The sequence below is a fragment of the Mya arenaria genome, chromosome 10, assembly GCF_026914265.1.
Source record: "Mya arenaria isolate MELC-2E11 chromosome 10, ASM2691426v1".
NCBI classification, from domain to species: domain Eukaryota; kingdom Metazoa; phylum Mollusca; class Bivalvia; order Myida; family Myidae; genus Mya; species Mya arenaria.
In genome coordinates this window covers 58,419,457-58,563,635 of record NC_069131.1, presented here as the reverse complement: position 1 = coordinate 58,563,635, position 144,179 = coordinate 58,419,457, and the positions used below count along the sequence as shown (strand labels likewise).

Below are 144,179 nucleotides of genomic sequence, written 5' to 3'. Positions count from 1 at the left end.
ATTGATTGATAGTTGATGTGTTAATCATAATTAACAAGATTTCCATAAAACAGTTAAAATACATAACTATTGAAACAGCGGGATTTGTTTTAATTTAATACATGTTTTTGTTGTTGTTTTTTAATCTTGTTTTGTGGGAAACGCCTCGATATATATATATATATATTTAATATTAAATTTGCTTTTTTTCAGACTTCGCAAAAATCGGTAGCTTCTGGAAATCATATTGTGTGCCAGTGTACAAAAAGACTGACATGCATATACAAAACATGAAAACAGACCCGAACATACAATTTAACTAAAATTCTCAAAGATATCATCGAACTGTAATAAAAGCGGAGATAAGAATGTTTAGGATTTTGAACATTGATGTAATACACGTTGTTACTAAAATTTATTTTACTTATACTTATATTTATCATTCCGAAAAAGAAAATAATTGCAAGTTCGGCATTTTTAAACGGTGCCATCGATACATGTGATATCTTTGAATACGAATGATTCTGCTCTTCCCATTTTCACCTCTCCAATGCCCAGAGGTCTTCATATAGCGTTTGGCAGTGCTCTTGAGGTAAACTCGAATCAGAACGACACCCTTCGCGAAAATGCGTGTGTTAGAGTTTATGTATAGTGGAAGGTCGTTAAGAGAAATCAGCAACAAATACAGCCCGATATCACAAAACTGAAATGTCCGTTCCTAGGAATTAAGTATTTGTCATGATATGCAATACTCAGCAAGCTTCAACTTGATTGAACGTTAAGTTATCCTGTACAAACAGTAGCTGTTTTGTGATGACCATGACTGGAAAAAATGTAGAAGTGTCATTTAAATCATAGCAATATGCACAATAGCACAGAAATAGTAAAAAGATAAAGGTGATGACCACACAAAAATTATTTCATGAAAGAAGACCTCTGACCATAATTATTAATTGCCCGCTGGTTGTCACTGGTGTTGTATGTAAATAGCTTTCTCTTTTGAGGTTCGAATGCATATTTCTACAACTTAGTCTTTATCAGAATTAATTTTCTTGAAATACGAGGTACATACAGTACTGTTAAGACCAAACTTGACAGTTAGTGAACTTCTTGTTCACTATCAGTTCACCATCAGTGCACTTCGTAGTGCACTAGGGTAAGACAAGGGGAAGACTAGGGAAAGACTAAATGCAGACAAGGGGCTGACCAGATAAGGTTTATTCAGTCTATAATAAAGGCTATCTTTACAGTGAAACTTAGAATGATGGGTGTAGTTTAAACAGATGTTTTAATGTTAATTAATTTATAGAGAATACTTATAATCCATTTGGATCTTTCATGTAAATGATATAGATTTATTGAATTAAAAATCTGATGTTTTGTAAAAAAGAAATTGTCAAACAAAGATATTTAAATGTTTTTTGTTTTCTTTATTAATATGCATTGCATTATTTTGATATTAATTGATACGTATAATGATATAACTTTGGTTCTGGGTTAAAGGATTTCATCTTCAAACACTTATTGAACATAATGATGAAATGAATTCATAAGCCTTTATTTTAACAATAACAATACATTTTACAAGGATATAATGAAGTTGTTCGTTATTTAAAATAGGTAATCCTCAAGGTTCATACCTTATTGTTCCAAGCTCAAACTGTGAAATTGTTGTGCCATTGTTGATTCATTCAAAGGTTATAAAAAACAAGATTTTCTTCCATCTATTCTTAAACTTATAATTTTATGTTTATTTTTGTTTAACAAATGTATTGTGATTTAAGGTGACAGCCTAACAGCAATCATTATCAAATAAGTACAACATTAATTATTATAGTACATTTTCTAAATTGTACCCAGATTTATTGATTGCACTTCTAATTTGAAACACATAATAGATAAACATATATTTTAGAAGTTTTGTATAATTGGTTCTGCTGCTTCATTATTAAATGAAATACTATCCATTGAAGGCTACACTAAGCCTTCTTTAAGCACCCCCCCCCCCTCCATAGTACACAATTCTGTGTATTGATCTTTATCTTTATTGCCTCCTGCTGTCTTTTAAATCTCAGATCTGTCAGTGTTTGACTTACGGTTTCATTTTGATAACTTTTTAAATCATATTAAAAGCATTATAACAATGCTTTAGAGTAAGAATAAGACTAATGTTAGTTATTATTAATAATATCCCATTTATATGATTTATATCCTACAACATAAATGTAATGTTACTTTATTTGTTTATTATTTACTTCTCATCAGTCAAATTAATACATTGGCTATGCACATATTGTTTCTGCAAGAATTGGTTGTGTATTAATAGGACAATGCTATTTTCTACTCTAAATGGTGTCACCTCCAAATGGCCCCGAGCCAATAAACAAATACACAGGAAATTGGCCCCTGCAATGACACTAGTGCAATAAACAAGGGATACACAGCAGAGAATTAACATGACAATCTTTTTAAAACTAGGCAACTCAATATTTTCTTACGAATTTGGTTTTAGAGAAGAGATGTTAACAACATATGTTTTTTTATAAAAGATGGAAAATAGTTTATATTTATTAATTATATTTTGCAATTGCATTATAAATTAAAAAAAAAAACTATTTCTTTAGGACACTTTTCATCATTTGTTAATCAAATTGTTAAGAGTTGATATATTTAATTTTAACCATGCATAACATGTATTTTAACATCAAATAGTAAGTTTAATAGAACTCATATTCATTGTAATGCCTGGTTAATGGTTGGATGCATAGGATAATTCCCTTTTTTGTCATTTTTAAGTTATCACAGCAGGGTCCCTGATACTTCCTGTGTATTGTTTATTGTCCCGACCTATTGGGGCTAACATTGTTACAATGGGTAATCTCATTACAAAAGTATGAATAAGCATTTTATCATTTTCTAAACATTCAAAATTAAAGCCTGGTTAGTGGGCCATTTGGTAGGATAATTCCCGTTAGTGCTCTTTTTATAGATAAAGATAAATAGATACATTCAGTATCAAATGCTCAAACAAGGCTTTTAAGATGTTTATTTATGAAAAGTAATGAAATTAATCGTGAATATAGTTACGTAACATCTATACAGGAAAGTTACAGACAATTGCAATATCATTTAGATCAGTATTTATAAACTTTTTGATGAAGTTATAATGTAATGCATATATGAAAAATCTGTTTCTGAAGAAATAGCCTGAGCTTCTATTTTTAAATCTAATTAAGGCAAGGTATTTTTTTTCAACACTGCATGCATTTTTTTTCTACTTTTAAATTACAATTACCTTTTTTATCATAAGCATTGGTTTTGCATTCACTGTTTGAATATACAATAGTGCTGTTCACTTATTTACTAAGGATTCAGAATTATTACTTTGTAATCACTAATTGACTTTAATTAAATGTCTGAATTACCAAAACAAATGTTTGGATGTTACAATAGTAGCACAATTATATTGATAACACCCCTATTTTCAAATATTGGCTTACAAAGAATATTTATTGGATTTATTTAAGAAATGTTTTATTCTTATTTCACCTACATTAGAATTAAAAAGTTGACAAATATGACCAGTAAATGCTGGGTAGAAACCCATTGTCTTTAGTTACTGGCCCATTAAATGATGATCATCATAAAGTCATCAATAAATGCAGTATACTAAAATGTTTTATCACAAGTTAATCTGATAGAGAAAATGATCTTATCAGTTAAATTAAATCAATATAGTAAGGCCAATCTGAGTGGACCAGGAAAATCTATACTGGCTTATCTAATAAACTACAGACTACATTAGTTTATCCTTAGTGCACAAATTGTTCACTACTAGTGCACTCCTAGTGAACAAGAGTGTAAAGTTTGGTCTTAACAGTACTGTATAATAGCCAACATAAATTTAAAAAAAAATGAAATGTTGTCACTTGGTATTGATTTATCTTTAAATTGGTCACCCTTCTTGAACACTGCGGAGTCGTTCGCGGTTCACTGAACACCAGGAACGTTAACCGTGTCAACATTACAGGAATATGTTGCACAGTTATGCCCAAGCATGTTCAAAGTACAAGCAACTTCTGTTAGTTCGTTTAATATTCTAGTAGATATCGTGTCTGGTCCAGAGGTACGTATATGAATCCGTACTTATTCCCTTGTGAATGATGACTTGTTTATGATATTCGCTTTATATACTGGGTCGCTATGGAGCTGGTCTCTGTGATTTTATCTGCTTCGAAACTGCCAACATCAATTAGATTTTCAATATGTCGACAGTAAGACGCTGGGTGTCGGACTTCGTGATCATGTAATGTCCTCTGTATTTAGTTTATATGTAGACCTCTGTTTATGGTAAAACTTAAATTTCCCCATGATATTTTAAATAAAATAATGTCAATCATAAGTTACTGCTGTTCATAATCAAACATCTTTGAACAACGCAGCATTTACTGTGCTTGTAGCTGTATACTTATCGAAAGTATTATAAAAGGAAGAAATATTATGTGATGTTTAATAACTGGAGGGACTGATTCGAGTAAGAATGTTGCGATTATAAACATTCATATTCCAAATTTCGATTGGCAAGGTTGAAATCGCCTCCAAACCATAGTTATGAACCTCTGGGAATCCTTGTTAAATATAAGCAAATTGCACTTGATATTGAACATAATCTGGAACAGTCAGTCATGGAATGGAGATTGAAGAATATACCAATGTGGAGGCTTGGTGCTCCTTTTAGTTTTGTCTTGCAAATGGTAAGATATTGAAGATCATCTGGGACAGTCATGGAATGGAGATTGAAGAATGTACCAATGTGGCTCCGCTTTAGACTCCTTTTATTTGTGTCTTGTACGTACCATGCTATCTCAATATCACTATCTAGATTAAATACTGATGTTTGGTCACTACTAAATTGAGATGGAACCAGGATCAATATTCTTCTTCCGCTTCGGCCTTCCTGTCGATCTACCCTGTAAGCCATGTAGCGAAACCTCGCATTCATGGGTTAATCCTGCTATCCAGCCAAGACTTGGAACCAGTAATTATATCTTCTAGCTGGGCTTTCTTACCAGGGCTGAGTTGTTTTAGGTGTTTCTTATCGAGCGCTATATATATCTAAGACGGTACGATAGCAGAGGTATGTCTTTAAATTTAGATAGAGGTCGTAGTCCAAGTCTGGAGCACTCTCACATAGCGCTTTGTAATAACTATGTGGCATTCGGAACTCCTTGGCGATTTTCCGTCGAAAACAATCTCGGATGTACATATGCGCGGTTTACAATGTCAGAATTTTTAATATTTAACCTGGGACCAATTATAATTCTTAACTAAGGAACGGGAAACGAGCCGTTATGGCTGAACATCTGATCGGCGATATTCGGTCAAAATGGCGGCTTTTTTGAGGTGGATTTTATTTGTATGCTAATAAATATGGGCAGCTTATTTGAGTTATTGTATATATATATATGACATAGATTTATGGTATTGTTACGTTTGTAGAGCTAAATAAAAAATAAGTTTCCTATTAAATTTGTGACTTAAAGTTTACCATTTTTTTCATTGTCAAAATAGGCATTGGCTTGTTGCCGCCGGGATGGTGTTATGCCATTTACATGTGTTATAATACATATTTGTGGCAATAATTAAATCCGTCATGAAAGTTATGATGAAAAAACACCTGAACAATCGTATATTTTGGCTTTCCAGCTACTACAGTTTTTTGTTTTCTGTTTTAAACATACCAATTAATTATTTTTCATTGCTAGAAACAACTATAGGCTTTAACTGTCTGGCAACATGAGTCACTAGGGCCCATTTGTCTAGGAAGAAATGTGTTCTAAAAGTGGGTGGGGTAAATTGGTTACAAAACCCCGAAAACTTTATATTATAATGCTCAATTGTCTGTGTGAACATCACTAAAAGGTTTCATTCAACAACAAGAATAAAATACAAAAAAACTTGCAGATGAAGATTCAGTTAAGCAAAATAGAAATAAAAAAAATAGTTATATATAACCTTGTATCAACATAGTTGTTGTCCCTGGATATACTTTTGCCATTATTTTGTTGTCCTATATTATAAAAAATAGTTATATATAACCCTGTATCCTGTATCAACAAAGTTGCTGTCCCTGGATATACTTTTGCCTTTATTTTTTTGTCCTATGTATATATATACTGCAATGTCATATTATAATATCATCATAAATATGAGTGAAAGTTTGTCTCGGAAATACTGCTAATACTGGGGAAGTGAACTAAATGTAAGTGATTCAAGTTTACTTGTTTAATATATAAATTAAATACAATTCCTCTCATGTAGATTATATAGAAAATTCATGTACAATTTTGGATACAATTGTGTTGTTTAATAGCTCTGGCATTAAATATTTTTATACGGTAACGCTTTTATATACTTTATTACTATTTATTCTAATGATTAGTACTTCTTTGATCTATCAGACTATGTATTGGAAAAAGTTTCACTGAGACACTTCATTTATTTTTATTTTTTTAATTCAAAGCTTGGGTAGTACTCGGATATACTAAAGTTACCTGGTAGGGAAATGTTTGTAAGGCATTTGAAACCTATAGTTTGTGAAATACGTATAATCAGATTCATTGATCATATAGCTGTGTTATTTTTTTGTCTTTTTCCAAGATCATTTTAGACTATTAATAGTGTTACCCAATGCTTAAAATCAAAACTTACACCAGCAGTTTTATGAGTAAAGTCTACCAGATATACTTTTATCAGAAGTGTTGTTATGTATTGGAATTAATTAGCAAGCAAATTTAATCTGGTTCATACAAATTAAATTATAGAATCAGTCTTATTTTTTTTAAATTACTATTGCAAAGTTGCATCACACTGTTGTTGTTTTTCTACAGGGAGTCCTTCTCCCAGATTTAACTAAGCTGCAAGTAGATCGCGTAGTATTTTCAATTTAAATAGCAGTTAAATTTAATGACTTTATTCATGGGAATCTTAATTATCTATGCACTAATACACTTCACTGACAATCAATTTCAACTTAGATATATACAAAATGCATGTTAAAACAATACAATTCATTAATACTATTATTTAAAAAAACTTTACGAACTTCATCAACTGATTCTCGGCAGACATCTGAGTTTTTATTTTCGATGGTAAATGGCCGAGGATCTCCGAATGAACTATGTGGCATACACTGCATCAGGGCTCTTTATAGATTGGCAGCTAACAACATAAACCCGTAATAGCAGGTAAATTCCATTTACACATGTATTCTTGGAAGCTGCACTATGCAGCCGACGATAAGAGGAGAAATTGGTGTTCGGACAGCTTAAATTGAGGCCAATTTCGGCTCTTGTTATGTCATCTTTGGTTGAATAACAGCACGCCATTTCAAAGTTTGGTGTCAAAGATATGCTTACCAATATGGTGGTTGTGGAACCAATATTTATATGAAAAACTACAGAAACAAGCACAGTATCACACGAGTCGCAAAAACAAACAAACTGTCAAGTCCATTCACACGCCTTTATACAAACACCACAAGGAAATGTGCATCTACTTGGGTTAAACTCAGCTGCATACGACCATGTGACTTTATTAGTGGTTTATTTTTGGCCAGTAGATCTGCCTATTGGTCAATGGTCAGTACAGTCTAGGTCAGTACAAACAGTATTTAGGTATATTACCACCACACAGGGTTCATCTGTAACGATTTGACCTAAGACGATGAATCTTCAGTTGTAGGTTGTACCTGACCCATTTTATTGTGGGTCAGAAGATCTAAGATCACAGGCAAGTGTTTAGGAAACTTGGTACACACAATAACACAAGACATATTTGACCTTCCACAATGCATGCAATTCAGTGATTTGGGAAGTTCACAATCCTTTACCTTCAGACGACCTCAATTGTTTTAGGTGGTTGAGGTCAAGGTAATAGTTTATGTTGTTCACAAAACTTTGTCAGTAGAAAACAGTAGAAGAACAGCTTTGACTTCTAGGGATCATAAAAATTAATTTGTAGGTTATATTTGACAAGTAGATTAGTAGGTCTAATGTCATGAATGCATTTCTTCTTGTTGACATTATTTATTTTATATCAAATAGTTTTAAGATTTGATCGAAAGCTTAACAATCTAAAGATAATTTCTTCTTAAAACTCCTTAGTGGAATTACAAATGTACATATGTGTAAGCTTATATAATTTCATTCAAAGTACTCTCCAGGGGCACAATAGTTTGCTTTATGATATTATGAATTAACATGGACAAGAAGCAATACAAGATAGTATTTTTTTTATTTTAATTGTATTTTAGTTTTGTATACATAAACAAGCAATGCAGACTTTAACAAACATGGTTAAAATTATTAAACAGTGAACATAATAATTCATATTAATTTTATACAGCATTACAATTCACAGTAAGGTCTGTAAAATATATTCAAAGCCAATAGATCAAATGAAAGTTTGTAGAAAACTGAAAAGGTGGTTGAAAGAGGTTTTGTGGAAGTAAAGACATGCATGAGCTTTTTGAGTAATGTAACAAGTAAAAATAAAACAAGAAGTTGTTTGAAAGAAACAATCTTGTGATTCTAATGAAAACCTAGGATTTTATACTAAAGAAATCCATGCACTGGGTAACAAATGTAGAAAAATCAGCTCTCTATACGTTTATCAAATATTGCTCTCCCTGAGCCAATTTCTGACCACTGTGCACAAGAGTGAAAGTAGTGTTTTGAATCAAATATTTCTGTAGATCTGCGAATTTGACATAATATGTAGTGTTACAAATAATTCTTGACATGAAACAAGTTATTTTATGCAAATAGGTTAAGATTTAAAAGAAGTGCTATGAATATAATTATAATTATAGTGTTCAGAAAGCAGTGTTTGAAAAACATAAATATAAAACACACCTTAAAATAAGTATGAGTAGTTCTAACAAATGAAGCAGTGTTTAAAAGGCCTCTTGGTGACTATCATTTTTAATCTTTGGGTAAATTAGGTTATTTCATATGAGCATCCAGCAGTTAGTGACCAAATTAATAAAATAATCATAAATTCATTGTCAACAGCGTTACAAACATTTTTCCCCCAAAAAATAAAAATAAAACTCTCATATAAGTATAAACAAAAGATATGTTGTTTGGACATGTTTTAGCATTACACCATTGTTAAAACTACTTGTTTACATAAAATGTTCTGTTTTCGTTTTGTTTTTTAATATCTGACCCTAAGAGTGTTGGTGAGTTCCTTTAAAATATGTATGATAAGACTTAAAACAAAAGTAGTGTTGTAAAAGGTAGTCTTATAAAAGAAATGATCTGACAGTCCCATAAAAAACATTCAAAACTGCTTCAATAAAATTTGGTTAGACTTGAAGACCGTTTTCTAGGGCGCATAAGTTATGTCTATCGATATTATCCAAGCAAAGTGCTGTTAGTCATGCACAACTAGGCTTGGTACTTATTATTGCTAGAAAGTTCAATAAAATCCCTCCAACAGTTTTGGAGATTTCTCAGAGGCAAACTTTGTGACAGACAGGCATAACTTTAACATGTCTCCTACACCAAAATGGGGCGACACAATTATTTTAGACTACAGGGGCGTTTTTTTAACATATATTTTTATTTCTTTATGTTAAAATGTCAAAATCAATTTCAATTACTTTATATACAGGGCTTGACGCTTATTTTTATACTTGGTTGCCCGAAGGCAACCACCAAGCCATTTTCACTTGCCCGAATAAAATAATTACTTGCCCGATTTCTTAAGACATATTTTTTTCTACAATATTTTCACATTTAACCAGCGGTTGTTTGTGAGTCAACTCATACAGGGGTCAAGCATAAAAAATTCAGGCATTGTAAACACAAAATTCTAGTCTACTGGTGACCACTTTGAACATCTACTGTCTTATAAAAATAAAGAAAACAATCAGCCCCAACTTTCAGCATCATATTTATACAGTAGTTTTAGTTTCCAAGTTCTCAATAATATACCCGGTATGTACAGAATCAATACTCGTCCTTTAACATATTAAATTGATTTTCAATACTTTTTTGTGATAATTATTGCAAGAAAAAAGGACTTGCACTGCATTTAATTTTCGTCTGGGAGTAAGATATTCGTCCCAGTTTTTGAGAATAAAATGTTTCTACTTTCACTTTTGTTTTAATATCTATAAATAAATTTTAAGTGTAAAGTTGAAAAAAATAGATTTCAATTGTTTATCTGGACTAAACTTTTTTAAATTGAACTGACAATTGGCAAAAGAAGAGTGTTTCATCTTTTTTAAATCCTGTTCATCTTTTACCCATTAATATATTTGCCTCGTATTTGGGCAATATCGCCCCAGAGGGGGATGAAGCTAATGACATCACTTTTTCCGCCAATACGCAAAATCATGGGAAATTCCGACAATCAATTCATTTCTCTCCAGAGGGGGATAAGACTAATGATGTCATAAAGCGAGGTAATGCTGTTTTGTTATACAGATTGCTGGGAAACCAACTTTTAACGAACGTAAACAAACAAACTTACACTCAATTGATAATGCAATCGACTTGTTTACAGGAAAAATACTTTAACCATTAAAAGTTATTACTGCCCGATCGGGCAGGTTGATAGCAAAAGTTACTGACCGACTGCAAAAATTACTTGCCCCGGGCAATCGGGCAGTGGTTAATGTCGAGCCCTGATATATATATATATAGGTCTTTCATCTGCATATCTAATGGTTGTCAAATACTATTCTTTATTTTATGTCAAAATGTCAAAAAGACCAAAACTCAGAGGATGTAGCTGAAACAGTTTGGTAAAGGTGGAGGTGTCATGATTAAGTTTGTTAGTAATAATTTAAGGTCAAGAAGATAAGAAATACAGGACAATATTGGCAATAATGCAAGTTCTTTCATGTAAAATAATAGATCAAATTCACATACAGTCTAGACACATTGGCTCGATATCACTTGGCTCGATTTCTTTGTTGGCTTAAAATGGATGTAAAGACGATTTTGTTTTCCCCTTTGTCAGAGTCGAAATTCAAAGTATTTTGAGCCGGTCTCTGGGATATTGTGCCAAGGAGTTTTGACTGTATAAAAACAATTGGTTTTAGCTGCATCTAAAACATCTTGTAAAAATAATTAAAAAAGAACACTGTTTTGACAGTTTGATCAAACATTTGATCAAACAAGTGCAAACATTGCAGTCACTGTACAAAATGCAAACATGCAATATGACATTCAAAGATCTGGATAAATAAATATGCTGGACAACAAAAAATACAGCTATTGATAATACATTTGTAAGCTAAGGTACATAATTCACTGCATAATGAAGGTAACAGTGCTGATTGTGGAATGTTTATGGATGCTGAATACTGAATACAGATGTGGGGTTAAAATGCCTGATGGTTCCATGACATAAAAATACAGAAGGTGATGGTAATGTCTGGCTTCATAAATGCACTACTTTTGCACAATAATATTTAAAGACCTTCTCTAAAATGTATAGCTAGTAATATGTACACATTCACTTGGGTAATATCAGCCACTAAGGTAAAAGGTTTTTTCACATAAACTAGCGAAATAATTTAGTGCATTAAGGGGGATAAGAGCTCTGGGCTATGTAGATTGTGGTCGGCCAAGCTATGACCCATATATAGATATATCATCACCAATCTTAGGCTGAATTTTGGCCCCATACCTTGTGCTAAAACATTCTTTTTCCCCCAAATATATTAATTTTTTTTTTTCTTGATTTTTTTATAAAACAATCAGACCTCAAATCATTTGTGTATGGAAGAGTTGTTGTATTCTTATAGAAACAACTTCATGACATTTATTTCTAGGCAAACATTCTTGAGTTTGCAATTTTGGTCAAAAGACGATTTTTTTTTTCAAGTAAAAAGGCCCGAACACCACCATTCCAAATATGGTTGGAAAAAAACACACTCACATATCTGATTGTTTGATGCTTCAAGTCTCTTCGGGCTTCAACTTCTAAATCCTACCTTATACTGTACTTCTAATCAATCAGCAGCAGTTGTACACTAGTAAATATTTAACTAACTTTTTTGCAAAATGAATGGTTGAAGTTAACCTTCAAATGACACACTAAATGACTTAACTATCAATGGGGAAATTATAGTCATAAGCAAGCTTTGCAAAGCACCTGGATAACAACATATATTTATAAACACCTGCAATAAACTTCATTGGCAATGCCACCATTCTAAAGTCAAATATAATATTATACTTCATACAATTAGCATGGCAACTTATTTTTTCTGCATTGTAGTAAGATTATCCGAAAGAAACTTGCAAATAATGAGTGTGAATATAAATAAATTTTGAATATTTTAGAATATTTCTTTTCATTCAAAGAATGAACTTTTTGGTTCAGTTGTGAAGAAAAACATATGGTCAGTATGCGGATAATAGTAAAGTCTGAATCATATTTTTTTCATACACAGATGAACCATAAACTAAAACATTCAATCTCTAATCAAATATCCTTAACAAAAACTAAATAATGTACATGTATGTAACCCTTTAAAGCTGCACTCTCACAGATTGAACGTTGTAAAATGAGCCAATTTTTGCATAAATATCTCCGAACCATTGATACATATGATTGCTCACAAAAAATATTTCAGCTTTTTTCTTAAACCATTCGTAATATTTTAAGCCATAAAACATTAATTTTTGAATGGATGTTAAATGAAAATCTGCGATCTGATCTTTTGTCAGCAGTCTTTTATCACTGGTTAGCAGATATTTCAGATATTTACATACAAATTTGCTCATTCCTAAACAAAAAATAAAAAAGTTGTAAAAACAGTAAATCTGTGAGAGTGCAGCTTTAAATGAAGAAAATAATCATACAGAATATAAACTAAAAATAATTATATCAGTTCAAAGCTGAAAATAACAGCAAAATTATTATCAAACGAACATAATGACATACATTCAAAGGTACATTCAATAATATGGCTTACAAAATATTGGTACGAATAATGTACGGTACATATAGATAAATGTTACGTAGAAGGCATAAATACGACTCACATGATATAAGTACAGCTGTTTTTAAATAAGATCAGATCCACATTGCACAACACTTTAAAGACAATAATAAATAAAAACAAAAACACTACGATATCATTGTATATCACACCACCAACCTGAATGACACAATGCCATCGGTCAAGGACTGGTTACACCTGACTGTGACCCCATATTTTTTACATTTTGGGTTACTGATCTTGATATCGTACCAAAATGGTGTCTATCTTCCCGATGAAGAAACAAAACATTGCACATAAATTCATAAATGGAAACAGGTGGACATGATATATATATATATATATATATATACATTACAGGGTTAGTAGGTGAACCTATATATGGGATAAATGGGGCACAGGATACAATATTCCTATATATTCGATACCAAAACAATAAACAGGTAACACCAGGCATCCACCATTCACATATTTGTCTATTGGATATATCTTCAAATGTTACAAATTTATATATTGATTATTTTACAATACAACCTTTAAAATGTACTCTTGGTGTTTTGGAATGTAATCATACAAGATGTCTATTAAAAGACAACAAGGGCTATTTGAACATAGTAAAAAGACATTAACAATTTGAGTTGCCTTTCTTTCACTTACTACATATAAGCAAACATGATAAAATGATTATTGGTTGTTTCGCTATGCTGCATTTTTCTTATGCACCAGTCAATTGTAACTACAGCCACCCCCAAATTGAGTTGTCTTTCTTTTACTTTCTATATATTATGGTAAACATGATTATTGGTCGTTTCGCTATGCTGCATTTTTCTTGCGCACCAGTCAATTGTAACTATGGCCATATGCTATGGGATTGGCTGGACCAATGGGGGCGGTGGCTAAAACTGACTGGTGCATTATTTGATTATCAAACTATTATTTAATTTTGCACACAAATATTTAGTCCTTCTACAAAACAGCTTGAAATGGAACCAACTTTATCAACTTTATAAATTCATTATAATATTAGCAGAATGGATTTCCACACGCATGATATTGACATTCTACTATGATATTAATGTAACCATTTATACTAGCAAATGTGAAAGAAGAGGGCTAAAAGTGTCCTAAATTAAAACTAACTGAGTTTAGAAAATGACATTGCATTTCAATTGTTTAAAACTAGTTAAATGTTTGGATTGGTCAAAGTTAGCTGAAATGTCAAGTAATTTGTCAATATTATATTTATCAAATAAGTTTTATTTACCCACAAAATAATTCAATGAAAAACAAGCCTAAAGATAGAATGTACAACTTATTAAAATTTTCTAACTCAGTAAGTGAATAGAAACTTTTATAGTTATTAAGTTGTGCTCATGTTCTAAGATTGGTCTGCCATTTTCAATTTCATGTATTTGATTGGTTAACGGCAACTTTTGGATAAATATTGACCAATCAAAAAACTTATATATACCAAACCAAAAGAATAACCATTTTATACAAATGGCTGCTGACTTTTATTGCACAGCATTGAAATCAATCCAAAACAGGGAAGCTAAAAATATCTTAAATGTACCTGTTCATGCTTTTTACCAAGGCTTAGTTTTCCCGGTAATGCATCTGAAAACATTTATTTTATCTTTATATTACTCTATGATATCGAAATTGCAGAAAAAAATACAGATACGTATAAAAAAAGGACTTTGGATTTAGTGGAGTGCAAACCCAGAGGTAACTAGAAATGTGTCCATAGGACACGGATGCCCCCACTTCGATTTTTTGTCACAGAAAATAAGCCATAATGATTATTCAGGATAATCTGAGGGCCCTAACTCCTAAATGATTAAAGCGATTTCCATGGCTATCGAACTTGATCAAGATATTATGGTCACAAACATGTGTTAAAAGTTTGGTGAGGATTGGACAAACAGTTTTCAAGAATTAGATCGGAAACAATCTTCGGGACATATTTTTCAAGTCTTTTTTTGCAAATAAAGGGCCGTAACTCCTAAATGACAAAAGCGATTTCCATGGCTATCGAACTTGATCAAGATATTATGGTCACAATCATGTATGTAAAGTTTGGTGAGGATTGGACACATACTTTTCAAGAATTAGATTGGAAACATATATTTTTGAAGTATTTTTGGCAAAAAAGGGCCGTAACTCCTAAATGACTAAAGCGATTTCCATGACTATCGAACTTGATCAAGATATTATGGTCACAAACATGTGTTTAAAGTTTGGTGAGGATTGGACAAACGGTTTTCAAGAATTAGATCGGAAACAATCTTCGGGAATTTTTGGCAAAAAAGGGCCGTAACTCCTAAATGACTAAAGCGATTTCCATGACTATCGAACTTGATCAAGATATTATGGTCACAAACATGTGTTTAAAGTTTGGTGAGGATTGGACAAACGGTTTTCAAGAATTAGATCGGAAACAATCTTCGGGACGTACGTACGTACGTACGTACGTACGTACGGACAAGGGCAACCCTATATGCCGCCACTTTGTGGGGGCATAAAAACAAGAAATAATGAGAAAACCCATGCCTAAAACCACAACACCACCTGGACTTAAACAATTGTGATTGTGTTTTTACCTCTTAACAATACATTGATAACATCAAGTGATTATTAACGCTTATGAAATTTGTTCAAAGAAGATATTTGATCAAAAATCAACATATGCTGAAGGGTTCCAGTTTTTTGTATCTTATTTTGAACACTCCGTATGATTTGCTACATTTTACAAAAATATGAGTGAGTATCTTTAATGAAATGTCCTGAAGACAATTATGTACAAGAAAATGTATTGAAGAATTGGTAACAGGAATTCGAGAATATAAATAAGTGAACCTTATTAAGCAGTTTAGGATTAAGACAGAATACATAGAATCAGTCTAAGATCTACAGCCAGGATTTGAAAAGGTTGGGTGCCAGGTGAGAAGGGGCAGTTTTCATGTGCGTATAATGAGCCTTAATGGGGCACTTGCAAGGGCCAATGTTCATTTTTCAATACTTATAGTTTATTATGAATACCTAAGCTGCTATCTTTACTTAAGTGTCAAAACTGTGTATATTTATAAATTTTATTTCTGAAAATTGACTCTGTGTACTTTTTTAAAAAGGCAGCAGGGTGCTATTTTAACCTAGCTGGAACTATTACAAGAGCCAGGATGAGATTACCCACATTTCTTTTTAAACCCAGCAGTGCATTCTTGCTGTCAATGAATGACGTCAACGTCCGCCAGTATTAGTTAGAATTTGTACATTGAACCACAAAATATAAGGGTTTTTAAAAAAAAATTACACATATTCAAGGCCATTGTAAAACAAACTCTGTCAATTGGTTAATAACCATGTAAAAAAAATGCATTTTATTTGTCTTTTAACCAAGTGTTAAAATTTTATCTAGTGGTAAGGTTCGATATTAACATGATCAAACATATGTCAAATAAAATAAAATTTCTATATAACCTCACAACAAAATCAGTTAAATCTATCAAATTCGGCTTTGCTATTTTTATATGGCGAAAAAATAATTGTGACCTTAAACACGAAACTCCTACCCATATTAAATATGTTTTTGATCTTAAAATGATGAATTAAAAGTATTGTGTATACAAATTAGAGAAGGTCAGAGTTTACATATTCCCATTATTGCGCATGTTACTAATGAAATATGGATATTTAAATGCAATGTTGCAAGATTTTTTAGCCGAGGATATAAAAATACTTCCAATAAAATAATTTTTTCAACATTCCCTTCCATTAAACTACTTCTTATGGCCATCTTTCCCATCCAACTTTTTCTTACTCTCTTTGTCTTTCTGTTTATTATCGTTATCACCAGATTTTCGTTTTGCAAATGAAAACAAGTCTCCTGAACCACTCCGTTCATGACCTTTCTTTTTCTTTTGTCCTTCTACCAAACTTTGAACTTCAGCCCCTTTACCCGCCCTTTTCTTGCCCGAATGACCTTGAGCTTTGACCTCTGGCACTTCCGGGACTTCCTCATAAGTGTGCTGACTCAGCACTTTGTGTTTAAGTCTTCCCGCTTCACTCGGTTCTCGAACTTCTTCGTAAACATGAGCTCGAGTTTTACCATCTTTTGTTACCGTTTCTCTTTCATTAACTACTTCATACTTTCTTTTGTCATCTGGTACTTCATAAATGTGTGGTCTGCTAGGCTTCTTTGGCCTTGCGCCATTGATCTCTTCATACTTTACCCTTGATCTTGCCTCCTCGACTGTTTCATAATTTGGATCAAATTCCGAGGCCACATCTGATATCTTATCATCACTAACAGACTGGTAGTTCGGGTCAAAATCTAGGTCATCACTTTCTTGGGTTGCTATAGGAACCCGACCTTCAAATGAAGAGTTCATGGAATGACCTTCAAAACTAGAGCTCATGACCCTACTCTCCACTGAAGTAGTCATATCACTGGATGGAGTCCGTGTATGACCTTGACCTTGACCAGGGGTAGGACCTTGACCTTTGTTTGGTGAGTTTTTGTCCAGGTTGTAGTAATCGGTTTTTCTGCGATGTTCATGTTTTGCCGTTTCGTGCAAGCTGTCAAGCGAAGGCGGAGCGGGGGCTGTAAGAGAAGAAAATTTAGGTCAAATTCAAGCAATTAAGGAATAGGTGTGGGATACAAAAATTAAAGGTGAATGTATATAATTAAAGCTGTTATCCAACTCGCGTGGGTAAGACATATATGAAATATGGTATCATCTGTATGTAACAGCAGCTTCTATCCTGGGGCCCATTTTAATAAAGGGTTTTACCTCAAATTTCTTAAATCTGCAGCAAAATTATAGTTGGCAACATGTTAGCTGATTTGATTTTTATATTTAAAAGACTACTTTAAGTTCAGTTTTACTAATAAATTCAAATACAACAAAAATATGACCCTAAGATAATTGCTCTTTATGACTAAAATCGTTATTGAACAGGCCCCTGCAGGATATAATTATGTATATAACTGTTACATCACATTATCATTTAAATATATTCATATACAGATGTTATTATTCAAGTTATATAAGGATGAATCATAACGCCAACTGAATTAAAAAGTTATATCATTTTAGTTTTACATTTAGCTTGATTGTGTGTGATCAGAACTGATAGCTTATAGAATAATGCTTGAGTCCGTTTCATGGGTAAAAACCTGTACTGCAGTGGTCGAAATTAGCACAAGCCCGCAAGCCCTGCACTGATAAAATGACACCCGGGCTTCCTCAAAGTCTGAATTTTATATAGCAGGGCTTGTTCAAAAATATGATTCCATGCAATAGTATAAGAATTCGGGCTTGTTCATCCAAAAGTCTAATTTTGATGACTGGTACTGGTGTCCATTTTGAGAGGCCATGAGAAATTATCTCTGGTGGGAGGTTGAACCCACAATCTCTTTGGTGAGAGACAGACACCTACACCACTAGAACATTCTCACCCTCATTGGAATCCAACCCACAACCTCTTGGGTGGAAGCAAACACCAATATCACTAGACCATTCTCACCCTGTTGGGGATCAAGCCAACAACGCCTTGGGTAAGAGGTGGATACCGATACCACTAGACCACTCTCACCTTGGTGGGGATCAAGCCATGAACCTCTTGGGTAAGAGGCCTACACCGATACCACTAGACCACTCTCACCTTGGTGGGGATCAAGCCATCAATCTCTTGAGTAAGAGGCTGACACCGATACCACTAGACCAATCTAACCCTGGTGGGGATTAAGCCATCAACCTCTTGGGTAAGAGGCCGACAACTATACCACTAGAGCACTCTCTTCCTGGTTGGGATCAACCCACAACCTCTTGCGTGAGAGGCAGAACCTAAACCACTAGACCACTTTCACCCTGGTGGGGATCAAGCCATCAACCTTTTGGGTAAGAGGCCTACACAGATACCACTAGAGCACTCTCACCATGGTGCGGATCGAGCCATCAACCTCTTGGGTAAGGGGCCAACACCTTTACCACTAGAGCACTCTCAACCTGGCTGGTATCAACCCACAACCTCTTGCATGAGCAGCAGACACCTAAACCACTAGAGCACTCTCACCCTGTTGGGGATCAAGCCATCAACCTCTTGGGTCAGCGGCTGACACTGATACCACAAGACCACTCTCACCCTGGTGGTGATTAAGCCATCAACCTCTTGGGTAATCGCCTGACACTGATAGCACAAGACCACTCGCAACCTAGAGGGGATCAAACCAAAACCACTTTGGTGAAAGGCCGACATTTATGCGCTAGACCACTCTAAATCACAACATCTTGGATAAGAGACTGAAACCTATACCACTAGACAACCCCCAACCTGTAGTGGGGATCAAACCCACAACCTCTTGGGTAAGAAAAGAACATCTATAAAATCACTAGTCTTAAACCACTCTCCTTTCGGTGGGGATCGAACTAACAACCTCATTGAAGAGAGAAGGACACCTAAACCACTAGACCACTCTCAACCTGGTCAGAACAAAACCTACAACCCCTTGGAAAAGAGAATGACACCTATAAAATTACTAGTCTTAGATCATCCCAAATCATCTATTATTTCATTTTCAAGATACTAAAGAGAAATTACATAAATTGCATAATATAAAACATAAAGATAGATCTACATAGCCATTAGGTGGGATGAAAATGCTTCTTTACCACGTGGTTCAAACATCTGTGACTGAATAAATCAGTGAGAAACTCATATATCATTATACTTGAAAGATTAATAACATATCTATAATTAAAGAACCATTGGTAAATGAATAGGCCATTTTACAAGTGTACTTTAAAACAGCAATATTGATCAGATCAATAGAATAGATCCGTATGAAGTAATTAAAAAATAGATTGATATAAGAGGAATAATGTACAGAACTTAATCCCTTATAAAATTTCATGCTAAAACACTGAATCCAAGGTTTATAAATTGGCTTTCTTTTACTTTTGAAAATGAGAAATATCTTTCACCCCCCGCTCTCCCCAGATAGATCCAAATATTTACCCATGCTGGAAATCCTTATCTCGCCCATGGGCAAAGTACCTTTTACATTTTTACTTTTTTGTTTAACTAAAGTGGGGGAAAAAGCATCAAAGATGGCCGCTTGTGTAGGTGTTCTGTGGAAACTGGGTAAAGCTTGTTTACACAAAACACCCTATGCTTGGGTCAAGCCCAAGCTGCCATGGAAGATACTTATAGTCCTTAAATTTTGATCTGACCCTTCAGCTTAATGCCTGCATGTCCTAAAGTTGGCAGGGTTTTTACCCTTAATAACCTAGGGCTCTTTATCCGCATCTTCCCCTTAAAAATGCCTTTTAAAAAGCAGTTGAGTATGCTTGGTACTTCAAACAGATGCCAGGGTAAGCTTGTGGAAGACAACATGTCAGATCTGTCAGGGTGCACAGGTACGATTGTTTAAAACTTAGTTAATTTTAACAACCTTGTTAACATCATCGTGGTTAACTTTCAATTCTGTATTGCTCTGGAAGATGATGATGATTAATTTGTATAATGGATATATGTCACTTCGCTTAAGCCTATGTTACATCGCTTAAGCCTATGTCCCATTGCTTAAGCCTATGTCACTAAGCTTGAGCCTATGTCACATTGCTTAAGCCTATGTCACATTGCTTGAGCCTATGTCACATTGCTTGAGCCTATGTCCCATTGCTTAAGCCTATGTCACTAAGCTTGAGCCTATGTCACAGAGCTTGTGCTAATATCACAGAGCTTTAGCCTATGTCACGAAGCTTGCGCCCATGTATCTGCCATGCTTAAAGTTTGTCACGAAGCTTGCGCCCATGTATCTGCCATCCTTAAAGGGTGACATGAAAAAAAAGGTAAAAGCAGTAAACAAACCATCAATCTCAGAGTAATGTTCCCCTGTCTGAGGCCCCTGGCTACTGGTTCCTGGCTTGGGCTTCACAACCCCATCTCCTGAACTTCCATCAACCTGCAGGGAAACAGTTACAGGTAAAGTGAGGCACAAGTGGGACACAAAAACCTTCAATATTGGAGTAAGAAGGTGCAATCCTTCTATTGGTTAAACTGATAATCTCTTACACGAAAGATTGTGCATTTGATCCCCACAAGAGATATGTTCTCTTGACCTCTCAAAAAGCACACCAGGGAACAACTTAGATACAACTTAAATTTAATTAAGAGTAGAATCTGAGTGTTATAATTAGGCTGTAAAATAACTGGCGAATAGACTGATAAAATAACTAGGGTTTTAGCCAGGGTCTAAAAATGACAGGGTGATGCAGAAAAGGGACAGGGTATAGAGGGATAAAAAGGTATATTGTATTGGCCAGTAAATGATTAAAGATTTATGAATTTCATAGTAAATGTTAGAAAATGTGCGCATTTGAAGTGAAATAATGTTTCAACTTAAATGTAAAGTTTGTTTGAATTCATAATTAAATTTCAAGTTTTAATCAAAACCAAATGAATATTCTATTGTCTTGAGCATTTAATTCTTTGAAGGCAGGAGAGTGCACATTTTGGTCTTCATGAGGGTAGAAGGGTGCTTCCAAAATGACAGGGTGCAGCACCCTTCTATAACGCTCTAGCTAAAACCCTAAATAACTGAGGCATATGTTAGTATAAGGATAAGAATTACATTGAAAACTGCCCCAGTTCTGGTTTTCAGCCAGGAAACAAGACTTGAGAATGAACCTTATCAGCTTGCAGTTGTCTTCTCAATCGAGATCAAATATATTTATGGTATAGTAAACTATAATGGAGTAGTTTCCCTTGATGTGCTTAAAGTGACACTCTTATTTAAAATAAAAACATACACATGTATAACAAACCTAAATTTTAAGTGATATATAGGATCTGACACGAGTTGTCATTTAATACAAGATTTTATTAAACGAGTTCATGAAATTTGTTAGTAAGCGAGCCTCTGGCGAGCTTACTAACAACTTTCATGGACGAGTTTAATAAAATTCTTGAATTAAATGACAACGAGTGTCAGATCTTTTTTATCACATGCTTAAAACGTTGTTTTTATTACCAATTAAGTTCCACTTTCTGAACCGATTATTTGACAGCCAAAGTACTCAGAGTAGAATGTCAACGATGCGCCATATAAATAGTTCCAAATTAAAATGACAAAAGTAACTAGCAGTTATCAGGTACAAAAGTGTGTAGTAAAATATCCAACAACATGAATAACGAACGAATTTAACCAAAAAACCCAATAAGTACACAATTTGATGACGTCACACTCAGAGTACATGCATTTACGCGGTTTATGTGACCTACATCGGTCTGTCAAGTTTTCTGTGTGCACGGATTTAAAAGTTATTCGCTGTTGCTTTCTACGATGATTTTGCAGCGTTTTCTTGGTGTACATGGCGTTTCACAACATGCAGATGATAACGGCGAAGCCTTACTCTGTACTTCATGGATGTTGCTGTTGAAAAAGTTTATTTCCAGGAATGTTTCCAGAGAACATGATGTTCTAGCCGCCATGGGATGTGTAATGAGATGTCTGTGCTGCGGAATTCGTATTTGTGTTTTCGGTAACCGACAGCTGCTTAAATTGGCAAGCAAATGGCATTGATTGCATATTGCTTGTGTTGGTCTAGATGGAGATGTTTGAAATGTTCTTGTAGTGTTGTCACTATTGTGGCTGTATTTGTTGACTGACTGGATATTTCTGTGACTAGTAATCTGCATTATCTGGTTGGCGGAACATTGTTATCAGAAAGTTTGTGTACAAGATGCTTTCTGGCACTATGATTCGTTAGCCATTTCTCTCCCGAAAGTCTTACAGCTTCATTATTACGGTAAGTATTTGCTGGCATTTAAACCATTTTGTTTACAAACAATGCGGAGGGATATCTAGGTTGCGTGTGATTAGTCTGGCCAATCGAAATGTCTGATAGGTTATCTTACACATGTGTAAGATAAAAATATTCGTAATGGGTATATTACACGGAAAACAAGGGTAAGCATGTGATAAAAACCTTTAACTACTTACAAATTAATGTATGTATGAAAAATATTAATTTCTGATAACAAGATTGTAACTACCGGTACCCTGTATGTATTTCATAGATGAAAACGCAAAAATATTAAATATTAAATGATTTGTGAATGCTAAAAGATTTACAATGATTTACTTATGTCACATAGGGTAGAAATACTGTGTTTTCTGCACCTATCTTTCAAATTAAACTCGGTATCCTTCATAAGAACCATTGTTTTTGACATTAATTTTATCATTTTTGAAATATTTAAACAATTAAATTAATTGTGGTAAATCTGATTTGGGAGTAAGAGTGCATCTTTAACATTATTTCCATATATGAAGCCTGAGCATAACTAATTAAAAGAATTAGTATGTTTTCAGTGGATACCAATACACATACATAGGTATACATCGAGGACATTGTACTTGTCCTAGTACATGTATATCAGATATTTCTAACCCTGATAACTGTTATTTGAATTAACAATCCCAAGAAGTCATATTTCCTGGCTTATATAAGATTTTGGCATCTCTGTTTGTTTTTTTCAATCAGAAGGCAGAATATCTACCAGCCTGATTACGCTAATCATAATATTAGTTGGCACGGTCTAATTGATTAAAGACTTACAGTGGCATACAGGTTGTCAACCTCGGAGACATACTCGTACGTGTTCCTGGCAGCCCTCTCATTCATACTGGCCAGCGACTCGCGTACACTCAGCTTGTTGTATGGTGGCTCTTTCTTCTGACCTGGGAATGCGAAAGAATATAAATCATTAGGTGGCCCACATGTTTTAGTCTGTTAGTTATTACAAGGGCAATCTATGTTTTCATGCACAAAATTTGGTAGATAATTTGATGATTTATAAGGCATAAAACAAATGAGTTTGTTTCTGGTTACAGCATGAAATGAACATACCTCGGTATTAAAGGACTTTACTCGTTTTCTCTCTTTTTTTGGTATTGGCCGGAGTATAAGTGTAAAATTAATGGGCATGTGACTTTGGACTTGATTTAACTTGAACACTCCAATTCAATCCCAATTTATCTACAAGTTCGATAAACTGACATGTGTGTCTTGTGTTACTAATTTTACCAAAAGCAAATCAAAATTTAATCATACTAATCTGACTTCCACTGTCTGAAGTAGATCCCTGTCTAGTGAGAGCCAAGGTGTTGTAATGGTCAATTTCCAATGACCCATCTCCATTCTCACTGTCATCATAGTCCCTTGGGGGCTCAGGAGGTACTGCAGGCTCATTATTTTGGTCCCTGGAGGTCTGGCCTTGACCTTCACTTGTTCTTGAACTTAGACCTTGGGCTGAACTTATAAGGCTAACAGGGTGTGATGTTTGATTTTGAATGCCAAAATCATGTTCACGCCCTCTAGAAACAGGATTTTGCCCAGAAGGTGAAGCCCCTTGAGTTGTAACTATATGTCCTTGAACAACATTACCATGACCTTGACCTAAATTCGCATTCCTTGCACTATCAGTTCCAGAGGTTGCCGCACCAGAGTTTCTACCAGTATTTGAACTGCCAGCTCCTGAGCCTACCGATATGGTGCTAATATTTCTGACTTTCTTAACAGTAGAGTACTGATTACTCGGTAAATCTTCTCTAGCAGTAAAAGGAGGTAACTTTGGTGGTACAGGATTTGAAACTTGTGAGCTTGCAGTGGCACCAATGGGACCTGGTTTTGCAGGGTCTGTATTTCTTCCCTGCGCAGTTGGTTTGTTAACCTTTGCATATTCCACTTCTTCTAGTTTATTCACAGTTGCGTAGTCATCTTCACCATATTCAGGACAAACTTCACCCTCAGCAGCGCCTACGCCATCATCCAACACTTTGTTGTATGGATCGTCTATCTCAGTGTCCCCAACTCTTGCATATGGATCAGTCTGATTGGAAACATTTCTCTCTTCATCAATTGTAACAGTATTGTATGGATCAAAGACTGCTCCTTTAAAACTATTATTCTGAGATTTTTTCTGCCGTCCTGCTGACCTTGGGTTACCAGTTTCATCCAAGATATCATTGTATGGATCAAGATCATCTTCCTCTTTGACAGTATTGTACGGATCATCTCCTAGTGAGACTTTAATTTTATTGTAAGGATAATCTTTGATTTTGTTATATGGGGGATCATCCCCTTTTGCAGCTGAACCAGTGCCATTGTCTTTGATTTTGTTGTACGGTGGATCTGTTTCTTTGATTTTGTTATATGGATCATCGTAGCTATCTGTTTTCTGAGCGGGTGAATGGGATGATGAATTTGGTTGAGATTTTTTTGGACTTTTATCCTGTGAGGTAGAATGTATTGATATTGATATCACTGACACTTTGCTCGGCACTGTTTCATAGTCATCTGCTTTAACTTCAGCATAATCATTCTCATTAAATTTACCCTTTGCATGCTTGATATGTTCTTTGCCATTTTCTAGCACTACATGGTCATAATCTGACCTTGGTCGGACTTTTTTCTTCCCTGATTCCTCTAAATGATCATAGTCATCATTACCCCCAGACTTCTCATTTTCTTTCAATTGTTTCTGCCTTATGGGAACAACACTGTCAACAGAAAGAATAGCTCTCGGGTTTCTAGGTGAAGTCCGTAAACTAGACATGTCAGGAGACTTGTTTGATGAACCATTTGCAGGAATTTCTGGTAACTGGGTATGGGAGTGAGTTCCAGGCCTTGGAAAACTCTCCAGTGTAGATGTAGAAGATTTCCCTGAAGGAGGTATGTCTGGTAGGTGTGAGTGATGTCCCCTGTCAGCCTATAAAAATAAATGGGTAACTGGGTATGAGAGTGAGTTCAAGGCCTTGGAAAATTCTTCAGTGTGGAGGTGGAAAATCAACCTGAAGGAGGTATGTATGGTAGATGGGAGTGATTTCCCCTTTCACCCTATACATATAACTAGGTAATTGAGTATGGGAGTGAGTTTCAGGCCTTGGAAAATTCTTCAGTGTGGAGATGGAAAATCAACCTGAAGGAGGTATGTATGGTAGGTGGGAGTGATGTCCCCTCTCAACATATCAATAAAACCAGGTAACTGAGTATGAGAGTGAGTTTCTTGAAAGTTCTTCAGTGTGGGGGTGGAAGATCTACCTAACTGGTAGATGAGAGTGATGACCCCTGTCACCCTATAATTCACAGTACAGTATTGAAAACATTAGAATTCTGGGAAAAGTACAGTATTTTATCAAGTGTCATATATTTGACTAGATTAAAACATTCTGTATTCTTGTCATTTGAGTTGAACAGGTTAATATGTTTCATATACTAGTACATGTTTATAATTATTTACCAAAAGGTGAATGATGTATAGTAACCATACAGGTAAGTGTGTACTTAATCCCTTGTACATACAAACTTATTCTGTGTTGAAATGGCGGTTATGAGTACAAATCAAAAGATGAGATCAATCTTCATCAGTACCTATGTCTGGAGTTTATTCATAATCAAGGGACATAACTTGATGATTATGAAAGCAAAAGTTGTAAAATAGGCTTTGCTATACATGTGCATATTGTCATTGGTAACCAGGAATCATTTTTCATGTGAATATCTTGAACATTAATTGTCTAATGGAAAAGGTTAAAGCTTGTGCATGTGCATTGACAAAGATCCAACCAATGTCACCAAGGCTATGACATACCTAGACTTTTCTAGCTGAAAACCAGATGAGCTTAAAGCTGCACTCTCACAGATTGAACGTTTTGACGACTTTTTTATTTTTTGTCTTGGAACAAGCCAATTTTGCGAAAATGCATGGAAACCAGTGATATAAGACTGCTGACAAGAAATCAGATCTCAGATTTTCATACTTAATTTCGAAAAATTGATGTTGTATGCATTTTTCTTTAACCGTTAGTAACGGTTTAAGCCATAAAACATTTCGAATAATCTGATTTTTTGTCAGCAATCTTTAATCATCGGTTTGCAGATATTTACGCAAAAATTTGCACTTTCCAAGACAAAAAATAAAAAAGTTGTAAAAACGGTATAACTGTGAGAGTGCAGCTTTAAAATGAGGGCAAGTCTAACCATAATGAATCTATCTGTAATCAAATTTAACAAGTATTTCAAACATATGCAGTCACTGTGAACCTCAGATCAACCATCCCTACAACCCACCTGTTGTATGTGCCTCTCAGCAGGCTGGGTTAGGGACTTGTGACCGTTGGACATGGGAATATCAGGGAGTTCTCTACTTGTGGCTGGTCTAGGAGAGGACCCGGTACTGGCCCCACTACGTCTGTCTACCTTCCTGGAATAGAAACATACGTTACAATCAGCCAATGGGTGAAATCATTCACAATCAGGGGTAATATCTGTTATCTGTGACAGCAAGGAAGAATATCTGTAACAGCAAGGAATAGCTGGTACAGCAAAGGAGATCTACGGTAATGTTTTAGCAAGAGAGAATAATATAATAATTACTAAAGCCAGGGAGAATAGCTGTAATAGAAAGAGGGAATATCTGTTCATGTAATGGGGGGGGGGGGGGGAATCTATTACAGCAAGGGGAATATCTGACATAGCAAAGGGAATACTTTTCGGCAAACTGATATCAAAGAAAAAGGGTCAGCTACTGGTCAAGAGCAGTCTATCCCTGAAGTTTAATGTTAATGAGCCAAACCTTTAACTTTACGCTATTGTGCGTACAAAGTTTCATAACATGGTTGACCGTGACCTTAACCACTGACCTAATGACCTGAAGTACAACATCTACTGGTCAAGGGCATAACCTATCACTGTAGTTTAATGGTCCTAGGTCAAACTGTTCTTAAGTTCTTGTGCAGACAAAGTTTAAACTGTAATTAAGACTGTGACCTTTACCTACTGACCTTCAAAACAACAGGGTTCATCTACTGGTCAAGTGTAGTAACCACCTTAGTTTCATGATCCTATAGGTCAAACTGATCTCAAGTTATTGTACTGACAAAACCTGATCAAGACTGACAAACTTATCGACTGACAGACAGACATTTGCAAATCTGTACTCTTTTTTCAGCTTTTTTCTATAAAAAGGGCAAAATGATCACACCCTTTGTAAAAGCGATCAAATTGCTGTACACGAAAACAGTCAAAGTCTTATTGTTGTTTTGAAGTTATTAACAACAAATCATTCACAATGGCGGATGATTTTCACTGTGTTCAATTGTTAAACCTGTTCAATAATTATCATTTATCAGCTGAATGACAAAGTGGGTCATTAGTAATGGTTGGTATCGCTGTTCTCCTCTTGAAAGGTTACAATGACAGTGAATGTACGTAAGCACCCCATTTCCATTAAAGCAGAATGCCGAATGGAGCGATACCATGAAAATGTACTACATCATCATGTTTTTCAGGTATCAGCGATGTGATTGACCAAGAGCTTAATTAAGGGCTGAAACCATTTCGGTGATGGATTTTGGGGGTGCTCTCAGCCCTTTGAAGGGTTCAACGGGGGTGATTACTGGTCCAGGAGAAGGAAGGAAATGAAGCGGCAATTTATGCAAGCTGACAGCCACTTCTGGTGACCATTAGGGCTGGTTCATCTGTACTAAATTCATATCTTAATGTATCCATTATGCACTAGTCAATTGTAACCACCACCCCACCCCACCAGGTCCGGGGAAAAGCGGGGATTTTGAATTTCGGTCCAGCCAAGCCCGGGTAAAGTTCCCGCCCTGCGGAGATGAACTGCTGGTTAAATCCCCGCCAAATACCCCCGCACCCCAGGGACCCTGGTTAAGGCCCATTCCCCGCTATTTTTGGTGCAAAGACAAAACCATCGCATCCAACCCGCATCCACTGCTGGGCCACCTGGAAGGTAAAAACACGGCCCATTTCCCCGGCTAATCCCGGTATACCCCCGGACCTGGGGGGGGGGGGGGGGGGGGGCGTAGTTGCAATTAACTGGTGCCTTATTATCTTGAAATCCTTAACTTTCCCTATTTCATTGATCCATAAAATGACTTCTGAACTTTTTTCTTAAGAAGCATTGTAATGTAACCAGTATGTTTCATTAGAATCTTTTCTTTTCATTAGTTAAATTTTAGCTACCTGTCAACACGAAATATTTCTCTTAAGTAAATATGGTAGTATTTATTCTTCCTTATTCAGATTATCCTTCATAAATTTGTTCATCTTTTATCATGTCGTTGAATGTTTTAAATGGTGAAATGTTTTCAATTGTGAAGTTTTTTTATTTACACAGTAAATTGGCCATGACATTTTTGAAGTTATTGCCCATAACTAGTCAACTGGTTAATAAAAAAAAACTCAAGTATAAAATTGCATCTATTTAACATAACTTTCTTGTATGGTTAACAAAAATATCTAACCTTATTTCTTTGTGACAATGTAAATTTTGCTGGGACAGTACATAAACATCCCAATTCAAAGGCAAGCATCTGGGCTACATAATGTTTAAATATATATACATATTAGATTATAAGCAGGGCTTCTAAAAACCGGTAATTTGCCGGTCTGGACCGATTTTGACTTTGCCAGACCTGTTGCAGTTACAGAAAATGGCTAAAAAATTGGTCTGAAAATTGAGTTTTGTTTTCAATTTCGGTCCAAAATGGCTAAGTCAGTAGAAAAAACAACAGAAATTGTAATATACAAACAGTGTTTGTCATACCACATCCTCTACTACCAGAGGACATCTTATTGTAGCTAAGGAACATGTCCTTGAGGGCGATTACTGTCTGTGTTTATTGACTTCGCTGTTTTCATTACATCAAAGTCAGATTCGCCGTCCTTTCCTCGTGGAAACAATTGTCACACTTTTGCTACGAAATTCCATTATCATTATATTATTAATGAAATCGTCATTGTTAATCAGCGAAAGCATTAACCTTTTAACATTCCGAATTAAATAATCTACTCTGCTCTAATATCAACAGCGACACGCATGATTAACTACATGCTTTGAAAGCTGAGACGCGCAGCTTACATCAATTTAAGAAAATGTAATGAAAAAAATTGTTGTCGATATCAAACTTATAGAAGACCTGATTATGCATATAGATATATCTATTAATTAAAGATTTTCAGTTGAATGTTGATACACTGTAGTAGCATTACGCAAATAAATTATAAGACTGTTTCACTTTTTGTCGTCTGACTGCTTTTCGCCGGTCACAATTAATTACGATCACAGTGTTCCTTGTTAGAAAAGCCGCAATATTTGATGAGAATCTCATTCAGGAATAATTTTGTATCAATTACTTTCTAAATTGGCTATGATGGCTCTCAAGCACTGCTTAAAAATTGCCACTTCGCGAAAATAATTAACAGAATGCACATTGCGAAAATGTGTGACATAATTTTTTGGACATTTCTAGGACTTTTATTTCGGATGGTGGGGTGGGGGTGGGTTTTTATGGGGTGGGGGGGGGGGGGGTCGATGTCCCAAACTTTTAGAAGCCCTGATCATAAACATCTTCCATGGAGGGTTGTGTAAGATATGTTCATCCCATCCCGAACCTAGGTCATTTAACCTCATTTCGGCAGAACACCCTGCGCGGGGTTTGGAATGGACCTATCTGACATGAGCAGCCCATTGGTAGATGCTTTTTCTCCCACCTCAGATAAACAAAATAAGGTAAAACAAGAGCTGTCATAAGAAAGCGCGCACGACTACGCCACTTTGACTTAGAAGTTAATACAATAATAATGTAATATGCGCCTGTCAGAAGCAATAAAAAAATCAAATTCAAAAGTAAACATGAATCGTGATGTGACAAAAACAGGTTTTTAATGATTGTCTAAAGAGAATCAGTTTCACCTGCTTTCTTACATTTTTTTGTAACAGTTACCGTGATCCTAGGGGCCCCAACATGATCCCATGGAAGTCCACCATAAACTATTCCTATATATCAAGTTTGGTCACAGTATGTCAACCCTAACTAAAGTTATTCAGTACCAAACAGTAATCTATTTTAGTAACAGTGACCTTGACCCTAGTGGGCCAAAACGCAATCCGATGAAAGCTCTTCATAAACTTGTCATATATACCAAGTTTGGTCACACTATCTATATAATGTCAACCCTTACTTAAGTATACAGTACTAACCATATATCTATTTTTAGCAAAAGTGACCTTGACCTAGACCATAACTCTCAGGGCCCAAAACACAATCTCAGGAAAGGTCTCTATAAACTCTTCAAATATACCAAGTTTGGTCGCAGTATGTTGACCCTATAATTACTTATGTTATTAAATTCCAACCATTTTTCTATTAAAAGTAACTTTGACCTTGACCTTGATAGTAGTTTAGCCCACCTTAATCTTTGAATAGTCTAGCTAAAAATGTATTCTTTCCCTGGAACTCTTTTAAGCGTAGTGAAAATAATTCACATATAGTTTAATGATCATTTGTGGTAGTCATAGTGCACGCAGTGATTCAAAATATGTAAATAGTCAAATCGTTACTTAAATTGTTCTGAGGATTTCTTGAATGCAGTTTGAAAACATTTTTTGGTGCCATTTGAAGTGAGAATGTTTATTTGGATTTCAAAAATTGCCACAAGACAAGGTTTCCATGATGCTACAGGCAACTGGGAGGTTATTGCGTGATGACGATAAAAAGGTAATTCCATATGTAGTACTTTTTATCTTTGCCCATGGTCAAGACCAAGTACTTAGATGAGCAAAGTTTTATTACTGATTTCAAGATATTTACTCAGTTCAAACAACCAATGTATATACATATATATATACAAAATGTACCAATGTACACATTACATTCACAAAAAAAAAAATATAAAAAAATGTACCAGTTTAGTCCTCATGAATTGCACATTAACACACACAAGTTACTACATTAAAAGTAAGCATTTCAATTCTTTCAACTGTCTTCAATGTTCACAGAGAGTCCATTTTTGCTTCATATTCCTGACCAGTCTCCTTGATGAAAAACTTCATGGTGAACTCAGTCTCCCCCACTATCAACTTCTTTACGCAATGTACTACATCCAGCCAGCCTCCAGGAGGAGGTTGTACATTAATCCTTCCCACTTCCTCACACTGGTCCTCCTCCAGGAGGCAGTACCTGGGATTAAGCCTAGGAGATCGCCACAGTATTTCATCCCATGCCAACTGTTTGCTCCCTGGTTTGAAAATGTAATAGAATTCCCTGCAAAACATTTGCTGGTGCTGCAGGAGCTGATCTCGCTCTATCAGCTTGCGAAACACACCTTTACAAAGGGTATCACCACCAACATTCACCTTTAATTGTTCCGGATGTTCTCCTTCTACAAACTGGTCACTACTATAAAACCCATATGTGAATCGTGCCCTCCTCTGGATGATGTTTCTGGGCTTCAGTCCCATCATTACAGCCCCTTTCATCACTGCCAGTCTCCCATCTTCTACCATCACTATGGTCAGTTGGGGAAATTCTTGCTGTATTCTTTCTCTCACATAAAGTGACTCAGAGTAACCACCAACTAGCAGAAGACTGGTGATTTTGTCCTGAAAACAAGTAGACAGAATCTCCTTCAACTTTTCAATTATAACATCCACAGAGCTGTCAAAAAACTCCTTCACAACAGATTGGTTCAGGGTAAGACGACGACCTATTTTCCTGTAGTGCACAAGGTCTTTATACCTTGAACCTTTTATCATTTCTTCAATAGTTTCACAATTATCATTTTCCACCAAGTTTACGTAGTCATAATCAAGTGCTAAAGTTATTTTAACTGTACTGTGAGAAAATGTGCACTTTTTGGTTTCAATTGACTTTATAAAATCCTGATATGAATGTGTAAATTTGGTTCTAAATTCATCAAGTGCTGGAGCCCCAAACAAGCTCACAAAGAACCTTTCAAATTCATGGTTCACCCTTGAACCCCCAGCGTAGTCCCCAGTAGCTCTGTACAGTTCACAGAGTCTTCTACCATCAAGGACTTCATGGACACAAATGTCAATGGTCCCTCCCCCAAGGTCAGCTAAAATGTACTTGTGTCCAACTGGAAACTTCTCTGTTGACTTGTCCTCTCTCAACTTAAGTGGTTTATCAATGGCAAACAAAGCACCAGCCTCCGGCTCTAGAGCCAGCCGAGCATTTTCCATTCCTCCATTTGTAGCCGCCTCTCGCATGAACTGCCTGGCAGAATCCGTCCAAATGGCCGGTATTGATAGCATCAATAGGATTTGATTTGAAGAAAATACTTGAATAGTTTGATCACATTTCACTTGCCCAACATGGTTAAGTACTCTTTTGTAAAAATACTGTAGAACAATGCTGTAAACATCCATTGCTTTCATTTCCTTCCCAGCTTGATCAAGGAGAGTTGTGTCCCTTGTAAGTTTCTTACTTTCATACAGTTTCATTTTGAAATGATGGAAGAAGTAGTATGACTGATGTTCTTCTGGTTCTAACTCTGCATAGTTTTCTAGTGCCTGCTTACCGAAGGCGTTGAATGTTTTATCTGGGTTGAGGAGCACACAGGTGGGTTCCCTCTCATCCCCAATGGTTGTGAAGATTGAAGTCGGATCACTGGTGAACATGAAGGCATAGCCACTGTATGTGGTCCCAAAGTCTATCCCCACAATGACTGCAGCCTCCTGGTTGGGTTCTGATAGAGACATGCTGCCTAAATCCTTAAGTAACTTTTCTGCCATTTTAAGTTCGGCCACAGAATGCATGTTACTAGTCTGAAATTTCCTTATAATAGTTGAAAAATAGTATTTGCTGAAGAATTTAAAAAGTCTGAATAAAAGATCATTGATTATCGATTATTGGGGTCACAGCCAAATGCATTGAAAAAGGTTTTAACTAACATTGAAAGAGTGTAAAATAATTTACTTCCTCAATATTTGGTTTCCTCAGGATAATTATGACAAGTCAACTCGTTTCAATGATCTTAAGGTTATATTGAAGATTTGCCGTTCGTGGCTCTTTTTGTTTGTCTGTTGGTAAACATGTTTGGGGTGGGACTCATTGACAGTTCAAATCAATAACTGTTTGTCATTAAAGTATTTTGAAATTTCATAGAGTAAACACTAGTGTATGTCAAAGCTCATGATACAAATTAACTTAAATGCCACTTGAAAAAAAGGAATGATAATTATAATACTAAAACTTAGATTATATATAATATTTTGTTGGGAATAGAATTTTGAAGTTCGTACACTTTTTTCGCAAATTATGTATTTATAATGAAGTGCAATTTTTCAGTTTTCACCACAATGATAGATTAAGAAGCTTAAAATGAATAAAAAAAATACTAAAATATATATATAGTTTTAAACACAATATCAAGAACCAAATTTTACAGGTAATTATGCTTTAGAAAGCCGTTGATGCAACACATTGTATTGAATTTCAACTATGAATAATGAAATCATGACAATTAGCTATCATTGATTTATACAAATGAACTTGAATAATACATAGTAATAGTAATATCATATACATAATCTTACCTTCTGATTAGGTATACAGTCATGTCATTTGCAAGACAAAAAAAAGCACTGTGTCATACACATTAATGGTATTGTTGGTCACACATCAATGGCACTGGTGGCCACACATCAACGGCACTGGTGGCCACACATCAACGGCACTGGTGGCCACACATCAACGGCACTGGTGGCCGCACATCAACGGCACTGGTGGCCACACATCAACGGCACTGGTGGCCACACATCAACGGCACTGGTGGCCACACATCAACGGCACTGTTGGCCTCACATCAACAACACTGTTGGCCACACATCAACAGCACTGGTGGCCACACATCAACGGCACTGTTGGCCACACATCAACGGCACTGGTGGCCACACATCAATGGCACTGGTGGCCACACATCAACAGCACTGGTGGCCACACATCAACAGCACTGGTGGCCACACATCAATGGCACTGGTGGCCACACATCAATGGCACTGGTGGCCACACATCAACAGCACTGTTGGCCGCACATCAACAACACTGTTGGCCACACATCAACGGCACTGGTGGCCACACATCAACGGCACTGTTGGCCACACATCAACGGCACTATTGGCCGCACATCAACGGCACTGTTAGCCGCACATCACTGACACTGGTGGCCGCACATCAACAGCACTGTTGGCCGCACATCAACGGCACTGGTGGCTGCACATCAACGGCACTGTTGGCCACACATCAATGGCACTGTGGGCCGCACATCAATGGCACTGTTGGCCACACATCAACGGCACTGTTGGCCACACATCAACGGCACTGTTGGCCGCACATTAACGGCACTGGTGGCCGCACATCAACGGCACTGGTGGCCGCACATCAACGGCACTGGTGGCCGCACATCAACTGCACCGCTGGCCACACATCAACTGCACTGCTGGCCACACATCAACATCACTGTTGGCCACACATCAACTACACTGTTGGCCACACATCAACAACACTGTTGGCCACACATCAACCACACTGGTGGCCACACATCAACGGCACTGATGGCTGCACATCAACGGCACTGTTGGCCGCACATCAACGGCACTGTTGGCCACACATCAACGGCACTGTTGGCCACACATCAACGGCACTGTTAGCCGCACATCAACGGCACTGTTGGCCGCACATCAACGGCACTGTTAGCCGCACATCAACGGCACTGTTAGCTGCACATCAACGGCACTGGTGGCCGCACATCAACGGCACTGTTGGCCGCACATCAATGGCACTGTTAGCCGCACATCAACGGCACTGTTGGCCGCACATCAATGGCACTGTTAGCCGCACATCAATGGCACTGATGGCTGCACATCAATGGCACTGTTGGCCACACATCAACGGCACTGGTGGCCACACATCAACGGCACTGATGGCTGCACATCAATGGCACTGTTGGCCACACATCAATGGCACTGTTGGCCACACATCAATGGCACTGTTGGCCACACATCAATGGCACTGTTGGCCACACATCAATGGCACTGTTGGCCACACATCAATGGCACTGTTGGCCGCACATCAATGGCACTGGTGGCTGCACATCAACGGCACTGTTGGCCACACATCAACGGCACTGGTGGCCACACATCAACGGCACTGTTGGCCACACATCAACGGCACTGGTGGCCACACATCAACGGCACTGGTGGCCACACATCAATGGCACTGTTGGCCACACATCAACGGCACTGTTGGCCACACATCAACGGCACTGTTGGCCACACATCAACGGCACTGGTGGCCACACATCAACGGCACTGTTGGCCACACATCAACGGCACTGTTGGCCACACATCAATGGCACTGTTGGCCACACATCAATGGCACTGGTGGCTGCACATCAATGGCACTGGTGGCCACACATCAACGGCACTGGTGGCCACCCAGTGTAAGTGATACCACTTGTAAGTTTCTTTCAGCGCTAAATCAAATTAAGGCTTTCTTCGATACCAAACAAATTCTACTTTGTTCAATAAAAGAGCATCTTGAATCCATGTCCTTGTGTAATTGTGTCAGGGGTTTGGTAGATCAGTGATGAATATTTATATCAGGGTGGTTTATCAGCATCTTGGTTAAGAAATAACCAGTTTAATAGCCAAATATATGGGAAGCATTTCAAATAACTAGATTACTAGATAAAATATGATTTTGTTGAATATAAATGCAGCATAATAAAATATAAGATGCATAGAACAACATATCTACAACATGTCTTTAAAAGCCAGAATTATTTTTTTCAACTCCTATTATTTGTATTTAAGACCTCAAAATACAAGTTTTTAATAAAAGTTAGAATATATTTTGTAAAATCTTATTGTTAAGGACTCACTCCAGGGCTTTTTCTGCCCATTTTGGGAAAAAGACCCTAGACATTTTGGGAAATTTTGCGTCGTGAAAAGGCCAAAATTGGGAAATTTTACAGTTAAAAGAAAAAGCTGTCTAGTCTCCTGCGAAATAGGTAATGATTTAATATTAGTTTTTTTTCCCTTTAAAAGACCCGCAATGGCTGAAATATCAATCCTTGGGGTGTAAATATCTATTGCAATAAATCATGACAGATAATATTTCATATTTCCGATCTCTGAATGTGATGAAAATCAATGATTTCTGAGTTCAATTACAAAAAAATGACATAAATTATTAGGATGTTGAAAATGAACCAGTACAGGAAAAAATAATTTCTAAAAAAAAAAAAAAAAATTTTTTTTTTTTTTTTTGGATTGGGATTTTTTTCTGAAGATTGGGAAAAATATCTTATATTTTGCTTTGGGAATGGGTCCGATAGTCGGACCTGTGGGTACTATAGAAAAAGCCCTGCACTCGTTTTAATATTTAAGAAGGGCAGAGTTACTGCAAGCTCTATCATGTTAGTCAGATTTTACAAAAAAAAATCCAATAAACTTAGATTATTATGCGTTTTCAACAGGCGGAAGCCAAGTTATTATGTCATGTCAATTCAAATGTTGTATAAATGCAATTCTAAACAATCAAGTATGGTACTTATTGACGAGGGGATATTCCAAGAAAAATATAAATCCTCACGTCAGGTCAAGAGAGTTTCCGCGACTGTGCACATTGCCGTTCTGGGAGCCAACAGAGGAAGATAGAGGCGTAATTCCCATTTCCGGGTCCAGCCCAACTGCCGTCTGTCCGTTCAGGGTCGCCTGAAATAAGAGAAAGGTTGATTTGTTCACTGATTTTCCTTCACCATTTCTTTTCTATGGCTATTCACTGTGGGTTCTTTGTCGGAAAAAAACAAACTGTATTTAAGCAGGTTCATTTTAAGTTTTGTTGGCTTGAAAACAACAATCTAGTCAAATTATTAAACATGTATGGACTTGACCCATAAACAACACTGTGATCACTTGGTCAATTCGTACTCAAAACCTAGTTTGATCCCTGAAAATTATGCTTTGCAACTGCGAAAGTTTTCAGATGCTATTGTCCCCTTATTCGCACTAAAATCTAGTTTAAATGCCATTCTAATCTTGTATGAATGTGAATAAATAATATATTGAATACAATGAAGCATATAACTATATGATATTTATAATTTCTGGTAAAAAATAATAGCTAGTGATGTTCAGGAGAATTTTCCACACATAAAAAAAAAGATTTGTTCAATAACGACAAAGATGAATCCCGGACAAAAAAAAAAACGGACGGACAGACGGACAGACGGACATACAGACAGACAGACGGACAGACGGACAACCCGATTCCAGTATACCCCCCCAAACTTTGTTTTGGGGGGTATAACAAGGCAAGAAGGCCTTGAACCATGTTCTGTGAACTTTGAACACGTCTTTGACCCCAGTCTTTTTCAATTGTGATTTTCCAAAAATCTTTAAATAGTAACAAACAACAAATCAAATTCAATCAGACACTCTGTGAAATGATAACTTTTTAAATGAAATTAAAAAATTAAGTTCAATTTTGTTTTATTAGTTTTGACACATACAAAAACGTACACTATCCTCTGTCTGAAGAAGAGATGAGATTGAAACATGCCTTGTAACTCTGCAAATCGCCGCAAAAACTTGACAAGAATCTCAGTAAAAAAAATAATTTTGTTTGAATAAAAATGTCTATTGATTATAATGGCTACAGTAAATTGGTTATTTTTTTTTCTCTGCCCTTTTAATTTACTTTTCCGATCACTTTGGTAAACTTCATAACCTTACATTTTGCATGAAGTAATAGCTAAAAATAGAATGCAGTCGTTTTTGGCTTTCAGAACGTGATCCTTGCTTTTGTTGAATACATTACACCAGAAAAAAACATTTATTACTATTTAAAGATTTTTCGAAAATGACGAAGTAATTTGGGTTAAAAACGCATTCAACACCAGGGTTGAATGATTCTTGCCTCGTTTTCTGTGGAAAATTTGCATACTCGTCACTTGCTTTTTAAATTTACAATATTATATATATATATATATATATATATATATATATATATATATATATATATATATATATATATATATATATATATATATGCTATTTTATCACAAGTTTGATGACACAGGTAAAACATGTGCTGTATCCTGAGTCATAACCTCAATGATATTGGACAATATCCCCACTGAACTGTTCATGTAATGCAGGGCTTTTTCACCCAAAATTGTAAAGAGGCCTAGCCTTTTCAATTTGGGAAATTTAAACGCGTGAAATACTGCAAATTGTGAAATTTAAATGCGTAAACATCTCAAAAATGGGAAATTCCACATATGAGGATTGATGACACCTTTTAAACACGGGTCAAGGTATCCATATGAAACTTGGAAGTCATGTTACAAAAAACAGGCTCATATCTTACATGTGAGTCTATTTCTAGCTAAAAAAGAACAATTTGCTCAAACAGGATAATTTTTATTTTAAATTTTTGAAGTAAGATCTTCCTTTTTGGGAAAAATATCTGGGAATTTTGAAAAAAAAATATCTGGAAATTGGGAAAAACTACCATTTTTCCCAATTGTGAAGTAGCCTTATTTCGGCCCCTAGCAAAGAAGGTGAATAAGCCCTGTAACGATCAACAGGATTTAACGAGCAAATAGGAGGAATCCGAGGGGGATTAAAAATCAGGGAGGGAAACAGATTTAACCTTGGAGGTAACCGGAGGTTTCACTTTATTTCTAAATGTGAGCAAGAGAAGTTGGTCTAACTCGTCGAGTGCACTGTAAATGCTAACAATACTCTGTTCAAATTAAAACAATATAATGAGGAGCTTTAATTCAGCTCCTTAATTCAATACCTGTAATAAAACTACCATAACTTGTGGCAATTTCTCTTTGTTACATAATGAAATTTCATTACTGAACGACCGCCTACATTTCTGTGCCATATGTTCAAACTAATTGCCTCATTTGCTTTCATAATCTAGATTTTGCAGGCTCAGTGCAAGATGGTTGTAACTTTGAAGTGATGACACAGCCTTCGCACATATGGCGAGCTTCGTTAACATAAATCAAATGAATTTTCAGTATCTATGATTTCGCAGATTGTGATCCAGCACGCTAAGCGTTAAAAGACAGGCTTGAAAACTGCCATGTAGCATAGTACATTCATGGCATAATTGTCTTTTTCTTCATTTTGTAGTAATCATCCCAAATTCTATATTTGCCATCATCAGATTAATCATCTCTGTTTTAAGATTGCACGATTTTTTGAAAGGTCAAAATCTGTGAAACTGTTTCACTGTAAACTCTCTATTTTTACTTGTGGTAAAATATGCATTTCTAAAAAAAAATCTCAATAATTGTTTGTTGCATAATGTAAAGATGCATAACATATTTCTTCTGAATGATTTCACATTGTGTTCAGGTTTTAGCAAAACTCTTAAATGCATGGGTGAAAGTTGCAAAGTTATCAAAATACTGAAAAATTAAGCTGGGGTCCAGGGGGCCACAGGAATAAAGCATTTCAAAACACATTTCCAAGCCTTTCCTGACTATTAATCAATCAAATCTATGATATTTCTGGCAGCTTTTGTCACCTCCATTTGTTTTTCCCAGGATGTTCAAGCTCTTTAGTATTATACCCTGGGAGTAGAAACTTCATTGTTCAATTCTGGCAGCATTTCGATTTATTTCTTTTCTATGTTTATTTTTGCCTCCAATTTGCGGTGTGTCGTAAAAGTCATAAAGGATACTGACCGTTAATATTCGGCGAAAACCGGCTTTTTCCGCCATCCAAGTTTTTGTTGGCGCTGAAACTGCCGAGGTTTTCGGAGAACATCCGAATGACAATGCTTTTTTACGAAAAGAAACGACTATTTTCGGAAACGTTCTGCTGATATCAACGCTATTTATAGAATGAAATTGGCAAACCAGTAAATTTAACTTTGTTTTGTCTACGATTTTGAGTAGATCGCGATGTTGATGATGGCGTATGGGGTAAACCCCCCCCCCTGAAAAACTCACCGGATTTACACGATTTGGAAAAATTACCCCTAAGAAAACTTGAAATACGGAAAACTTTCACCCATATAAATGTAAACCCATCTGACATTGTTTTGCTACTTGCAAGTCATTACCTCTATAGCTTATTTCTTACTAAGGGAAGTAACTCCTTTTTGTTAAACATTTCAAATTGTAAGGTGTCTGTGAAGTTTTTCTTTGAGTCGTTTGAATGGTGAGAAATTGTGATGTGAAATTAGGCATCAGCAGGGTTTTTTTCACTCAGCCTTATCATTTCTAAACCAATCTACAAGTATTTGATTCATTTTTAGGTGATTGATCGCAAAATCTTGAATCAATCACCTGTTGTTGGTGCTTTTTTTTAGATATACAGTCATAGACTTTGTACAATCCTCAAATAATGAGATAATGATATTGACATATAAATCCTGTCAGGTACAGAAGCAAGAAGCAAAAATAGTCTAACAAAGTCAATTCTAGCTATTCTGAGGGATTATAATTTTATATTAATAGAGTAAGCAAACATTAACAAGTGGGGTCATTGGAAAGTGCCGCCGACGAATGGGCATGGCTCAAGAGTTGAGCCCACAAATATATAGAAATAAAAAGCATTACAATAGTCATGCACTAAGCCCTCAATTTGATAAAAACTTCAGAGTTATATTTGAAAGTCGAAAAGGTGTACAGGAATCAGTCTTATACTGCAATGTTTTATGAATGCAGATGGCCCAGAACCAATAACAATCTGTTAAGTTTGTTCTGTGATGGAAGTGAACTTGTGAAACAAAATTCTACCTTGACTTGGTCTGGACTGGCCAGTGTAACATCCTGCTCAGGGTTTGGGCTAGCTGCAGTCTCATTTGGGATTGAAACTTCTTTTCTGAAACGCAAACATTCATAAATATATAGTTTTACTTATTCAATTAAAAAAAAACATAACATTTTTTTTAAGAATTGGCCTCAATTTCTAGTGTTTTAGCCAGGAATTAAAAAGGGCAGGGTGGGCCCAAATAGGGGCATGGTGCATTCTTAAATGGGAAAACAATGCGCACAATATTAGCTTTGTATTGTTGTAAAACGACCATGTAACTTATCAAAGTACATGCATGTTCATGCACACATTCTAGTAATATACCTACAGAATATTCTTAATTCTTCTTTCTTGTTCATTTTCACTTCAGACACTTTCTTTACCATCTCGGGTTGTTGTCAAGGACGATTTTTTGGGGAGAAGTCACTTCTCCCACCAGTCAAATTAGGGAGAAGTGGGGAGACTTAAAGGATAAGAGATACTTATCATAAAACCTGAGATAAATATTGTGCCATGCCACAAAACATTAAATTCACATTTACTTTCATTGCTTTTTACTAGATGGAATGTTAAAAAAAGTGTTCTTTTTTGGCCTATCATGCAAAAGTGTACTTGTCTCCTTTTTGCAATGTATAGTTTACCTCCAAAAAGAGTCTAAAATAAAAACAAAGACATTTAAAAAAAATACCATTTGAAACAATCAGAATGGCCTTATATATGAGCTGTTAAAAACATTTAAGTGCAGGGGACAATCTTGTTTTGGTACGATCAGGATAAGGTACGAATGTCACATTCAGCTTTGCTGTTTTTTGCTTGTCTTTGGTTAAATAAATTTCAATATGCTGACATTTTAAAACAAAATGACATTTAAAATCTCTATCCTTCATGAAAAACTCACTAATACTTAATAATAGAACTAGAAAATCGAGAAATAAACTTCGAAAAATGTTATGACAAAATGGCGGTGACTCACCGAATCTTCTACTTTAAACATCGTACAAATGAAGAAAATACTGTAAGTAAATGCTATATAAAGCAAATAAAAAAGTTTTGAGACAGGGCTTTTTCTGACCATTTTGGGAAAAAGACCCTAGACATTTTGGGAAATTTTGCGTCGTGAAAATGTGGAAATTGGGAAATTTTACAGTGAAAAAAAATAGCTGTCTAGTCTCCTGTGAATTAGGAAATGATTTAATATTAGTTTATTTTCCCTTTAAAAGACCCACAATGGCTGAAATATCAATCCTTGGGGTGTAAATATCTATTGCAATAAATCATGACAGATAATATTTCATATCTCTGAATGTAATGAAAACAATGATTTCTGAGTTCAATTACTAAAAAAACTTCACATCACATAATTTATTAGGATGTTGAAAATGAACCAGTACAGGTAAAAAGAATTTCTGAAAAAAAAAAAAAAAAAAAATTTTTTTTTTTTTTTTTTTTTGGGTTGGGATTTTTTTCTAAAGATTGGAAAAAAAATCTTATATTTTGCTTTGGGAATGGGTCCGATAGTCGGACCCGTGGGTACTATAGAAAAAGCCCTGTGATATTACAAAACAAATTTTCATTATGAACATTCAGCACAAAAACTATCAAATACTGGTCATGAAGTTTTGAGTATTTGATTTTCTTTGCGCCACCGTCTGTTTTTCAATGACCGTCTGCTTCAAACGAAACAATGTTCTAAAAAGTGTGCCTTCACAGTTTTTACACTGCAAATATCAATTGTTTACTAATGCTTGACAACATTTTTCATCAATTCCTCGATTTTTCTATCGCAATTTAACAAACTTTTAATCATTTGACCAGTGTCTTCTCTGATTGGTTAACATGGGACGTTTCGATAATTGGATGATAGACGACCCAATTATGTGATTAGGAGATTACCAATTATAAATGGTTAAATTAATTAAATTTGTAACAACATCGGCATCAAAGATCGACATTTAGAGGTACAACTTCGATGTCTCAGACAAGGAATAATGTGTCATAATGAACAGCAATTAGCACCCTGATTATAAGCGTGAATTACCGTTAATCCGACCCGCCTTAGCACGCACTGATCTGTGACAGATTAGGAAACGGCGACATTGACCAATGAAATACTTTTAGGGCGTAACTTTGTGATAAACAATGATCTGAATGGCCAAAAGGGTGCAAGGGGGGCGGGAAAAATATGACAGGGCGTGTAAAAAGGGGCAACGGGGCGGGGTAAAAAAAGGGCAGGGCTGGCCGCCCTTCCATTCCGCTTTAGCTAAAACACTACAATTTCACAACCTAAAATTCTGCAAGAGTAATTTTCTGATCAACATCAAAAATATATAAGGACTAATTGTACTGACGAAGAGAAGAGATACAAACCATTTCAAAATGCAAGCAGGTTTCAATCTCATACATTTGATCTGTTTCTTTTTGCATATAATCCCTGGTTGATTTACGGCAATTATTCAAACAAGCATTTAATGATACCAGTAACATGTTTAGAATTTGGACATGGTATATTACAAATTAACAAGCTATCCAGAGAATGATAGTTGTTTTACAGGGCTTTCATATAAGAATAACTTAAGGTAGATATATCACTCCCTAAAAACTGGATAAAACCTTGTACTTGGAAGTATAAAAACTTCTATAACTTTAGAGAAAACTAAGGCGTGGAAGGTAAAAATAAAAAATAAAATGTAAAATGTAACTTATACGGACGCATTTTCAATATTGAAGTAAATTGAATCACACATATATTTGAAAGCAGTTTTGTGAAGTTGGCAAGATTTTGTTGGTAAGATAAATCTTTAAAATACAAAATATTTAATATTATAGTAAGAAAAATATAAATTATAAAAAATTATGTCCTACAGACTAAAACATTCAGTTTATAGAGAAAGTCTTTCAAAACTGAAGGCAAAGAAGATCCTAATTTATAAGTTTCAAATTCTTACAGGCAGACAGTTATTTTCCATTGTTCTTAACAGATCAAGGGAGGTAACAAGAATACATTTTTAGCAAGAAAGATGATACATACTAAACACAAATCTTCAACTGAAATCAACAAAATATGCTGTTTCTTTTATGCTTATTTTCAAAGTTTTATTGGTTTTTTAGCTAATCATTCTAAATACCGTACCCCCTTTTTGGAAAACACATATGCTACGCTGCTGCTGTCATTTCTACGCTGGGTGGTGGAGAACTTGTTCTCCAAGAGATTTTTATAGTTGGTTATTTACTAGTTGTCATTGTAAACCTTTTATGAACATTTATCTATGAACTTTTATAAATGCATTTATGTTCCAAATAATGACAGTTAATGAACGATTGTATTTTTAAATTCATCGCTGAACAGTGAACACTGAAAACATGACCAAATTACACCTGTCAACATTTACTGAATGAACATTTGAAAGGTCAAATGTGTGAGCAAAACAAATGAGGATAAAAATAGGATTAAAACCATTTTCCAAGTTTTAGAGTTTGTTTCATGATACATGGTTATTCAGTCACCACAGAGATCATTAGGCTGATTCACTTGAAGCAGTCTTCCAGGAATGTTGGAAGTTTTAGACTTTCAGAAAAAATATTTGCCGGTCCAAACAAACATGCTATTAATTAGTATACAAATTGAGTGTTGACAAATGAACAACCAATCAAAACAGTTGTAATAAAATGCTATCATGGATGCATCGTATTTACTCGGCTATCTCCAGCAATCAACATCTTGATTGCTTATCAGAAACGGCTGTTTTTTGTTGATGTTTTTTTATGTCAACACCTGTGGGATGTTTCTCATACATTTTACTTTTAGGTACTTTTGGGCTATTTAGTCATCTCAAAATATGCTGGTCATCCGGACCACCATTTACAAAAGAGCTGCCAGACCCGTACAAAGTTTGCCAGATATGCCACATTTGGTGCTCAGGAAGACTGTTGAAGACCATTTGAAGGTCATTTGCAAGATAATGAAAGAAGACCCAGCTTGTTTGTTGACAAATTTTGAGGCGTGGTAGGGTAAAAAAAATGGGTAAAGTGTTGTGAAAATTTTCTACGAAGTTCATCTTACAAAGTCTGTAATAGCATTTTAATCAGGGCTTCCATTAGATTTTTGATGGATGATATAACTTGATTTTATATTCAAGCAAGTTGCTTTTATCCGTAATTTGTTTTGTACAAATCCAAATGTTTGAACATTCAGCTTCAAGAATACATTTAAAAAACAGGATTTATATAACCATTTTTTTAAAAATTGTTAGAAATACTTACATTTCCAAAAATATTTTTATTAAACTAATGCAACCTTTTATCAAAAGGTATCAATATCAAATTATTATTATTGCAAAAATTACTGGTTCAAATGTGAGGTTTTTAGTTTTGATGAAGGGGAAGTTACTACAACTGATTTTAAAAGTAGATGATATTTTAGTCCTTAGTACGGTATGCAGTGAAAATGTCAATATATAATGTTTTGTTTTTTTACTGATAACATTACATATTTCATCAAAATAGTATGAAAGAATTACGGTAGGCATTGGGGCCTAAATCATTAGAAATACAACCGTTTTTCTACAGAAAAAGTCCACTTACTTTTTCCCACAGACACACTGAGCCAGTATCACGACCAGCACCACAACCACCACAACCGAGGCCACTGCCACAGAGAGGGGCGTCTCAAAACCCGCCAGCATCCTATCAGTGTACCCTGATCATCTGGAATTAATGAAATGATAAGAGTGTATAATCATGAGGGTAACACAGTTACAAAGGAGTTCCTCAAATCTTTTATGAATTGAATAAGGTGAACAAAAGCTTGACCCATACAAAATTTAGTGACATTGAACCAAAAAAGTACTTATTTTTTCTTCAGCGTTATCAAAATGGACAGTGCATTCCTTTCTAACTGTACATCTATATATATAGTGATTACCCATTGACCAGATCAATGTATTGAGATCTGTTAATTTTTTCAACTTGGGGATGTACAGGTGGGTATTCTGGATGTTATTGAAAGATTGGAGTGTCATCTACATATAGGCTGCATGTTTCTGTTGCTTCTGTTCATTTAACTATTCCTTTTGTCATGTGTTTCATACCCATCATTTTTGCCAAATATTGGAGTAGTTTCACTTTTGGCTTTTGTGATTTTCACAGTATTTTATGTTTTGTAAGTATATATATATATATATATATATAGATTCAGGGGCATGCCCCCTCGGACAATTTTTAAAACCATGGTGCAATCTGGTGCATTCTGAGGTGCTTTATTTAGTAATGGAAAATGGACAGTTTTAGAATCATGTAGTCAAGTTCGCATACTGCAATTTTTGGTGATTTTTTTTTTTGTTATTATTTTTGTCAGAATCATGCTGATTCAGCTGCATACTCGCGTATAGGCAGCTACGCACCTAAAACAGATCCATCAAGGATTATTAAACTTTTAAAAATAAGCATTATTCGTATTTTGAAGAAAACGTTTCACAAGCCAAATTTAACGTCATGTTTATTTATCTAGTTCACAGAATCATCAAGTTAGGATGGTTATACAGTTTTTCAGAAACAATGCTCTGTCTTGCTTTATTGAATTGATCACTATCGAACATTGATTGAAATTTGTCACTTCTATTTTATGCACCAGTCAATTGTAACCACAGCCCCCCCAGGTCCGGGGGTATACATGGCAGATTTCACGTTTTGGTGACCAAAAAGTTCCCGGCGAATATTGATTTTTAAAATTTATTGCAGATTTGTAATTTCAACATAATCTTTTACAGCAATTTCTTATCTATCATATTTTAGAACATTTGCAATGATTTATTCATGCATTTTTATAAAAAAATGAATTTTGTATCACCATACCATTTGTGCTAGTGTTACAATATTGCCGGTAAAAACTTGTTTTTTTTTAATATTTTGATCCAAAGAAGTATTTTGTCTTGCACTAAATGGTTCATTTATCTATAAAACAGATTGTACAGACAAAAAATAAAGATTGTTTCGTTTTTCTCAAATAAATTTATTAAAACAAACCCTAATTGGACAACAAGACAGAAAAAGTTTTCTGCAAACATAGGTTTTCTTTTTATATCAGATCAGATAAGCTATAAACATAAATGTTTTGTTGTGGTAATATAAATGTCTCTAGTATGGTGCAATTATCATTACCTTTGATATTAAACATATATATTATAAATTGCTAATTGTGAGTATGTGCTAGTGTTACCACAAAACAGAATGAGTAACATTAGCAGTATGTCACATTAGCAGTTGGACAAAATGTTTCACAACAAATTAAAATACAGACCTACCACAGACTGTTTGAGCTTGATACAGTATAAAACAAACTATATAAATGATTGATAAACACGGTCAATTGATAATGACAAAAATTCTTAATTCTGTCCAATAAATAACGATATCAAACACAAAAGCGGTATGAATTCAATATAAACTACGTACCTAATGAATGAATACTTACAAACGATAGTTTACAGACGACATTGTTATGTTTGAATAATTGACTATGGGAAAGTCATCAAATTTCAACGATTTTCTTGCTTTATTAAGCGCTTGTCTTAATGCTAGCGTGACATAATGTTAACGTTACATCGAAGGACAGAATGAGCCAAACTTGGATTAAGTTTTTATCAACGGTATTCACCACTATTTTTATCATTTCAATGTCAACTGTGAACCAGTCCAATATAAAAGTAATCGCTACCCGGATGTTAACCCTCAGTCGGTGTAAATTATTCACGAATAGAAAAGGTGCTATCGTCATGCTAAAATGGGACAGAATCGATTTTGAGTAACATTAACACATTTTTAGACCTAAAAAACTTTATGATCGGGAATGACCAATTTCTTGTTACATGCAATACTGTTTTTATCCGACACGTAGTCTTTGTTTTCAGTGATTTAATAAAGGTGTGTTTAGGCTTAAAACAGTTAGCAGTGGATCATGTCTGCTAATGTTACACAAAAATTCGAGGACAGATTACCGTAACGTTATCACCATGCGCAATTACCGAAAATTTAAGTATATTACGAAGAAATGCAATCATTTTAGATATATTATTGTTTTAATTAACATTTCTTGCAAACATTATTCAACAGACAAGAATAAAATACTTACCAGATGTTACTGAAAAGCATCCTCAAAAAAGTGGTATATTGGTACCGGGAAGATTTTCTGTCTTTTTTGTCCTAAATATCGGCATATTTTTACATTTTTTTACCTTATTTAACACAATATTTTCATTATTTTAATACAAATCACTTCTATTAGGTGTTCTTATTGGGTTGGGAAAGGCAATTGCTGTATATATGACGTTGACATGCAATAACAATAAATGAAAGCAAATGGGCCAAATTATTGCCTTTTTTGTGAAATCTGCCGTATACCGGGGATAGCCGGGGAAATGGGCTGTGTTTTTACCTTCCAGGTGGCCCCGCAGTGCCGGGTGAATGCGGTGGTTTTGTGTTCGCAAAAATATAGCGGGGAACGGGCCTTACCTAGGGTCCCTGTGATGCGGGGGCATTTGGCAGGGATTTACCATCTGTTCGTCCCCGCAGGACAAGGATTTTACCCATGGTTGGCTGGACCGAAAGTCCCCGCTATTCCCTGGACCTGGGGGCATGGTTACAAATGACTGGTGCATTAGGGGGCCATATCATGAGTGGCGCAGATTAAAAACAGTCAACAAAGAGATAGAGTTATGCAGTTAATATAGACAGAGAAGGGTTTTAAGACGCAGTTAACATACACACATAAGGCCATGGAGAAACGCAATTAACATATAATAAGAAGGATTTCTTAAAACAAATTAATAACTGAAATATTTTTATTTCAACAAACAAACCAAATCAGAAATACTGGTTAAAATGTAAATTTTACAACGATCCAAAACATTAAAAATAAAATCCAGACAATGTAAAAGCGAGTATTTCATTTCAGAAACTGTAAACTGTACTTTATATAGCTATATTAAAATCATGGGAGCTAACATTGCCGGATAGTCCTTCACTTCGGACAAGATTTTTCAGTTAAAACTGCTTTCAATGGGTAAAGACAAGATGTTATTGGAAACATATATACATACCATAATAAAATATCGTCTCGTAGTGAACATGTAGGTTACTGAACGCGTGTTCTTAAATAAATTACAAATCCTCGATAGCCAAAATTACCCGGAAGTTAAATTTAACTTGTTTATAATCTCCAAAATTAGGATGAGTCATGATCAAACAAAATGTTTCGCCGACGGGATACGTATTTATTCGACATAATATTATCATTCAGTTTTTAAATTGTATTTTGTTTATTATCATTGTAATATATTATTATTTTAATCTCCAAATTACATTCGTACCCTTTACTTTTCAACCCATTTAAACATTCGCACCTCATAAGAGGTTACACCAAACTAATTTAATATCCAAATCAAATTATCCGCACACATTAGTTTCAGAGGGTGGGGGGGGGTCTACGAGGGGAGGGGGAGTACTGTTGTTATTTTTTCTTCTTTTCTTTTTTAAATATCCCTATCAACGCCTCAGTACAGCTAATTGTTTTCACCAGAAAGTAGACGTCATTGACCTTACAGTAAACGACGTCATCCCCATGGGGACGACAAAGCAACGGCATTGTCATCAAAATGGCGTTTATCGTTGATAACAGACACATGCTTTTAAGCAAATAAACGTGACTGTCATGTCAAATTATCCGAAATCTGATGAAATGGAATATGCTACTCCAGGGTGCAATAGCTGGCTAAAACCAACAAAAAAATCATTTGCAAAAAGGGTAAGTTTGATCATGGATTGTGGTTTTAAATCTGCACTTTACCGAATGCAAGTGAAGTCAAAAACTATTTGTTTTCTTTTTAAATATCGCACTTTTTCTTTGACCATCGCGCTCCATAGATAATAGATATGCGCAAAAAGTAATTCTTATAATATTAAATTATTTCCTGATATTTACCTTTGGCGTCTGAATTAAAGGCATGTCAAATTACTTGGAATGCTTTAATAATATGTAAACGAAAATTTTACTCTTCTCACTCACTTGTTGGACATTTCAGTGGGGTGCGGTTAGAACCTTTTTAAGACTGAAACGGAGATCCAAAGAAAAATCTGGATCGAAACCGAAGCAGCCGAAGCCGATTTCAAACACCACAAGTTCTCAAAAAGGTATAATCTTTATTCCAAGCATGGCTGCATTTTTCTTGAATAAATGAATGATTGTAGTGTGTGTGGTAAAGAACCGACCATCCGGTTAGCTCAGTTGGTAAGATCGCGTTACAAGTATTTTATCACATTTGACATAAATTTAGTGTTCCGATGATTGACCTTAGCAAACGTCTTTTTAAAGAGAAATGGTGGGTTTTTAAAGTACCGTTTGGTTGTTGTTGTTGTTGTTGTTGTTGTTGTTGTTGTTGTTGTTGTTGTTGTTTAGACAAAGGGAGAATAAGATTTCAATATATCCACTTCTAAACCAATGTGTCCTTGGTGCTATCCACACTTTCAAGTTTGGTGTGTGGCTCCAGTGGATTGTTTTGTTTATTTGAGTTCATCAAGGTCCGCACGCGCCTTTTGGCTGCATTATGGCTTGACCCTTTCGTGACGCTCTCACGACTTAAATTGGGATTTAAAATGCCATAAGTGACATGAGATCAAAGTGGTTGTAATTCACAGTCAAATCAAGAAAATTGAAGACCTGAAGAAGTGATCGGGGGCCGTTTCATTGCTTTAGTTTGGTCTGTGGTTCTACTCGAGTGATCCGGGGGCCGTTTCATTGCTTTAGTTTGGTCTGTGGTTCTACTCGAGTGATCCGGGGGCCGTTTCGACTTTAGTTTGGTCTAAGGTTGTAGTCGAGCGATCGGGGGCCGTTTCATTGCTTTAGTTTGGTCTGTGGTTCTACTCGAGTGATGCGGGGGGCGTTTCGACTTTAGTTTGGTCTAAGGTTGTAGTCGAGCGATCGGGGGGCGTTTCATTGCTTTAGTTTGGTCTGTGGTTCTACTCGAGTGATCCGGGGGCCGTTTCGACTTTAGTTTGGTCTAAGGTTGTAGTCGGGCGATCGGGGGGGGGGGGGGGGGCGTTTCATTGCTTTAGTTTGGTCTGTGGTTCTACTCGAGTGATCCGGGGGCCGTTTCATTGCTTTAGTTTGGTCTGTGATTCTAGTTGCGCGATCTTTGAGCTGATTTTTTGCCTTGGTTTTGCCTGTGATTTAAGACGAGCGATCTGGGGGGGGGGGGGCATTTATTGCTAAAGAATGGTGTAATGCTCTAGTCGAGCGATCCGGTGCCGTTTCATTGTTTTTGTTCAGTATGTGGTTATAGTCGAGCGCGGATAGGAACGATATTCAAGGGACAGTACATTCAATACACGTCCAAGTCATTAAATCTCTGTATCTGTTTGAAGGTAGATAAGACGTTAGTTCAAACCAGAAACTACAGCACACAATTATCTGCGATAACCACCAAAGTTATCACACAGATCTTCGTATTACAAAACGCATATGGTAACTGCAGGTTGCAAAGCTTTCAATGTTTACATGACAATGCACGCCTAATTGAATTGTTTTCTACTAAAACTATCCACTGTTGTTCCTTGGATAAGTACATTCAATGTTAGCGATATTCAAATGTGGTAACCGGTTGAGACTGTAAACATGACCCGAGACGTCTTATTAATCAGCCACCTTAGTAAGTTAAGTCCATAACCATTGAATAAACTAATTAACGACCTTCGAAATGCTTATCTTTCGGACATTGACATTCACTATCATTTGACTATCTGACCGTATTTCGTAGCTATACGTTCTGGTATTCTGCGTTTGGTTGCTATTCTTTTTGTTTTTCGGTGCTTTTAGTTTAAAAAATAATTCCAAATTTATCATACCCACCAAAGCCAACACTTAAACCGACCTCCCGACTCAAGAGTCCGTGCATTTGGTCAACGTCAATCAACAGAAGATTCCAGAACGCGAGGAAACAATTAAAAAGATCAATACGATACAGATTCCTCAGGAAACAATTAAAAAGATCAATACGATACAGATTCCTCAACACGAAGAAAAACATCCGACGTAACGAAGTCCAGAAATCTGCAATAAACAAAAGAACCCGAAGAAATAAACAATATGACAAGTAGTCTTCAACCATTAAATAAACAATAAGACAAACAGTCGCCAACCAATAAATAAACAAGAAACGCCGCAATGCAACGAAACCAGGTTTTTAATGATTGACAGAATAACTTCAGCCTGTGTCTGTTTTTCTATTTTTAGTAACAGTGACCTTGACCCTAGGGACCCCAAATGCAACTCATTGAAAGGTATCCATAAACTCTTCCTTTATACCAAGTTGTGTCAGGATATGTCAACCCTAACTTAAATTATTCAGTTTCAACCATTTTTCTATTTTTAGCAACAGTGACCTTGACCTTGAATCTAGGGACCCAAAGGCAATCCCATGAAAGGTATCCATAAACTCTTCCTTTATACCTGGTTTGGCCAAGATATGTAGACCCTGACTAAAATTATTCAGTTTCAACTGTTTTTCTATTTTTAGTGACCTTGACCTTGAATCAAGGGACCCCAAAACGCAATCCCATGAAAGTATCCATTAACTCTTCCTATAGACCAAGTTTGGTTAAGATATGTCAACCCTAACTAAAGATATTCAGTTTGAACCATTTTTCTATTTTAAGTAACAGTGACCTTGACCCTAGGGACCCCAAATGCAATCCCATGAAAAGTACCAATAAACTCTTCCTATAGATCAAGTTTGGTCAAGATATGTCAACCCTAACTAAAGTTATTCAGTTTCAACCGTTTTTCTATTTTTAGGAACAGTGACCTTGACCCTAGGGATCCCAAACGCAATCCCATGAAAACTATCTTTACACTCTTCCTGTACACCAAGTTTAGTCAAGATATGTCATCCCTAAGTAAAGTTATTTAGTTTCAACCGCTTTTCTATTTTAGTAACAGTGACTTTGACCTTGAACCTAGGGACCCCAATCGCAATTCCAGGAAAGGTACCCATAAACTCTTTCTAAAGACCAAGTTTGGTCAAGATATGTCAACCCTTACTAAAGTTATTCAGTTTCAACTGTTTTTCTATTTTTAGTAACAGTGACCTTGACCTTGACCCTAGGGACCCCAAACGCAATCCCATGAAAGGTCTCCATAAACTCTTCCTATAGACCAAGTTTAGTCAAGATATGTCATCCCTAACGAAAGTTATTCAACCGTTTTTCTATTTTAGTAACAGTGACCTTGACCTTGATACTAGGGACCTGAAATGCAATCCCATGAAAGGTACCCATAAACTCTATCTATAGACCAAGTTTGGTCAAGATATGTCAACCCTTACTAAAGTTATTCAGTTTCATAGGTGAGTTTGACGCCGCCCGGGCGCCCGCCGCCCGCCCGAACAACGACGTTCGCCATTCTAATAACCAGGTTTCACTATGTGAAAACCTGGTTAATAAATAAAATACAACAAGCAGTCGCCAACCAAGTAATAAACAATACGACAAACAGTTTCCAATCAATAAATAAACAATACGACACACCGTTTCCATAACCAATGTACCTAAGTTCCAGTCGTCAACCACGAACATTATTAAACATGTCAAATTGCAAAATTAATACTTACTATACTTCAATAATTAGAAATACGTTTGATATAACAGAAACAAATACATATATGTGTGTCACCTTGGAAATAGTTATGAAGTTTTTTAAGTATCAAAATGTTGTGATGGCTGTACTATTAACGTCTTAATTTTATACAATACTCCCTGTGAACATTTAAAGAAAGTAATTACAATTATCAGTGCGATCTCTTAATTATAAATGATACTTTATTGCTTAAAATACTTAATATAAAAGTGTCAACTATCACTCATAATTACCAGTAGGGCTATCATTTCCATACTTAATTGGTTATTTAGTATAACAAGCATTTATCTGATCAGTTAGAAATACAAGTAACATTGTTTTCAGAGCTTGACGTTCTCGTGTATTGTCCTTAACTCTCCGATGTACATTTTGCAGTTAGCTTTAAAATAGTTTATATTAAAACTGCACTCTTACAGATTGAACGTTTTGACAACTTTTTTATATTTTGTCTTGAAACGAGCCAATTTTTGCGAAACTCAATGGAAACCAGTTATATAAGACTGCTGACAAAAATCAGATCGCAGATATTTATGTTCAAAAATTGATGTTTTTTTGCATTTTTCTTAAACCGTTAGTAACGTTAGACATGGAGGCACGGAATAGTAGTAACATGAATTACTTTATAGCAAATCTGAATGACCAAAGGATAAGCGATATATAAACTCTTTCTTAGATTGTAAGAATACGGTAGATGACAAACGTATTTAGAAATGTCATGGTATCAAAACTTGACGATGTACTTATCCAGTAAGCTTGAAAAACGTTCGGGGCGTATGTACATAGTAAAATAACAATTATAAAAAAAATATGATTTTACAAAACATGTAGAACAGCTAGAATGAATTTTCATAGCACTTACCACATATATAGTGCATCTTAACCTTATGCGAATAAAACAGAAATGTTAAAATCAAGTAGAACTTACAAGAAAGCTATGCACAATGCAGTCATTGACTATAAACTATCTTTTATATGTAATCTTAGAAATATGAGAAATTAATCGTCCAAGGAATATTGGAAATACATAAATAGTCTGAATTTAAAACCAATGAATGCTAAACTTGATGAGAATACATTTCACGACTTTTAAAAAAACACAGCCTAACTCTGTGGACGACGACACAGGGGAAAACCCTCATGTTGACTTGCCAGATGTTGATTATATTTACACTATTGATGAAACCATCACTGCTGAAGCAATTAAGAAAGCAATGATATATATAAACATATATATATGTATTTGGTACTATTCCAATGCTGAGAATTTTGTTAAATACTCTTGCATATATATATATATATATATATATATATATATATATATATAGGAATAGTACCAGAACATTAAAGGCCAATCACTCTTCTCGGTTTAGATTAATTATTTACTTCGGTTATAAATCAAAGGCTTACCAGAAAATGAAATGAAATGAAATTCTAGATAAAAAAACAAGCACGTTTTAGAAAAATATAAGTGCATTTGTGCTTCATTTGTTAGCAGAATTTTGCAAGAACAAAACACTAAACTATTTAGTGCGTTCATCGATTTTTAGAAAGCCTTTGATTCTGTCTGGCGTGCAGGTCTCTGGTCAAAACTTGTGAAATATAATGCTAATTGAATAAAGAATATGTACCAATGTATTAAATCTTGTTTAAAGGTAAACTATAATATTTCTGATTACTTTGACTGTGGCAGGGTTTACGTCAAGGTGCAAATTTATCACTGGGTTTGTTTCCTATTTTCTCAATTGTAAATATCTATAATGATATCCTAGATGTGTATCTCAACCTTGTTATTATTTTGTAAAGCAGGTTATTGATATACGGTTATATATTGGCAAATACTAAGAGCGAATTTATTCAGTCAATGGATAATTTTATTAATTATAGAATTTTATGGAATTTATATATTAATATAAATAAATTAACTATATAAGTATTTGGTGAAATACCCAGAAGAAAGAGAGATATTGTTGTGTAAGGTCAAAGATTCGAAGTTGTAGAACATTTAAATAGTTATGTGTGTTTGTTTTCATAGAATAGAACATTTGTAACCGCTCAAAAGCAGGTTATTGACCAAGCTAGAAAAGCCTTATTCAGATTATATGTTAAAGTAAGGAATTTAGATCTATCGATCGTCCGTCATTTGAAACGCTTTGAAAATACTGATGCACTCACTTTGTTATATGGTTGTGAAGTTTGGGGTTTTGGTGATCGAAATTCCATAGAGTAACACACTTATTGTATGAAGCATATTTTGAATGTAAAGAAAAGTACGCCACATGTAATGCTCTAAGGCGAATGGGTCGATTCCATCTTCGTATTGTTAATAAAAATGATTATATGTGTAGTGTGGGTGTCCCAAGACAAAACCACTCAACTTCGGAGTTCGAATATTATTTATTTATACGTAGTCGAACGAAACCTAAAACATATAATAAAACATATAAAAGTATATGCTAACATAATCATATTATTAATAACACCAAATACAAAGACAATGGACAGTGATCGGTAAATATATCAAGGGAGACTTCGCGGTTAAATACATAAAACATTCTAAGAACTATGAGCAATAAACTTACCAGGCACGTCTAAATAATGATTAAATATGAATGAATATTTGAGCTCAAAGATAAGAGCGAATATTAAATAAGTAAGAATATTTCAGCTCAATGATAAGAGCGAATATTAAATAAATAGTAACAACTGTTACAATTGAAATCTTGACTTGCGTCGATGATGATTCAGAACGGAATGATATATGTGTATATATAAATAAGGGCGTGTGCAATGAAGCGGGAAAAAGGGGAAAAGGCATTATGAACCAATCAATCACTCTATAAATTTTGACAAACTCGCATAACCAGTATTCACGCTCTGACGCACTCGGACATAGACGGACATTGACGGACATAGACGGACAGTAACGCACAGAGGACAATAACCACGTAGCACAACACTAAACACGACGATACACAAACAATACAAAACGATATACGATATAGAACCATACCAAACACACAAACTAATAAAATACTGAAATATGCACCTTGCTACATAGGATTATGACTTTCTATATGTATAATGTATACTTAATCTCCGATTTTGTATAATGTAATTTGGAAAGAGTCGTTTCATAATAATAAGCCACGTGCATGGTTATACAGTGTTAAACATATTTTTGATGAATGTGGATTGAGTTTTATATGACAAAACCAGTACTATGACGGTACGAAAACAATCCTATTGAACCTTGTAGAGACATCACTGAAGGATTAATCTAAGCAAACTTTGAGAAGTCTTGTAAATGAGTCATCAAAATGCTATAATTACCGATTGTGAATAAAGGTTTGAAGAAATTCAACTTTCTATCCCTGCCATGCTTATCAAGTCTTTCATAAATCTTTGAAATAACCATCTACATGTTGAAAAGAGCCACTGGCATGGTATTGAAAGAAATGAAAGAAAATTAGTATAGTTTGGTGTAGAGGTCTTGTGAAACTGTCATATATCAATAAACTACCGGAGAGCATGAAATAAAGATTTATCATTCTTTCTTACATCTTTTATTGTGCTGGATTCCGGCCCCGATTTCTCGAACAATTTGTACAAATTGTTTAATGACATTTTTTAAAAGAGTTTTGCGACTTTTTCAGGAACGGCTACGTTACTAATCTAAGATATTTTCCATAAACTCCTTTTTCGATTTGTACGTTAAAAGAAAGTATATTGCTAAGTGAAATAAGGTTCTTGAACCAGATAAAGCTTGAAAGATTTCGAAAAATTGGGACCAGATGTATAGCCAATCTGCAAATTTGTATTCCTTACTGTTAATAAGCGATAGCTGCGCTGTGGGGCCTAGCTCTTATCCCATTTTTTGTTAAAAAGTGTAATAAGATTATACCCGCAAACATTTTTGTATGCTTTTCACATTTTCACCCATCAAGTTTATATTCTTAATCCAAATTAAATATTCATGGTTTCAATTGATAATTGTCTTTCGCATCTCTTTCCTTTGTCTACTAGAGTCAAAACTTTTTTAGATCTTTAAGCTACTAGTTTTGTTGTTAAAATTGTTAAAAGGAGTTAAAAGGCCTCTTTCACAAGCTAAAACCACCATTGTATACACTGACCTGGCAATATTTATTGTAGCTGTAAAGCAGTATGATGTTGTCTTTACGGAAGTGGCGGGGGAAGAGGTGACTGTCAACGTGTTTCATGAAGATACCCATCTTCCGGATATCGAAGCCCGTCCAGAGACTCCCGGTATGTTAATTAATATTTCCAGTTATGAGGGGATGGGTGGGTGTCGGCTCGGGACGGGGGTTACCGGTGAATGATTGGCGCTGTTATTGTTCACACGAGCCGTTATTTTTTACTTAAAAGGTTTCATGAAGTTTCATTTCCTTCCAATAAAAGGGTGAAAACACCAATGCTATGTTATAATCTGTTCTAGCTTAGGCATAGGGGTTCATCTCGATTTTTTACTCTATATACAACGTGTTTTTTTCGAGAGAAACCCCCGTGGCTTTAGGCGTGATAGTTGTTTACAGTATGCAGACAAACTTAGTGAAAAGAAACATAAAATACCGTGTTATACAAAAACTGAAAACAGATAAGTTCGGTAGACAAAAGAAGACGATGTTAATGTCAAATAACTCCCAACTCCGAATTGTACATTTGTTCACGACACGTCTGATTCGTATATTATCAGAGAACGATACTTTTCCATTTGTTTATTTGCGGGGGACACACAACACACTTGCATTGTATATTTCCTGAGGATGACACATTGATAATTGTTGTGGGGGGTTTTCCGTAGTGGATACGCTTGCATTGTATATTTCCTGAGGAGGAGACATTTGTATTTGTTTATTTGCAGTAGTGAACATGCTTGCATTGTATATTTCCTGAGGAGGACTCATTTCTATTTGTTATTTGCAGTAGTGGACACGCTTCCATTGTAAACTTCCTGAGGACACATTTGTATTCGTTTATTTGCAGAGGATGACACATTTGAGTACCTGCATAATGCCAGCACAAATCGAGTGTTCATTGTGGCGGTGATTCGAGAACTAGGCCGGCAGCTCCTCGACCCTCGTAGATCTGTACAGGGGGACAAGGATGGCTGGAGGGAACATATACACACGGTAATAGAGTCAGGGCCGGTATTCATAAATGATATAAAAGTCATTTTCAGAATTAAGTCATTTTCTTCAGTTCAGTATATAATAACTAGGTATATTCTAGGATACTTATTTGCATTGCTTTTAATGGGAGAAACATACATTTGAGTAAAAATTACTTAAATTTGTCATTTATTTTGAATGTGAAGAAGGAATCAACTTTAGTTGAAAACGTATGTATGATTATCGGACAAGATGTGTAAATCATATGGAATGTCGTATTTATTTTGCCTGGTCAAAGAACGGAGCGACTGTCACTAGCTTTAATGTTGCTGGCATAAATGTAGTGGTTAATGGTTGGCCCATTTGTGTTATTACATGAGAAATATATAAGAGTCGTTAGTATACATAATAGACACGGTTAACTCTTACGCCCCTTGTACATTATACAAACGTTGGCCAGGGTAATTGTACGTGTGTTTCGAGCTGTTTTTGATTAGTAAATAACAACAGTCGTAACTCGTTATGTCGAAGTTGTCGGGACGTATGTATATGTTCAAGACAACGAGCATTCGATACATCCGAAACACACAAACACACGACTGTCAATAACATGCAGGGGTTCAAAACGGACGAAAATAAACATTTCTGTCTAGACACAAACTATAACGGAAACGCGCCATTGTCGCCGTTTCTCATAAAACGCTGCTCGTACATAAGTAGAACATTGTATATTTGTTTCGTCATGGAACTGTTTTTCAGTGCATACATAGTTAGCAACTGTTAAGTATTAACTGAATAACTATTAGCACATGTATCCTACTAAAATAATATTGTAATAACTTTTTAATACCTTTTTTATAAATCCAAAACACGTTCTCTATTTAGACAAAGGTAGAGATTGCAAGATGGAAGGAGCGATGTCGAGCAAGCCACGCCCACTTTGCTAAGACACGTGAGGTGATTGGCGAGCTCGAACGAGAGAGAAACAGGCGTCTACCAATCAGAATCCAGAACTACTTTCGGCGTAAGGTGATTGGCCAATTCCGAAGTTTTGTTGGGGTGGCAATCAAGTGCCCATGCTTTGGCAGAGGATGAAGAGTTCATCAGCGGAAATGCGCACACGAAAAGAGAGACGATGCAACCGGAAGGTGATTGCACATCGATGCAGACCTTCTTACGGTGGTAAATGATTGCTCAAGTTTGAAGTATATTTGGAGCTTCTTTCGCAGATGATGAGGAATCCATCCACCAAGATGCCTGAAAAGAAGTGATATTCATCAGGAAAAAACCCACAAGCCTTGAAACGAGAATCATGGCTAATCTATCATCTAAGGAGTCGTGGCCCGAATATGTTATGGTCGCATTTGTCATCATTAATGGTATTTCCATTGACATAGGAGTACTTCCGGCAAAGGGTGCGTTAGTCGATTCCGAATCGCATATATGGTAGTTGCTACATTTACATTCGTGTCTGGGCGCCGACAGATGTAAACACTAGCATTGCTTTAGGCAATAGACCCGGTACGTCAAGAACCATTAACAATTTTACAACATCAACAATAAAGAATTAAAGCGAGCGTGACGTTTTTCAAGATAACTGCATGGTTATAGAGCCTTGCTTTGGCAACGAATTCATCAGCGGAAATACGACAGGAGATACATCCAGGACAATGGGATAAAGAATACTACTAGAAAAATGAACATTGCATAAGAAGTCTCAATTTGAGGATCTTGCTTTGGTAGATGAAGACTTCATCAGCGGAAATGTGCCAATGAGAAGATAGTCAGACCAAGCAACAAAGAGGTCACTTAGTTGGTTGATCCATGCCTGATACAATTACAAGAGGCGAATATTCAACTGAGGAGGCATACGCTTCAGGAAAAAACATCTAACCAGGGCATACATATCATCTTATGAGGCGTGTCCCGAATACGGTACGTTCGCCATAGACTATTAATCATGGTATATGCATGGACATCAATCAATCAATCAGAATGAAAAACTACTTTCGGCAAAGGGTGATTGAGTCGATTCCGCATTGCATGTATAGTAGCTGACGCAATTTCACTCGTTTTCGTGTGTTAGCAGATGTAAACTTAAACATAGTTTTATGCAATAGAACCGGTACGTCAAGAACACTCAACATAAAACTTTAAACGTGACGCGCGTTTCAAGGTGACTGCATGGTTTTATAGCCGTGCGTTGGCAAGAATTCATCAGCTCAACTACGGCAAGAGATACAAGAATGACAAGGGGAAAAAAGAAGACTACTAGAAAAAGGTACCTTTTATAAGGAGTCTCCAGTTAGAGGATCGTAGTTTGGTAGAAGATGAATACTTCATCAGCGGAACTACGCCCACGAGAAGAGAGTTCGGTCAAGCAACAAAGGAGTTACTAAGCAGGGATGCAAAATCTCTAACGGATGAAGATGATCGGTCAATTTCGATGTATAGTTGGTTCATCCACTAACATGACTGATACCATTACAAGAGGCGAATATTTATCTGAGAAGGCATACGCTTCAGGAAAACATCACAAGCATTGAACGAGTATCAGGGCTATCAAAGGATCATCAAAGGATGCGTGGCCCGAATAATGTATGTTTGTAATTAATGGTTATCATTGATTGCATTTGAATGGACATCGTTCAGTTACAATAAAGAAGTACTTTCGGCAAAAATAGTGACTGATTCGATTCCGAATTGCATGTACATTATGTGCCACAATTAGACCCGTGCCCCTGCGTTGGCAGATGTAAACATTACCATTGTAATAGGCCCGGTACTTCAACAACCATTAACATAGACCTTAAAACGTGACGCGTTTAAATGTGACTGCATGGTTTTATAGCCGTGCGTTGGTAATGAATTCATCATCTCAACTGCGGCAAGAGATACAGGGATAACAATGGAAGAGAGAAGATTACTATAAGATGGTACCTTATATAAGGAGTCCCAAGTCTGAGGATCTTGCTGTTGCAGATATAGATAAATCTCGGCACGGATGCAGCAAGAGATCGTCGATGACCATATTAACAAACTCCTTTGAATTGAAATGTCCACACTTAATACAATGCTCTAGGTGCATTGTGTTGGTAGGTAAATATTTTGGCCCACGCGGATGCGGCAAAAGTGACAACGTGCACCATACAAAACAAGTGTTGTTAAAAATGCGACTCATTGAAGTTGAATTCACGTGTTGAGAGCAGCGCTTCGGCGGATCAAATATTCATCCCAACGGACGGGGAATGAGATACAGTGTAGGTTGAAAGAGACTGTTACAAACTGATACGTTTCACAACCATCATACGGTTCGAAGAAGGCGCTCTAATTTGGTTGAGATTTAAGTGACGTGTTTCATAGATATTACAGTCCAAGACGACAGCGTGAACAGAAACAAGGAAATCAGTTGCGTATTAACGCATATAGACAGATCCAGACTTCATATACGCTAATGCGACCAATATCACCCTGCTACTGAACTTTGGACAGCGTTGCTGTGATACAATTGGCAGCTTCAAGGTCAAAGTCAAGGTCATACATAGGGCCATGGATTTTAGCGTATGATTTATATTAACTTGATACGGAAAAAAATAACTTTTGCAATTTCTGTAACTGGATTTACGAAAAAGTGTAAATAAATAGTAAAATTCTTTCTTACTATGATAACTTATTATGATATTTTCTAATGATGATCTTAATTACTTTCACCAGTTACTATCAAACTATGACCTTTTCTTGTGATGAACTTACCATTTAATCTGTTCACATGACTCACTTTGGCCTTTTATAGTGTTGAGCTTACCATATAATCTTTTCACGTGTTAGACTATGACCTTTTCTAGTGATGAACTTACCATATGACCTTTTCACGTGCCAGACTATGACCTTTTAGTGATAAACTTACCATATAATCTTTTCCCGTACCAGACTATGACTTTTTCTATTGGCTGGCCATGACCTTCACCGGCGACGATCACTTTCACAAATGCTAAATATATATGACCTTCATCAGTGCTGAACTTACGATAAATACTTGCTACGACCGTCACCAATGGGGAACTTACCTCTCGCCAATGGCTATCAGGGGTGGACTTTTCTGTGGTTGACCATTTCCATTGACTGTTTACAACATATTCCATTTACTACATTGACCTTCACGGTAACTAATTAACTGTGACCTTCCCCAGTGTCCAATTAACTTTGACCTTCACCAGTGACTTATTGACTACAATGTATGACCTTCGCTGGTGACTAATTGGCTATGACTTTTGACCTTCGCCGTTGATCAAATGATTTCGACCTTCATTGACCTTCGGCAGTGATTAACTGATTATAACATGTACCACTGACTAAGTGGCTTAGATGTTATGCTGTGACTAACAGGGTTTGAACTTCACGAGTGTCAAACTGACTGACAACTACCAGTGACTATATAACCCCGACCTTTGCAAGTGATGTTCTATGAACTTCACTGATGACTATTGGATGACTCATCAGTGAATTATCTATTAACTGAGCATGATCTTTCCCCTTGATTAACTTTCTATGACGCTTTACAGTAGCTGACTATGACTTTCACCTGTGACTAACTATGTGTATTTCCAGTAATTAATTGACTATAAACAATTCTAGAGACTTACTTTCATGAGTGACTGACTGACCATGACTTTCATCAGTTACTGACTAAATGACCTTATCCAGTGACTAACTGACTATGACTTCACTTGTCAAGTTGCTGACTTACTATCACCTTTATTGAGTGGTAAACTTACTAAGGTCGTGACAAGATGTCGATGCTGTGTTAGATTATTTATACTCGCATTCAGGCAAGGCCTATTCGGCGAGTGCTCCGATAGGTTTGTCATTCATTATAGGTTTTTCGAGCACAGTGCACAGACAGACATGGGAGACCCATTTAATGTCCCTCCTATAAGACGATGTTTTTGTGATGCGGCGGAGAATGGAACTTGCTATTCCTGGATTGACAGTCAAGTGGATTACCACTAGGCCACGGATCCACCAATGTAACTGCCTTACCCTTAATAGTGACCTACTGTTACTGAATTTTACATTCACACGTGCTTAAGTGACAACTTTGTTAATCAGTGACTTACGATGACCTCCACCAGTGACCTACTACATGTATGACTGTTAGCAGTGACTAAATACCCTTTAACAGTGACTGAATGGCCTATTTCAAGTGACAAAGACTTTGATTGGTGACTTTTTGTGATCTAGCTAGCAACTTAGTAGTAGCTGACTTTCTTATTTTCAACTTTTCCAGTCACTTATTGACTGTCATCTCATCAAGTTACTTTGACCTATTCCAGTGACTAGGTAACTATGAACTTTTCCAGTATTTTCCAGCGACTAGGTAACTATGAACTTTTCCAGAGACTAGGTAACTATGAACTTTTCCAGTATTTTCCAGCGACTAGGTAACTATGAACTTTTCCAGAGACTAGGTAACTATGAACTTTTCCAGCGACTAGGTAACTATGAACTTTTCCAGTGACTAGGTAACTATGAACGTTTCCAGTGACTAGGTAACTATGAACTTTTCCAGCGACTAGGTAACTATGAACTTTTCCAGCGACTAGGTAACTATGAACTTTTTCAGCGACTAGGCAACTATGAACTTTTCCAGAGACTAGGTAACTATGAACTTTTCCAGCGACTAGGCAACTATGAAATTTTCCAGCGACTAGGTAACTATGAACTTTTCCAGCGACTAGGCAACTATGAACTTTTCCAGCGACTAGGTAACTATGAACTTTTTCAGCGACTAGGCAACTATGAACTTTTCCAGAGACTAGGTAACTATGAACTTTTCCAGCGGCTAGGTAACTATGAACTTTTCCAGTGACTAGGTAACTATGAACGTTTCCAGTGACTAGGTAACTATGAACTTTTCCAGTGACTAGGTAACTATGAACTTTTTCAGCGACTAGGTAACTATGAACTTTTCCAGCGACTAGGTAACTATGAACTTTTCCAGTGACTAGGTAACTATGAACGTTTCCAGTGACTAGGCAACTATGAACTTTTCCAGAGACTAGGTAACTATGAACTTTTTCAGCGACTAGGTAACTATGAACTTTTCCAGAGACTAGGTAACTATGAACTTTTCCAGCGACTAGGTAACTATGAACTTTTCCAGTGACTAGGTAACTATGAACGTTTCCAGTGACTAGGTAACTATGAACTTTTCCAGTGACTAGGTAACTATGAACGTTTCCAGTGACTAGGTAACTATGAACTTTTTCAGCGACTAGGCAACTATGAACTTTTCAAGAGACTAGGTAACTATGAACTTTTCCAGTGACTGACTGTGACGGAATCCAGTGACTGACTGACTACGTTCTATTCCAGTGACTAACTGACTGTGACTGTATCCAGTGACTGACGTTTATCTATTCAAGTCACTTACTGCACTATTCCAGTTACTTTACTGCACCATGACCTTCAGTTCACCAGTTATTGACTGAACATGGGCAAAAGCACAAAACAAGTCTTTATCTAATATGACGTTTTATTAAACATAGAGTAATGGGATGAAGTTATGTGCAGCAAGAAATTTGTGTATACATACAGCATACAGTGTATGACTGAGGTACGTGAAAAATGTGAAACAGAAGAGCTGTACTCCATTAAACACTATTGAGGTAATATGCCTATGTACAATTGCGGAGGAGAATAAAAAATAAAACAACAAATATGACCACTGTATGAATAGATTTTTCATGTGAGGTTACTGTAAATATTGAGGAAGTTTAATGTACAAACATGGTAAAGTGACACATTTTGAGCACATTTATATGGTATTATTATCAATTTACCTGATTTGAAACAAAGAGATCCAAAAAACAAAAGGGAAAGGTGAATATATTTTTTGCAGCGATTGTGACAAATTCAGCCATTGATAATGACAAATTCAGCCATTGATAATAAATATAATTTTGAACTAGTAAAGAATTGTCTTTGAATGAAAAAATATTTAACAGCATGGCTGATCAAATTGATATTCAAAAGGTCAAATAAACAATTCAAAATAAACTAAAACTCATATAGTTTTCAAAAGTCCCAGTTTTCCTTGAGGTAAACGCCATATTCCAGAGGTAATCCTATTTTGCAAAAGAATTCATAAAATATCCCGAAAAAAAATCTGCGTAGAGTAACATTTTTCACTGAGGTATTTGATAAAATACTAAAACTTAAAATCTGAGAGAATTAATAATGCACAAATATAATAATTTCAATAGTATAATATTAAGAATCATTTTTGTGATATTATATTTTATGAAAATGTCATGGAAAAAATGCAAAATGCAAAAACAATATTAACTGAATATTCTTCTTTTCTGAGTGTGGTAAAAATAATATTTACATGAAAAAACAAAACATAAATGAAATTAAAAGATCCTGAGATGAAAAAATATGTAAAAGAAGACCAGTTTATTTGAATTTTGGGTTTTTACTGAGTGTGTGATTTTTTCAATTTCTACAGACTAAAAAGCTACTGACATACAAGATTGGTGCATTTAAATGATAAACCTGACAGAAAAACACAGCTACACACTAAATATAGTTATAGCACATACATATAGACGGACATTATCAGATACATTATCGCATATATATCATCGCCTGAGAGTACACACATATGCTGTAGAATGCTTTCACTTTGAAAGTTCATATTTTCGCATTTTGTTCTATTTTGACCATCTTTGTAAAATTTGGTATTCCTGGCCACTACTTTTTGAAATATTTTAAGTGTAACACCTGATTTAAGTATCATATTTCATTTACTACTAATAGCCAAATTGCTAGCTTAAGCTTGACTTTATAAGCTAAAACATAGTTCATTATGATTATCTTTTAATTTAGATCTTTCAAAGTCTCAAAACTCTTAAACAGAAATTTCGGGCCGACATCAGTCAATTCCATATACTTAGTAGGAGTTTAATACGTAATGAACAAAGTTCAAAATTGACTATGTGATGAAAATAAAAATATACGGGAAAAAATAAAACCCTCTCAAAATCAAACCAATCTACAGTAAAATTTAAGTTGAAAAGAGAAAATAATGTATTATGCAAACAAGTCTCCAAACACTTAAGAGTGCCTGTGGACCCAGACTTCATTTGTAGAATTTGTAAATTTTATAAAAAAAAACCTGACACAATAAAATTTCACCACAGAAATGAAGACAATTCATGACAAAAAATAACCAACAAAAAAAATAAATCTTTGCTTCAATTGCTTCATCAAGTACAAACATTAAGGAAGAATGGCTGACATATATTTTCAGTTTTTTTAAAAATTAATACCACCGCATGTGACATTTGTATGCAGGTATTTTGAAGCAAGCAGGGTTGGTGGTCTGTTTGTTTCTGTTACCTCAATCTGAATACATTCAATATTATAGAAATCTAAATTGAGCATTAAGCAATAAATACAATATCATTACTAATAAGAGTCATGATAACATCCATCAATAAATTATTCCTCAAATGATAACATCCATCAATAAATTGTTCCGCAAATAGCATCTTCCAGTAATAAATTGTTGTTGAAATGCAAAGACCCCACAATAAGTTGTAGCTCAAATGGTAACATCTGGCAATAATTTGTTACTCAAATGATAACATCAAGCAAAAATATGTTGCTAGAATGAAAACATCCAGCAATAAATTGTAGCTCAAATGATAACATCCAGCAATAATTGTAGCTCAAATGATAACATCCAGCAATAATATGTTGCTCAAGTGATAACATCCAGCAATAGTTTTTTGCTCAAAATGATAACATCCAGCAATGATTTGTTGCTCAAATGATAACATCCAGCAATAATTTGTTGCTCAAAATGATAACAGCCAGCAATAATTTGTTGCTCAAATGATAACGTCCAGCAATAGTTTGTTGCTCAAAATGATAACACTCCGCAATGATTTGTTGCTCAAATGATAACATCCAGCAATGATTTGTTGCTCAAATGATAACATCCAGCAATAATATGTTGCTCAAGTGATAACATCCAGCAATGATTTGTTGCTCAAATGATAACATTCAGCAATAATTTGTTGCTAAAATGATAACATCCAGCAATAAATTGTAGCTAAAATGATAACATCCAGCAATAAATTGTTGCTCAAATGATAACATCGAACAATAAATTGTAGCTCATAACATCCAGCAATCAAGTGTTGCTCAAATGATAACATCGAACAATAAAGAATATCAATGTTGCTGACTGATACAAAAAAGTAGATTAAGTCAGGATCCACAGACACATTTGAATATAAATAAAATAATAAGTGTAAAAGTACAGCTTAAAGCCATGTTAACAGTGTTATACGCAAACACACTCCCAATTTTAATTAAAACAAAGATTCACCAATATTAACATTTCATGTTAGTATCATTCCAATTAGGTTAACCGGTATTGAACTGTCTAAAAAAAAATAACAAAACAAGAATTTTTTTTCGCCTAGATCTCCCGGCCTTTAAAAGGCATTTGTATGTAATTAATAACATTCCAGCAAATTATTACAATCTATGATTGCCTCAATCCTTCAATTAATTGTAACCACTGCATCAGATTTAACCCCTTCAATTTATATTTTTTAACTCCTGTTAAAACGGCTAGGCAAAGTGTATGAAACTTAATTATATTACAACGTCCCCTAAAATATATAGCTTACGTTTATGAACTTTGTGGAAATATCCCACTTTATTTGTAATTTTTTTTTGAAAGTGTCTATCGAATGCTACCAGTCACCCCCCTAAAATATATGGTTTGCATTTTTAACATAAGTCTGAGTTTCATATACTTTGCCCAAAGAATTTTGATAGCAACAAAAATTCAAAGAAATCAGTTGTCTTTCTGTACCAGTAAAGAAAACAAGTCAGAACACATGAGAACAATGAAGAATAATCAGTTTCGCAAGCAGACACACTAAAATTGTTTCAATCAAGTATTAAGACGCCCCTATTTGTGTGTAGTTCAGATTATAATACAAAACATGATGTAACATAGCATGATCATGTATGTCAAAGACACAAATCGATAGTAATAACAAAATTAATCTACCTAAAAAATGAAGTACAGTACAGAAGTTTAGAAACTAAGTTTAAATCCCACCTATCCAAGAATGGTTTGAGCACTATTGGAATTGGTGTTCTTTAAACAACGAGATATGGCACTAATGTTCTGCTCCTTCTAAAAGGATGAAATACTGGGCAGATTGCACAAAAAATCACTAAAATCTAAAAACGATTTTCTTCGTTAAATATTTAGCAATTTTCTATACAATCGGCCAACTATCTTAAAAAGTTTGAAGTCACAGACAATAATATCGACACATTAACATACGAATCATAATAAAACACTGACAAATGAGCTTAAATCAAACAAGTTTGTTTTTACACAAGAAATGGTTTCATAAATAACTCCATTACCAAAATACATCTCAACAATATCATATTAATTAACTTCTTTCTCATTTTCTAAGAAAAAAGTATAAATGTTCACATTACCCATTAAATTACACAAATAATAAACAACTCACAATTAAAAAAAAACAAGAAAATTTTAGAATTGGTATCCAAATACTTAATAATTATTAAATTCCATGGAGACTTTTTAAGAATAGATAATATATGTCATTAACAAAACAATATTTTCTTTTATGATTTAAAAGGCAGCTGTTATTTTACGCTGCGTTATACTAAACTTAGTGTTCTAAACTGAATAAATCCAGAAATGTCAGTATCTAATTAATACAGGCAAAATCATACTTGTTTTCAACAAAAGGTTTGTGTCATTACATAAGCAAGATCACAAATTGTTCAACTTCATCAAAGGGAAGTAACTAATACAATATACAATCCCTGAGGACATAGCTCTAACCTCCCTTTATAAATAATTTTTTGAGGTAATGAAAAAAAACAACATAAAACAAAAATTTTTATAAGTTGCAAACAAAACAAACAATAATCTTTCATCAGAGGTCAGATTTTGCATTTAAATAAAACTAAAAGGCATTAATAATATATTTCAACTAAATAACTTTAGCATGCACATATATGGCGTACATAGTGGGAGAAAATATGGTGTTACATTTTAAAAAATCAGTTCCGTGAGGTAGATCTGTTTTTATAGCATAATCTAGCATTAAAACATTACACAACAGAGCCATGTGAATATTATTTACACAGTGAACATTCTTGAGAATAACAAACACACCAGCAAAAGCTTTTCTAAACAAGAGAGCATTGGAGTGAAACTACGCTTGTCTGATTATTTTTCATTTTTTTGTTTTGAGTTGATCAAGGGACAGTACTCACTAATGTTTTAAAAGCCGGAGTTATCAGCCTTTCATACATGTGCACATTTGTCCCTGGAAACATTAGTACCAAGTTTCAGCTGAATATCTCGAATGTTATTGAGTAACGGCTAAGGGTCCAGCTTCTGCAAGACAATAACTATACCCCAACCATTTTTCCTCCAAATACAGACGAGATAAAAAATAATAATAATAATTGAAGCCAATCAAATTTGTATTAAAGATACTTTAAACCAGAAAAGTTTGCTGAATGCCTTTAAATAAAAAATTATGTTAATTAAAATAGACATATTTTTCATGGTCACTTTTTACTTTTACCATGAATGTTCGTTGTAGAGAAAAACAAGTTGTACAAATAATACCATTCAAAAATTTGAGAACTCTAACCTTATTTTATCAAATTGAATATACTTTCAACATATCTTGGTCTATAGTGCATCTATTCTAGTATTATTTTACCTATACTAATTAAAAGCATTTGCTAATATATTGTAACTCTCAAGAATGTTGACAAAATGGCGATATAGGTTATACATCGAACAAGCAATACATTACACCGAACTTTACAATAGATAGGACGCAGTTATCACCCCCAAAATATGAAAGAAATACCGTTTTGCCTGCATACTTTAGATCATATTTAATAGACTTTGAATAAATGGTTTCAGTTTCGTTTTTACCCATTTTTTTCTCACTTATTTTTCTCTGCGTATCATCAATGCTAGCACATTATCTACAGTAAAATTTGGTATAGTAAATCACATACAGACTTCTACATCTATAGAAAATAAAACATACTTAATAATGAAGAATAAACTTTCAAGCACACAAAAAATAATCCTGATTCTAAGCGGGTTAAAATCTGCCGAATGTCAAATGAGCTAAATGTTGGTTGAATGCATTTGAAACCTGATTTTGAATATCTTTTTAGCTGCCAAGTAAACTGTAAAATAGTGGCAGGGGCGTACCTTTGCATAATCCAATACATTTAAAGCTCAAGATTAGAAATTTAAAAAATAGAAAGCTATGAGATGTATATACATGTAACATTTTTGTGGTAAAAGTTTGTTGTAATTCCACTTATGTTGGCGTTAGAAGTCTTGCAAAGGGTTCTTTCATATCAGGTTTTAAAATATCACCAATGGGAGTGAACATCCTTCGCACTCTCACCTTGAGTGATATGTTGAGAACAAACCAATGCAAGACTTATCAATAAATCGCTCATGTGAACAGGCCCACAATACAAAATGCTACAGGTACACCCCTGGGTGATGTATATATTAACAAATTTCCCTGCATTAGACTCTCCATTGTTGTAATGCCATGTTGACAAAAATATTTGCAACATGTCAGACAGCATGTTATAGCTTAAAATTGAATAAAATTTGGCCTGATTAAACATTCAAATGTTGGGTTATTCCCCCTTCCATGTAATTATTGAATATCCAATACCAAGTTATTTCCCTTTCCATGTAATTATTGAATATTTTATACTGAGTTATCCTTTCGATGTTAATATTGATGTTTTTCAATTGGGTTAACTCCCTTTCCAAGTCATTATTAAAAAATTTCATATTCGATTATTTCCCTTTTAATGTTATTATTCCACAACATAAAAAATTATGATCATATGTCTTCAAATTTTGGTATAATTAACATTTTGCCAATAAACCCATTTAATTTAAAAAAAAATAATAATGCTATCGGATTAATTCTCCATAATGAATAATGCAATTCTATTTTAATGTAATAAAAGATAAAATTTACTGTTAGTTTACCTTTACCGTAAACATTTGTTGATATTATGCAAGTCAAAATCCACATACACACTTCATACATTCTTAACAATTTGATCAGCATTAAAAGAACAAAGATCAGTTATTATTATGCACATCCAAGATCTATTAAGACTTAAACATAAAAAAAGATAATGCAGCAATAGATACTCGCTCATATTAATAGGGTGACAGAAAACAAAAATTATATTTTAGGACTCATCTTTTAAAAATGTGACAAAATTTACCAAAAATTATTGAAATTTGAATAATTTAAGAAAAATTGAATAATTAATGGCTTGGATTTACAAAATTCCTTCAAATTAGGAATCCACCAGTTACTGTTCATAGAAGTAAGAAAAAAAACTCAATTTCAACAACTGTTAAAATACTGTTTCCAGCAAGCAAAATGTGAGCGAGTCCCTTTTAATCGCATTAACAACTTTTCATCGAAAGGTAAAATTATTTCACTTAAAACACTTCCCTGAAGTCCTATATTTACTTGAAAAAATAATCGTTTGTAAACTTGTTAGATGTTTTAAAATAGATAAATCTTCATATTTCAATGACATTTTTCATATTGAAAGTTTTTATTAGTTTTTTACATTTTTAAAATCTTCACACATAGTTTAATGTGTTAATTTTTAAAACTTTGTCAAGTTTAATGTGTTAATTTTTAAAACTTTGTCATGTTAAATGTCACTCTTAAATGTGACATCAATATAAATGCAAGAATTAGGATTCTGATAAAATAAATCCTTCCAAAAAAGGAAAACAAATTAGCACTTCTAATAGTAAAGTTCTAATGAAGGTAGCACTGTAAATAATCATTTAAAATATTAGCACTATTTCTCATAAAATCTGTGAGTTCTTTTAAACATTCACTCAATCTAGAAAAAAACAAATCCATAAAGGTTTAACAGAAACCTAAAATGTATTAATTTACAACACATTTCCAAACATTAAGGTAACAATTGTCAAAATGTTCTTTATACATAATAATATATACTAAAACACTTCTGACATAAAATGATACATGTTAAAAGTTTCAATCAAAACAATAACATTCATCAATATGGCAACTTGATTGCTTTAATAATATATATGACAAAAACAGAGTCAAAAACAACTAAACAAAATGTCCTAAATATGCATCATACATTATGAATAACCCTGATTAAATATTTGACAACATACAAACAAGAATTTTGAGGTCATCTTCCACCATAACTTGTCATCCGTCAGACACTGAGCTAAAAATATGTCATTCCTGATACCACGTAAAATATCCCCACCCACTCCAGTACTCCGCTCCTTCACATAACATAATAAAGTAGTATATATCTAATGTCACACTAAACAATACACACTTATATAATCCAAAATGATTATTACATTATATATATGTCTCCCTGAATTGGTTGAACTGTGCTCTGTTAAAACATAGAATGATGTTACTTATTCTGTTAACAAATCTCCGAATTTAAATCTTATATTCTAGGTGTTGTTCAATATTGTTCCGTTTCTTCTTTATAGATGGAATTTGTTCTTATTGCATCATAATTTTTTTTATACAGATTTCAAGGTGTTGTTTTTCATTACTTATAACATTTTTCAACATGATAAACAGTCTTATTTTGGTATAAACATTTTCGAGTACATTATTAACTTAATTTTTTAATTTTAAACAGAATAATTCACGTTTCCGTGGTCCAGTTTTTTGCACAGCTCTAAGACTGTTTGTCTATCAATCTATCCACTTCCGACCATCTAACACTGTTTCGGAAGTTTTATTGTAGATGTTCCGCTAGATGCAGGGCGAAGTAAACCCTGTCGTGGCAGTCCTCCCCACACACCATACACACAAATGGCCTCGTGTCATCATTAATGTGCAATTTTGAGTGAATTCGATACATCGCATACTCTGAGAAGTAGCACTCGCAGTGGAAGCATTTGAACATCCGACCCGTACTAATCAGGGAAGAGATTGTCTCCATAGAGTAGTCTTTCCCTGATGATCCTGAGAGCGCTGGTGAGGCGGTGTCCAGCCGCTGTGAAGGTGATGACACAACATAAGGCACCACTTCCATTCCTGCACCCGGTGAACCCGGCAGGTGCTGTGTTGGTGTAAGCGTCTCTGAAGGGCTCGCTGAAGTACCCGTATTGTTGTCGTCTGACTTAGCGGACATTCCACTGAGTGATGGCACATGTTTCAGCAGCGACGGCGGACAACACATATTCACCTGGACTCCTATGCTAGAGGCGACCGGGCGATAACCCTCTCCATGCAATATTCTGCGATTGTCGGATCCGCTCAGAGAGCGAGAACGAGATCGTGAGAGTTCAGCTGATATATTTGAGAAGCTAGATTGATCACTCTGATCCATTGACCCCTTGTTCAAACTGAGGTTAAGCGCGTCATGCTGCGGCTGAAACTGACTAGAGGCTGCGTAAACAGAAGACTGAGGTAAGTGTTGTGTGAAGTACGAGGTAGATGTTAGACCGGAGTAAAGGCCGAGGTGAGGTAACTGTCCTAGGCTTCCATACAGCGGATACAGACTCCGGTGGGAGGGGTTGGAGGGGAGAGTTGTAGCGAGGTAGTTCGAGTCCCCTCCCTCCACCCCACTGGAGCCTGACCCACCACCTGATGAGTTGGCTGCGTCATTTCTTGAGGTAGATAGTGATTCCAGCTTGCTGGATCTTGTGGTGGCGCCGCCACTGCCTACATCGCCTGACTTGTTATAGTTGGGTTTGATGAACAAGTCCCAAACAGAGTCAGCGATGATGCCATGCCTGCGTGCGTGCCTACGGAGAGTTGAACCGCGTGTGAACTTTGCCCCACAGACTTTACACTGAAATGGCTTAATACCCGTATGAAGCTTGATGTGAGATTTCATGTTGTTCTTGTAGCCAAACCTCTTTGCACAAATGGGGCAGGAATAAGGTTTCTGAGCCTCATGGGACTTGAGATGATACCTGAGGTAGCCTTTTGGGAAATCTCGCCCGCATTCGTTACACATTTCCATCTCTTGCATGCTAGGAACCTTGACAGGCTGTTCCTGAGAGGTGCTTACCTCGCCCTCTATTTCCTCTCCATCCTTTTCATCGCCGCCTGAATCCTCCACGTTCATCGCTCCATAGTTCAGCGGCGCATCAGGGAGGTACATCAAAGACTCCCTCTCCTGTCTCGGCAGATTGTGTGAATACAAGTGTGTCTTAAGCTCCTTTTGTGTCTCTGATGCCTTCCCACAATGCCTGCAGAGCCAGGGGCCATCCTGATGCCAGCGACACATGTGCAGCTTGAGGCTGTATTTTCTTGTAAATGATGTGCCGCACACAGCACAGATGTGTGTTGCCTCTTCCGTCGTGCCATTATGCATCTTCTCATGCTCCACACGCTGAGCGGACTTTGCGAACTTCTGCCCACAGAACTTACACCCGTATGGTTTGAACTTGGTATGCAGCTGCTCGTGCAGATGCAACTTGCCGGCACTTTCAAATCCTTTCCCACATATACCACACTTGTGGTTGCTGTACACTTTTCCATCTCGTTTTTCAGACGTGACAGACTCAGACTCTCCTATTGCGCTCCCAAGATCTGACATCTGGTCAATTTTTTCATCCTGCCCATTCACCGATGAGAAATCCTCTGACTTAATGCCATCTTTTTTCTCCTTTCCTGATTCGTCGCATGCAAAATCAACACTGTAGCTGTTCCGGGCAAAGGCCAAATGTGGAGGTAGAGTCTGGTTGTCCATTTTCTGACGATCGTTCATTCGTTCACCATATCGTCCCTGCAAATAACTCTCGCCAAGAGACGATAAATTTTCACTCCGTGGTGAAGAATGATGTGGAGATTTGGACATTGACAAGTTTAACATAGAATCACTGTATCCTGGCGATACCTTAACACTTGTGTCAAGCTTACTATGTCTTCTATTGTCTGAATCGTCACTTTCAGACATGCTCTTTGAGGTATTAGAAGTCATATTTGCCAGTGCTTCGAGCTCATGATGCTCCTGCTTAACAATAACACTAGTCTGATACCCGCTTAACAAAGACGAGTCACCCCCTAAACGTCTTTCACTAGGGGGGGACTTCGCCAACACTGAGGTAGGTAATTCCTGAGGCTCATTTGATCTGTTCATACCTGATAAAGAAGGACCGAGGCTTTGCGCCTGGCCCTTGTAAGAATGTGTTACAATATCGCCAATTCCCCTACTGCCTGATTGGGAGGTAGTCGACCCTGAAGCTGATTGGTTGTTGTCATCGCCCATGTAGCTCGAGACTGCTGCACGCAACAATGGGCAACGCTTTTCATGGTAGCGTCTAGTTGTTGATCGTGTAAACACCTTGCCACAGTAGCTGCACGTGCGAGACTTTCGTGGATACCCGTTTGAAGTGAATTGATACACATCGCCATGGTAATTGTAATTTGGCATGGAAACGCCACTGATTCCGTATGGAAATGAATCTTTATGTCGATTGAAGACCGGAGCAGGACTTGCGTAAATTTGAGGTTTTGGTGAAGAATCTGATTGTTGAAGTTTTTCTGCATGGCGATGTAGCGAGGTTATGTTATGACCGTTGCTAAATGAGGTATGCGAGGTATGGGACGGTGAAAGCGAAGATGTTAACGTCCCTGAGTAAACTGGGCTGGGGATTGAATGGCTTGTCGCCTTGAACATGGCCGTTGTAAGCGGCGTCTGGCCAAGGCCATACGCAGCAACGATGCCGCTCGCATGCTGCAGGTAGTTGTGCGCTGGCGAGAATCCCTTCCCAGTAAGGTCCATGGTCGGTGAATGAGGTAAAACGATTATTGTACAAGCCGACAAAGATACTATGCCTGATGAACAGCCAAATAATATACACCCGTGATAAAGTTTCTGAAAAGACAAAAGAAGAGAATTAGTATTATTTATCAATAATCACAAATTAACTGTTCAAAAGCATGGTACAAGTGTACATATTTAACAGCTTTAAAAAAATAATAGTACAAGTATATATCCTGCCTACAACAGAAATGTTTCAGGTTGTCAACGTGATATATACGTTACGGGGTTAGTAGGTGACCCGATATGGGATATCACTTGATATGGTTCCCTTTGCCCTGTTTATCCCATATCGTGTCACCTAATAGCCCCGTAACTTATAATATCTACATGTAAACATAATAATATTAACTGTACTTGCGACAAAGGCATAAATGATAAACTTAAATGCATATACTTTTAATAAAAATAAATAATTTAACAGCTGTTTAGGCTACTTATTAGTCATTTTTGCTTTCAAAACATCATTTTTCAAGAGTTCAAAACAGATTTTGTGAGACATCAAATTAACAGACATTTTACAAGGCAATTATTTAATAAAAGAAATAAAATGGAATTATATTTTTTTATGACAAGCTGTGCAATGTGGACTTAAAATGATTAAATCTGCAAAAAGTTGGGATATTATGTTTCTGCTTTAACAAAGCAATAGAATGTGGGATGCTGGTATTTGATTTTAAAAAGAACGACCTTTTGAGGTTTACTGCAATCAGATTAGTTTTTAAAACCATTAAAAGCTCATTAAAATTTATTCCTTTTAAATATTGAAAAATTAGAACCTAAAAGTCATAGACTAACAAAAGAACAGCGTTGCTCTTAGAAATATTCAGTTCACAAAAACAGCCTTTCTTATTTTATTTCTGTAATTGAAATTGATTTTACGTCATTCCCTCAGCCAAATGAGCCTAGTTTTAATTTACGTTTTTTTTTCTCCATGGATTAAAATCTGACTTGGGGATGGGTAACTGCAATTCTAGGTTGGGAAGTTACTCCATTAATAAGTAAGGCTTTTTAATTGACAGAAATGTATTGTTTCTAAATATTGCGACCCATAAGCATTTCTTTAAGGAAATTCAACCAGAAATACTGAAAAACAAAAACATTAAGATACTCTTATAATTAGTCACATTTATAACAAATGCGCATACATCATAATCAATTTATTTCAATTGTTTCTTGTTTCTCAGCACAATATTAAGACCAATGCAGTAATGTGAAATTTCACTTTTATGTTATATACATTTCAATAATTATATTGTTACGATTTGAAGGTCTTTCAGATAAGTGAAAAAGCAGACACAAAGGGAGATGTAAAGTGAAGAAGCAGGCACAAAAACAGATGTAAAGTGAAGAAGCAGGCACAAAAAGAGATGTAAAATGAAGAAGCAAGCACAAAAAGAGATGTAAAGTGAAATACGCAGGCACAAAAAGAGATGTAATATGAAGAAGCAGGCACAAAAAGAGGTGTAAAGTGAAAGAATTTAGCAAGCACAAACAGAGATGTAAAGAGAAAAAGCAGGCCAAAAAGGGATATAAAGTGTCGAAGCAGGCACAAAAAGAGATGTAAAGTGAAGAAGCAGGCACAAAAAGAGAGAGTGAAGAAGCAGACACAAAGGGAGATGTAAAGTGTAGAAGCAGGCACAAAAAGAGAGGTAAAGTGAAGAAGCAGGCACAAAAAGAGATGTAAAGTGAAAGACGCAGGCACAAAGGGAGATGTAAAGTGTAGAAGCAGGCACAAAAAGAGGTGTAAAGTGAAAGAATTTAGCAAGCACAAACAGAGATGTAAAGAGAAAAAGCAGGCCAAAAAGAGATATAAAGTGTCGAAGCAGGCACAAAAAGAGATGTAAAGTGAAGAAGCAGGCACAAAAAGAGGTGTAAAGTGAAGAAGTAGGCACAAAAGAGATGTAAAGTGAAGAAGCAGGCACAAAAACAGATGTAAAGTGAAAAAGCAGGCACAAAAACAGATGTAAAGTGAAGAAGCAGGCACAAAAAGAGAGGTAAAGTGAAGAAGCAGGCACAAAAAGAGAGGTAAAGTGAAGAAGCTGGCACAAAAAGAGAGGTAAAGTGTAAAAGGAGGCACAAAAACAGATGTAAAGTGAAGAAGCAGGCACAAAAAGAGGTGTAAAGTGAAGAAGCAGGCACAAAAAAGAGATGTAAAGTGAAGAAGCAGGCACAAAAATAGATGTAAAGTGAAAAAGCAGGCACAAAACCAGATGTAAAGTGAAGAAGCAGGCACAAAAAGAGAGGTATAGTGAAGAAGCTGGCACAAAAAGAGAGGTATAGTGAAGAAGCTGGCACAAAAACAGATGTTAAGTGAAAAAGCAGGCACAAAAAGAGAGGTAAAGTGAAGAAGCAGGCACAAAAAGAGAGGTAAAGTGAAGAAGGCACAAAAAGAGAGGTAAAGTGAAGAAGCAGGCACAAAAAGAGATGTAAAGTGTAGAAGCAGGCACAAAAAGAGAGGTAAAGTGTAGAAGCAGGCACAAAAAGAGAGGTAAAGTGAAGAAGCAGGCACAAAAAGAGAGGTAAAGTGAAGAAGCAGGCACAAAAAGAGATGTAAAGTGAAGAAGCAGGCACAAAAAGAGATGTAAAGTGAAGAAGCAGGCACAAAAGAGATGTAAAGTGAAGAAGCAGGCACAAAAACAGATGTAAAGTGAAAAAGCAGGAACAAAAACAGATGTAAAGTGAAGAAGCAGGCACAAAAAGAGAGGTAAAGTGAAGAAGCAGGCACAAAAAGAGAGGTAAGTGAAGAAGCAGGCACAAAAATAGATGTAAAGTGTAGAAGAAGGGATGCAAGAGCATGTCCCACCTTAAACATGTTTAAATAATAGTTAGAATATATTATGTAAATTCTTAATTAACCAGAAGCAGAGGGAGAAAAGTAAGTGAAGTAAGCACACCTTCTTCACAAAATAGGTCATTATGACTTAATGACTTAAATGGTAACATGTTTTCACAAGGCGGAGATGGGGAAATTTTGATAAAGCATGGTACTTATTAAAGGCTGATAGTGATTCCATTGGTTAATTCTAATTGTAGGGAAACAAATTATACACATTTCATTTCATGTGAATAATCCATTATGAGCTGTGATAACTGACTGAATATATGTATGTGGTAGTATACTATGTGGTAAGTGCATATTTTCATAACAAAACAAGCCTCATCTGGCCTTGAATGTGTAGGAAATGTTTATGATGATAATATACTTAAAGCTATATTTACAACACCAGTTCATACTAATTGACATTTACAATGAAATAACAATAGTGTAGTGGATATATAAGGCACATTTATGATCAAGACTGTCATTAGCCCAGAACAGTTGCACACTGCATGGTCACTTTGTGACAGGTCAACTGGTCATTGTATATCCTCTCCTAACTGAGGTAAATCTGAACTGACCAGACACTGTAGAATGACCATAAAAATCTGAATGACCATATTAAACTCACTTGACCACAAACATCCTAGAATGACTATCAACATACTAGACTGACCATCCACATACTAGACTGACCATCAACATACTAGACAGACCATCAACATACTAGACTGACCATCAACATACTAGACTGACCATCAACATACTAGACTGATCATCCACATATTGGACTGACCATCTATATACTAGACTGACCATCCACATACTGGACTGAACATCAACATACTAGACTGACCATCCACATACTGGACTGAACATCAACATACTAGACTGACCATCAACATACTAGACTGACCATCTTTATACTGGACTGACCTTCAACATAATATACATCAACATACACAAGACTGTTTAAGTTATGAGCCTCACTATACATAGTTAAAATGTTTCAGGCAACATGTGCACTAAGTTTCATATGACTTGCATAACCTGTTGTGAGTAATGGCTTAGGTTTAAAATAATGTATCACGAGACACCAATAGCAATTAATTAACACACTTAACTTATAATAACAAAATCATGACTTTATTTTCAAACAAAACATGTAATTTATAAAAGATTTACACAAATTTTCCCATTAGTCTAAATTATCTGAGGTAAATTCAGTGGGGCCTTTGGTCAAGTAACACCCATCAGGCATATTATTATTACTATTTGTTACTGGACAAATAACAATTGTATTGCCACATACAATAATACTACATAAAGTTGTATAAATCATAATTTTTTTTTTTTAAATGTCAGCTGGGCAATTCCTTGACTTCATTCTATTTGAAACAAATCATGGAAAACATGTTTTTTTGTGGGTTTTTTCTCCCACGAAATTGCAACAGGTTTTTAACCAAGCCTGATTAAATGTATTTTCTTGGCTTTCCTTAATGTTTTATTTCAAACTAACACTCCAGGCATGTGACCCAACCAATAAACCTAAAGGTTCGAAGTTAAGTAAATACTGTACACGAATTACCAGAGGAGAGTGCAATATCGAGCATTGACCCATTCGTTCACATTATATTCCCTTGTTACTGCTCTGACGTTTTTCTATGCTGTATATCTGCTCTTCGATCATGATTCATTTACACTAAAGGCCAGTGAACTGGGCGGCTTGTATGCATATGGTTTCAATTTTTAGGCCTTTATAGCTGTCGGTGGTTGGGAAATTGAAGGCTTTTTATCGTATTTGAGAAGTGCATGAACAAATATTAGGCCAAGCATAGTTTTTCTACTGTTTATAGTAGCATAATAACTGTTTTCATATATATATATATATATATATATATATATATATATATATATATATATATATATATATATATATATTGTATCTACAGTGAGTTCTAAGAGCATGGATAACATATAGGGTCTAGCAAAGATCTTTTTTATTATATTTGATGAACTTGATGAAGTAAAATTAGAATATATGGCAGAGTGTAGGTTTTTCTCAGTTCATGATATATGGCTGAGCATACGTTTTTCTTAGTTCATGATATTGCCGAGCGTAGGTTTTTCTCAGTTCATGATATATGGCCAAGCACAGGTTTTTCTCAGTTCATGATATATGGCTGAGTGTAGGTTTTTCTCAGTTCATGATATATGGCGGAGGGTAGGTTTTTCTCAGTTCATGATATATGGCCGAGTGTAGATTTTTCTCAGTTCATGATATGTGGCCGAACGTAGGTTGTTCTCAGTTCAAGATATATGGCTGAGTGTAGGTTTTTCTCAGTTCATGATATATGGCTGAGCGTAGGTTTTTCTCAGTTCAAAATATATGGCTGAGCGTAGGTTTTTCTCAGTTCATGATATATGGCCAAGCACAGGTTTTTCTCAGTTCATGATATATGGCTGAGTGTAGGTTTTTCTCAGTTCATGATATATGGCTGAGTGTAGGTTTTTCTCAGTTCAAGATATATGGCTGAGTGTAGGTTTTTCTCAGTTCATGATATATGGCTGAGCGTAGGTGTTTCTCAGTTCAAAATATATGGCTGAGCGTAGGTTTTTCTCAGTTCATGATATATGGACAAGCGTAGATTTTTCTCAGTTCATGATATATGGACAAGTGTAGGTTTTTCACAGTTCATGATAAATGGCTGAGCGTAGGTTTTTTTTCAGTTCATGATATATGGACAAGTGTAGGTTTTTCACAGTTCATGATATATAGACAAGTGTAGGTTTTTCACAGTTCATGATATATGGACAAGTGTAGGTTTTTCACAGTTCATGATAAATGGCTGAGTGTAGGTTTTTCTCAGTTCATGATATATGGCCAAGTGTAGGTTTTTCACAGTTCATGATAAATGGCTGAGCGTAGGTTTTTTTTCAGTTCATAATTTATGGGCGACCGTAGGTTTTTCTCAGTTCATGATATATGACTGAGCTTGGGTTTTCCTCAGTTCATGATAAATGGCTAAAGGTAGGTATTCACCAGTTCATGATACATGGCCGAACATAGGTTTTTCTAAGTTCATGGCATAGCGTTACTGTATTTTTTTTATCTCTTTTATCAAATGTAAAATTATGTGAATTATGCATGCCTCAAGGTGACTCTGTATTATTTTGGTATTATTTGAAATGGATTTAAGAGCAGAAAAAGAATAATTTATTTTATTGTGCAAAAATGAACTGAAGCATGTATAGAAAACAAGCTTTTTGGGCATTGTAAGATTTCAAAATTGGCCATTCCACAGGCAATTTGGATTTAAATAAAGAACAAAAAAAATCAAACTTCAATAACATTCGTTATGTTTTATGACGATAAATTTACATACATGTTATCTGTATGTAATACCCATTCAAATGGTACCAACGTATCATAGGATCACCAGTCATTAAGCTTTTTTGTGCACCATGGAAACATTCAGTTAACACTTATAATCAATTACCGTAAATGTCCTATTAAACATGCAGGCCCTAAAAGACGCACCAGGGGTCTTTTCATGTGTCTTTTTTTCAATTCTATGACATGTACAATGAATCCCATTGGCTATATGCATATATGCATAGTAATAGCAATTTACTTAATCTTGAAGAGTCATCATCAGTAAGGAATGATTCTTTACAAATAAGAAACTTAATATTTTACACAAAAAAGCGCCCCTGATAGACTGAAAATGTAGGGCAAACATTAATACTTGTTATACTTTGAATTTAGTCCAATTTAGTGCACTCAAAAAGAAATAGTTTGCATGAATATCTCTGAAATCAGTATCTTTTCCGCTGAATTAGAACTTAATAGAACTTAATGCACATGGATTACATAAAAAATAATGGTGCTTAACTTCAAAGCGAGTGAATAAAAATATCTTGGGGGAAAAATGACATTCCCTTTTTATTGTTTCATAAATTGGATTTTAACTAAATATTAAGGAAATGGATGCTTGTTTTAGAACTGAAACTCTAAAAATGGTATTCTTCCAGTCCAAAGTTAGCCTTTAAACATTGAAATATATAGGGAAAGTAACCACTTAGTGTCAATGTAAAAAGACTTCTACAAAATGGGTTAAGAGATTCACATGACCCATATAAGAAAAAACAGATGAAATATAACAGTAAATCTGGTACATAAAAAAGACATTAAGAATCCATATAAAGAAACACTATTTTTTATACTTGTTTTCTACAGAAAAATAAGCAAATGCTGCTGTTTAAGAAATTGGAAATTTCTAGTAAATTTCAAACTAGTTCAAACTAGCGTAGTTTAAATTAAGGTTATATAAAAAAGATAACGCAAAGACATTAAATCAATTAATTCTGTTATAATTAAGCCTTTAAGCAATAATATTGGAAATTTTAACATTTATATAAGAATATAAATCTAATTCATGTATCAGTTTTTGTGATGTTTCCTCTTCACAAAACCAGTGGCAATGACTTTGATGACTCAAATAATTTGATAATTAAACAGATCGATAATAATTTGGTCAGTTAAAACTTAACAGATTTACACATATTGATAATCTTATTTATATAGCTGCTTTAAACTTTCAATTATCTCGAAGTAATCATTAGATGACATTATTCACATTTTAATGATTAAAAATGGGGGGAGTGAGCGAAGCAAATGACTGCCCTTCTTCATCATAAAAAAATATTACTTTACAGGGACGCATATAGGATTCAATGTTAGATGACCTTTTTGACTTGCGCCCCTCCCTCAGAAGTGAAATTTATTTGGTTTAATTGGCAGGAGGGTAGGGGTCCTCCCCAAGAAAAATTCAACAATTTCTTATCTGAAATTTGGACATATTTGATCACTTTTGTTCTCCCATCTATAAATAAAAAGCAAACTTGGACGATTTTAGGGAGCACACTTTAGTTGTGCTTGAGTTATTGTAAAGGTTTACATGATGAACATGTGTACCAAGTTCCATGTCAACGAATATCTAATGCGGTATTTGACACATGGCAAAGGTTAAAGACTATTGGACAACCTAATCCTTTATTCTTTGGCCTTGCAGTATTAAAATATTAGAAATATGAGTTGCTACCTGTCAGTAAGTTGTAAAATATAGCCTGTAGTTTTATCTGTAAAGCTTATCTGGGATGATGTGAATGTTCGGTAAACAGTCCACTTGCTACATGTGGTACTGAGGCGGAAATATGTGATGTATGTAAAAACTCAAATTTCCCTCTAGGTGTGTTCAAGCCTATGCAGTTTTTTTGTAGATGCGGAAAGACATGAAATTTGATTGGTTTCTGAATTAAAGGTACTTGAGCGTAAACCAAAGATTTTGATATGAAGTTCATTTTTCATTATTATGATAGGCAAATTTGTATAGATTGTGTCTGTGGTCCTTTGTACTTTTGCTCATACATATTTAATCAATAGTGCAAGCATTTTGTGTACATTTCACTCATTTTTTTTAGACTCTATTATTTAATAAACAGTCCTTCAAGTTCAAATGTACTGGAAAAGTGTTGAATTGATTATGTTCTTATTCTTTTGTTGATGCCTTACTAAATATATGACCCAAAACACAAGTTCTGATGTGGAGTTGATACATAAAAACCCACATCAAACTCCAATTTTTTTCTCTCCTTTTTTAAAATCTTTGAAGCCATCACTGATTAATCATTTTAAGCCTATGACTGGCCTCATCAGATTGAAATAATTGTCACATTTAATGAATATTCGGTCCTCTGAGAAAATGAAACTCAATTAGCATAGCATAATGGATTGTTATAAATTATGCAGTTTTTTTATTTGACTGAATTAATTTTCGTTATGCTTTATAAACTGAATTTTTGCTTAATAAACACTCAGCACAGTGTATTTAATGGGACTGTACACCAGATTGGCACCAAACAAAGTTTTTTTCGGTAACGAATGTCAGGTGACCGGTTTCGAACCCGCGTTGCCAAAATTTAAGCTATACACCTACCTCCGTAATATCACGTGATAACACCGACTAGCCAATCATGCATAAGGAATGAATTCTACCTGGTAGACATACCCAGTAATCTTTTTTAATGGAAAAATATGAAATAACTGCTGAACTTAAATAAATTGTAAACTATGTGATACTTCAGTTAGTTAAGTTTCAATGCATTGTACACATTGATGCCAAGTTTATGTCATTTTTCGACAATTTTCTTTTTTCCCCCGCTATTTTATCATCTGTGAGACAGCCCCTTTAAAGTGACTCGCTCATGGTTTGTAAAATGCATTTTTTTAAATTATGAAATATAGAGTGGCAAATCAGAAGGAGTGATAAAACAAAAATACCAAAAGCTGGAACCCTTCAGCAAATGTTGATATTTGCTCAAATATTGTCTTTGAAGACCACAATTTTTTATTAGCTTTAATAAGGCGATTAAAAATTATTTACGGCTGTGGTGTTGCGTGATTGGTTGATCGACATTATCACATGTTGTTATCAATGTTTGCAAAACAGACCAACATATCCACCACTTTTGTTAAAGTCACGGCGGCCTTGTGGACAGCCGGCTGTTTTCTATTTTTTCTTGACTTTACCGGCCTGGATTCGAACCCCACTAAAACCAAAATTCTTTTTTTATGCTATAACTGTAATTTTTTCTGCAATTTCGATATCATGGAGTAAAAAAATGATAGATGCATTACCGTGAAATATAATTTTTGGTCCAAAAACATGAGTGAGTCACTTCAAGTCCTAGTAGATCTTGTTTAATGCATATTGAACAATCAGATATCCCTTTAACTCCTTAGAAGGACTCCTTGTTCCAGTTTTATTAGGTCGCTGGCATCAGAAAAAAATAAAATTGCATGATTTGTGAACAAAATGAATGATTCAATAAAAAACAACATTTATCAAGTTTATATTGAGGTGCTTTTGAAACTTTGACAGGAAATGTTCTATTTTGCCAAAAAGCTTTAGTAATGCTATAATTGAAAATTGAAGTATATTAGACATTGTTTGGATTTAAGAAATTCTGTTAAAATAAGTACCTGCCAATAGCTATTTGGTGTTTATTTATCACAAAAGGTAAAATAATTCCATTTAAAGCAAGTTTAAGAGAAAAGAAATCATTGCCAACATTAATTAAATCTGTGAACAAATGCTGTAAAGGATCTAGACACCACATACCGGTAATACAATTGCAAGAGAAAAAGAAATTTGTCAAAAATTTACATAAAATTGACATCGTTTTGTACATCGCATTCAATCTGTCAGTCTGAATGTTTCTCAGCGCTTTATACGACACATACATTTTTCGCAGTTTTTACGCTTTTTTCCATTTCGAAATTTACTACGGACGTCTACCACTTAAATCTCAGTAAGTTTAAAAATAACAGCTGTATATTTGATCTGTACTCATTATCTCGCATTGAAAATTCTAGGTCTTTTGAGGAAAAAGTGTATCTGCCGATATTTGGACCATCTGGTGTCTAGCCCTTTTAAATGACTGGCCATGTTTTCTGTTTCTTACCAAACAAAGGCAGATATTAGTCCCACATAAATAATATTTCTAATACATTCACAAAGATTTTGTCCTTATTTCGATACTTGGTTATGCATGAAAATGTATCATGTTTATCAATAAACACACTGATACTAAAAAGTTGTTGTAATTGTTTAAAATTTGAAATTTTCAAATTTTTATCAATGAATTCAGATAAATATTTTTTTGTAGGAAAAACTTATACAAATACTCAAACTTCTTCATAAGGTGTTGATACTTGTCCAAATATATCTTAATCAAATGTGTTTCATAAGATTTGCCATGGTTTAATTTATTTAGTCCAAGCTGATATGTAATATAATAATAATGATAATAGTTATGATGCCTCACAGTGTTTTGAACTCTCAACTCTGTCATCTTGTCTAAATATATTACTACAAAAAAATAAACGATAATAATAAGGTATAATATAACAATCATACCTGATACCTGAGAATAATAATAAATGCTCTGTACACGTTGAGTTCAAAAGTTCATGTCGTTTATGGCCCCTTTGCCCCAGTAGAATCTGTTGCCGTGGCAACAGACTGGGGCGCTGCAGTGGGCTCCACACCTCACAGGAAGTCTGCAAGAGAAAGGTCAAGGTCAAATAATCTAAATGTTATTTCTACACTTGTGCCAAAATAATGGCTCCTGAAATCACAATAATCTAAGAGAATCTAGGTCAAGGTCAAATAATATATGGAGGGTCAAGGTCATGAATCAAATATTATCTATAAAAAAGGTCAAGGAGTCAACACCATCAACGCTTTCTAAAAAGTTAAGGAAAAGCAATCGTGTTGGTTCACAAAAAATGACAAGGCCAATGAAACTATTTGTGTTTGAAAGATTCATGTAGTTTGGTTCACCGCCATGTAACTTCATGTACTTAAAGAAGTAAAGTAACAAAGTATAAAGGTTAAGACCACAACTCCAAAACTGACTCTCTTCTTGCATAGCCTAAACGTTCTCTGCAACGGCAAGAAATATAGAAAGATCACGAATTAAATAACAGGAAGGTCAGGGTCATTACTGCTGAAATTTCTTCATTTAAGGTCAAGGTCAGCACTTTTAACCCTCAAGAGCTAGCAACCTAAACAGATGGCAATAGTTGTAAATTGTTCTCATTTGGCCAAGGACCTCAACAATTAGTATTCTAGTGAGATAAACGGGTCTGTTACGTTAGATATGAAAGTACATGTCACCAGTTGCACTCATTGATAGAATTGAATATCCTGATCATACTATTTAACATAACCCCCAAGACAAAATCACAAGTATTATGGCGCCTCACATTGTGAAAATAAATGCAATTACAGTATGGACATTTTACATTATAAAACGTGCTGTACTTTTTATTATGCCATATAACTAAATTATAAACTGAAACAGTCTCCAAAGTGTCTGAGAACCTTTTGCACTTGTCCTCAGATAGAGAATTGTGTCAAATTCTTTTTCTTTTCTGCCCTTAACTGCTAAAGGATGTCAGTATATCTTAACCGAAATAAAAGAAAAAAACTACAGCAGAGAAATTACAGACAGGACCATGTAAGACAATTCCTTCACATCAAAGACATTTCTCTTGTAATGTACAAATTCAAACTTATTTAACAGCCAATACTTTTGTCTGGAGTCGATCCCAGCTACAATTTATAGTCAGTGTACATTTATCAAGACAAAAGTAAAATGTCAAATAACAGAAGATTAACTTCGGTACTCATATGGAGAAAACGTTATTGCACAGAAAGCTAGCAGACATTCTACGCAAATTAAAATAACATTTTAGGCAGTAGATTCGTCAAAATGGATATAATAGCGGCTTGCATGGCGGGCATAGACATATTCTTTATCTCGAGATTAAAATAATCGATCATTCAACTCTCTGTCCAGAAGCTTAGGAACTTGCTTATATCATAGAGTTTGTGTAACACTACATGTGAGAGTACAGGTCACAGACAACTAAATAATTTCACTATATATTTTATATACAATTGAACAATTTGCAAACGAAATAACACTTGATTTATAAACATCATGACTCCCAGCACCATATATAGGGAAAAAGTTCATCATGTGTTCTAAAGTTTAAACTACGAGAAAAAAGTTATGTTTCTTACAAGAAAAATAAATTTAGTTGAATGTAACCACTGTGTATTTGATAGTGACTAAATATGGTGCAGGTGTACAAACAATGCAGTGAAAAGGTAAACAAAAAAGTAGATCCAGCATGTTGCGCATGTTTTTGAATCACAATCCATTTAGCTTCAAACCTTTAAATTAGGAAAGTAGCCAATAGTGTCAAATGATATAACCATGCTTTGATTCTCTGTCATGATTGAATTAAAAGAAAACAAGAGCTGTCACAGTATGTGACGAATGCCCCTGAATGTGACATTGACCTACGAACAAGGTCAGTACATGAAGAGTTGATCTTGCCTTTACGTGTCAAATACATATGGCAAGTTATTTTAAATTGCCTCTGAACATAAAAAAATACCACCCATACTTGACAACCTACACTGTTATGTCCTTATATTCAGAATTCCCTTGTGAATAAACACTTAGTGTATCTTTCACCTTAGAGGTAGGGACACGGGTTTTGCACACGACACGTCATCTTCGTATGTGGAACACATGTAGCAAGTGATTTTAAAATCTGTCCATACAAGGGAAAGTAACAGCCCTGACACGACAACCTATACTCTATGTCCTTATATGCAGCACTCCATTGTGAATAAACACTAAGTGTGTCCTTGACCTCTGGGGCAGGGACACGGGTTTTGCACGCGACATGTCGTCTTGGTATGTGGAACACATTTGGCAAGTTATTTTAAAATCTGTCCATACAAGGGAAAGTTACAGCCCGGACACGACAACCTATACTCTATGTCCTTATATGCAGCACTCCATTGTGAATAAACACTAAGTGTGACCTTGACCTTTGAGGTAGGGACACGGGTCTTGCAGGCGACACGTCGCCTTGGTATGTGGAACACATGTGGCAAGTTATTTTAAAATCTGTCCATACAAGAGAAAGTTACAGCCCGGACACGACAACCTATAGTCTATGTCCTTATATGCAGCACTCCATTGTGAATAAACACTAAGTGTGACCTTGACCTTTGAGGTAGGGACACGGGTCTTGCAGGCGACACGTCGCCTTGGTATGTGGAACACATGTAGCAAGTTATTTTAAAATCTGTCCATACAAGGGAAAGTTACAGAGCCGGACAGACGGACGGAAGGACGGACGGTGCGATTTTAATATGCCCACCTTCGGGGGCATAAAAAGGCATGTAACAATGAGTAGGCACTTCAGAATTGGTGTAATTTGCCCTGCATGTGCGTGTTGACTTCTTATTGTGCCAAACGTCATCCAGGTAATTCATCCTACATGTTTTGAATGGTATATTTCTGTGTGATAGCACAAGGAAAGTGATTAATGCAAGTATTAGTTAACCTACATGTATTAGTTCAAGAAACACTTTTGCAAACATGACCAAGCATAATGTACATGTTGTGTTTTGCAAATGAAAGACATGACTTAAGAACGGACAAAGGCTCTTAAATTAATGCAGCTATGGTCACTGTTCCTGGTTGCCATTGCCACCTCACATTCTAGGGACATTATGCATGGTTGCTATAGAATCATACAAAGTTTGCACAGCACATCTTGGATGTGGCAGCACAGGTCCTTCTGTCAGGTTGCCATGGGAACATATACACAGATACAATGAAAACACCAAATACCTGGAGGTTACTGCAGCTAGTGCCATTTAGCCAGGTTGCAACGGAAAACATAAATGCATGGTAATATCACATAGCTGGAGGTCACTGCAGCTTGTGCCACTTAGCCATGTTGCTAAGGAAACGTAGACACATGGTAACCATGGTAATAACACATACCTGGAGGTAACTGCAGCTAGTGCCATGTTGCTAGGGAAACATATATACATGGTAACTATGGTAATAGCAAATACCTAGAGGTAACTGCAGCTAGTGCCATGTTGCTAGGGAAACATGGATACATGGTTACCATGGTAACATCAAATAGCCAGAGGTCACTGCAACTAGTGTCTGCAACTTTGAGTCAGATTGCTAGGGAAATTGTGCTATGTTCCTATAGGAATGTTTATCCATGGTAACCACAGAAACACCAGGAGGTATCTGCATCAAGCCTTATTGAACCTGGTTACTATGGAATCAAATACAGTTATCATTAAAAACACCTTTGCTTGGAGTCTAAGTACTGCAGTTGGGTCATTGTGACTGGTTGTTAAGGAAACAACACATACCTGGAGGTGGCAGCACAGGTCAGATCCCAGAGGACCTGAGGTCACTGCAGCTAGGGTCATTGTGCCCAGTCAACATGGGGCTCCCAGCATTGCCACTAGATCAAATTTATGACTCCATCATCTGAAAAGAGAAAAGACACACTCTTAAAGTTTTTGCTTTTATAATCACAACAAAGGGAGCAATAAGTGAGTCCTTTCAGGGATATATGAGCTAAATGGATTAAAATATTTCATGTTTAAAGAAGGCGCAGTGCAAAATTAAGATGCCAGGTCTATTAAAAACAAAGGCTGGAAAGAAAAATTATAAATTCTGGACTGGTTTCTGCAAATATTTAAATGGGTTTAACTTCTAACACTTAAGCCTTAATTACGGCAACACAAAAGAACATTGTCAATCTCTACAAACACACATGCAATCCACTGCAGAATATTCTTTTCTTCAAAGTCTGTATTATACTGTCTGGCAATAAAGCACTGAGAAATTCAAATCACAAGAATAATATTTGACATGAAAATTGCATGTTTACAAAATATTTTCTGAGTCCCATACGTTTTCTTAGACAACTCCATTTCCGCTGTGCAATTAGGCAATGTTGGTTTATTCAAAAATATTCAGAGGCTTTTCCAACAACAGTCTTTTCACTGTTGCTTGATTTACTGTTGTTAATTTTCATTTACGATTGTTTTTGACTGTCTCTTGTGTAACTGTAGAAAAAATGACAATTTGACGATATAATGAAACTCAATTAATTTCACATGACAAAAAGCAATATCGTAGTATAATGAGGCATCAAAGACTTTTGAACAATAAGGCATTGCATGTGTAAAGCTGTGGAGTAATTATCATTCATTCATAAGCAAAGACAAATGGGGAGAAGTTTTTTTATGGAAAACAAATATAGAGTATTTGTTCTAAAATAGGAACTGCTTTATTGATTCCTGCAAAGCACAAAGACTGATAGTTTTGAGTGATTTATATTTGTTTTGTTATGGGGTCTGGATTGTAGGACTTTGCTGTTTATTTAAATACACTATTGTTACATTTACTTAAAGCATAAATTGAGTTAAGCTCGCTGTAGAATGTGAAACAAAAGTTACAAAAACAACTGCAACATTTTGTCTTAAATATATTTTGAAAAATAACGATTTGGAAAAATAGCCTAGCTGCACTTCAAAGTTTTGAAAGTGCTGAAAATATGTGCGGCCTTAAAAACAGTGACATGACTATAAGCTAAGATTCATAAAAATCATCAACATTCTCTCTCCTAAAAACAAGCATTCAAAATAATACATCCTCTGGCCATCACAATTCTTTTCACCAAAAAAAAACACATAATAAATAACATAGATATTTGTGGGTAAAAAATATAATGTGTAAAAACGAGACATATAAAGTAAGGCACTGTAGAAATGGGTCCTCAGGGTTACGGCAACGAATTCTATTCTTCATGAAATGTCAATGGTATTTTGAGACATTAAAGGCCATTTATTAGGAAAACTTACTCATTGGCAACTAGGATGATAACCTTCTCTTTAATAAGACACTGTAAAACATTGCAAATGACTGGCAGGCAGAATATTCTACAATCTATTTACTCCCACATGCATCAGCTTGCCTATATTTTGCTATACACATAATTATTGTGGATCATAATACAACTGACAGACGGACATCGGACATCCAACAATATTCCGCCTCACTCTGTGCTAACATGAATCAAATCTGAATAGCTCCACAATATCAACCTTTGTCTTACGCAAGTGTTTTTTCCTGTTTCAATGAAATTGACATTTTATTATTCATTTACTTACAAAAGTCTTATTTAAAATCCTTTTTTTCAAAATTAATTGTTGTTTTTTATAACTTAAATATCGCCACAAAAAAATCCATTTCTAAAACTATCTCAACCAAAAAAAAATCGAGGCACCACTTAACTCCCTTGCCAAACTGAAATAAATTAAACTTCAGTATAAAAGCAAAAATAGTGAGAAAACACTTAACCTATTTGTTATATATGCAAAGCAACTCACAAACTCCTCATAATCCACGTCAATATTCCTATACGCTAAAAACACGTACAAAAAAATTAACACCAAAAGTACAGTAGCTATTCGAGCCTGTTCAAATAAGACCTAAACAGTGCAATTATCATTTAAGGTAAACCAATAATATTGATGTGCAGTCATTCATTATTAACACATGGTTTAGTATTTCATTCTCAGGTAAAAAAAACCTGAACTATTGTGGCATTCAATCTTTCATGCACGGCATTGTTTTAAATGCTGTCAATGGACAGCCTTATGAATAATAAATACGTAGCAATAAGCTGTGTACAAAACGGTGGTTATAAATGATCTATGCGTCACAGTGCGCACATAAAAAACTACAAAGGAAACCAATCATGATAAATTAATTTTTGAGAATGAAGGAAAAATATTTCTTCACTGTTAAATATAGTTGAATTCTCCCCTATGAATGTGGAAAAAAAGGTTTTTATTTTTTATTTATGCAAACTAAACAATTCTGGAGAATGAATTAAGTATTAATAAGTTCAAAAGCAATTCAAAGCACCACTTATGTGGGTTGGTTTTGAATACAACCATCAGAATAATGACAAAGGGAAATGATTTAATTTTTGAGATAAAGAAAATAAACAGTCATGGTCAAGTGAGATTTTTTCACAGTTAAATTATTTGTGTCATTTAATGGTCAAGCACAAAACTTAAGAACAGATATGTTTCTGTGACTGAACTTTGACACTTAGAAATGTCAATCTCCATTTACACTTTGACTCTTCCTATGTAAGTTAGAACATACTATGTGTTGTGTTTCAATGAACAGGTATGTAAGAAAGACACTTCCAAGTTTTACATTTATTCTACGACTTGCATATTGCATGTTAGTTGATTAAAAGCTTGAATCATACCGCCTCTTTTTAAACTTCCAAGGGTTCTACCTTGGTGCCATAGCAGGGCGATTTCTGATTTTACCTTGGTGCCTTAGCAGGGCAGTTTCTGATTCTACCTTGGTGCCTTAGCAGGGCAGTTACTGATTCTACCTTGGTGCCTTAGCAGGGCAGTTACTGATTGTACCTTGGTGCCTTAGCAGGGCAGTTACTGATTGTACCTTGGTGCCTTAGCAGGGCAGTTTCTGATTCTACCTTGGTGCCTTAGCAGGGCAGTTACTGATTCTACCTTGGTGCCTTAGCAGGGCAGTTGCTGGTTCTACCTTGGTGCCTTAGCAGGGCAGTTACTAATTGTACCTTGGTGCCTTAGCAGGGCAGTTTCTGATTGTACCTTGGTGCCTTAGCAGGCAGTTTCTGATTCTACCTTGGTGCCTTAGCAGGGCAGTTTCTGGTTCTACCTTGGTGCCTTAGCAGGGCAGTTACTGATTCTACCTTGGTGCCTTAGCAGGCAGTTTCTGATTCTACCTTGGTGCCTTAGCAGGCAGTTTCTGATTCTACCTTGGTGCCTTAGCAGGCAGTTTCTGATTCTACCTTGGTGCCTTAGCAGGCAGTTTCTGATTCTACATTGGTGCCTTAGCAGGCAGTTTCTGATTCTACATTGGTGCCTTAGCAGGCAGTTTCTGATTCTACCTTGGTGCCTTAGCAGGGCAGTTGCTGGTTCTACCTTGGTGCCTTAGCAGGGCAGTTACTGATTGTACCTTGGTGCCTTAGCAGGGCAGTTACTGGTTCTACCTTGGTGCCTTAGCAGGGCAGTTGCTGGTTCTACCTTGGTGCCTTAGCAGGGCAGTTTCTGATTCTACCTTGGTGCCTTAGCAGGGCAGTTGCTGGTTCTACCTTGGTGCCTTAGCAGGGCAGTTACTGATTCTACCTTGGTGCCTTAGCAGGGCAGTTACTGATTGTACCTTGGTGCCTTAGCAGGGCTGTTACTGGTTCTACCTTGGTGCCTTAGCAGGGCAGTTGCTGGTTCTACCTTGGTGCCTTAGCAGGGCAGTTTCTGATTCTACCTTGGTGCCTTAGCAGGGCAGTTGCTGGTTCTACCTTGGTGCCTTAGCAGGGCAGTTACTGATTCTACCTTGGTGCCTTAGCAGGGCAGTTACTGGTTCTACCTTGGTGCCTTAGCAGGGCAGTTTCTGATTCTACCTTGGTGCCTTAGCAGGGCAGTTACTGATTGTACCTTGGTGCTATAGCAGCGAAATAAATTTCATAAGATAGTTACTTAAAAAAATCTCAACCTGGATGTTATGTAATCCATAGCAAAGGGCCTTGCTTCTGTACTTTTTAGGTGACAAATAATTCATGTGAACTGTCTGTTGACAGCCTCTGGTGGTATTTAATGCATTTATTTTCAGATAAAATTCAGTGCAGGACTAAAATCACATGTATATAGCAGTAAAAAAGTTACAGCAGTGATGTTAGTAGACTATTGCTCTGTCGTTCTGTTTTATCTTTCAGTATTATTCCAGGCAGAAAATCAGCGTGCAATTTGCGATATGCTGAGGGTACATTCAGTTCCCATTAATACCTGGTGCATTGCATTTCACCAAAACAAATTCCTACCAGGGCATTGACATTATGATAATATTGTAAAAACTGTGAAGTCCAAGGTCTGTTTTCACATGCAGCTGACTTAATAAACTAATCTTTCATTAGCAAATACAATTTCCAACCAATCAACAGGTTCCCCTGGATAAAAAGCCTTCTCACTGTAATATTGATTGCCACCAGAGCAACGAACTTGCAATCTCTTGCAGAGGAGCTATTGGAATTTTTCTGCAAGTTCAAGGCTGGTACTTAACGCAATTGTTCAGTTACTGTAGATCCACTTCTCATGTAATTTGCCTAAACAAAAAAAAATCACAGGATCAAGAAGGACCTAACAAATATAAAACATTCTACAGTACAGAGGCATTGCTACATACAAGATTTATGGCCCAGTCACATAGCCCGGCCGATGTCCGGCATCGGTAGAGCTCGGTGGATTTTTTTGGTGCCACCGAGCTCTCCTCATCGGAAGCAGAGCTCGGTGGCGTGAACGGACTCCATCCGGACATCTTCAGGCGACCGACCGAACACCGGCCGGTGACCGTACGGAGTCTGTCTCAAAATGGGAGTTTTTTTCTTCCGATGTGGCTGCAACTACCAGCCGGAGGTCGGCCGGACATCGGAAGGAATACGGCCGGTACCTGAGCCGGTAACAGGACACCGTGCGATCGCCGGCCGGGTTGTTAACGGGCTTTGAACAATGACCGGCCGATGCTCGTCCGATGTAACACGGACTTGGGTGCCGAGCTATTCCGTTCTTCCTACCTGACATTGTCAGTTCATCACTATGGCTGCACCGAGGAGACTTCGAATGGCACTGCTCGAACACGAACTGGCTCAAGCAAGGTTCCAGTACAACCTGGTCCTGGCGGCAATACTAGAAGCCGCCCAGAGGGAGCGACAGAGGGCCCGCAGAAGAGAAAGACGCTGGTGGGTGCGAGAGTGGATTCTACGCAGACCCCTTTTTGGCCAGTACGAGACTCTCATGAAGGAACTCGAGGCCGAGCAAGCTGTCGACTTCAAAGCCTTCCTCCGCATGGAGCCACAGATGTACTATGAGTTGCTTAACCGAGTTGGCCCCCGCATTACCAAGAGTACAACGTAAGTTAATCCGTATTTTGCAAACAAAATTCCCTCCAAACATTATATTCTTGCTAATCATATTTCATCCTCTTCTGTTGCAGGCATCGAACCCCCTTGAACCCTGGGCTGAAGCTGGCAATCACCTTGAGGTTTTTGGCGACCGGAAGCAGGTACCACGATCTTGCGTTTGCGTTTCGTGTCCCACACAACACCATCGCCCTTTTCATCCCCGAGGTGTGTCAGGCCATCTACGACGTATACGAGGATGAGATGTGGGTCACTCCCCAGACAGAAGATGAATAGCGCCCGGTGGCCGAGGGATTCGGAGACAGGTGGAACTTCCCCCACTGTTGTGGCGCAATCGATGGGAAGCACGTCGCAATCAAGAAGCCCCCCAAGAGTGGCTCACTCTACTACAACTATAAAGGCTTCTTTTCTATCGTCATGCGTGCGGTGGTAGACTCGAACTACAAGTTCATCTGGGTGGATGTGGGGTCACCAAGGTCGTGTTCCGATGCCGGCATCTTTAACCGGTCGCGGCTAGAGCCAGGTCTTCGTGAGGGAACGATCGGACTCCCCCAACCGGATTCCCTGCCTAATGACGACCGGGACACACCCTACTACATGGTCGGAGACGACGCCTTCCCCCTTCGGCAATACATGTTAATGCCCTACCCTCATCGTCACCTGGCATGGGACGAGCGGATCTTCAATTACCGGTGTTCCAGGGCCGGTGTTCCTTACATCGGTCAGCCACCGGTACTATACTTTCCAAGGCTCTGTCCCACATCGGCCGGAACTCGGTCGGAGCTCGGCCGGTGTCCGTTAAAAAAACCTCGTCCTCTGGTTGTCTCAGATACACGGGACACCGGCCGATTTTCGGCCGTGCACCGGCCGACGTGTTTTCCGATGTGGTTACGATGGGGCTGCGATGAGGGAGCTCGGTGAGAGCCCGGTGAAATTTAGCTCCGAAGTTAAAATTTCACCGAGCTGCCACCGATGCGGTTTTAAGCAACAAACGCCACGGGTGTCCGGCCGGTGTCCGGCCGGTGTTCGGTGAAAATCGCATCGCTGGCTCATCGGAACCTCATCGGCCGGGCTACGTGACTGAGTCATTATAGTGTCTCAAAGGTGGGGAAGAAAATTCCTTTTTTTATCATTGTTGTTCTTACATCTGTACCTGTTAAATTTTATTTTAATAATGTTTCAATTTTTTTTATTTGATAGCTTAACTGTTGCTAATTTTCCACTCCATAACAAATTGTTGTCACTATCAAACCAAAGAAGGTGAGAATGGTCTAGTTGAATAGGAGACTGCCTCTCATGACCAAGAGGTTGTAGGATCAACCCCCACCCTGTTTTTTTATGTCCTCTAAAAAAGGACTCATCAAAAAACAGCCTTGAAAGTGATATCTTCGTTATCAGCTAGCAGCTGACTTCACAACTGAAGTCATGTAAATCTAAATTGAACATATTCTGTCCTTACACTCCAATGGTTAACAAGCTGTTTCCATACAGGAAATTACTTTACAACCATTTAAGCAAATCGGCATGCTATAATGAGAGAGAAACACTAATGATTGTCTCTATTATTTTTCATTAAAAAGGGGGCATAACTCCACAACTGTTTTAGTCAAGTTTATGGGCTTTGCCATAGATGTGCATACTGTCTCTTGCAACATGTGTACCAAATTACATTTCAATATCTTGACAGAGCTTTATAGTTATAATAGTCATAGTTTTAGCACAACGATGATGCCAATGCTGACAACATTGATGGCTACGACACCAGAGCTACGACAATATCTCAACATTTTTTTCCTTTGAAAAACCTAGGTGCACCAAATGAGTGTAAAAAGGTTACTTTATGTAAATGAGTTCAGTTGATAACAAATCTGCACAATATTATCGACCTAGGGAAGATATCAACGCTTCAATAGCTTTAACAGGCATAGCAATTCAAGTGAACAGAATTTTAATCAATTCATTAATGGAGCTACCGTTGTTTATTGAATTCCCAATGCACTTAATGCGTGTCAGGTGTATGAGCAGAAAACTGAGATGTAAGGGAAGGGCTCAGGACAAATTCTTTGATTTTCCGTCCCCTCTATCCATGACACATTCTTAACCTCTACCCAAAACAATAATTAAAACAATATTTGAAATAAATTTGGCCTTAAAAAGAAGTAATCCAAGATTTTGAGGGCTAATCTGACATCCTTGAAGAACGCCAACAATTTGGAAAACAGTGCCAAAATGTATGGTCCAAAAGCATTTTTTATTAGACAAACAAAAACTGCTGCCACATATCATTTCTTCTCTCACGACTCAAAAGGTAAAGGAATTTGTTTGTTTTCTGGTCTTACTGCATACCACAATCCCCTTACCCAGAAAACCAGGGTAACACATACATCCAGCAATGGGCTTGAGAGTTATGGCTCAAGAATGTATTAAATATAATGGCGGACTTTCCATCAAAAGGTCTTAACTATCCTCAATGATTTGGAATGTCCGATTATTGTCTGGAGAAGGCTAGCTAATAAGTTCGGAACAGACCTCAACAGATTGGGAATGGTCGGGCGCGGTCGGCCAAGCACTCCTGATCAACAGTTTGATGCTTACCGCAACATTCAGGAAAACAATTTTGTCTAGTCAGATTACAATGGTGACTATGTCGTGACAGATGCTGCTGTACCGGATCAAAATGGATACTATGTCCTGTGTTGTCTGGACGATGTCCTGGGGAACAATAATGATCTGGAGAAATGTTTCATTGCCATTTTTTGCAGATTTAGTCCAAATTGCGTCCCAATCGTGTGGATGTTTTACGACAGCAACCGTTCACTGTCTTATCTATGTTGAATCCGATATGGGAAAATCGGGATGTTTTTTTGCCATAAAAAGATACAAAAATCGGATCAGAATCGGAGCAGGAGGGAATAATGGTGACCATTCAGCTGGAAGCGGCTGGATCTGGACATTTCCTAAACAATGTCTGATTGGATGTCCCGATTTAACAAATGTTTTTACAATTATTTCGATTTCCAGCCATCTTGATCAGACTTATCTTATCGGGAATGGTCCTATCAATGACTGCAGTAGAAAATCATAAATGTGTGACTGAGGCTTAATTGGACACACCAGAAACCGAATAATCCCTACCTAACCTTAAAAATGGTCACTTACCAACACAAACTAACGTAGTTGCAATTATAAAGATCTTCAGTATACTAAAACCCATCCAAAGCCAGGTATAAATTATGCAATACGCTTGACAATCAACAGGGGCAGCTCCAGGATTCGACTTTTGAGGGGGCGTAACTTCGGGGTGATGTTAACTTTTGCGCCCCTCCCTCAGTTTGGGTACAAATTGATGGTAGTGGGGTTTGGGAGGTACTCCCCCAAGAAAACATTAACAAGATTAAGCCAGAAACGGTCATTTTGGGCCTATATTATTCCTTTTTTAATCTGTATTGAAATTAAAACACACCCCTTTCAAAATAATTAGGACTTTTTGGTGTACAATTCAAAGTCTTACACTTGCAAGTGCCTGATTGAAAGTGAGCAAGCCCAGAAAACATTTTATCATTGCTGGGCTTGCTTTTGCTACTTTCAAGCCCTCATTTCAACCAGTAAGCTGAATCTGGTGCAAATAAGGATGGCTAAAGAAAAATATATCAATGGAAATATGATGCATATAGATAAATAAATTATTCATCCCTCATAGAAAACATTAACTCAGGCATTAAGTTCTGCAGAATTTATGAAGGGCATTTAGTGGGCGATAAACTCATTGAAGTGTTTGATCATTATACTCTTGCGTTTCATGCAACCATTTAGACCGAACACAGATTAAATAAAGTTAATACTACCATCATTACTATGTTCAGGACTCTCCATTAGTGTCTTACATTTCATGGTTTATGCCACTTGTAAAGCTCTTGTGCGACCTTTAATACCAGAAACTTAAAACTCCACATGAAAATTTTATTTTTGTCATTATCTTTAAAATGCAAAATCACGCAAAATTTTAGTTCTCCTATTTAATTCCAAGAAACTTCTCAAATATTTTATCAAGTTGTGCACTAGATCCTGAGTTCATCATCCTCAAGCTGAATTTGTCATCCATCTAAGCCAGCTCTTCTAAACAATTAAATGTGAATATATCCTGCATTCCAAGTGGCAGAGGCATTCAGTGAACATTTACTGTTTGGTTCCCTGCTTGCAATAAATGTGCTGCATTGCAACAGGAAAACAGAACAAAACAATTTGCTACGAAGGAAACGTTAGCCTTTACTGAACAAATGGCTGGGTCAGTATTCAATATAATTCTTATTCTTATTCTTTGACATGCTTCAGTGATTCTGTTCAGCCTATTTGTCAGCTAAATATACAGGCCAATCAATATTCTTGGATTCTAATAATAATTAAACCTAAGTTCAATCTAAATAGTTTATTGAACACAGCCCCTGAACACTTGACCCAGTTGTGTAACAATATTATATCAAAATGATCATCGCCCATGAATGACCGATTTAAAATAAATGCAAAACGCAATAACCTTATTTTCTTGGATGGCTGCTATGCCCTACTTAACATGGAGTGAATTGATCATTCGTTACTGTTACAATAATTACATAACAGTCAGTACTGTAGTAAATGATGATACTCACTGTTATAGTAATTTAGTTCATACACGCTCATTTGAAAACAGTCAAAAACATGACCATGTAATATCATAAACGTTAAGTGTCAAAAAGCTGTCTCTATTTCAAGAAGTTATTGGTTTGAACCCGTGTTTGGCGCTTCAGGGGTAGTTTAAAGATTTGAGGTTTGGGAATTTGGGAGCACTTTTGGGGCACAATTTAAGACAAATATACCCTCCCCCAAAACCAAAAATGTGGTACCATGTACTGGTGGGGGATAGCGAGGACCCTCCTTAAAAAAAAATGCCAATTTTATTTTTAAAATGTGCATTCTTGTGTATTTTATTCATATTTGTTAACAAAAAAAGACCAAAAAAAGGCCACTAGGACAACATTCAAGTGGGCGTGTGCTTGGTTCAATGTAATAAATTCAAGAGCCATAACTCAGATATTCCACCCCTACACAGTCATTTTGTTCAAGTTCTAGATGATGATTGGCAATAGTTCTTGAGTGAAATGTTTCAAAAGTCATTTAATTTTCAAAATAAATCTGGTAAAATAATAATAAAATAATTTGGTGTTCAACCTAAATCTCTCTATGAGTACTCAAAATTTCCATCGTATTTAACTCAAAAGACTTAATAATCCCCATTTTATCTACTTATTCAGAAATATGATGGATCTTAAATTGTTCATAAAATAAAAGAACATTTCTGGTTCCAATCAAGTTAAATTTGCATGCAAGAAAGTCGTAAAACACATTTAGATGTCACAAAATTGATTTTTACGTCAAGACTCAACAACATCTCTGTTTGATTTGAAAGACTGACTTTCTTTAAGACAAACAAGAAAATTCGATGTTTCGTAAGATTATCCAAGTTTTTGCAACAGTCCTTGGAAATCCTATAACATTAGAGACTGATATAAAACAGACGAAAGCTTGACATGTTTCGGCACATGGCCAGTTGATTTGTGAAATTATTGCTGAAGAACAAATGGGCATTTTATATAGACAATTGGTATTGTTTTGTATATATTTGGAAAATTCCTGTTTTGGTCTTGTACTTTTAAACATATGGTCAATGGACGGATCTTGTTCTTATGAAGTGTCCTTTAAAGGGACTTGCCCCTTGCTCACTGTTCACATATTGATAACATATTTTTCAACTTTTGTTCAAATCGAGGTACTGTACAAATGTAATAAACAATTATGAACTTATGATCCTTATTTTCATAATTACAAATGAGGCTGCTTTAAATTTACACAAGGTAACAAGAAAACAGTGATGATTCTTCCCTTCAATGTTAAACACATCCATAATGTCATCATTTCGTTAAGGGCTGCAATAATAACAGTGTTCATTGCTTGTTCAAGTCATAAAAAGGATCTTTGTTTCCACATATTCAGATGTTTTTCATGCATAATTGGCCCTAAATCAGGTACAAACAAGGTTAAGGCCCTAGACTATGTAACTGGTGTGTTAAACATCATAAATGGTTTAGAGTTATCCCTGAATTAGGCCTAGAAAAGAAATAGGTTTGTTTCTGGTTACATGCCCAGTTAAATCACAGTCGATTTAAGAGCATTTTTCATTGTCATATATGGAACTAATGCACTGTTTGGTGCTGAAATAAATCTAGTTGTGAAAGTAGCAAAAAAGCCATATTTGCAGAGAAAAAAATTCTGATACCCCTATTATTTTTTATTTAAAAAAATATATGAGTCAGTTGCAAATAGATAGGGTTGGTCGGCTAACCAGAAACAAATCTATTTTAGGGGCCTTAAGGATGTTGCTTACTGTGAACGATTAGTATGCTTAGGTTCCTTTTATAATTTCAGGGACGATCAATTCAGGGACAATTCCTTTTATACATAGGCATATTAGTTTTAAATCTATACAATATGATGCATAATCACATTATGTTAGTACAAAACAGATTTCTCTATCATATTACAGAAAGACAATCATATTTAAATGAGGCTGCCATATGGTGAAGAATCTGACATTTCCTGTAGCATTCTTGTTCATTTCTTACACAACATTGGAATTCCAAATGTAAGTAAAATGGCACATTTCTCCCAATCAAAAAGGCTCTGGCCCGATTCGGAAAATTAAAAAAACTTGCTTGCTATTGATCCATAGGCACAGTTGCACGTCCTCTATTTAGTACTACAATTAATAATATTGTTTTAACATTCGAAAAAAGATGAATAAATGTCGAAAACAATGCGTCTTATGAAGTATTTCTACCTTATTAGCCTATGGTAGACCACAATAAATCTTTTAGCATTCACCAAAAAAAATCATTTAATTATTTTGCACTTTCTGGTATTACATACATGGTTACAATCTTGTTTTCAGTAATTAATATTTTCCATAAATGCATTAGTTAGTTAAGTAGTTCCAGGTTTATCAGTCAAAATTTATGTTTGTTATTCATGTATGTATCGATTTTGAAAAAGAGTGTCACTTTAATTCAATGTATTTTCTTGGCCTTGAAATACTGAATGATTTTTTATTTTTTTAGCGGAGTTTCAATTTCGAATATAAGTAATAGTTTATGTTTTACTAATTAAAAAAACTTTTTCCTGGGTAACTGTTACTCCCTTGGCCATGGACAATAACTGGTTATTTTAAAAGAATATCGAAATTACTAAGGTTTCAAATTATGGTTACTTACTGTAAAGTTTCTGTGTACAGCATGCACTCTCTGAAAATAGACAAAGGAAATAATTAATATTAATGTTAGATTACTAAAATTCTAAGAAGAACTTCAAGAGTGTCAATAACCGGAATTCTAAGAAATGTAACCAAATATAACATTTTGACTTCAAGGACTTTAGGTAACAAACCATTGTAAACAAAACAGTGTACAATATGATTAGTCAATGCGTTTTAAAATCGTTGAAATTTTAACGGACATGAAATGCACATTTCCGAACAGAAACTAGATTCTTAGTAGGAAGTGCTTGACTAGCCCGCTAAATGCTGAAATTCTTAACCATTTTTAGTGTAAATAGTACTTAAAAATGACTGATGAGCCATTTCATTGGCTTAAAATATAGCTTAAGTTCTAAGAATAATGATACGATAATATTAATTGCAATGATAGTTAAGATCTAATTTTATAATTCTTTGAATCTAGACAAAAGCTTTCTCTAGATTATTTAGTAGTTTAAAGTTTTCCTTTTGTAATCGTCGAGTAACCTTTTGATTGATCAAAAGAAAAAAGTTGACATTTATTGAATGCTTTAAATTCACAAATTTTATTTGTTCTTAAGGTTTATTATATGACATGACATGACCATATGTAACACTGTCATGTAATACATGGATTTTTTAATTCCCTACAACTTAAAATCGCAAGTATATAAGCAAAAGTAAACCTCTCACAAGAAAGCATAAAAATCTTCAATTTTCAGACTTTTATCAATTAATATTACCACTGACAGTTCTCTTTCTAGCTTCTGTCACAGATGTCATTTACTGAAGTTTTCATAAAAAAACTCTGCAGAAACCGAGTGATTTAGACAACAGAAAATAATATCTAAAAATAAATAAAAATATTTTTTGCTGCATCTTGGATTAGCACCAAAGGAACTCAATTTATTTCAATATGAATTAAGGATCATTTTATTTGCATACCATAAATAACAATTGTAATTTAATAATTTTCAGGTTTGTATTTTATTAAGTTAGTCTCTGAAATGTAATAAATAATCTGATTCAACATTATTCTCAGCTATTCAAATGAAATCAATAGCGTAAGATCTACAGACCAACAGTTTAAAAAAGCAAATTTGGTTGCCATGGAAATGGATAAAAAAAATAATGCCAGTCAGTTAAATTTGCTTAGCATATACGAATCATGTCAGTACATATAAGGCATTTGATGCCCTTAAATATTCCAATATAAACACACCAAGGTCTTATCTTCGTACTTTAAATGATAAAATTTCTTTAAATAGCTCTCAGACCCTGAAGAAGAAATAATCATGTCAGTTTCTATTACTTTTTTCCAGGAAATGTTAGTATGCTAATTATATTTGCAAACTAAGCCTTAAGGCTTGCAACATAAAAAACGTACACAACTTATAAAATATGTTATGAACAGATTATACAATTACTGATTAAACACCTTTTTCAAAACAAAACATTTTGTAATCATCATTTTTTAATTTTTCAATTAGTTTCAGCTTTTTTTTTTTTTGTCATAGAAATCAGAAAAAAATACTCCAAAAAGATCCATGCCGGTTTATAGGGACAACTACGGTATGTGCATTGCAATTGGGAACGTGTTTAATGCTTAAATTGGTAGCAATTGTCTATTTTTGCCAACAATCATGTTTTTGCACAACAGGCTGTTGGCAAACATCAATCTATGACAACATCTCCACTTTTTTTCTGGAAAACACTAAAAATAGCTAAAAACATAATGAGTATCAGATCTCAACAGTAGCATTCGCAAGAAGGTCATTACCCATAATGCACCATGTGTCATTACCCATTATGCACCAAGCCCTCATTTATAAACACTGCTGCTACAGCAATTAACCTGATTCCATTGATTCATGATCGATTCTGCATGCAAATTAAGTCCTCTCACCACCAGCAGAAAGAATACGCAGTAGTCAGCAGGTTTATCCAGAAATGGAAACAGCTTTTTGCGGTCAATAAACGCAATTTAATTAGATGAATCTTCTTTAATACTTCTGCACTCATTTAAAGACATGGGTATGGACTTTTTTACAGCCATGATAGGGATTTGCTTCCTTAACAAATCAGATGCGAAAAGATTGTCACCACCAGATATTAATAAGCTGTGTGTAGATTTGTCAGTTGATCAGATCTGACATGAGCTAAAAATACTAAGCTAACTAGAGCTATCACTGAAGGTGATTAATACCCCCAAACGCCGCCTCTCATTATGATTTATCATTGTATGAAGTTTTCTGAAATTCCATCTAGTAGTTTTCAAGTTACTGTACGGACAAAAGTTTGACAAAAAAACACACAGAAAAAGGCAATAACTCTGTAATTTGATAAAATAGTGTAATGATTCATGTACACTGAACTCTTTCTCATTGTGCTGTACCATTGTATAAAGTTTTATTACATTCTATCTGGTAGTTTTCAAGTTATGCTCCGGACAAGAAAAAAGTCACAAAGGGCAATAACTCTGTAATTGGCTGCAATAGAATTGTGGTTCCTGTACACTGCACTTCTCTCATTATGATCTATCACTGTATGAAGTTTTATTAAATTCCATCCAATAGTTTTCAAGTTATGCTCCGGACAAGAAAAAGTAACAAAGGGCAGTAACTCTGTAATTAGCTGAAATAGAATTGCGGTCCCTGTACACTGCACTTCCTCTCATTATGCTCTATATGCTTGTATGAAGTTTAATCCAATTCCATCCATTAGTTTTTAAGTTATGCTCCGGACAAGATAAATTGCAAAGGACCGACTGACAAACCGACGGACCGACCACAGGGTGACTCCAATATACCCCCTTCAAACTTCGTTTGTTGGGGGTATAATAAATTCAATAAGGTGTTCATTAAAAGAAATTCTAGAAAACTCACAGCTCACGGATAATCATTGTTGTATTTTAGTATAAACAGTTGTTCAATTTGAATATTTTCCCTGTTCGTTGCCTTATATAATGTTGCAGATATTTTCGTTTTATGTTTTTAGATGCATTAGGTTTTTAGGCTGCAGGAAGCTAAGGGCCCGAAGACTTTTATGACCGTATATCGGAATCTGCCATCGGCAAATTGATGTTTCTTTTAACATTTGACCAATTAATGCGTGTGCAAGGGTATCAACACCAGCACTGTTAGAACTGTGGTGGTCAGTGATCTAATTTAAATTACCAATCTGCTCTAATATCTACGGAGAGCTGGGTTCTGCATGATTAGCTTGCTCAAAGTTACCACTAGCATTAGTATTCATAATATGTTGTGTGTTTAATATAGTGAGAATAAGCTATGTTTTTGTATAGTTATGCAATAAAAATCATAAGAAATGCAATTATTTTAATATCGATGAGTAAGAAAATGCAATATAAAAAGCAGAATACGCAAACAGTTTCAAAATGAACGCATACTAAATCAAAATTAATACATGACTTTGCATATATCTCTTGTTTCATTTTGGCCATGGCCAGTGATCAAGCTACCAGGGATGGGATTCAGGGATGGATCCAGAAATTGATGTGTGCCTTACTTACGGCCCAACCTTTTGAAATGCGCACCTCCTTCATAACCAAAATCTATATGGTTTCAAATGTTGGCAGGAGGGTTTGGGGGAACTCAACGAAGAAATTGTTGACAATTCAAGTCAGAAATGGTGCATTTAAAGTGTATTTTATTACTTTTTTCCTCTGACATAAAAAGTAACCTTGGATGATCCTGACATGGTAGAAAGAGACCTTAAACATAAACTTTATAAGCATGTCCAATGCATTTTGTTGGACGCGTTGGTTTAATGGGCATACCCTTATAGTAAATTCAATATGAATCAGTCATGTTTGAAGCATAGAGTAGATTTTACAAATAACAGCTTAAATGCTTTGTCCATGGCAGTGCATGTGTCTGAAACCAATGTTCCAAATAAGGTTTGTCCATGGCAGTGCATGTGTCTGAAACCAATGTTCCAAATAAGGTTTGTCCATGGCAGTGCATGTGTCTGAAACCAATGTTCCAAATAAGGTTTGTCCATGGCAGTGCATGTGTCTGAAACCAATGTTCCAAATAAGGTTTGTCCATGGCAGTGCATGTGTCTGAAACCAATGTTCCAAATAAGGTTTGTCCATGGCAGTGCATGTGTCTGAAACCAATGTTCCAAATAAGGTTTCATATGCAATTGCAATTGCATATTTATAACTCCATACTTTTTAAATGAGTTAATCAAGTGACTAATACTCAATAGTTTTGATTTAATTGAGTATCAGCATTAAAATCTATTAATACGTATGTTACTATATATAGTAACAAAAATAGTATGTTTTTGAGGTCAGTATGCAGCTTTATGCGGCATGATGTGATATCGGCCGGCGCGTGCAAGGCATTTCTTTTCCATAATTGGCGCATGGGAAAAACACATCATAAGCTACGGTCCTCGGGCCATTATGGACATATCTTCAGGCGATGATCGCATAATGGCGAGCAGCAAGCAATCATTAACTTCTAAATAGTATTTGCGAAGGAATTCATAAACATGCATATTCTATGTGCAGATGCTATGTTAATTTTTTTCACAACTACATTACTACACTCTTATAATGCAGCAGGCTGAAAGTCTTACAACGCTTTCAGCGCTTTGATTAAACTTTTCATGTAATGCTTCAGATTTTCTGAGTAAATATAAAGTCCAGAGCAATTTTACAGAGAAACTATGGTAATGTCCAATAGTCCTCCCACTGGCCAGTGGCTAGCTGATAAATATAGGTTGACTGGTTAAATGCTGCCCACTGTACAGCTAGACTGGTACAATCTGCAGGCATCTACACTGCACTGATGGAAAATCAAGGTCATGGTTAGGTGAGTGACCTCACAGTAATTATTCATGAGGTCAACTATCTAGCAGCATGAAAATGCTGTTAATATTACTACTCTCTGATATGAAACCAGATGCATTTGTTGATTTGTAAAGATTCCTTTTCAATAAGTATGGTTTGCTTTTGCCTGGTGAAATCATTTAATATTTATAAATGATTTTTTTATAGTCTGGAATTTGTTAATAAATTCTTATATTTTACCCCTCCCCCCAAAATCAACTCCTGACACTATTTTTATTCTTCTGTTTAGAATTTAGATTATTTCAGGCATCCGACTTATTATGGCATTTTTTTTTCCTTGGGCTGCTGAATGAAAAAAATGTAGTCAACAAAGTAAAATACCTGATATTTGTCACACGTTCGAGGCAATAAAAATTAATAATTCAAAACCATTTTCCACATCTGAAATTGATTACTCGGGTGGAAAATGTGCAATTCATTCTGTGGCGGAACATAATTTTATGCATAAATGAGCATCGCGAAATTAACACGAGGTTACATACCTGATAATGTCAGGCCTCCGATCTTGAATAAAATGGACTTATAATGGAGCTGCTCATGTAAGCATGCTTTATGGTAATCCCGCAGCAGTACAATGTAACATATGGATCTTATTAACTTAAATACAGGAAACAGTTAACATTGCAATTAATCTAACGTTACCAAATACCAAATATTGTCATTTTTATAAATTAAATAATTGTATTTAAAAGAACACTCGCTAATGGATGAAACCATACTAAAGACAAAACAAAATAAGTAAGACAAGGACATGACATTTTTTAAATTATGTTGTGAAGTACTTTATACTGCTCATCGTTACTGAATGAAAACGTCCTTTTAAAACATATTGTACATTAACAACCATTTTTGAAGCAATTTCTTGAACCACTGAGGCCCGGGAACAGTTAGGGCCACAAGAGTTAAGGTCCCTATATAGAAGAACAGGCACATGTAAAGACAGCCCATAAGAGTAACTCCTATTATCCCCCATCAAGACTGCACTTTACAGGGGTATGGAAAAATGGGCCCGCAAAATTAAGCTTCAGAAACATGACTTCGTGCATAATTATTATCATCCAAAAACAACTAAAATCGGTTGGGGACCTCTCCCACCAGAGGAAATATGGCATATTGTCAAGAAAAGCCATGTTATCTGTAATATACTGAAAACTTAGCCAATTCAAAAGCAGAAAGCCAGATTTGAAGACCTCACCTCTTAAGCTAACCAGATTCCAGAGAATAATAAACACACAGCAAAACTCCAGAATCACCACCAGGACAAGCTTTTATCTGATATTGACAGCTGAAAATGCAAGCCTCTATTGATATTGATGAAAAATGATCTAAAGCAGAGCTTTGTGCATAAAAGAGATATACTCCACAAAACAACTAATGAACTTCTACAATAACCTCTCCCACTGTAACGGTATGATAGGTTTTTTGGCCCCAATCATGCAGCTTTACATGCAAAGAGTTATTCCTGTGTTCACGTTTAGAAAATTGGCGTCAGAACGGAGACCTAGAAAGTGTAGAGGATCAATACAGTTATAGGGCTTCTGCCAACGAGTTGGAATAGTTTTATGTGATTTGCATCTTGTGCACTGCAGAGAAGCTTTGGTGACGTCAAGTTCTGGCTCGCAGCCAGCAGTACGAGAAAAACAGCAAAGTGCAGAGAGTGAAAACGCACTCCAAGATATTTCGTAATCAAGATCTTGTTGTTTTTCTGCAAGCAGCCATGACCTGATAGGATTGCATTGCCTTAATTCAATACATGCTGAGCAGTTACATGATAAATGTGCAATTTAATTAACCCACAACAATTTGCTGTTGCCGTATAAACACGTGACATAAAAAAGAATGAATAATTAAACAGAGCCATTAAAACACTGTATGAGTTCACAAAAGACAATATGCGCAACTGAAGTAGATCAAGGAATCTGTCTGGAGTGTTGATGGCAAATTTATGGGACAAAAATATTTAAAATTTAATGTAGCATTTCATGAAATACTTGGATTCAATCTGAACACATTTTCTTGACTTTGTAACCAATAAATTATTCAAAAGAGCATTCTGATTTGACAATGATGGAAGTGTTTCCTGTTTTTCTATAAATATCCACATTTGTTTCGTAATTAGCAATTTGTATTGAAGTTCAAGTTCATCTTTATGATTTTTTTTTTTCTTTTCTCGGGTTATAGTAAATTAATAGTACCGTATAAATTAGCGAAAAATAAAGAAACTTAGCATGCAAAAATATATAATTTCTTTCATAACCCAAGAAGTATTTTTTTTTAAAGATAATTGGAGAAATTTACCCCAAATATGGAAAGTTTAAATTAAATTATTTTCAACATGAAAACTAAAATTTGTTTGTACATAATGCGACAAATTTCCACAAAAGGAAACAAATTATGCATAAAAAATGTATACATCACGAAAATCCTCCATAATAGAACATGTTATTCCTGCTGAACACGTATTTTCTCTAGCAACATGTTTTTATTCTAAAATACACTAACATGCTAATCAGATGAATATGAAATTTCCCTTTTTTGTGAACTCACTGAAGGTTGAAATAAATCAACAAAACACATGTAATCATAGCATAAAAGAGCAGGTTAAAATACATGAATGGAATGAACAATAGATTTTAAAAAAGCACATAAAATTTCATAGACTCTTGACTCCATATTGCCCTAAGTATAATATTGCAAAAAATGTCATTTATTGTTACAAAGTTAAAATATGCATAGACCAACAACCCTCAAGACACCTGTAGTTAGACTGATGCAGCGCATCAAAAACTTGACTTTAATTGTACCCTCTGCCACAAAAGGTCGCATTGAAATTAAGGTGCATCGGCACGGATCAGCGGTGACATACAAACTCAACGTCACCCTCACGGCCTCCTGAAGTTAGCGTGTGTGCATTATGCTAATTTATGTAGAAGTCGTACAATCACATTTGACCCCAATTTGAAAATGAGATTTAAATTAACTGCAATTGTATCTGCCTGGAGTAAAATTATACATCACTCTTGCATAGCTTAAATCGATCCCTGTCTTTTGCCTGATACGAATACAACAATACAAGGCAGAGTGAGGGTAATTTCGGCAGACTTTCTTTACGATGAAAATGTAGGAAATAAAAGAAAAGCACATCGTTTTAAGCAAAAGACGTGTGCCACCTGCGATCAGTTTTAATGTCAATTTTTACGCAGAAATATTCATAAAATATGCCATTCAAAACATGATCACAATTTTAATGGGTTCAGGGCATTTGTTCCGAAGATCGATTATTTGGTTAACAAGCTCATGAATAAAATCTAGCATCTCTTATTATTACAAATACAATGCCAGTTAGAATTGAATTTTCTGTGCAAAAGTCATCATATAGGTGAGGAAACGAATAGCAATTAGACAACCTATCATTGATCAAAACGCTTGGATTTGAAGCAGTTATGGCCAAGATATAAATATTTGTGTTTACTTTATATATATATAAAAAACAATCTTGAACATAAAGAGTGTGCCAAGGGAGGTAATAATCATAGCCATCATTTTAGCTAACCAAGGGAGATTATAATCATAGCCAAACTTTTAGCATGCCAAGATAGGTTATTATCATAGCCATCATTTTAGCTAACCAAGGGAGATTATAATCATAGCCAAACTTTTAGCATACCAAGATAGGTTATAATCATAGCCATCATTTTAGCTAACCAAGGGAGGTAATAATCATAGCCATCATTTTAGCTAACCAAGGGAGGTAATAATCATAGCCATCATTTTAGCTAACCAAGGGAGGTTATAATCATAGCCGAACTTTTAGCATGCCAAGGGAGGTTATAATCATAGCCAAACTTTTCGCATGCCAAGGGAGGTTATTATCATATCCATAAGTTTAGCATGCCAAAGGAGGTTATAAAAAGTGATCAGCACTATGTTGCCAAAGACAACGTTCAATAATTAACATACATGTTAGATATATCTGAATGGTAGTTAAAGAATGATTACACCAAAATCCTACATAACATCATTCTAATATAGGAGGTTAAAAATAACAACAAGCACACTATGGCCCCCACATTATTCTTTAGCTGGAATCTGTGCAGAGTTACACCCCATTTAATACCCGATGCAGTTTTTGTATAAGCATATAAAACTGCATTTTGACAGATGTGGTTTTATGCAATAAAAAAACACTCAAATACTTTTCCCCTCACATAACACAATGCTTGATAAATGTTTTGTTAGAGTATAACAGCTAATTACATTTACTTCCTCTGCTATCATAACATAAATATGCTGTCAGAGGATTAATACTCCAGAGAATAAAAGACAAAATTATTTCCAAGATGATTGAACTAAATTAGGTAAATATATTGCCAACCATGGCTACAGAGTTCTGGAGCCTTTCCACACTAAAAAAATGTTTTTAAAAAATAACAGGTTATGCCAAGTGGGACTATTTGAAGACAGAGTTCTGCCCCTGACAAATAGTGTTTTTTTTAATGTTTGTAAACAAATTTAAAATTTGATCTTTGGTGTTTAATTGTCTTTTAATTATTCCACAGTGATAGATTTGAGGGAATTAGTTGAAAACAATACAAGCTCAAATGTTAGGAACATTAACTCTTGATGGAACACCTTATACATTTTAATACCAATCTCTCATTTTCAAAGATATGAGTAACAGCCCCCCTTTGGCCCAACACCTAGTGCCTTCTACAATGAAGTACAGATATACATGTACACAATACTTCTGAGAGAGAGAGAGGGGAGAGGGAGAGCACTTTTAGAAAACATCACTAAACATGGAGTCACAGTGCACTTTTAACAAAATATTGTAATGCATACCTAAATTCCATTAGTGAATAACTTTGGAACACTAATATACATTTATTTATTTTTAAACACAAACATACAACTGTGAATAAGCACTATAAATAAGAAAGACATATTTCACACTTTAAATCAACAACACCCAATGATTCACATATAAATGTCACCTTCACATTCACTTCTGTTTCTTTTTCTATATGCAATTGTCGAGTAATAAACATTGCATGAGCAACAATATATTGATGAGCACCTTCACCCATTCCCTAGTTTTGCCAGTATATTTGCTTAGCTTCATATAACGAAGGAAATAAAGAACAGTGTGATCAAACCCTCCTACCTGATTGAATAAAACTTGTCAACAAAAAATATAACAGCTTCTAAAGTATTTTCAATTCACCTACAACTATAAAAGTAATGGTTGCAATATGTTGTTGTAATGTTGCATCAATGCCATTATCAATCAATTATGAAAAGTTTTGTACATTATTCCGTAACCCCAGATTTCTATAGTATTACATAAACCCCTTAATTCTTGAGTATTACATAGAACCCCTTATTTCCATAATATGTTGTCACTGAAGTTTAGTAACAGGCTGTTCTAAGGTCTTTGGTTCGACTCCAGCTGCCATCAGGGACCTTTTCAATTTCTCCTTCCTTCATTGTTATTATCATTTTATAAAATATATTTTCTATCATTAAACTTGGTATTGCTAATCAGGTTTTCTAAATTAAAAGAATTGTATTTATGACATTTTAAAACTTCCAAAATGTAGGTACTGGGCTTTAATTTAGTGCAACCACCACCCACGCATACCCGTGGTTACCCGGGGTTTCTCCCTGGCACTCCCTGTGCAATGACAGCCTGCAGAATCCCATGCACTATTAAAGTCAGAGACCACAATGCTACCACAAATAAAATAGGTGCAAACCAATTCAGGCTCAATTTTACTCATCAGTCTTATAAAGTGCATGTGGTTGTTTTCGTAATCATTTTTCTTGCTTGAATCACTCATTTGTAATTGTGTAACAACCTTTACCATTTTGATATACAATGATATAATATAATTGTTTTCATGCTCAACCAAGTATTACCCTCCGATAAATATTAACATCAAAAGCACATACTGCAGTATCTTTATATTTATCATGGAATTCCTATGAGCAATAAATAATCCACGGAATTTAATGCGGCTCAAGTCGGAATGAGAAACTATAAACATGAACATGTACTGTTTCATTTAATTTGCCTGCTCATTAGAGCACTTACGGTACATTTTTTCTGCTATGAAGCACACATTAGCAATTATGCTACACATAAACTAGCTCAATGTAAAAACAGCTTTTATCGTTTGGAAGTATGCCAGATAGCCCACACTATGTACTGCACCAAGCTTTTAATGATAAACATTAACCGAAAAATACATGTTTAAACTAGGCCATACCAAATGTTAAACCTTCTATTAAAAATAAGTAAGAAATCAGCATGTAGCGAACTCACATAGAAATCAAATCCGTGTCATAATTACTGTGTTCATACCACACAACATCCAAAACGTTTGTGAAATGTGAAATGTAAACTGGTTGTAAGTGTCATGCAGATGATATACAAACTTGAAAGGCAATGACTTGAAAAATCAGTGAGGCATTCATCGTTTACATACATTTAACGCACAACGAAATGTACACTCAACTCATGATCATTTGAAATTCCTTTAACCTTGAGTGATTATAGCGTTTATGTACTTTATATGACTCTCGTTATAAACTATAGGTTATGGAGGACAACCCCAGTCAACATATGTTACAAATAAACACACGCTTTAAAACAATAATATCAACAATTGAACAGGCGTGTAATTGTGTAATATGTCTGCTCAAAACATCCCAACATGTGCAACATTGTAAATTCATTAACCAATTTGAAAATGAAGTTAAAATTAATATACTGCTGAACATAATATTATGTCTACTCAAAACATCCAAAAATGTGCAACATGTGTAAATTCATTAACCAATTTGAAAATGAAGCAAAAATTAATATACTGCTGAACATAATATTATGTCCGCTCAAAACATCCAAAAATGTGCAACATGTGTAAATTCATTAATCAATTTGAAAATGAAGCTAAAATTAATATACTGCTAAATATGAGCAGTCACCGTAGTTTAAAGATAGATAATTATAAAAAATCACATGCCACAAGCATATAGCTTCAAGTGACAATATCCTTGCACACAGTACATTTTTCATATTTTCAAAACAAAATATCTATAGTGCTAAAAAATCCCCAGATGGTTCAAAACATACCTGGCATCAATTTATCAAATCCTCCACAATTTCTGCTTCAATTTATCAATACTTCAGAACAACTCACAGAAAACAACCAACAGCAAATTGAGTTGGTAACATTTGGTGCCACATCAAAATGCAACTGGCAATCCCAGATGCCACATATCTCCTAAACAAACTTATCAAGGAGCACTGTGCATGATGTCGAGAAAAAACAACAATAAACTTCTAGTACATGGTGTAGCTATTGTGCAACACTGCCAGTCCCTGAACTTGCTGCTCTCACTGAGATATTTCTAGTGCACTGACTCTAAGGCAGATTCAGAATGGATATTTCATCCACTTATTAGTTTCTGCAAATGGCTTACAATGAAGTAATTCCAATGGAATTTCTGAGATAAATGATTGCTGTATTAAAATATCCCTCATAAAACCTCTTTTATTGTCTCAAAGGATGATCAGATTGTTAAAAGAGTGAAAACAATTTGATTTTATATAAAAATGAACAGTATTAATTTTCTTCTATGCTTTTTGGTGAAATAGAAAAATTGTATTACATCATTATAAAAACAAATTTTACTTCACTCACGATCACTGAGTTATATTTCCCTAAAATCAAAGAACGCCAAAAAAAACAACCTAAAAAGGCAAAATTCAATCAATTACAAATGTTCAATAATTATAAAAAAAAAGATGCGAAACTATTAAAATTTGAACCAAGCTGGCTATAACATGTACTCTGCACATCATCTTTATTATATAATGATGAGCATTTGTGGCAAGTTATTTCAAAATCCATCAAGCAGTTCAAGAATTATGAATGGACAAGTGGAGCACTAACGATATGTCTCCCCATTTTTGGAGGGAGACATAATGTAAGTCCAAAGACAAATAGAAAGAAAGAAAATGTAAACAACATATATTTTATACAATGCATGTTGTTTAATTGGAAGTTACCAGGCTAACAGAAAAAGGTGGAACTTGATTCCTCATTAGAGAAAAACCACCTGATCATTGCCACATGTATATCCTACATGTGTAATAGGAATTTAAAAACAGGAGCAGCATAAATATCTCATTAGTCCCTCGTACAGTACAATGGCTTCTTTACAAGATTTGGAAGCTTCTAATCCAGTATAAGCCTATGTTTACTTCTTGTAAATTATCTTATACAAAATTGCATAAGAAGCAAATCATTTGTCAATAACAGTTAATGTATGCTTTATTTTCCTGGAATTTGTACGCTTTTTTCCCTGGGAATTCAGATATCAGAACTCATTACCAAAATTTCTGAAGACATCTTCACGTAACAGTGCAGTAACAGTGCAGTCAGTTCAGTGTCCTCTTAGAGAAGATTTATCTTTTAAACTTCTCAAAAATGACAGATTATTATACACAAGTTCCAATAAGTTAAAATAATAACATCATTGCACATTATCATATCGTAGATTCACTTTCCAATGAAGTATTTCATATAATCAGTAACTTTAATACTAGAAACAAATTATTGTGTCAATTTGGGTTGAACAAACTTTTCTCAAAGATAATAAGCTTTTCAATATGTTTTTTTTTCAAGGAAATTCCAAATATTTCTCAAGTGTAAAGTACACTCTCTTGGCGAGCATTAATACAGCTACTTTTACATGGTTTCATCTCTTGAATGCAGGAACATTTGGGCCATAAATTTAAATTTGTATTTCCTACATTTTTTATCTGGCAGCCTGAGAAACACTAACATCATAGGCAGCTCCAGCATTTGGTATAAGAGGGGGCGCAGCTTTGAACATGAGCCCCCTCCCTCACAACCGAAATATATTAACAGTTTAAATATTGGTAGTGGGTTTTTCTACACCACCATCCCATTACTATGATGAATATTCTTAGTCTAAAATGGTGAAATCTACTTTGACAAAAAAGAAAATTCGGTCAATTTTGGCACCCTCCCCCCCAACTCCCCCTCCCGTCCATCCTAAAATCTGCTGGTACACACAGCAAATGCTTTACATCAAATAAAAGCTTTATATTGGAGTATCCTGCTACCATAATTCAGTGAAAAACAGAAGCTCTTTGGTGAAGATAAAAGTGCTAAGGTTACATGATCGATTTAACCAAGCGGAACTTATTCCTGTATATCTGTACACCAATCCAGCAGGCTTTACATCCTAGCATATTATACACACACACCTCTGAATTTTTTTGCCAAAATTCATGCCAGAATCTTGGCTACAAGTGAAATACCCAGGATTTATTAATTATGAGGAGTATAAAACAATTTGGCAATGACTTTTCACAGAAATTGCAACCATAATTTTGCAAAACAGCAATAAACATCCTTAAAATGCACCCGACTACATTTGATGGAATAGCCTGAAGTATATCCAACTTAACAACACAACTTTTATTATTCAATACAGCTGCACTATCTGATGTTTATTGAATTTCTTAGGTGCAAAACTTTATAGGATTGTACTACAAGGAAACAATAAATAACGGAACAAACCAGGCTTCATTCGGAGAAGTGAACTGAAATTAATGATCTTTGGTTAGATGGTTCTTACACATCAACAATGCCTACCAATTCGTTTAGATGTCATTATATTCACTTGAATAATGATGTTATTAAAATAATAAACAATATATTCAGAAGAGACTCCACTGGTCATCCGAAACCCAACAAAAATGTAATACGATGAATTTCCATGTTTTTTAGATTCTTTAGAAAATAAATAAAGAGCAACCTTATACAAACCTTCAAATCATGGCATCTTCCGTTTGCTGGAACACAAATCCACTGCGTACTGGCTCAAATTAAGATGTACAAAATGTAGGAAAGTGGCATATGAATATTGAGAAATGGCCTGTAGTTACAAAGTTATTACATGAATTTGATTCCACAAAGAGCTCTAGTTTCAATAATCAATATGGAATGATGCCAGTGAAGTCAAAATTTCCATGTGGAATGCAGTTAGCCTCTGCCATTATAGGAATGGTGGAATAATACTTGAGCTTCACTGTTGTAAGATGAAAAATAAAAATGGAGCTGTCAAAAAAGCTTCTTCTTTTTTAAAAGATAACAAATCATTTCTAACTCATGCAATAATCTAATTCATTTTTCTGAGCAAAAAAAAAGAACATCTTTAAGCTGTACGAGCGGCCATCATTCTGCATCACACTTGTTTCTTTTTTAGTGAGAAGAAAAAGGCCATCTACAATCAATATCCATTCTGAAAACCATGTTGCACACGATAAATAAAGCTTTAAAGCTGCTCTCTCACAAAATGACAATACAAGAGATTTCAATAGTTTGGTAAACTGCTGAATTTTTTTTTTCTCTGAAACTGTAAGTAACGCTTTAAGCGCAATTTTCAAAAGCAACTATGTAAACTGCGATCTGCTCTTTTGTCAGCAGTCTTATACTGGGCCACTGGTGTCCAGATATTTACGCAAAAATTGGCTCATTCCAAGACAAAACAAAGTAGTCAAAACACTGTTGATCTACGAGAGTGCAGCTTTAAGTCCATCATGGATTTGTGCTAAACAGAACATTTCTTCCACTCCCCCAATATTGTGCTATTGTACATTCTCTAAATGCTGCAATATAGTAAACCACTTTACAAAATGCATTCGGAGCTCCTCGGCCATTTTTTTCAAAAACAACCTCGGATGTATTTGGACGGTTTACATACTCAAAAAGAGGTACGTTTAAGTCCGCTGCAAGAAGATCGCGTAGTGATTTTATTTAGCAGTTAAACTTTATGACTTTACTCCTGGAAATCTTAATTATGTTTGCAATAATATACTTCACTGGCAATCAGTTTAAACTTAGATCAATTAATACAATTCTAAAACACTACATTTCTAAAATGATTTAATTAAAAAAATTACAAACTACTTTAACTGGTGTACCGGCATACATCCGAGGTTGTTTTCGAGAAAAAAAATGGCCGAGGAGTTCCGAATGTACAAAATGCTACTCATAATCAATATCGTGCCCAGAACATGTTGCACATAGCTAGAGTTTTCAGGTTATCAATAAACTCTTCAATTATATGTTGATCAATTAGCAGAAGTTATGGCCGTTTTTATGGGGACATTTGTCAATACTAGATGCAAGAAAAAATGCTGCTATTAAATGAATTATTGAACAAAACACAACAACTGTCATCCATGACTCATCTATGCACAGTTCAATGACCAGAGAATGATGGAGTATTTGTAGAGAAATTCACATTGTTTCTGTCTGAGTTTGAGACATTTCTTACATTAATGTAAAATGTTTGCTTTCATAAAATGAAACAAAACATTGTTTTTGAGTAATATTGTCTCCTTTTTATTTAGTAAAGGGCGTTAATGGATGGATGCATACTTAAATGACACTTGGTGTTTGCATTTTTGTGGGGGCTAATGCACAGTCAATTGTAACCAAGGCCCCCCCAGGTCCGGGGAATAGCGGGGACATTGACTTTCGGTCCAGCCAACCCTGGGTAAATCCCTGCCCCGGGAAGACAAACTGCTGGTAAAATTCCCGCTAAATTCCCCCGCACACAAGGGAGGTAATACCCATTCCCCGCTATTTTTGGCGTGAGGACAAAACCACAGCATTCACCTGGCACTGTGGGGCCACCTGGAAGGTAAAAACATGGCCCATTTCCCATGGCTATCCCATGTATATCCCCAGACCTGTGTGTTTGTTTGTGGGGTGGGGGGGAGGGGGGGGGCCTGGTTACAATTGACTGGTGCATAGTGACCATGACTGAGGATTTGCATATAATAGAGGTCAAAAAAAAAGCAGCAATATATTTATAAGTCCCAAATTTTCATTTTTATATCATATCATATTTCATAATATTTTCTGCACCATAATTTATATTTAGCACACAATTATGATTTATTGAAATACAGGCTGGATAAGTGAAAATTATTTCATATTTTGTATGCAAACTACTATCATGACTTAATTGTCAACATTTACGAATTGAACAGTCATTCAGCCATTTTTATCAAATATAGTGCCTCCTATCAATAAGTTATGCAACATAATGCTTCAAGTTTCATATGCATTTCAATGTCTCCGATAACATCATTTATCTGTATGGGTTAATGAACACTGCATGCCAGGTACAGCTGAAAAAGTGCATCTAGGATGCTCTTACTTCGCAGTGAACTTGTGTAGTTTATCATTATATTACCTGCTCAGGCAATTGAAGAAATGCATATCAATTTATATGTCAACCTTCTGATACCAAGATTTAAAGTGCATAAAAACTCCAAGCGGACGATATACGCAGATATAACAATATTTTCACATTTTATAGGGCATTTTAAAAAAAACAAGAGGGCCTAGATGGCCCTTTATCGCTCACCTGATTGGACAAAGGGGTCTGAAGGTATTGATCGGATATTTGAATACCGGACTTATTTATTTAAAAAGTTACAAAGTGCCATATTACGAAGTGCCATAACTCTTCCAAAATTAAAGTTGGATTTATTTACCTTCGTTGTCACAAATCTTGCAACAAAAGAGCTCACTGTTATGCGATACATTTCCACATATTATAGGGCAAATCAGTTTTATACAAAAAAAAACATTCAAATTATCTTTCAAAGCTGTGTTAAACATTTTATAAGGTATAACATGAACAAATTAGTTTGATTAAAATAGAAATGCAGGCTGCTTCATAGGTTTTTAATCTGCACATCTGAGTATATATAATAGTATTATATTCGATACCATATGTTGTCGGTGACATCTGCAAACATTAGCTTCATTTGTTAAGTTGCAATTTGGAAGTTATATTACACTGATCGAATTATCCATACAATATTTTGTACTTGAATGCAACAATAATTAACACGACACAAATAACAGCCTAAATGCTCCGCCCAGTCACTTTGAAATTACAACAAGCCCGCAAGTAATGCACTGGTAAAATGTCTTCAGGGCTTGCTAAAATTCTGAATCTTTTATAGCAGGGCTTGTTCATTAATTTGATGCCATGTATGCAATAGTATAAGAGTTTGGGCTTGTTCATCCAAAAGCCTTTTTCGATGACTGCTTGTTAAGGAGGTTGTAATTTGAAGGAGGTGGTCAAAGTTATCCATTTAATTATACAACAATGTGCTATATTTATAAACCATATACAACCTGTTCATTGAACATCTAAATGGTAAATGACAACCAGTTTCATGTTGATTAACAAGAGCTGCCACAGAGATATTTCGCCCAACCGGTTTACTATTTCACCTCGTTTGACCAGAATTTTTAAGTTGAATAATAAAGAGCATTTTATATGTATTACATGCAAGATTATTAAGTTACCCGACTTAATTAGTTAAGTAGGTTAATGGATAGTCAGAAGCCATTGTACAAAGTTTCAATGCAATTTTATCAAGTACATGTTGTTGCAGTGATAATGACTTACATGTGCCTACATGTATGCAAAACCTTGTCCATTATTTGCATAAATGCCTGATTAATAAATAAAACTGTATGGATGGAAGTTGTCATCTAAATGAAATATGTACATGATGTATTTGCTGAGATATTGACTTCAATGTGCTGATATAAATATTCATAACCTAAACCAAGCAGATACCAGTGGAGTAATGCTAAAAATCAACTTGAAGAGTTAACCTATGTACATAGCGAACAATTAAACTTTTGCTATTGCGGAACACTCATCAGGTGAGCATTGCAAAATAGACCACAATTTAAAATTCTAAAGTCTATTGACTTCCTGAGATAAAAGTATTGACCCGAACTCTCCTAGCAAGCAAGTTAGTTGACAGTGTCCACTAGTCATATCTGATAAGTATGGTAGACTTGGTAGCCAGTGGTCAGCTAATGGTCAGCTGACACAGTGGTCAATGCAGATATTGGAATTTCTACCTGTGCAGCTGACCACTGCTGTGGATGTACATGTGTACAATGTAAACATGGCACCTTGCCTACTGCTGGGATTGCATGCACATTTTACTGACCACAGGAATTTTATACTGAGCCTCACCAAGGGAAAATAGCCAAGATGAAAATCTTACAAGGCATAGCTTTACGTGGGTCTTAAAACATACATGCAAATGCTCTTATTTGGGTGATAATTATTGATGTACAAGTTCTTTATAGGTGATTATTTAAGAACATGTTCTTTATGGGTGGTCATTTTAGAACATGTTCTTTAAGGGTATGCATTTAAATCATGTTTTTTATGGGCGTTTATTTATGAACATGTTTTTAATAGTACTCATTTAAAACATGTTCTTTATGGGTGCTTATTTAAGAACATATTCAGTATGGCTGATTTCAGTACACATTTTTTGGGGGTGCTTATATAAGATATAAATATAAGTGTTCTTTTTGGGTGCTGATAAATTTCAGTTCTATATTTTGGTGGTTATAATTGAACATGTTCTTTTTGGGTGCTTATAAATGGATGTGCTCTTTTTAGGTGCTTATAAGCATATATGTTTAATCACACCGAGCACCAGCAGTTTAAGGTACCACATGACCTGAAAGCCTCATCACTTGGCCAAAAATGTTTGTTGTACCCTTCATTAGTCCGTTGGAATATTAGACTGAATATAACAACTATCCTCACATTATCATCAACACATCAGACCCACACTGTTAATTTTGGGAGAGTAAATTGCTGCAGAAAACAGTGATTTTTTTTAACAGTTGGATGTGACAGGGGAATGTGTGTCAGGGATTGGAAAAGTACAGTGACATTATATTTACCTTATTGAACTACCATCGTGACTTTTCAACACTGAACTGCACTGAAAGTTCTAGGGCCTAAAAAAAAAATACATTTGGTTCGGGTTACCCGACCCTACCTACGGAATAGGCGCAGACCCTATCATTTTAATAGTCATTTAAAAACAAATAATGAAAAACTAAAAAAAAAAAATATATATATATATATATTATTTTTTTGGTGCTTTTCAATATGTAGTTTAAAACCTTAAATGCTAATATAGACGATAACTAACACCATTCTCCAATGATGAAAATGACATTCTTATATAAAGTCTAATAAAAAAAATAAATAAAAAAAAATAAAAAGCCTACCTACCCTACCTATTTTTGAAAAGGATGTAACCCTAACCAAACATTTTTTTTTTTTTAGGCCTAGTTAATTTTGGGCAAGTAATATTGAGGTCAGTCAATGAGGGCTGATTTCAGAGATTGTGGAAAAGCACCATGTTCTTGGCATTATTTTAACTTTGGCAAGTAGTATTAAATATGAGATTCACATGAATGATGATGCTCATTTAGCTATACTGTCTTTCGGCTTATCCCATGTTCTTGTTTTCAATTTTGTAATTGAAGCAGAACAAGAAGGGTAACAATTTTACAAATATGATGTTTACAAAATAATGTGAAAAGCATGAATTCTGGACTTTTAGTGCCTTTTACACACAAACAATGTACTTATATAATGCAATATTTCTCTTCATGGATGTTGGTTAACTGTGGCATGTGGTTAGTTTAAACTTATTTAATTCTACAATGATTGCGAAACAAGCTATTGCAACTTATATTAATCACTCTCATTGGCACAATGTTGCGCAAGAGTGTAGTCTTGTGTTGTGGGGGAAACTAGAGTACACGGAGAAAACCCACTTTTCCGGCTTGGTGACCGATTTGGCATGTGGATGTGGTTGTCCAGGCGGCTAAGAATTACGTAGATTCTATGTGTTGGTTTTCACTAAAACCCAGTTGCCTTTATAAACCTGGTTTTCACTAAAACCTAGTTGCCTTTATAAACCTAACTACAACCTTGAACATTCTATTTTATTTCTTCTTTTTTTCTAAAATTGGTTTGTTTTCATCTTTTCTCTCTGAAATTCTCTATATATTATCAACAGTTCCAATAAATTCAAGAAAATTATATCAGAAATTAAAATTAACTTACATTATTCAGAAACATGTTTTTTCAATAAGCTGATTTCATATCCAAAACACTGGTTTTATTATTAATTTTGTTTTTGTTAATTGACGGTACAAACAACACACTGTCACAATTAACAATTCAGCGTGTTAACTTTCTTGTGTATAATATATCATTTTCAACTCTGGTCTGGTTTTCACAGATTGCAACACAATAAACAAACTTATTAAACGCTACTTAATGACATGTGTTTAAACATCCGCTGGAGTGTTCAGAATCTTTGAGTGATATTATATTTATCATGGTTACATGACTCTTTTTGGGAGATCAGCATTTTGTAACAAATATAATTACATTTCATTTATCATTTTCTTATGATACTTGTTTTAAATATCAATATCTGGGGCTTTTCATTGAGTTATATTTAATAACAGGTTAACCATCGAATGGTCAAAAAGAATACCTTATTGCTCTACGTGGTTAATATTTAATCAATGGAAATCAGGTCCTTTATAGATTTCAAAGATTTTACGGTCCTGGCCGCATTTTTTTATTTCAAAATAGATTTATATTAAGTTTCTTTTGTTTATCAAAGTCTAAAATTAATCCATTTTGAATATTATTACTAACACAAAATTAGAGTATATTTTTTCACATTTTTCAATAATTATTAACAATTTTCAGCGCTCTTATATAAAGCTTTGATGCTGTTTTATTATTGAAAAATAGCATTAAAATAGTTAGGTTAACTTTTCACAAAAAATTACGAATTTGATGTCCTACCCATTAAAACAAGAACTGTCCATTCAATACCGTGAAAACATTTCAACCAATTATTACGCAATACCTTCAATTTCACAGAAACAAAACAATAACAATCAATCAAAATAGCAAAATTGTCCAAGAGCGGAATGTATTTTAATAAATATCATAAACATAATCATTCATTGTCAGTACAGCTGTTCCCAACCAGAGCTTACATAAACTTTTAAGCAAGCGCTTAAAATTGAAACCATGACTTTGAATACATATATAATTGTAAAGTATACTTTTCAATTGACATGACATCAATGTGAGTTTCTTACTCCTAAATGTGTTCGTGAACAAAGGTGCTCTTTACTGCTCAACTGAATTGTTGAATGACAACCAACGTCATGGTTATTAAAACACAGAACAAAGTTATACAAAAAATCATTAGACAATTGTTCGAAAAACAAAAGAAAAAATGTCAAAATCATCAACTGTAACATATTTATCTCTTAAACCCTACAGGATGTTAAATGTACATTCAAATACCTTGAATTCATAAAATTTGACACAAACAAAATTCATGAAATAATATGAGTTTTATCAACATTTAACAAGAGCTAGCATGAAATCATTCATGTACAAAATATCTATTAAAATTTCATCAGTATTTGCAAATGAATTGAAAATCATGAAAAAACCATAGCGAAAAACGATTACCTTACAGTCACAATTCTGCACTCCACTTGCTTCAAAACTCTCGCTATCAGTAGAGTAGGCAGTTTTTCAATACACGCAAACATCCATTTCCAATTTCATTCAAGTGCAGATAAAACATACACAATACGTGATGACAAAAATTATTGATTCCCTGTGCTTTATCATTCTTCTTTTTACAATATTCATAATTTAATGAGTTTAGCGATTCATGCTAAGTCACCTATGTATTCAATTGCATCAAACAAATCGCACATGAGCAAACTTGTTTTTCTGTCCTCGTCTTAAAGTGTATGCTCACAAAACGTGAATGCCTGTAAGAGCTGCAATAGAAATTTTCTTTAAATTGCAAACAGTCTTTGATGTACACAAAACTCATTCGTTTCTAATCTCTTGAAAAATCTTTACAGTTGTAAATTTAAATTGAAACACAATCATCCTTATGAATGGTAAATGGCTCAATGCGTTTGTCGTAGGTTAACTATCTCATTACAGTTCTATTCTCTCGTCATTCACAATTTGATATTCTGCGTTAGCTCACAGTGCATAGGTTAAGTATGTTACGCGTGTTCCAAATTACGACTGGTAACGTTGCACAACGCGATTGCCTCTGTACAAAAGCCCATCATTCAGCGATTACTGACAAAGCCCCATGGAATCTGCCAACCCGATGCTCCAAGTTACACCCACATGTGCCCACATTGATGCAAGCCCCCTTTTTTCGGCAATAATCCTACCAGCATCCACAACCTCCTAAATCAACCAATCGGAAGGCAGTGTTTATAAACTGACCCCTCCCCAAGTTTTGGGACATAAAAGAGACCATTGAAGGGGTCAGTTATGGACATTTGTACTGCTGAATTTCTGGCCCTTTATTCAATGCTATTGGAGGGGCTTAAATATAAAACTGGGTATTAATAGTTGTATTTGCATTTGAAGGAGCATCAAATAAAACAGGATTCAACGGTTTCAATACCATATGATATGGTGGAGAAATGAAAATTATGTAATAGTTTAAACATATATTCGGTTAAATCTCAATGATTGAGATTTTACAAAATATATTCCAACTGACTTAAAAACTTATAACCAGATTTTTGCAAGCAGGAAACCAGTTTTTAATGTCAATATTGTGTATAAAAATGTCTTAACAACTAAGAGTATATAGTATTGAAGGCCGGAATTTAATAGCTTGAAATATGGGTTATTATCAAAAAAAATAATAATATATGATCATGTGTTTAATAGAAACATTAAAAACATTTTTTTTCCATATAAAGAATTTGGAATATGATATAGCATTATATTATTATGTGACATGCGAACTACAATTAATAAATCGAGACCTTTTGTTTGTCAAACAATATGAAAATGATGGTTATTAAGACTGAACATTCATGACAATATGACCTGCATTAAAGACATTCTAATTTTATTTAAAAATCATTTTCATTTCGAAAAAACACATTTATAAAGGCTTATATTTTTTCATCTGTTTGGAAATCATATGTTTTTTTGTTTTTTTTTTGTTTTGGTCATTAGTGAATTGAGTAAAATAAAAAAGAAGAAGATTTATTATGCATGGAAACCAGTGTTAATAGACTGCTGACAAAAAAACAGATTTCAGATTTTTATATTGAAGTTAAATAATTGATGTTTTATGCATTTTTCTTAAACCCTTAGTAACGTTAGCTATAAAACATTGCAATCTGATGTTATGCCAGCAGTCTTGTATCACTGTTTGCAGATATAATAATGTAAAAATTGGCTCATTCCAAGACAAAAAATAAAAATGTTGTCAAAATGGTAAATCTGTGAGAGTGCAGCTTTAAGTGACATAATCTATGTTATTTATGGTCAATGATTAAATACTACTCAGTACTTTTTTGTATTTCCTTTCTTCAGTAACTATGTTTCTAATTAATTTGACAGTTACTCTGACAACTGCATTAAAAGGTTCGTAATAATTATATATGCAAATTCGTATGACAGTCGAACTTTACACCAAGCAGATTTTTTTAGGCTGAATAGGCAAAGCGATTTTAAACTTCAATGTAATTAAACAAGTTAGTACATTTCTGCGTTTAAAACATGTGAAATGTGAAATAGCTTAACACCATTGTTTTTATGACAGAAAAACTTTCCAGTTTAAAGTACACGCCTAATTAAACAACTAGGCCAATGCACAGTAGTAGCATAACAAGGACTTTTTGATGTATGAATATTATTTTCAGGTTACCACATTAGTCAAGACTTAATCATCTAAACTGAGCCACTAAGTTTTCAATTTGAATAATTAAACCTTCAGTTGTTTAGTAACACTGGAGAATTAAAGATATTAAGCAAATTTATAACCTTAGAAAAAAAGACAATCGTTGCGCACCGATCCTTAATGTGACCATAAAATACGGATACAATTGTATATAATGTATATATATGTGGCAGATTGGTTGACTGGGGTAACACACTTGACTGTCAATCCAGTGGTCGCAGGTTCGAAACCCCACCGCATCACTTTAAAAATACAAATTGCCTTCAGGGAGGGACGTTAAATGCGGGGGTCCCGTGTGGCAGTGCTATACACTGGTGCTCTTCAGCTTAAGAACCAGGGTAGCTCTAACCAGTGTTACATTCTGTTTGTGCACTATTCTCAAAAACCCTAAATAGACTAACAATCATATTGGAGCACTCTCGAAATAGACCTTGCACGAGCGCAAATTTAAATAAGGTTACACACCCCAACCTATATAGAGATCACTTCAAGTTGACAAGTCAAGCCATGTGAATTAATAATACACATTTATAATTTATTTAACCTGATACAACAATATGTAGATAAAATTTCACCTCACAATCTATGCCATCTGGTAGTATTTAATAGTTATTTTCCCCGCATAATAATTTAACCTAAAATAATATTTTAACAACTTGGCAAAAAAATTATATAAAAGCTCACAAACACTGCTATTAAAAAAGTATGGATTTTATTTTTGCAAAAAAGAAAAACAACTATTCTCAGATATGATATAAAAGCGCACAAACCCTGCTATTAAAAAAGAATGGATTTAAAAAACAAAAAACTCTCAGATTTCAACCAAATTTACCATCTTTTGTGATAATAAGTCAAAATGATAGGCGCAATTTTGAATGCAAAACAACATGACTATCATCTCGTCATGCAAGGAATGTTATTCACCGATTTTTCATATGATCAAGGCTAATGCACATTAATTCCCAAGGTTTTGAAACACTGCCAAGTATTTCGTTATTTTTGGTTCGTGATCACACGCAGATATTTTAAATTCAATTATGAAGTATAATAATTGCAAACAATAACAATCAATATGTAGCTTTAACATTGTCATTATTTGTAATAGATCATTGAACTTTACTGTAGTTGGTAGTGCAGTTCTGTGAACGACCTCAAGTTTTTTTTAAATGCATGATCAATACAAAAAAGAGAATTATAAATTCAGGCTGTTTGCCAGAATATAATATATTTGTAGCTTTGACATTATCATCATTAATTATAGCTTGTTGTGATACTGCAGTGCAGTTCTGTGAACAGCCTCTAGCTCAATTGGTTAAGGTTTTTTTTAATGCATGATGACCTTGATGCATTTAAAAAAAACTTGGTCGTTCACAGAACTGCACTACCAGCTACAGTAAATATCCAATATCAGAAAGAAACAAGGAAATATGTCTCCACATGAATACGAGAGACATTATGATAAATTCAAGCTGTTTGCCAGAAAACAATATAATTTATATCAAATAATTGATGAACAGTGAATCTGCAACATTTGTTCATTTAACAATGAGCAGCTACATGTGTAAGTTCCATATTTAAAAAGATTGAACACCAACGCTCATAGTAAAAACATCTGGCTCCAATTTATCGCAACTTCTTTAGTCCTTCATAAACAGGATTAAGCTAAGCTCATTTTTTTTTTCAATAGTTTGCGTACTATTTACTTATATATATATATACTCTTTATTTCCACCCGTAAGTGATTTAACAATTATAGGAATGAACATATATACAACAATACAAACAATCGAACAATGCATTTGAAAGAAGTAAGGAAGAAAAGTACAATAGTTTATATTATATTATGCATTTTGGCTAATTGAAATAAGCTATTTAACATTTTTTAAGCTTAAGAAGTTTCAAGAAATTTTGACCTGAGGAACAAGGGACATAACTCAACAATTATTACAGCAAAAGCCATGCTTCACATGTGCATATTGATTCAGGCAACATGTAAACCAACTTTCATTAAAATATGTTTCAATGTTTCAATATGTGACAATGTTAATTAAAAAAAGGTTTCAAACCATGTGGTGAAGTTCTTACATGCTAATGCCACTGTCACAATAAAACCAAGACATCTCATTATTTAGCTTATGTCTTTTTGATACATGCCATGCAACATTTCCCCCATTGGTCCGCCTAGCTTACTTGCCACTTGGTACTCCTACCTTATGACCCACTTGGTACGCCTCTCTTATAAGTAACTTGGTATGTCTAGCTTATGAGTCACTTGGAACACCTCTCTTTTGAGCCATTTGGTACGCCTAGCTTGTGAACCACTTGGTATGCCTCTATTTTAAGCCACTTGGTACGCCTAGCTTGTGAACCAATTGGTATGCCTCTATTTTGAGCCACTTGGTACGCCTTGCTTGCGAACCAATTGGTACACCTCACTTTTGAGCCACTTGGTACGCCTTGCTTGTGAACTTATTGGTACACCTCACTTTTGAGCCACTTGGTACGCCTTGCTTGTGAACTAATTGGTACACCTCACTTTTGAGCCACTTGGTACATACTATTTTGAGCTGATTCAGGTATGCCTTATACTTTGAGCCACTTCCAGGTACATACTATTTTGAGCTGATTCAGGTATGCCTTATACTTTGAGCCACTTCCAGGTACATACTATTTTGAGCTGATTCAGGTATGCCTTATACTTTGAGCCACTTCCAGGTACATACTATTTTGAGCTGATTCAGGTATGATTTATACTTTGAGCCACTTCCAGGTACATACTATTTTGAGCTGATTCAGGTATGCCTTATACTTTGAGCCACTTCCAGGTACATACTATTTTGAGCTGATTCAGGTATGCCTTATACTTTGAGCCACTTCCAGGTACATACTATTTTGAGCTGATTCAGGTATGCCTTATACTTTGAGCCACTTGCAGGTACATACTATTTTGAGCTGATTCAGGTATGCCTTATACTTTGAGCCACTTCCAGGTACATACTATTTTGAGCTGATTCAGGTATGCCTTATACTTTGAGCCACTTCCAGGTACATACTATTTTGAGCTGATTCAGGTATGCCTTATACTTTGAGCCACTTCCAGGTACATACTATTTTGAGCTGATTCAGGTATGCCTTATACTTTGAGCCACTTCCAGGTACATACTATTTTGAGCTGATTCAGGTATGATTTATACTTTGAGCCACTTCCAGGTACATACTATTTTGAGCTGATTCAGGTATGCCTTATACTTTGAGCCACTTGGTACATACTATTTTGAGCTGATTCAGGTATGCCTTATACTTTGAGCCACTTGGTACATACTATTTTGAGCTGATTCAGGTATGCCTTATACTTTGAGCCACTTCCAGGTACATACTATTTTGAGCTGATTCAGGTATGCCTTATACTTTGAGCCACTTTGTAAGCCTTATAGTATTGAGACTGGAAACTGCTTTCAGCTCCGTGTTGTTTTCATGTGCATTACAATTAACGACTTCATGGGACCAAGTCATGTTAATTTCCTGCTTGTTAAGAAACAAGGAAGTATTTACTTTTAAATGCACCAATGATATTTGTTGCAACTGTGGTATTTAGAATGAGGTTTTTATGATTGCTATTTTAAAATAAATAGCAAGATCATTGTAAAGAATATAGAAACAATGACTTATTTAAATCAGAATTCATGAAAGAAACCAATTATGCTAATTTCATGAGGAAAACCCTCCTTCACCTTAACCCTCCTACAACCCCCTCCCCCACCTAAATCCCCCCCCCACCACCCAACACCACCAACAGATAATATTTACTGAATCACGATGTACACTATATTTTATGCATTTTTAAAACAAAGGGCCATAACTTACATTATTATATCAGATACCACAGATTTTGATCTTAAACCCCAAATCAGCCCCTAAGGATCATCTACCCCATGATAATGTTGAAACGAAGATGAAACACTTCCAACAAGAAGTTTATACACAAGATCAATAGTTTAAAGCTGCACACTCACTGATTGAAAGTTTTGACAACTTTTTTATTTTTTGTCTTTAAACGAGCCAATTTATGCGAAAAGTGCATGGAACCCAGTGATATAAGAATGCTGACAAAAAATCAGATCGCAGATTTTCATATTTATCTAAATAATTGATGTTTTATGCATTTTTCTTAAACTGTTAGTCAAGCTTTTAGCCATAAAACATTAATTTTCGAATGGAAAAATGAAAATCTGCGATCAGATCTTTTGTCAGTAAACTTATATTATTGGTTCGCAGATATTTACACAAGACAAAAAATAAAGTTGTTGTCAAAACAGGAAATCTGTGAGAGTGCAGCTGTAAGATATAATACAGGAAACAATTACCTCATACCTTGAAATAATATCATACTTTCATCATGAGATTTCTAATCTATATTGGGACAACATCAACACAAGGATTAATTATAAGCTCTTAAAACCGATCTTTGTCAACCAAGTCAATGAAATCATCGGTGAACAGGACATCCTATATGCAAGTGCACACAAGTGCATGCTTCCTTATTTCATTGTTTAACTAGAGTTCATGATCAAGAAAACACTTCAAATACAGATCCTTGATCCTGGAAGAAATATTTGAGTAAGTTAAATTACTGCTGGGTGCATTATAAAATTATCATTAAGTAGGGATACAAACAAATAGCAAAATTGATATTTGAGTATTTGGTGTTTTTTCGACCAAATATTCCTCATACAAGCCAAACAAGTCCAACTATGATATATAACAAAGCTTAACACCAAAGCTTAAATGGTGTAAATTATAACCTCAGGCTACATTCAGTGGATATATGAATTTACATCACATAGATATCAATAACTCCTCATTAAAACTGGTGCAGTCTCGTTTCACTGAAATAATTATAACGCTTGTCACGTTTTTACAAGATTTATTACGCATCACTTTAAAGTTGTTTACTAAAAGTGTTTACGATTTATACTTTCAAATGATTAACACCTTAATATTTAAGCATAACAGCTCTTATACCAAGACAATTCCAAGTTTATATTTAGTCCAATGGCATGGCAGTTTTTTTTCAACCTTGCTGTACATTTTCGTACATTATGATGCAGTGAACCATTATCGATTTTAATGAGGTGAATGGGAAGATTTAAACAAGGCTGGGTCATCAACACTGTATGTAATCGGCTTGACAACCCAAATTATCAATATCTGTCAATCCAAAACTGGATCGCAATAAAAACTGGCACACTATATCTTGGGTTGCTCTAACAAATATCATAGGAAAAAATATTTTTTTCCTACCTTCCCTATATTTCTTTTTGAGATGTTAGCGGAAACAAGAATTTCTATATAATCAAGCTAATTGAAAACTATGGTTTGGTTATATATAACACTTCATGGAACTTACCTTCCATTGAATCTAACCAAAATATTCCATAGTTCATGTAACCTTGAACTTTTTACGGGCCAAAAATTGGCACATAGGCATGGTGACGTAATTCCGCAATTTGAGATTGTTTATATACATACATGTCTTAATGTGACTTATTTTTATTCATATGCAGTTTGTTGAACAGATAATCGCTTGATCTTGATAAAATTTCATTTGTTAGGGTTAAAAATGCTCCTCTATTGATGTTATTAGAAACTAGAACATTTGGTACTTCAAAAATGACTTGATACATCCAAATATCGACACCTTGTTCTGAGTTATGCACTTAATCAATAACAATTACTTAACGAAAGATACGAAAGCAAAATCAAAATATATGCATTCAATATAAAACAGTACTGAATCAACATGTTCAGTTCAAACACAAATCAGTAAAATATTTAATATTAAATAAAATATTAAGTTTACATTACAAACCTTAATGATATTAAACATAAATCTTACAAAAAAACACGAAACAGTATCAATAGAATAATACATACCAAATTTTTTTCATAATTTTCAACTTTATAATTGTATATATTAACTCGGGTTTAACAATTGATATATAATTCAATGGCTGAAATAACTTACGTCTTTTTTTTATTTCCTGGTCTCCAAAGTTATTTACAACTCACTGAGCACTGACAGGTTAAGTATCATTTCCTCACCAAAACCACTGCCAATATGATTACTTCAAATCTTAAATTTCATTCTCAAGCTTCGAAATGATTATAAATTTGCCATACCACCATGCATACTACATCCAAATAATCTGTTCCCTGCCAAAGTACTTTTAAAACATACCTCACTGCATCATAAAACAGTAATTTTTAACAAACTGTGAGCGCTTGCCCCTCTTAAACAAGAAAACACTTGGCCCTTACCCTTGAACACAGCTAATATAAAACAGATTAAAAATTAACTAGAGCATACATTGAAAAATATACTACATACAGCATGGGCGCACTCCGCATATATACATACACTGAAGTTATGTACAATCCTGCTCTTTAACAGGGAGGGGTATTTGTTGAAATTAGCAGAAGTGATTCCTTCCCTTTAAAAGAATCATGAATAAACTGTGCTATGAGATCAAACACTTCTGTGCACAGGGAAGAGGAGGAATTTACCAATAGTTTAGATCACAAGTATGTATAACAAGAATGTTGTTGCAATGAACAGCTTCCACCATTGCAGCATGTATATATCTGCATACAAGAGGAGTTACTATACACAAATCAGATTACTGGCAACCTTAACGTGACCTAAATTTCCACCGATAGATCTGTTTATACATTGCCATAAATGCATATAAATATCCCCCTGGTTTAGGCTATGTAAATATAATGCATTTCAAAGAGGTCTATTAAAGATTCACTGAGCCGATCCTTGTTTATGGATGTTTGTGTTATACTGCCGGTGAATAATACACTGAACATATTGTGCACTTAAAATTAAAAGCTTGAGTGATAAATGTATGGTTAAGCTTCGCTCAATAAATACGTATTTCAAAATATAGTAAACGGTTCTAGCACATGACATTTTAAAGATCTGAATATCATGTCAATAAAATGACATTCAGAATATCTCTATATATATATATATATTTATCTTAGTTTTTGCTTTTAATGCAAACTTTTTTAATTTTCTACTAGAAAAAATATTATTAATGAAACATGTGTTATATATAATATGATTCACTAGCGGACCCAAGAGTTTGGGTGGGGGCTGGGGGGTGTTGTGGTGGTTTTTTTTTTGGATGGGTTTCACCCAGCGCACGGCCCCCTAAAATCCTCAAAGATTACTTTTCAATAAAGTAATAAAATTCTACCGAAAAGCACAATTTTTGACAATAAATCTGTAGAATGTTATTGAGGGGTTACACTCTAAACCCCCCCTACCAACACTTCAAACCCAATTATCTTGAACTATTCATTGGGGCAATTATTTAGAACTTCATTAAAATTTACAACGTTGCTAACAGCATTGTTGTTAACATTAAAAGTTATCTATTGTTGTAACATTCTCAAAATACTACGATGAAGCAGTTCCGGCCGAAACTACTACATATAACAAATATTTCAATATAAGACATAAGTTCTAGAGCAAGAAAGATTTGAAAGTTGACAACAATTACGTTAACAATGTCAATGGTCCGAATCAGAAACTAGGAGAGTTAAAAATAAAAATAAGATTCTGTACAGAACACGGTTTCAAATTGTCGTACTAAGAATAACTATTACATCATGTTTTCGGGAACTTGCAAATAAACGTTAATCATAATTTTTAACTGCACTTCTCAAAGGATCGTTCTGAATTTATTTCTCAGAATGAATAATATTTAAGTACTAATAAATGGAATATACTACATACTAAAATGGATAAATAAGTGAATACAATTGGAAAAATTGGCACCTAAATCTTTCCATATGTAAAAGCAATATACCGTTTAATAATTTACCAAATATTTCATTCCACATTAGAACACCATTTTAAACAATAAATTTCTTAATAATAACATTCTTTTTTGAGCTGTGAATATATTACTATGGACAAACCACCACTTTGAAGAAAAAACACTGCTCTTAAAGGAAACTGAAAATATTAAATGTTTAAAAAATGTTATCTTTGTAATGTCAATTTATAGTTAAGTGTCCTCTTACCATATCTAAAATTGCATAGTTCTCCTCTTTACACTTAAAATTGCTTAAGAGAATGTGCATGAATAATTAAGATAATGTGCTAAAAACGAAGACAGGAAACAAGAACAATGGGCGTGTACACAATCGCTCATCAAACAAGTGTCGTTACTCAACAACGAATTAAGCCGGAGTAACAAACCTTGGAATACAAGCCCATATTGTCTTAGGCAACATTAGTACCAAGTTTCATTTGAAAATCATGAAAGTGACATCCTTATTCAAAATCAATACATACACATGTATAACAAACATAAATTTTGAGTGATAGACCTTTTACTACTAACTACATAATGCATTTATAGAAAATATTAATTACTGATAACAAGATTGTAACCATGTATTTAAAGTTGCACTCTCACAGATTGAACGTTTTGACAACTTTTTTATTTTTTGTCTTGGAACGAGCCATTTTTTGTGAAAATCCATGGAAACCAGTTATATAACACTGATGACAAAAATATAGATCGTAGATTTTTAAATTTATGTTCAAAAATTGATGTTTTATGCATTTTTCTTAAACCGTTAGTTAAACGGTTTCAGCCATAAAACATTAATTTTCGAACGGAAATATGGAAATCTACGATCTGATTTTTTGTCAGCAATCTTATATCATTGGTTTGCAGATAATTACGCACAAATTTGCCCTTTCCATGACAAAAATAAAAAAGTTGTAAAAATGGTAAATCTGTGAGAGTGCAGCTTTAATAGCTGAAAATGCAAAAATATTAAATGATTGGTGAATGCTAAAAGATTTACTGTGATCTACTATTATAAGTCTCCTTAGGTAGAAATACCTTGTTTTATTCTCATTTTTTTTCAAATAAAATTCAGCATCCTTCATAAGAACCATTGTTTTCGACATTTATTCAACATTTAACGACTATCAAAACAATATTATTAAGTGTGGTAGATCTTATTTGGGAGTAAGAAAGCATCTTTAATGTTTTTAGTATACGCCAAGGTTAAACTTCTTGCACAAAGCTCCCAGGCTAAAGCTGCACAACAGCTAATTGACATTACCTTGTGAAACACAAACATTTTTAGCTTAAAATAGCATAATTAACATAATGACAAGTGCACTTAGGATGCACTTATTCAAGGTTGAAGGTTTTCAAAAAAGGAAACTAACTGATCAGGCATTACTTGCACAGCCAAGTAGGTCAGAAATATGTCTTTAATTTAGTCTTGTTTTAGTGCTTTTTATGCATATAATCTTTGAAACTAAGAGGATTTTTCTATCTGAGTTGATGATTGTGTAAGAGTTAAAGTGACTCGCTCATGGTATGTAAAATGCACTTTTTTTAAATTATGAAATAAAGTATGGCAAATCATAAAACAAAAATACCGAAAGCTGGAACCCTTCAAAAAATGTTGATATTTACTCAAATATCGTCTTTGAAGACCACAATTATCATTAGCGTTTATAACGTAATTGGAAATTAATTATGACAGTGGTGCTGTGTCATTGGTTGAATAACATTATCATGTGATGTTATCAATGTATCCGTAACAAGTCAACATATCCACCATTTTTGTTAAAGTCCCAGTGGCCATGTGGACTAGCCGGCAATTATATAATTTTTCCTTGACATTACCGGCGTGTGTTCCCACCCCACTAAAACCAAACAAATTTGTTAGGCTATAACTGATGCTATTTTTCTGCAATTTCTATATCATAGAGTAAAATAATGATAAAATAAGTGTTTCCAGATGCATTACCAGGAAAACTTATTTTATGTCCAAAAACATGAGCGAGTCATCTTAACTGATTTGCTGAAAAGCGAAAAGGTTCTAAACAATATCAAATAATAAAGTCGATAGAACAGTTTTGCTCTCATTTAATTAATAATAATAATAATAATCATTACAAAATAATAAAATAATTAATTATCATTACTCAAAGATTGGAGACAACATTAACTATGTTATATACAACTCTCTTACTCTATCTATATAACAAACAATCATAATTTGTCAATACAAATTCAAAACAAGTTCCTGTATTAACTAGTATAAACATTTCCTCCTACGTACATTTGTTTATCAGTAAACTAAATCTACACATGTGCGTTTTATGATAAAAACCTTGTCCTCATTTTTCCTTTGACTTAATGGGGAGAGTTTAATGTACTATCACATATGAACTAATTAAATCTAAACTTGTGCAAATTTGAAGTCAATACCCTTACAAAAGAAGCGGTTATTTTTTTATGGAGAGTAATTTGATCACTCTTAAGCAAGAATGAAGTGATATTTGATAATGATATTTTTTAAGCTTACAATAATTCATGTTTCTACGTCATCCAATACTACTAAAATATAAAGACCACCTTTAAATCACAGTGTAAATGCTTTATATATACATACATATATATATATGAATATGTACTTAATATCCACAATATATCACATTGTATAAATCATGACTAGGAGAATTTCTAAATCTTTCATTGGCTTGAATAAATGATCTATTCACACTCAAACTGCACTGCGTTAAAATTAACAATGCTCTATTCATATAAAAACAACACTCAATCATCCCACAATTTACAATAAGAATAAACTTTTTAACTTACGTATAGCTAGAAGATCTCTTTCACAATATAAAATATCCCGTAAATATGCTGGTATAGGCTCCAACGTAAATACTGTACAGATCTTACACTCTGAGTGCAATGAACCAGCCCATTCATCTGGAGTGCAATATATCGTGAGAGCTAACATCTACTATAGGGCACAAGTTTTTTTCAATATCATGTACAGTGGTATAGAATAGGGCACAAGTTTTTTGAAAAAATGCCTTCAAGTATGTAATAAGAGTATAATCAATATGCTCTAAAGCCCTGTGCTCTGCTCTGCGCTGCTGTATATTTGTGCGCTGGAAAAACTTGCATTATCTCCCAGCAAACATTATAGTAAAACAAGTCTTAAAATAGTTTTGACAATGTGAATTGGTTCGAGGTCAGGCAAAAATAATTATGAAGTATGCAGTTTATTTTAAGAACAATTTTTCAAGCTGCGTAATGTGATGTTATGAAAGTAGATTTTGGAATTAAAAACAGCTGTTTTTGTGAACAGAAAGATTTAACACAGTTAAGAATGATAGAAATAGATTGATATGTAAAGAAATACAAACTAGTCTATTTCATATTAAAGTTAATTGAATAAAGTTCAGAAATATTCCTTAGATTAACAAAGTAGAGTATGGTCAAAAAGCTTGACCATAATATTCTTTCCCATGAGAATTAAAATTTAGTTAAACTTATAGTTTCCAATCAAAATTTCTTAAATATGATTTTGTATTGAAATAAAGAATGTTAAAAACAAAATTACATTTATTTTTGTGTCCAGCAAACTTTATCAGAAAATTACACCAATGTAAAGTCTCTTAAAGTGGATTGTTTTCATAAAGGCATTGAACATACAAATTGAAAAAGATCAAAGTTTTCATAAAATATATAACTTTCTTTCTTAGACCAATACATATTTATTTGTATTTTTCGGTATCATTGTGCTGATAATCTGATAGTATAGCTTGTCCAGTACTGAACTTCAGGAAGTGGCAAGAAGAGGTGGCGCAACATCAACAAACATGTGAAATGCAGAAATGTGTCCGCTTCCAAAAAATATACTGTTTAAATGTGGCAAGGGGGTGCCATCCCCGAAGAAAATTATCGCTATTTTTAGTAAAAAATGGTGCAATCTGTTGTATTCTATTATATTTTTTTCTCCGATTATTAACTTAAATAAAGTTCACTTGGATGTTTCAGCGGAGGCTGGAGCCCTGGAGCTGGGTGCATGTGGACATATTCATCAACATATGGACTGGCTAACCAGGCTAATGAACTTTTCAACTACGCAACCTCTGGTTATTCAGTATTTTCCTACACACAACAAACATCCCGTGAAAATATCACCATAGAAAATCAGCTGGAACACTTAACAACTTTTACAATGCATAAAATAGCTGGAAACACATATCTGCATATCAGTGGCATGAAAGATCTCCAGCTAAATCAATATGTGGTAAGACTATTAGGTTATCATCTACATCTCCCATGCTGGGTAACTCCCTTCTCTGCAAAGACCTTCAGCCAAGAGTTACCTCCCTTGATCACCCTTAAATTCATCTAGCGTTGAAAGTACATGGCAATGACCTAGAATTAATATTTGAAAAACATGATTAAAAGAAAAATGCTATGAATATATTCTCCCATGTAACTAAAAGTGTGTTTCTTCAAATACAGAATTAACAGATAATAAATACAAAATTCGTTGAGTAGTCATGTTATCAAAAAATATTGTGCACTTCGCTTTAACAACATAATAATACTCTTTTGGTTATATGTCTGTTGTTTTTTCTGGATGCCAAAAAGGCTGAAACCTTCAAACGCTACCACAGCAACACAAACTATGACACCAAACAATGACAATGAACTAACATGCAAAGTCCTGTCAGCTGACATTGCCGAGGCCTTTTCATCAAGAATACTAGGAGGGATATAGAACTTATGAGTGCTGTGGTGGCTTCATCACAAATACAAGGAGAGATTTAGCACCTAAGAGTGCTGGGCCCGCTTCATCATACTAGGAGAGATATAGCACCTGGGAGTCATGGGACCGCTTCATTAAACGAACTAGGATGGATGTAGCATCTATGAGTGCTGGGGTGGCTTTATCAAGAATACTAGGAGGGATATAGCACCTAGGAGTGCTGGGGCTGCTTCATCAAGAATACTAGGAGGGACATAGCACCTAGGAGTGCTGGGGCTGCTCCATCAAGAATACTAGGAGGGACATAGCATCTATGAGTGCTGGGGCTGCTTTATGAATAATACTAGGAGGGATATAGCACCTAGGAGTGCTGGGGCCGCTCCATCAAGAATACTAGGAGGGATATAGCACCTAGGAGTGCTGGGGCTGCTCCATCAAGAATACTAGGAGGGACATAGCATCTATGAGTGCTGGGGCTGCTTTATGAATAATACTAGGAGGGATATAGCACCTAGGAGTGCTGGGGCCGCTCCATCAAGAATACTAGGAGGGATATAGCATCTATTAGTGCTGGTGCTGCTTCATCAAGAATACAAGGAGGGATATAGACTTAGGAGTGCTGGGGCCGCTTCATCAAGAATACTAGGAGGGATATAGCATCTATGAGTGCTGGGGCCGCTCCATCAAGAATACTAGGAGGGATATAGCACCTAGGAGTGCTGGGGCCGCTTCATCAAGAATACTAGGAGGGATATAGCACCTAGGAGTGCTGGGGCCGCTTCATCAAGAATACAAGGAGGGATATAGCACCTAGGAGTGCTGGGGCCGCTTCATCAAGAATACTAGGAGGGATATAGCACCTAGGAGTGCTGGGGCCGCTTCATCAAGAATACTAGGAGGGATATAGCACCTAGGAGTGCTGGGGCTGCTTCATCAAGAATACTAGGAGGGATGTAGCATCTATGAGTGCTGGGGCCGCTTCATCAAGAATACTAGGAGGGATATAGCATCTATGAGTGCTGGGGCTGCTTCATCAAGAATACTAGGAGGGACATAGCATCTATGAGTGCTGGGGATGCTTCATCAAGAATACTAGGAGGGATATAGCATCTATGAGTGCTGGGGATGCTTCATCAAGAATACTAGGAGGGACATAGCATCTATGAGTGCTGGGGATGCTTCATCAAGAATACTAGGAGGGATATAGCATCTATGAGTGCTGGGGATGCTTCATCAAGAATACTAGGAGGGACATAGCATCTATGAGTGCTGGGGCTGCTTCATCAAGAATACTAGGAGGGATATAGCACCTAGGAGTGCTAGTGCCGCTTCATCAAGAATACAAGGAGGGATATAGACTTAGGAGTGCTGAGGCCGCTTTATGAAGAATACTAGGAGGGATATAGCACCTAGGAGTGCTGGGGCCGCTCCATCAAGAATACTAGGAGGGATATAGACTTAGGAGTGCTGAGGCCGCTTTATGAAGAATACTATGAGGCCGCTTCATCAAGAATACTAGGAGGGATATAGCACCTAGGAGTGCTGAGGCCGCTTTATGAAGAATACTATGAGGCTGCTTCATCAAGAATACTAGGAGGGATATAGCATCTATGAGTGCTGGTGCTGCTTCATCAAGAATACTAGGAGGGATATAGCATCTATGAGTGCTGGGGCTGCTTCATCAAGAATACTAGGAGGGATATAGCACCTAGGAGTGCTAGTGCCGCTTCATCAAGAATACTAGGAGGGATATAGCACCTAGGAGTGCTGGTGCTGCTTCATCAAGAATACTAGGAGGGATATAGCACCTAGGAGTGCTGGTGCTGCTTCATCAAGAATACTAGGAGGGATATAGCATCTATGAGTGCTGGGGC

General features: G+C 35.2%; 2 protein-coding genes across 10 annotated transcripts; both read right to left on the bottom strand.

Moving 5' to 3' along the window:
• Positions 1-8,265: 8,265 nt before the first annotated feature.
• On the bottom strand, positions 8,266-49,894 carry LOC128205709 (dentin sialophosphoprotein-like). 2 transcript variants are annotated; one of them, XM_052907611.1, is made up of 9 exons: positions 49,783-49,894; positions 46,271-46,393; positions 41,674-41,758; positions 37,500-37,621; positions 27,148-27,280; positions 24,130-25,786; positions 23,635-23,756; positions 20,882-20,975; positions 8,266-17,609 (listed from the first exon to the last, which is right to left on the bottom strand). In XM_052907611.1, the coding sequence occupies exons 2-9, from the start codon at positions 46,369-46,371 to the stop codon at positions 16,786-16,788; spliced, it is 3,138 nt and encodes a 1,045-aa protein (XP_052763571.1). In that variant the 5' UTR covers positions 46,372-46,393; positions 49,783-49,894; the 3' UTR covers positions 8,266-16,785. The 2 variants fall into 2 exon arrangements, with proteins under 2 accessions (XP_052763571.1, XP_052763572.1); XM_052907612.1 differs by having other exon boundaries at positions 24,145-25,786.
• A 16,126-nt stretch (positions 49,895-66,020) lies between these two features.
• On the bottom strand, positions 66,021-140,482 carry LOC128205741 (zinc finger protein 236-like). Of its 8 annotated transcripts, none has more exons than XM_052907653.1 (5): positions 140,388-140,482; positions 105,030-105,059; positions 92,111-92,231; positions 88,259-88,401; positions 66,021-77,509 (listed from the first exon to the last, which is right to left on the bottom strand). In XM_052907653.1, exon 5 carries the CDS (start codon positions 77,414-77,416, stop codon positions 74,414-74,416), a length of 3,003 nt encoding a protein of 1,000 aa, XP_052763613.1. In that variant the 5' UTR covers positions 77,417-77,509; positions 88,259-88,401; positions 92,111-92,231; positions 105,030-105,059; positions 140,388-140,482; the 3' UTR covers positions 66,021-74,413. The 8 variants fall into 8 exon arrangements, with proteins under 8 accessions (XP_052763613.1, XP_052763621.1, XP_052763617.1 ...); XM_052907661.1 differs by having other exon boundaries at positions 88,266-88,401; XM_052907657.1 differs by lacking the exon at positions 140,388-140,482 and adding an exon at positions 135,994-136,067.
• Between the last annotated feature and the right edge of the window lie 3,697 nt (positions 140,483-144,179).

What these genes read in the sequence shown, in the direction of transcription:
- LOC128205709 (XM_052907611.1), bottom strand. Translation starts at nt 46,371, where the DNA reads ATGCTGGCGGGTTTTGAGACGCCCCTCTCTGTGGCAGTGGCCTCGGTT. An exon ending in CAGTGTGTCTGTGGGAAAAA is followed by an intron (nt 41,759 to 46,270) that starts GTAAGTGGACTT and finishes TTTGCGTTTCAG; the next exon opens with AAAAGAAGTTTCAATCCCAA. An exon ending in CTGAGAGGCACATACAACAG is followed by an intron (nt 25,787 to 27,147) that starts GTGGGTTGTAGG and finishes TTATTTTTATAG; the next exon opens with GCTGACAGGGGACATCACTC.
- LOC128205741 (XM_052907653.1), bottom strand. Translation starts at nt 77,416, where the DNA reads ATGGACCTTACTGGGAAGGGATTCTCGCCAGCGCACAACTACCTGCAG.